Raw genomic sequence first — 144179 nt, forward strand, 5'->3', positions numbered from 1 at the left:
GGAGCATTATTTTCCCAAACAGTGTGAACATTAAACTACACCATTACCTCTGACATCCCACAATTAACATTAGCTTTCCCATGATGTCGCGATATGACATTATAATCCCATAAAACTCTTCGTTGCTTTAACATCCAATATGAAAATTCTCATTTAATAGCAATTTTATTAATTCCTACCATAATTGAAATAAACAACGTCAGAACGTCAACAAAGATCTTGGTTGGTCAACGTCTTTACACTCATTTTGCTTGTCTGTCTACTTTTGTTTCCTAGTAACACCTAGTTTCCTTGTAATCTCTACCTATGAAATAACACTTTTCACAGTTAGACCCATCAAAATTTTTCCAATAATCGTCAATTATTCATCTTCATCCATTTTTCAACAAAACTACATGTGGAAAAAACATGGAGATTTCATCAGTACTATATTCCTTTAAAAACAATTTTTGTTTATGTTCTGTGCTTTATTAGTGACACAGAAAGATTAATATTATAAAGTCCCATTAGATACGAGTGAAATCATGTGATCCTCATTTCTTATTTCTTTCAACTTCCATTTGTCCAAGATTCCTATATGACTCTCCGAAAGTAAGTGTAGCTATGAAGTCTTGAAGGTGTAAAAACTTGACTTTGAAATTTTAAATCAACAAGCATTCAACAACTATTCTGCCATATTTTGCCTCATTATGTCTGTAAGTCTTCAGATATATTTTTCTAGGTAATTACTGTCACACCAACACCGAAAATATAATTTCATCTCATAGCAATTTTATATTAAAATAAATAGTATGTCATTTCTCTTGAAGCAAACCAGCCATAAATATTATTTGGAAGTCTTTTGCTGTCAGAACACAATTTCTCTGCTGTCAAAGGTTAAAGTTTGGCCTCGGTGACACCTCAGCTAATTGACACTTTTTTTTCTTTTTTTTTGACAATAAACAAATATCTTCTATATTTATCCCATTAAAATCCCATAACAAATCCCATTAAAATCCCATGTCTTGTCACCCTTTGCATGCTGAAAGATTATTCATTAAAGCAATTAATTTCATAACTCAGTTTTACTTTACATCCTTATCAAAGGGTTGAATCACACACCCACTTTTGTCCACAATTTTTTAGAAGTGAAACAAAATTTGTCTGTACTTTGTCTCAAAGAATCCACAGTACCAACATCGCAACCTCCCATCTTTCTACAGCATGTCAACTCCAATTCATTCTTCAAGTCACAACCCAGAGTGATTTGAGAACTATACCCAGTTTCAGAGAGTAAATAATTATATATTTTTTCATTATTTTACCATTTAACTTGTTCAAATAATCTTTTTTTTCCCGCAAAATCGAATCAACCACAACCCTCGCCATTAATATCTATTGTCACTTTTTCTATGAGCCTCGAACAGAGGGTGGTTGTTACTCACAAACACTTGTCGCTAGCTGTTCCATTGTCTGTTGATTTTCATTCTGCTGCCGATTTCAATTGAGCCAGCAGAGTGGAATTTGGAATTTTTATTTCTCTGAGCTCATGAAATGGCCAATGTCTGTACACAAGCTCTCTTTGCCCTCCTTGAACCCCTGGTACTTAATCCTTGACTCCCTATTTGTTCATAGGTAGTAGGTCGTCGTCTGTCATACAAAGGTGGCGACATTGGGTGGTTTGCCATTGCCTTTCCACAAAAGCGCTTAATTATTGTCTTTCATTAAGCGTGAAGCATGTCTCAAAGCTGAGTGATGGACATAGACAAAATTTGGAAGACAGATTTTGGTGCTCAAAAAGATAATCGGAACAGTCCTTAAATAAACACCAAGCAGATCCAATCAGTTTAACCCATCATAAATTAACACCAAGCAGATCCAATCAGTTTAGCCCATAATTTTGACAGCATTCCAATTCATTATATATACTTTCACCTTTCAATAAAAATATATGTACCAACCAAATCTGTTTTTCCTGTGCCTGGACCTGCATATGTACCAAAAATATATATATACCAACCAAATCTGTTTTTCTGAGCCTGGACCTGCATTGTTCAGTCCAACTGTTCCTTTAAGGCACATAAAACATGCAGGAATTTACACGAACAACATCGTATCTCTCCCATTTCACAAATTATGTGCGCAATTTTTTTGTCTGTTCATTAAATTCCCATCATTTGTCATGCAATAATCCTAGATATTTGATTTTGAACACAAGGTCTGCATCAAAGGCTTGCACAAGGGTTGCAATCACATAGAAGGGCTTGCATCTTTTAGAACTTCTCTGAGTCGTCACTCAGAATGTCTGCCAGATCAAAAATACTCGCCCATTTCTGTAAGTGATTTTGTCATAATACATTCATTCATATGAAGTTCAGCTTCAACCACCATCCGAGTGAATGTTAGTTGTCAGCCTGTCTGTAAACAACAAAAGCATTTTACATTTACACCCAAGGTACAAGCAGCCTAATTTTAACAGGTGCACCTGTCTACTTGACCAAATGTCACGCACACGTGCAAACACAATATTTTCACCCATATCTCTGACACACCATTGCAAAGCACACTCTGCCACACACCAAAACTCACTCTTGATACTTCAAGACATGTACACACTGACGAACAACTGTTCACCACTGCTTAACTGAGTTAAGACAGTTGGAACCACCGCTACAAAATGCAGACATCCGTGTTTTATCTCGTCAAATCTAGTGGCCAAAACCACATTGACAAAAACACTCCTGGGGTATTTCACGCGATCAACCGTCTGGTATACCCACAAACCATATAACCTGGCCAAATAACCACTGCTACAAAATGCGGACATCCGTGTTTTATCTCGTCAAATCTAGTGGCAAAACCCACATTGACAAAACACTTCTCACTGCAAATTTATGCAAGAACAGACAGACAGATGATACAAAATAGTTAACACAATACACCACCCTGTGACCATAATACTCGGGAATCAAAATCTGTAATCAGTTCGTTAGATGCGTTACCAAGCGACAAGGGGAAGAGGAGAGCTTTGTGCTCAAGTCTTTATTTTCCCAGGTCGTCCTAGAGTTAGCAAGATGTCACGGTCACCATTTGTTAGGGATATTTTTCCTACAGTAGTATGTAATAGATGAACCAAGAAATTCAATGTCCATCAACTTGTCAGAAGAGAGTCACAAATTTTAATTCCCGAGGAGGACAACACTTTCTGTCTGCCAGAAAATACACAGCAAGAACAATAACCTTTATCAAACCATATTACAATTCACAAATTACATTTCAAGATTCACAGAAGGTCCCAAGTAAAATCCTGGTACAGTAGGGATGCACAAAGAAATGCCACACCAAACACAAGCATGCATAGAGTACAGTTAACATACAGTGTAAACATACAGAATCGACCAGCCAAGTAAAACATCCTAAGTACAGCAAACCAACATCTTACAGACCCAGTGCTAATCCTACTAACTGGACATCAGTTTCTGATTCTTATGCAATTTCAAGTGGGAGTAGCAAGTGGAGGGGGGAGGAGTGAAGAGAGGGGAGGAGAGCAGTAGGATTGGTTGGGCAAAGTTTGGGTGGGAGGGGACAAGGATCGGAGGAATCTTGAGATGAGGGTGCTTCCCGCTGAGAGCAGGTTTGCATCCCAAATTATTTAATGCGGTTTTCTGCTTTCCATTGTCTCCTGCAGAACACCTCGGAGCCCCGTCTCCCTTCAAGAACATCTGAAGGTCATTCTCAGTGAAGAGGATATATCTTTTAACTCATTTTTGACACGACAAGAACAAAGACCACTTACTCTATTTCAAAGCACATTTTAAAACAATATTAACCTTAGCCACAACCAAATAATTACAGCACCTCCATTATTATACAATATTATGAATTAACACACGAGCAACATGGGTTTTTTGATAAGTCATGTTAAAACTTCAAAATCAATAGCTATGGCAATCCCCATCCTTTCTCAATCTGCAAATCCTACTGCAATCCCACAAAAGGCTAACCCTTATTAAATACTAATAAGCTATTTTGATTCAGTGTTTAATTATTGTTCTTGTTGAGAGATTTTCCTGAGAACGCTGGCAATTTCATTAAAACTATTTATTAAATAAACTCCTAAGTAAGAAAGAAAAAAGCGTCCGCTGACTGTCTTTACAACGGTCAGCGCAGAGCGGATTATCCCAGCGCAGAGCGGATTATCCGTTCATTGTTCGGCTTTGAAATAATTACCAAGTACTTTACATTTTCTAGTTCAGACTTCGTGCTGAATCGATTACTCACAATGAAAGCTTGCTCACCGAGCACATTGGTAAACAACCTTAATGATCCAGCGATTGCCTAGTTAGACATTATGGCATCAGTTGTATTATTTAATTATTTACAAAGAAAACAATATCTTTTATCCAATAAGACAAACTCGGTCCAACCTTACATTATTTGGAAAAACCCTATTAGTAATATTATTTCCCTCAGTCATTTATGACAATATGTGCTCCGCCATTTCTGCCACTAAGAATTCTGGGCAGTGCCGGAGATAATTTGCCAACTGCAGGGGGATCGCAAAGTTTGCATGGAAACCATAAAAAAACACCTGCAGACTAGGATTGGAGGGTTGAGGCTCATATAAGTTGCTTGCTTCATAAATTTACACTTCCACAGTATGAATACTTATGACAATGTGATATTTCAGTTTTTTCTTTTTAATAAATTTGCAAATCTTTCTAAAATCCTGTTTTCTCTTTGTCATTATAGGGTATTGAGTGTAGATTGATGAGGGAAAAAATGAATTAAAACGATTTCAGCATAAGGCTGCAACATAAAATGTGAAAAAGTGAAGGGGTCTGAATACTTTATGAATGCACTGTATATATGTATACATACAGTATAAATAAAATATTGTAGCGTTGCCCAGCGATTAAGACCACTGGTTGACGAATGGCCGATCATTGTTTCTCCTGAGGCGGCAGCCCGAAAACAGCCTAATCCTAATCCACCATCAATCCTTCGGCCCCCTGTGAGGACCACGGCTCCACTAGCCCAAGCTGGCCAATGTGGTGAGCACCTGCTGCCAACTCCGCCATTACCACGGCCTCAGACCTGGGAGGCACGGTTACAGTACGTGGCACCTCCAGCCATGTCCCCTGCCCCTCCTTGTCATCCCCCAGGCCAACCAATTGCAGACTTTCAGTAACCAACCACATGCAACCTCGTGCAAGATCTAGTTGACTGTCGTGTTCCACCAGGAAACTCAATCCCAGAAGACATTGGTCACACACCTCGGCCCCCTCTACAACCACATTGACTTCCAGACTGCCCAACTCCATCCCCACAACCCCTCGGCCCTATATTGGAGCTGTCGCTCCCGAAGCCAGTTGAAGGCTGTATCCTGCTAACCTATCAATTTTGTCCCAGCCTCCAACACTTTGGTCTAACACCCTTGGATTAATAATGGTGTCACTGGTCCCAGTGTCCACCATGGCCTCACAAAGTTCCCCCTCAATTTTACATCTAACCCTCGAATTACCCATGCCAATTTTTCCACAATTCACGACTTTCACCAAAGAAGGGTGCTTCTCCACACACTTGCCAGCCAAGTATGGTCCCGTATGCTGAGCTCGTTCTGGTTTCCCAATTTATCTACCAATCAAACCCAGAGCTCTCTTTCCGAGCCGAGAGCCCATAAATCACAACGGAACATCTGTGGAAGATCATGCTCACCCCATCACATTCCACAGATGTTCCAATGGTTGTCTGGTGAGTTGTATCTATTCCTGTCCACGCTGTTCGACCCGCGTCCATAGACCAGCACAGCATGGCAAGTCATCACATGCTGGCTGTCCCAGAGTCTGAGGAAGAGGCTGCAAAGCCACATGCTCGGGTGGTCACATCAGGCCCTTATTGGCCGTCTGTGGTGCCACCACCAAAGCACGGCCTGCAACACCTCCCCCTCATGGTCCAAATGATGCGCGATGGTAGGCGCCCGTGAGAAACCACCTCGGACCCCCGGATGTCTCAACCCCCTTCAGGGTGAGTGTATCGGCGACCTGCCGGTCCGATATACTCGCTCGGGCGGTGCCCCAATAGATCAGGGAAGCCACACTCCACCAGACTCCCCGTGGGGCTCGGGTGGTGCCACACCACCCGTGGTCGGACACCACATCCAAAACTTGCCCGCGCCGTTTCCCAGCTGCCTGGCACAATCCAATTTCCCAGGGGAACAATTTCCCATGAGGCTGACCCCATTAACCTCTGCTGTTCCCAATTCCGCAGCCCAGGAACCAATTCCCTCAAAGGAGGGAAATTGTTCATTCATTCCCTCAATTTTGCCCTCCAATCCATCAATTTGTCCCTTCAATTGTTCACTGTTGTTATTCATTTCCTCTTTTAATTCTCCCTTCAATCCATTCATTTTATTTTCCAAAACCTTGATATTTTCTTCCCCCATTAATAAACCCCAAACCCACCTTTTTCAAATTCCGTTTTTTTCCTGAAAGTCCTTGCAGTGTCCATCTTGTTTATCCCATGTACCCCACCCCAGCCCTCTCCCTTCCACAGATCTCCCGATGTCCCTGTTCTGCACTGTTGTTGTGCTTTATTCTCTCTCCCCCTCTTGTCTCCCACTCCCTTTATTATGTTTCAAGTGTGTTTCTGCTTACATTTATACTTTTGTGTTTTATGTGTTAGCTCTCACACGAGCCTCGACTTTGTATACCAAAAAAGTTGAATAAAAAAAAAACTCCAACCATAATAATCATAAGTCCAGGCAATGAAAGTCCCTGCTCTGTTTTGACAAATTACATCATTGGGAATTGCAAGGATTGCCAGAAAAAAACCTTCTGGTCATGGAATATTATCCGTGAAATTGAAGGGATCCTGCTTGAACTGTTACTTCATGGTAGGCGATATCACAATGTGTGTTGAAGAGTGTATGCAGAGGTGAAGTTGTTTATGCTCTTCTTGTGTGCCGAGAGAGCCAAAAACGCCCTGACATCAGGTCGTTGGTTGTTGGCTCCATCATCACCGACACAGGCGAGTTTAAACGATATATTTTTGTACAATTTAATAAATTCAAATAGAAGGACATAAATCCAGTTTTGAAGGAAAGATAATTTCCAAAATCGATGTTAGGTTTGGTGTAAGGTTCAAAGGTTGCTTCCATCAACACATTTCTTCAGTGTAAGCATTGCATGGTAATCATGGACACATTTGATTTTTTGATCAGAGGTCATAAGAACATTGAGGGGAAAGTAAATAATTTTTATCCCCAAGGATTTCAAGCCATTTAGAGCAAGTCAGTGCTCGTCATGATATATTCATTTGTTAATCACTTCCCCTCAGGACTGAAGAAAGGTAGAAATAAGAAACTGCAACATGGCATTATATTCCATCTTCTATATATAAAGGGCAGTATCGGTCTTCACATTGTGGATTCTATAGGAAAGATGAAAGTTGTTGAAATCGATAAATAGTCCGTTTTCTTTTATGTTCTCTGATTTTTAATAACAGAATTCCGCTAAATTGATTATATTCTTATCCAATAACTTCATTTAATATTGATAAGTGTATCGATTTATCTGCAATTTATCGAATGTCTCTTACAATGAATCTTACAACGACTGATGAATATATCAGTATACCTGAACCTTACTACACCGGCTGGATCATGTTTTTTACATTATTGAGTGTATTTACTATCTTGGGGAATAGTCTGGTTCTCGCAGCTGTGATCCACTCTCATCATCTCATGCATGGCGTTACGCACTTCTACATCTCTTCACTCTCTGTTGCCGATTTATCAATTGGCATCGTTGTGATGCCTCTGACAGCATTGCTAGTTCTCCGCGGACCATCAATCTTTGGGCGAGATGTTTACAACTTCTTATATGCGGTTGATGTCATGTGTGTCACAGTGAGTATCACCACTCTATGCGCGATCGCCATTGATCGATACATTGCTGTCACGAGGCCTCTTCAGTACCAAACCATGGTGACCCGGACCCGCACTTGTGGTGTTGTAGTTTTACTTTGGAGTCTTTCTATTTCGATCTCTTTCCTTCCTATTTTCCTTGGTTTGAATCAGTCAAAAGATCCTGAATGTCAGTTGTGCTCCGAGGACCCCGAATGCTGCAGCACGTTTCCCTCGAAAGAATACATGATTATCATAATGATAATTCCTTTTTACATTCCCTCCAGCATCATTATTCTGGTGTACTGGAGGGTGCTGAAAGAAGCCCACAAACAGGTGAGATCCTTCATCTTGTCACAAGAAAATAAATTGCTGGGCGATGTTGTCTCGAACGATTAATGCAAATTATTGTGCAGATTGAATATCGAAGGTTTGGGCTTTGGCTCTTTTCATGAATTTCATCGAGTAATGTCATTAGCATGAATCATTTGCTTTTACAAAGTTTTATATATTTTTTGGTGCTTCCCTGAGTGGAGAAATGACTCTCTGTTTAACGATATTGATGATAGCACCACCGATAAAGCAGAGGTTTTGAGAATTTGTCGAACAAGGAAAAGTTAAGAAAAGACGAAAAATCCACAGATAAGATAGAAAAAGGATTTGATCACCAGATTCGGTTTGGCAATAGTTGGGGCATCCGCTCTGAGTTCATGCGAGCCCGATCATCAGCCAGTTGTCAGTGGTTCGATCCTCAGCAGAGTTCATCCCAAAGTTTTAAAATGGTACTCACTGGTTCTTTGCTTGATTCTCAGCATTTAAAGGGAAACAACATGGCCGAACAACCATAAGTTAGCAATACTAGCCCAAGCTTGGATGGTCCTAATAACCCTCGACCTTAGTCAAATTTGCTTGTGAAGGAACTCGTATAATTTAACCAAATACAGTTTATGGCAAACTGTGTTTGCATTTGATTGTGGAAAATCGATTGTGCAAATTTTATTGTTGCAACAACGAGTGATTATTAAACAGAGGATTCAGTCAATTCGATTTTACTTGTTTTAAAGTCAATCAATGCGCCATGATCTGAGCAGAGCGTTTGTTCTGGCAAACCATATCCTTGGTGGAGGTTGCATCCCGGACAGGTCACCATTCCACCCCAGGAAGTCAGAGGAGGAATCTGGAATTTTTTTCAGGAGGCAGGTAAAAGCTGATGATCTCTTCATGACCGTGGGATTTTTTTAACGTCCACAACTAATGCTGGCAGAGATGACGCCTGGTTTAACTTCCATCCAAGAGAAGGCCACACATTGATTCCTCGCCCTGCTTGAAAACCCGTGAAACACGAGGATGGGCTGAGATTTGAACCCAGGAAAGCAGCACAGAGACGAGTGTGCGCACCTCAAGGGAATACCGCCGATCCTTTGTGAACCAGATTTTTGAAAAAGTCCTATGAAATGAAAAATATGAAATGTTTTTCATCTCATATTGCCAATTATTTTTGTTGCAGTTGTGGAAAATTAAACAGAGTGCATTGAGCATGCAATCCCACGGAAGAAACAAAGATTGCAAAGAAAATCAGAAAAAAGGAGTGAACTCGTTGAGTGAACATCGAGCTTTGAAAACCTTAAGCATTGTTACCGGAATATTCCTGTCCTGTTGGTTCCCAATTCACATTATTTACCTAATTCGAACTTTCTGTCCGACATTCATAAGTGAATTTCTAATCTTTGTATTCTTATTGCTGGGATACTTGAACTCAGCGTGTAACCCGATTCTCTATTCACGAAGCCCCGAACTCATGGCAGCTTACAAGCGCTTGCTGCGTTTAGATCAGAGAAAAGCACGACCTGTCAATAACAACATGATGACTCGAATCAAGCGTACTTTGTTGGGCAAAAACGTGCATTCGGAAAAAGATTTCAGAGTCACAGTGATTCGCAAACCGGGTACCTGAATCATAATTTCATAAGAGGAGAGTGGACATGTGATACACAAGGGGTGATCAAAATGTACTACGAACCACACACTTTGTACGCCTCATGTATACAAGGGTTAACACATTCCTGCTGTTATGATGTGGATATAGGATTTGAACCTGTGATGTGTGATGTGTTCAGAATACCGAGACGATCATACAAATTACAATAAAAATAGGAGTTAGGAAACTGGATGGATATCTTTTTCTCATGTTTCTCATCAGAGTATTAAAAAGCCCTTGCACGTACAATACATACTTGGTTGGCTGAATACCTGGTTGTACTTGGCTGAATCAATAAAACCATTGCCAAACATAAAGTGAAATATCATTCAAATACTGAACGAGGGTTCAGTGAGGAACTTGTTTTCAGTGTGCAAGTGATATTTGAAAGAGGTACAATACGCCAGATATGCACGACATGGCAAATACAATTGAAGTACAACTTGTAAAAGAAACACCTTCAGAGGCCATTTTTCCCCCACAGAGCGGGGGTTGGCCTTTGTTGGCCTTTTTCGGGCACCGTGGTCCCCTTTTTGAAGCAATGTTTTATGGCCGGATGCCCTTCCTGCCACCAACCCTGTTTGTCGCCTCTTGCGACACAAAGGGAATTACCAGTGAACTTGTAACCAATTTGCCGACCTCTGAAGGATGACAGGCTGAGTCAACCCCCCTGGCGTTAATTCAGTGATCGACCAGGATTCAAACCCAGGATCCTAGGATCCCAAGCTGCCACCCTAACCGCTAAGCCGGCACCCGAACCGCTAAGCCGGCACCCGAACCGCTAAGCCGGCACCCTAACCGCTAAGCCGGCACCCTAACCGCTAAGCCGGCACCCTAACCGCTAAGCCAGCACCCTAACCACTAAGCCGGCACCCTAACCGCTAAGCCGGCACCCGAAACGCTAAGCCGGCACCCTGACCACTAAGCCGGCACTCGGACCGCTGAGCCGGCACCCTAAGCGCTAAGCCGGCACCCTAACCGCTAAGCCGGCACCCTAACCGCTAAGCCGGCACCATAAATGCTAAGCCGGCACCCTAACCCCTAAGCCAGCACCCTAACCGCTAAGCCGGCACCATAAACGCTAAGCCGGCACCCTAACCGCTAAGCCAGCACCCTATCCGCTAAGCCGGCACCCTAACCGCTAAGCCGGCACCCGAAACGCTAAGCCGGCACCCTAACCACTAAGCCGGCACTCGGACCGCTAAGCCGGCACCCGAACCGCTAAGCCGGCGCCCAAACCGCTAAGCCGGCACCCTATCCGCTAAGCCGGCACCCTATCCACTAAGCCGGCACCCTATCCGCTAAGCCGGCACCCTATCCACTAAGCCGGCACCCTAACCGATAATCCGGCACCCTATCCGCTAAGCCAACACCCGAACCGCTAAGCCGGCACCCTAACCGCTAAGCCGGCACCTTAACCGCTAAGCCGGCACCCTAAACGCTAAGCCGGCACCCTAAACGCTAAGCCGGCACCCTAAACGCTAATCCGGCACCATAACCGCTAAGTCGGCACCCTAACCGCTAAGCCGGCACCCTAACCGCTAAGCCGGCACCCTAACCGCTAAGCCGGCACCCTAAACGCTAAGCCGGCACCCTAACCGCTAAGCCGGCACCCTAACCGCTAAGTCGGCACCCTAACCGCTAAGCTGGCACCCTAACCGCTAAGCCAACACCAGGCTTGAAGTATAACTTGTAAGATAGAAAATAAACATTGTGTGCTTTTTCTGTTGAAAACAAATAGTTGATATGACCGATACACAATCGTGTGTGTGTATTTTGTCGGACATTTGACAATCCCTCATCACACACAGGACGAGGACAATACGAGGCATTCCTGCACTTTCACATGGATTAAAATGCATTCGTTGACAATGAACAAATGAACACAGTCGATGACATTTTAACCTGTGATCCAACAATCTTGAGCCACATGCATAAAGGGGAATGCGAAAACAACTCACCCCAATTGGGATAACGATTAGCGGTTATATATATGTGACAGAAAAAAAACATTTTATAGAAAGGAAAAAACATGTGGCTATGGAATCCCCAAAAACAACCAAACAAGGCAGGAATGACAAGGAAGAAATGACACCACAATACTACACCGCTATCCTCTTACGGATAGCCATCACAAGCATCTTTGACATTCATCTCATCGGTGGCAATAGTAATAATTGTGTGAACGTCCATATTGGAGGTAATATTGTATGCACTAGCGTGGATCAGGGCGCTCTGCGGCGCTGAAGAGGGAATGGCATCTTTTACCATGCCTGGCTTTCTCAGGAGTGGGAGGAGGGGGGGGGGGGGGAGGGGAATGGTTGGTGTGGGTTGGTCATCGGCATCAACATGTATTTATGCATTTACCTACAGTACTGTTTCCCCACGGTTGTACAGTTATGTTCAATCAGCATTAATTAACCAGATGTACATCACTCACTATATGTACATTGTGAGGATAATCGCATCCAATGAGGTTGTTATAGATTGCATTGTGGCGGACACAATGCCAGTGGGCAATAATTCCGCGCACCAGTGGGTAGCGCGAGCGTCCGGGCTCGGGCCACGCCCGGAGCAAAGGCGTCACGAGGCGCAGGGTGGAACTGAGATACATGCCCCGCCTTTCGGCCGACCGGCCACGCCCGGGGGCAAGGCGTGGCCTCGGGACATATATGCGGGCTCGAAAGTCGAGCCCGCCCAGTGCTTACGTGCGAGCTGATAATAAAAGTGTTTTGGTTTGTACAACGCGTTGTGGCCTACCTTCTTGGCAAACGAGTTGTGTGTGCACAGCACCACACTGGTGACCCCGACTGGTTCAGCCGTAGCTGACCCCTGAACGCGCCATGGCTACCAACGCTGTTGCCGTTAAACTCCCGGAGTTCTGGGAAGCACAAGCCGACGTTTGGTTTGTGCAGGCCGAAGCCCAATTCCAGCTCCGGGGCATCACTGCGGACAACACCATGTACTTTCACGTGGTCACCGTCCTCGGGCCCGGCACTGCCGCCCACGTCGTGTCCATCCTTCGGCGCCCGCCGGGCACCCACAAGTACGCGGCGCTCAAACGTCTTCTCCTCGCCACGTTCGGGCTCATGGAGGCCGACCGCGCCGACCGCCTCCTGGACCTTCCCGCCCTCGGCGACACACGACCGTCCATTCGGATGGATTACATGTTGTCCCTTCTTGGAGACCAGTGCCCGGATTTCCTTTTCCGCATGCTTTTCCTCCGCCAGCTACCTGCGCAGGTACAGCTCGCGCTGGCCGGTTCGGCTATAACGGAACCCCACGCCCTGGCCAGAGGCGGACAAATTTTTTGCGGCCTGCGACACACGGCCGACGCATTGTGCTGCCGTAGTGGATCCCGGTGCGGAGGCTTCAGCGCCTCCTGAGTCCCTCGTGGCCACTGCTACGCCCCGCCCACCACCGCTGTCACGGCCGATGCGGCAGCCACCACTGCAAACCTGGTGCTATTATCATGCCAGGTTCGGCCGCAAGGCCCGGGCGTGCCGCCCGCCTTGCTCTTTCGACGGATCGGGAAATGACCGGGCCGGCGCTCACTTGCGGCCATGAGCGTCGGCCATTCCGGCAGCCTCCTGTTCATCACAGACACCTCGTCTGGTCGCCCTTTTCTGTGCGACACTGGAGCGCAGGTAAGCGTCCTCCCTGCCTCTGCGTCCGACAAGCAAGCCGCGGGCCGGGGCCCCGCCTTGCTCGCCGCCAACGGAACTCCCATCCACACATTCGGGAAGCGTTGCCTCTCGCTGCGTTTTGGAGGACAGCGCTTCCTATGGTCTTTCATCACCGCCAGCGTGCCAATGGCCCTGCTCGGTGCGGACTTCCTTTGTGCGCGTGGGCTGTTGGTGGACGTTAAGCGTCGACGTCTCGTCCAGGCCGAAACCTTCAGCTCGCTCGCTTGTTCGCTGAGCGGCTCATTGAGCAGCTCGCTGAGCGGCTCACCGAGCGGCTTACCAAGCGGCTTGCTGAACGGTTCCGTCCCGGCGAGGTTAGTCTGTACGCTTCCGGCAGCGGACGAGTTTACCCGCCTCCTCGCCAGTTTCCCGGCACTCACACGGCCCAACTTTTCAGCGGTGGCCATCAAACACGGGGTGGAACACCATATTCCCACCGTCGAACCACCAGTCTATGCCCGGGCGTGCCGCCTCGACCGCACGAAGCTCGACATCGTTGGAGGTATTGGCTTATATAGGATTGGTTTTCTAAAGCTTATATCAGAATATTAACTTATATCAAATGGGTCTTTTGAGGGGAAAGTGTGATGACGTCACCACGTCACGCGGCACGAATGCGGGCCTGTGTCGTTGGAGGTACTGACTTCTATAGGGAGGCCCCATCACCCTCCCCCATCACCCTCCCCCATCACCCTGCCCCATCACCCTCCCATCACCCCCCCATCACCCTCCCATCACCCTCCCATCACCCTCCCATCACCCTGCCATCACCCTCCCACCACCCTCCCATCACCCTCCCATCACCCTGCCATCACCCTCCCATCACCCTTTATTGGACCATTTGACTTCTGTAGGGTTGGTTTTCTAAGGCTTGTATCAAATAATCAATTTATATCAAATCTTTTAAGGTGAAAGCGCGATGACGTCACCACGTCACGCGGCACGAATGCGCACCTGTGTCGTTGGAAGTATTGGCTTATATAGGGTTGGTTTTCTAAGGCTGTAGGCCGCACCTCATTTTGTCGAATAAAGTGGTATGCGGGTGGTTCCGGTATTTGGGACCGCAGGGACGGAAAGTGCAGCCGGCCCGCTCTGAAGGTTCGGATCGGGACACCGGGATTCATTCCGGTCGCCCGGTCGGCCCGGAGGTGGGGGTGCGGGGCCTGTCACGGAACGTCAACACAAACGGCCTGCCGGGGCCGCCCAAAAGTCGGGCGTGAGGGGCGCGTCCACTAATTGAACGCCTCTCGCTTCCCAGATCGAGGGCCACATGGTCAGGAGAACCTCGTCCCTTCTGGTTGCCCTGCCGTCCCGCCGTGGGCGCTGGCAGGGTGTACTTCAAAATAAGCTTAAGTGTCAAGTGGTAAGTTCCTCCTTGCCCTCGCAAGGGGAAGGCTAGGGTCAAGCTCTTCCAAATTTCCAAACACTAGGAATCGGACATCTCAAATTAATTAATTAATTTGTTAACACATCTCAGTCGCCCGCGACCTCTCTAGCGCGGGCGTCGAACCAGTTCATTCCCGGTGCGGCCGGGCCGAATATCGGCCCGGACGTGGCCGAAGCTGTTGATTCCGCCGTAGCCCGCTAACGCGTAGGCTCGCGCGTCCCTGGTCCGCCGGGGCTCCGCGGGTGTCCTACCGTGCCTGGCTTGCCGGTGCCCGGGGACGGATATCGCTGTCTAAACATGGTAGCGCTAGGCCAGTGGGACCGCCGGGACCCACGTGCACTCACATGGTGTTCTGCGCGTGGGCGGCAGTATCAGACCGGGGCGCCCAAAGGCGCCACGCACCCAAACGCTCCCCGGCTAAAGTTCATCCCGGAAGCGCCCACATTGTGCGGACAAACCAAGTCAAGGGCCACGTGGTCAGGAGAACCACACTGTGCCTATCGGCCGGCCTCAAAGACCGAAATTGTGACGGTGTCACCCTTAATCATGCAGCGAAAATGAATGAACTCATTCATTTCGTCATCTAAACAGTGACGGTGCATGAAGGGATGAACGAGATCCTCACTGTCCCTATCTACTGTCCAGCGATCCCACAGCCAAGGGAACGGGCTTGGCGGAATCAGTGGGGAAAGAAAACCCTTTTGAGCTTGACTCTAGCCCGACTCTGTGAAGGGTCTTGAGAGGCCGCAGGCTCTCAATAGGGCGGGACCTGTGAAATTTCGGGGATGTTTGGTAAAACTACCTCAGGGTAAAGTTACATAGGAAAACACCGTGTTAAAATTTCCGTCGCCGAAGGACTCTATTTCTTATTGCGAAATTCTCTAAGACTTCGCCTCTAGGAGTTAATGAAAATATTAACTTATATAAAAATTAGTTTTCTAAGACTGAAGCGGGGTGACGTCATCACGCCCTTAGTTTTCTCAGACTGAAGCGCAGTGACGTCATCACGCCCCCTCCATGAGTGTCAAAGGTCGTTCGAAGAAGAAAGGCTCGGATCCCGGCTCGCCACCCCCGTACCCCGCCCGGCTCCCGTGCTGGGTTGGCTGGGCACGCGCCGTGCGGGCATGGGGGCTCGGGCGCCGCTGCACGCCCTGTGCCGCGCGCTGGAGCCCCTCGGACGTGTACCCATGCCGACTCGCGTACATGGCGCCGTATTCAACGTGGAGTTTGCGCCAGACGGGTCAGAAAGGGGACGTCAGGGTAGAATTCACCACGTCGCACCATACGGAACACAACATTTCCTTTAAACAAGTGACGTGTTTATGTGCAATAACATTGATTGATGGTGCTCGATCGTTTACCAGTGATTATAACTAGTTACCACGAGATGACCTTAACCCTTTGAGATCACCAGTGGACCAAATTTCCATTGGTCTTCGCGGCCTCGTAGCATACCTACCTGTCGTACCGCTTGAGCATAAGCTTACCATAATCAGTTCAGTTTAAAGTTGTTTGCGGATGATACGAACTTGTATAGAGTAGTGGATAGGGATGCAGATGCACCAACACTCCAGAATGTTATTTATGTGGTCATGAACTGTTCTAGATGCTGGCAAATTCCCTTTAATGAGGCAAAATGTAAAGTTGTAAAAACAATTGGAGAAACATTATGAGGAGGGGGGGGGGGGGGGGAGTAAAAACATTTTAATCTAGAGCAATGCGATAATGTCGCCAACATGCCTCCGCAAAGTCCCACAACGGGTAGATGTTAATATTTCAATACAAATGGGTCATAGATCATGTGCATGCAATTTCAGATTTTTAGGATAAGGAATTCGATTAAAACATTTTTGCTTATACCCCTTCACCTATGATGTCATCATTACCATGCTTTTGTTCCCCATTGGGAGTACTTGACAATGTGCCAAGTTTCAAATTTTTCAATTCAGCGGTTTCTGATAAAAAATTTTTTTTTTTGCATTTAATCCAAGATGGCTGCCATACCACGTGTCCTATGACGTCACAATTGTCATCAAAACATTCTGCACGGGTGTCACTCCTACCCTGAAAGTTTCGTCTCGGACATATGCTTGCTGAGAAAAACGGGGTTTAGCCCGTACGGACGTACGTACAGACGGACAACCCAGAGGCATAAAAAATGTAAAAACATCATGGCAGAAGGAATCAGAAATTTGCATACACCATGGGCAAGGGGAGCTAAAGCAGAAAAATCAAGTCCTGTAAGGGCGGAGAAGGACTTAGGGGTGCTCTTTGATTCAAGCTTATCTTTTAGTTGCCATATTGCAAATGCTGCTGAGAAAGTTAACTGTTGGCTCAGAATCATTAGGAGATCTTTTTCCGCATTAGATAAAAACGGGCCTGTACTATTATACAAAGCCATTGTACGAGCAACACTGGAGTACTGCAACTGCTCACCTTTTCACAAGAAAGACGAGATTGTCTCGAGAAGGTGCAACAAAGAGCGACGAGCTTGTTACCAGAACTTCGCAGACTAGAGTATCTAGATAGATTGGGGCCACTTGGTCTAACCACTCTTGCATATCGACCAAGTAGAGCAGAGGTGATTGAAATTTTTAACATTTTCAGAGGATTGGATAATGTGGACTATAAGAAGTTTTTCACACTAGAGGAATCGACCAGGACAAGAGGGCATTCACTCAAGATGAAGAAGTTTCATTTTGAGACTAAAATCTGAGAGTGCTCCTTTTCCGTCCGTTGTATAAATAATTTGAATTTTCTTCTTAGTCACGTGGTTGAGTCTGGCACGTTAAATCAGTTCAAGTCTAATCTAGCATCTCTTGAAGTTTAACCCCTATACTAGAGTTTTAGGTACTGTGACGAGGGGCACGTAAGCTACGCTTTACGTCTCAAAATCCAGTAAATACCTTTCACCAAACCCAGGTGTGCATGGGCCGGGGGAGAGGGGGTAGGTTATAGGTTTGTTGTTATTATTGCCAAATGATGCTAGTATTATTATTATTGTTAATATTTTTTAGGATTAATTAATATATTCCTTGTTACAATGTTATCATCGTTTTTGTTATCTATTAAGTCATCTCGATTCTCCAAGAGATGAACTTATAAAATGGGTCATGATATCCGGATGTCTGTCTGTCTTAACTTTTTGTTCTTTTTGCCGCACATCCCTTATCACCTTGCTGATTGTCATGAAACTTGGCAAATGAATGCAAGACAGTATCCCGCACAATCGCTCGGGCTTCAATTTTGGATCATGGGGGCTCCCACGGGGGGTTCCCCCAAATCAACCAGAACTACAACCTCAAGAGATGACCGTCAGGCCACTCAGGGATATTTTGTTTCTAATTATAACGCCATGCCCGGGAAGGACCTCACGTCTCGTTTTTGCTGCTCCCATTACCATTAAGCTGCTCTATACACCTTAACATGGCGTGCGTTTAAAGCATGGGAATTCTTCCGGATTATTTATACTTAATTAACCTAATTAACTCAGGAGATCATAAACGATAATTTCGATGTATGACATTCCACATCAGAAACCTCAAGTAGAACTCCATAAAAAAGATGCCTCACACACACACACAGCCATTTTACCTCACGTCTCGCGGAGTCTGTTATTTAATTTAAAAATTGATTTGTCCTAATTTTGTGCCGATTTCACTCTAGATTTCGACATAATTATTAAGATCATGAGTTCTGATCGTGAAATGTGGAATCAGATTTTGAATATGCGATATATTATGAAATCTTGCCAGGAGCCAATCACGTTGCGCCTAGCCTCACATAATCAGTCGGTGTAACCGCGAACGGACGGACGGAGTGGTGGAGTGGTGGAGGTCTTGTGGTAGTGGGACTGTGGCCGAGGCGCAAGCGTGAGTCAATGTTGGGCAAATAAAGCGCGATGATGGTCGTTGGTCTTGCGGTGGAGGAAGACGGATGTGTTGTGGCGTGGAGGTGGTTTGTAGTTCTGTGGTGGTTAAACTTCAGTTGAGGTGCACCTAATGAGGTCCCTAATGAGGGAGTGCACCTAATGTGGTGCGAGAGAGATAGCGTTTGGCTCCAAAATGAAGATAAAAGGAAGAGAAAAAGTTGGGGGAAAACCCTAACTAAACTCCTCACAATGCGTATCCGGTTTAAAATCCACGAGACAAAAGGGAGAACTGTCTGGAACATTTAATAATGAAATAACTAACTCGGGATACTAGTGTATGTTGTGTGTCATTGCCGGGGGTGTGGGTTCACAGAACCGTAACTATATATGAGGGAACGAAGGGAAGTGCTTTGACTTGGGATGTCTGAGGTATTTCAAGTTAACCCAAGTTTGAGGCAGAGAAGTGCACTCAGCTCATCTTACTATAATTCACCAAATGTCCGTCCGTCCGTTCGAAGGTACCGCAAAAACGGCTGAACTGATCGCAACGATATTTTGGGTGGGTATTCCTGGGACCCCTGGGAGTAAAATAGGCTATATTGTTTTTCCAATTTTTCCAAATTTTCCAGTTTTTCCAAACACTATGGAATAATATTTACCGATATGTCCAGTGATGTCTTTTGTTGAAATTATACAAATACTGTTTCGATTTTGATGACAATTATGAACCTGCCGTGAATGCCGTGACGTTTTCTATTTTCTAAACGTGAATTCGCGGATCGCCATATGCAGATTCGCCATTGACTGGTATGGAACAAACGTACCCGTTTGTTTGCCAACGGGTACGTTTTTCATGGAAGTCCTTCACGAACTTGCTGTCCATGTCTGACGTGCGACTGAAGGTGCTACAGGAATGTGGAATTTATTGGTTTCATGCTTTAGCATTTGCCGTTTCTGCATTGTCTGTTTGCTTCTGGCCTCCCACCCATGCGTAGCACGTGTACCTCACTAGTTAATGTTAATTGAGGTTTTGGAGCTGATAAATAAGAAGGTGAGCACCAGACGTCCTCCAGAAGATATTGTATGTGGACAATTTTGTGATAGTAGTGGAGAGCAAGCAGGAAGTGCTGGAAAAGTGGACTGAGGATGAGCCAAAGGAAGACTGAGGTGATGTGATTGTTCACGCATGAAGGCAGGAAGGTGGGAAGACATTCCTTGTAGTCAGGGCCCTTAGGGATATTTTGGGGCCGTTTGGTTCAAATTCTTCCAAAAGCACCAAATTTGGCCCAGATGTTGCCCATGCCATACTCTTTCGACTTTTGACGGGCGCCCCCCCCCCCCCGGGGGGCCCATATTGGCGAAATACTAAATGGCCGCCACCCGGATTAGAGGAAAATCAGTTAAATAACCAAAAAGGTTGGAATCATGTATGATACCACTTTTCAGGGGTTTTCGAGGTCGAGGAATCCAATTATGATATTTTGATGATTCGAGGTCACGGTCAACCCTCAAGGTCATCTTAAAGGTCATTTTTGAGTCAAACATGTCGGTTTTTGAGATTTTTGTCAAGATTTACGTGAGGTTCACCACTTTATGTTTCTGGGTTGGGTAATCGAACTCTGACCTTATTTTTGACAATTAGAGGAAATATTTACATGTCTATTTCCTAATTTTCAGGCATATGCAGTTCATCAGTCTAATTACAAAGGTACGGATTTTGATGTTTTATGAACTGTATGCCATATCCTTGTGTTTAATTTTTGTGCGATCGTGATCCGGGTTCATGTATACATGATTGTATACATGTCATAAATATGACGTCATAGGTCATGTGACCTGGCGGCCATATTGGATTTTATGAAAACCTTAAAAATGGATCCCTGCCTTCATTTTTCGATCGATTCATTTTGAACTTTGACCACTTATAGTACGCCATGTGATTGGATGCATATCCTAATTATGACGTCATAGGTCAGGTGACATGGCGGGATGGACCGGTATGGTCCCCGGATCATACCGCCCTTGGCGCCCGTCAAAAATCGAAAGAGTATGGCATGGGCAACATCTGCGCCAAATTTGATGCTTTTGGAAGAATTTGAACCAAAATATCCCTAAGGGCCCTGACTAGGAGTAATTAAAATGGTTTTAGTTTAAAAAATATATATGGGGAAGGGAAGACAAGATGCTAATGCTAATAATAAATAGACAGACAGACCTGGTGGTCAACGGACAAATGAGTAAGGGAAGTAGACGTACTTGACACAGGAAAAACTATACCTCTAAAATTGCGGCAAAATACCAGATTAGAACCGCACAACAAATGAGATTACAGGCAAGGAATCGAGCAAACACGAGCTGGTAGTGGCTACGGGGCTATGATGTCATTCGCCATGGCACAGGGCCTCGTGCGGCTTGGGTGGGAGACGTGAGGTTGTCGATGAGCGATGCATTCGTGGCTGTCCAAGCTGTCACTTCTCATGAGGAGTGACGAAGCAGAGAGAGGCTGCGCATGCGTGCCAGCAGTTTTTATTCCCCCCATGGACCACCTGCGGCTTGTCTCTATTGTTGCCTTCAAGACCGTTGTGCTCCTCAAGGTTGAGCCTTCCTAAGCCTCCCCACACTCTCTCCAGGGCCCGACAGCTCACTTTGACGCTGTGCCCTGCTGTCTTCTGGCCTAACAGCTCATGATGTTGCGCATTATAAGCACGTAACACTTTCCGGGCTTTTGTGCCCACAAGTCCTCCACCTGGCCTCGTATGTACAAGAGGTTTTACATGATACAACGTCAACCTATTCTGTTATAACTATTCCAATCACCACCTCCTCGGTGCACATTTTACCATATCATTTGTTTAGTAATTGCCCCACTTGAGATGAAGGTTGATTAAAAAGTTTTGTTCTTCATTACAGGCGCGAGGCTTATGGAAGAGCAAGGTGTAACTGACAGTGTAACAAACATCAAGGCAATGAATGAAGAGGAGAAGAGGAAACTGAAACTCGCAAGTAAAGTGGTTGAGTTAGGAAAGGTTAATGGGGATGGCAAGAGATGATGGTGCACTGCTTGCTTGAAATCCTGAAATAGTCAGGTTCACTCTGTTAACAATATAATTTCGTTAAAATTTTTTGGAGATTAGCAAACCTGTACATTTTTGGAATCATCAGAGCATGGAGAATCCGAAAATCAATGTTGGCATTTGCACAGACACCTGCATGGCCGCCATTTTGGATTTTCAAAATGGCCGCCATAAAATACATATTTTGTGCTATCTCGGCTTCGAGACAACCTATAAACTTAATTAAATATGCTAATCCTATGTTTTCTGGGTCAAGGAATCCAATAAAGGCCTCAAAATAGTGCTCAGGATTATAGAAAAGCAACAAACAAAGGTAATTGAAAAGCATTGTCTTTATATTTGTGATATAACTGTATTACATAATACATGATATTGCAAGTCCTTTGAAGTTATCGGTATGGGTATATAAAGCAAGAAAGCAGCCTTGTTAGTATCAGATTGAACTATAAGTCCTATACACAGGATCTACGAGGTCTATACCGTTCAGGAATATGCTTTTACAGATCTTCATCACTGTCCTGAGTTTCATTTTCGCAAAGGTGTCTACGCAAATGCCAACATTAATTTTTGGATTCCTCATGCTCTGAATATTCCAAAAATGCATCGTTTTGCTAATCTCCAAAATTTTTGAACGAAAAAACGTTGTGAACCTGACTAAAAGGAAGAGCAAGACAGAACAGCCTCTGGAAGGTGGTTCCATAGATGGGAGAAGCGAGGAATAAAAGCGTTAAGGTGTGCAGTCAGCCTGGATTTAGGAAATTTAACCATAAAGGGGTTAGTAGAAGAACGAGTGCATCCTGCAGTTACTGGGGAGGGTCGGAGGACTGATAGAGTAGAGGAAGCAATGTTGGGAAATAGACGGTAGAAAACAAACAGAGAGACCACCGACCTGCTGCCTGCTACGTGAGGGCAACATACCTTGTGCTTAGGCCTCATCACCGGAGATTGCGATAAGTTTCAGAGCTTTAGATTCCAGAGAATCCAGGAGAGTCAGATGTGATGCTGGAACGCCAGCCCATAGTGGAGAGCAGGACTCCTTTGAGCTACAGCCAAAGGCCTTACAGACTGTGAGTAGCTCTGAAAAGGTAAATGGTTACAGTGGGTGTTTTCTTGGACGTTGTTTATACACATTGGGTCGTATGAATTGTAAAGAAAATGGAACAACGCCTTTTCTGCAAAGTAACAGGCTCCAACTCTCCCGACCCCTTCCACATCAATAAAATAATGAAAACGTCTAGGTTCACCATATTATTGACCCCAGGAACCAGCGTTGTGGAAGAACGGTTCTGCTTGTTCAATTTACCTTGTTGTAAATCCCGGTCCTGGCAACACACATGTTCCCGTGCTGTGGGCATGCCATCATAATGTTCGCACCAGTCTAAGCCTTCCCTGCCGACGTTCTCATCTGCACGATCACTGTCACTTTGTTCTTCAGAATCTTTAGCTCTGATTCGCTTCATTGTGGTTTGAAAGAATATGGCTCTATTCCAGGAGAAAAAATGCATGTGTTACGGATGAGGCACGTTCCAATGTGGCGGCTCGGTTACAGTCTACTGACGCTGTGATGTCACTTCCACAGGCACTTCTTCCGGTGTGCGGCATTACGCAGTGCAGTATCTCTCTGAATTGGAACTTGGTTTGTCCAAATTTCTGCTCTACTCGGTGCTTTGCCAAAAATCTTTATGGGCGTGTTTGGATAAAATATATTTAAATATCGGATTAAGTCAGGATTTATTGCTGCATTTAATTGCACTTTAACTGTTTTGGACATGTGGCTCGTTTTCCGGACACTGATCCTGCTCACCAGGTACTCTCAGCAAGGGAGCCTCGTGAGTGGAGGAGGCCAACAGGCCGACCGCGTGCCTCGTGGTTGCAGCAGGTTGATTGGCATCTCAAGGAGATAGGGATGGGCCAGTCATCAGCCTGGGGGAGGGCCAGACGGAGGCCCCTGGAGTACCGCACTGCCTCGGCGCATGCTCCCATACCTGACCTGACCTTAACTGTTTGGTTTCCTAAACTCAACTTGGCAGCACCCTGGTTTCTAATCACTTCCTGTGACATACCTCGTACCATCGTACGCAATCCCGGCTTTGCTATTGGGCTGCGTACACCTGCCAGTGCTCACGTCTCGGTCTTGACAATTTAATTGTACGAGTAATGTATTGTATGATAGTATGTACAGGGTGAGCCATAAGCCTAAGGGGTAATAACACATTACAGTAATACAACAAGAAAGAGCAATCAGAGATTGCAGACTCTCGCCAGGACGTATGTTCAGTGGTTTCTAAGGCTTTTGTGTTAAAACAAATATGGCGGCCGAACCACGTGACCAATGACGTCATTGTTATTTTTTATTCTCCACCAATTTATTCCTAGATGATGCTCAATAAATTTCATCTTGATCGGATGAAGTTTTGTACTTGTCGAATTATGACGTCATAATGGAGGCACCTATGACATCATCATTGACATTTTATTCCCCATGGAGAGTTCTTTACAATGAGCCATGTCTCAATTTTTTCTATGCAGTGCTTTCGGAGATGAAGAGGTGCAAACGTTTCGATTTTTCCAAGATGGTGGCCATATCACGTGATGTATGACGTCATATTTATAATTAAAAAATTCTACAGGTGGAGTTACACCTATGGTGAAAATTTCCTGTCAATTGGACCAACGGTTGCAGAGAAAATCATATTTATTCTGTGTGGACAAACAAACAAACCAGAAGACCTCATGTGGAGCACAATACTTGCAAAATCCAACCAAAAGTTTTCCATTGATACAGCAAATTTTCCATTTCATGAAGATTAAAATTTACGTTCTTGATCAAAGCTTGGGTCAACAGGATGAAAAGTGACGATTTTGCAGATGAAAAATGATGATTTTAGAAATTTGACCTTGAGTTGACCTTTGACCTTTTGACCACAAAAATAGTTGGTTTTCCTATTTAGTGAGTCGATATGCAAATGCTGTTTAATTTTCAAGTCAATCGGATGAACATTGACGTGTTTTCAGATGAAAATTGCTGATTTTGAAAATTTGACCTTGAGTTGACCTTTGACCTTTTGACCTAAAAATAGTTCATTTCCAAATTTAGTGACTCAATATACAAATGCTATTCAATTTTCAAGCCAATCGGATTTAAAATGGCTATTTTAGAAATTTGACCTCCAGATGACCTTTGACCTCAAAATCAACGGGCTTCTCAATTGGGACGACCTATACAGCTTGGTGAAGTTTCGTGACGATCGGTTTGGAATTGTGACCTGTAGGCCGGTGACAAACAAACAGACAGACAGACAGGCAGAACCACAAACGCAACCGACCAATATACTTGAAAAATCTTAGATTCTGCAAGTAACAAACGGACTCAAAAGCAATACCCTCTCCTCCTCTGGCGAGGGTAACAATTACAATACCTCGAGGTATTACAATACGGTAACAATTAGACCTCGAGTGCATCCATACAATGTCTGCATTGTGTGTGTCAGGGAGGAATTATCACCTGTATTGTCGTAACTGACAGTTTTGCTAACTATGCTAGTTGATCTAGCTTCGTCTTGTACTTCATATCGACTTATTTATAAATGAAGTTAAGAAAAATGTGAAAATTAGCGAATTCTACTTGGACTCCACATAGACTGATGGGCCGAAAAAGACGGTATTATGGTGACATGACGGTCCAGGCTTTGTTTATCCACTGAGTGGCTCATATTCGCCAAGGCATTTATCTGTTATACACATTGCACCTGCTATGGGACATGGTGTGGTGTCTTCGGAAAACCTTTTTGTTGGAGAACTGTTGTGCATTAATGTAGTTAAATGACTGGTGGTGCTCCTCGTTGCATTCTCCGCATGTTGCATGCAATGTTACTTTTTTGTGTCCTTGTCGTGTGCTGTGCAGTAGTGTTCTGGCTGCAGCCTGTGAACAGTCCCAAGTGCTACTGATCGACCCACGCTGCTGCCGCCTTGTTCACACTGTGCCGTATGCTCACGAAGACTGTGTCAACAACATTCGGTAACTACCTGTGATTGTTGTTAAATTCTGCTTTTCCAGAGACACGTCGTGGTTGAATGAAACTTGTTTGCATTGGGGATGTTTGCACTAATTAAATCCACTTTTGTTGTACGATATTTTGTAGTTCGGTAAGATTTATTGTCCCCCGTCGCACCGCGGAGCGAAAGGGGGACTATCGTTTTCCCCTCCGTCCGTCCGTCCGTGCGTGCGTGCGTGCGTAAGCGAAGGACCGCATTCGAATTTGGTGTGTCGGTGCAACCCACGTCAAAATCCAAGATGGCCGCGGCCATGTATGTCTGATGCCATGTATGTCTGAACCTTGTGAGCGGACTATCTTGAAAAATAAGCAAAGTACCAACTTCTAATCTGGTGTGTGGGTGTATCTAGGCATAAGGAAGAACCCTATTGAAAATTGGGTCGCCACGTCAAAATCCAAGATGGCCGCCGCCATGTATGTCTGAACCTTGTGAGCTGAATATCTTGAAAAATAAGCAAAGTACCAACTTCTAATCTGGTGTGTGGGTGTATCTAGGCATAAGGAAGAACGCTATTGAAAATTGGGTCGCCACGTCAAAATCCAAGATTGCCGCCTCCATGTATGTCTGAACCTTGTGAGGGAAATATCATATCGTAGCATGTTTTCTGCGTCTTCCACTTTGTCAACTCACATCACTTCCCCGACGGGGGACCTAGGCGTAAAGCTTGTTACCTTTTGTACGAGTTTGAAAATTCCGAAAATAAAATGAATGCTTCCCCATTGAGCATATATTCACATTCCTGTAAAAGAATGTGCATTAAAACTAGAGCTTCCAGGGAAGCAGAACTCAACTGAACTGACTGGACAACTTTAAAGTAGGTCAGTTGTCTGTACTACATTTGACTTAAATGAAAAGCCAACAACCTTGTGTAATAATTTTAAGGTCCTTGTATCCTTGTGTGGTAAGAGTCTCACACACCAAGTTTGATCAAAAGCCATAAATATTTGTGGACGTTAAAGTCTTAACGTCGTTTCGGAGCTGAAAACAATATGGCGGCCATTTTGTGACGGATCGGGTTGGAATGCAATAGCAACCTACCTTGTGTGGTAAGGGTTAACCATTCTAAGTTTGATCAAAATCTGTTAATATTTGTGGACGCTCGAGTGTTAACGTCGTTTTCATGACCAAAAACAAAATGGTCGCCTAAGTCCGACATTTTTCAACGGATCGGGCTGAAATGTAATACCAACCTGGTCCTTGGGGTAAGGATGCTGCATGTCAAGTTTGATCAGAATCGGTTGATATTTGTGGACGCTGGAGTGTTAACGTCGAAAAGTTAACGGACGACAGGCGCCGGACGCTGGAGGGTTCAGTATGTGATGAACTGTCCAGTTGAGTTAAAAATCGAACCAAGAAAGCATCTGAAAATGCAAAGCCTGTCCACATCTGTTTGTATCGTCGTCTTCTTCTGTGTGCTCAAAATAATGAAAACAGTTTAAAATAAAAATACATAATGAAAATTGATGATGACATAACAATAGCCTTGACCTTTTGATCTAAAAAACAAACAAACAATCGGCTCGTAGCTTTTGATTGATTTGTGAACCAATGCAGTGACCCAATATGCAAATTCTTAAAATTTCAGGTCAATCGATGAAAACTGACAATTTTAAGTGATGATGACCTTTGACCTTTTGACCAAATTATTAATTTGCCTTCTTCATATTCTCATAATAAAGCTTTGTTGAAAATTTGATGACAAAACTCAAATGGTGAAACGTTGTGGCCCAGACACAGACAGACGAACACACACACACACACACACACACACACACACACACACACACGCGCACACACAGAAGTGATTACAAAAGTCCGTCTCCTGCTGTGCACGGGACGGACTAACACTTGCAACAAGGTATAGTAAGATAGCCTTAACTGAAGGTCACGCTCCACTATGGCAGGGGTTCAACTACCACCACGTTTTTGGGGCGGACACGTCTTTGGAATGTGACGTTTGATTTGGTTGATTACAAATGAACACGGTGGATTGAATCCGGATCTTTGCTGAGCCCCCAGATAAGTCATAATTATGTGTAAAGCATACCAGGAGTTGTGAACCAAACTTCATTATGAGCAACTTTCAGAAGAATGAAGCGAAATAGTACAACTTCAGGAAACAAACGACGAACAAGAAACATTTTGCAGCTGAAATGGAAGTGGGAAACCAGGGCGTGGTTATCAGCGATGACGTGAATGGGCCTCCACTAGCCAGACTTGCTGCCCTATTTGCAGAGTATGCTCTGCTTGCAGAAACGGAACTTGTACCTGTAATGGCGGATGTAAAAAAGATGTTTGTACATCTGTCCCAACAACTGAATTGTAATCTTCTTCTTTTCCTCCTCTTCCCTTTATAAGGGGTGAGGTCCGATGGCACCAAGCTCCTGCCCTGCCTTGACCATGACACTCCTCCACTTCCCTCTGTCCTCAGCCAACTCTCTCCACTCTTCAACCACCCCCGTCCCCCACCTTATTGATATCCATCCTCACGCAATCCTGTCTACTTCCGCTGTCTCCCTCTTTTCCTCTTACATTGCTCCGTCAACCTATTCGCTCTCTTTTCCATTCTCTCTTCCCCTATCCGTACTAAGTGTCCAGCCTATCCAACCTGACATTTCACCAATCTCCCCATCAAGCTCATCTGCACACCAATCTCCTCCCTCAGTTCATTCATTCTCCTTCTTTCCACCCTCTTCACTCCCACAATCATCCTGAACAGTTGTTCACACAAACCTGCAGCCTCTGTTGATGGCTCTTGTCATTACCAGTTTCCAGGCCGCAAAGCTGGGCCGACATTACACACGATATCAGAACCTTCCCTTTCAAATTCCTTGATATCTTTGTGTCTGCCATTACTCCCTCCACCCTCCTCCATGCATTTACACCCACCTGAATCCTCCTCCGTATCTCTGCCTCCAACTTACCATCCCCGGTCACTGTTCCCTCCAGATACTCAAACCTATTTCCCTGTCTGATCTCCTTCCCCTCTAACCTGATATTCATTTCTTTTCTCTGCTGCCCAACCCACATCACCTCGGTCTTCTCCATACTCCTCTTCAGCTCATGCTTACTAAATGCCTCCTTCCACTCTTCCAGTACGTCCTGCATCTCCCGCCCACTCTCCACCACAACAGCAAGATCGTCCACATACAACGTCCTCCCAATAATACCCCTCATATTCACCTTCCTGCTTACCAGCTCCATCACCATGATAAACATGAGCTGAGAGCGCTTCCTGGCCTCAAACCAATTTTCACACTCAACTCATCAGACATCCTACGACCAACCAAAACTCTTCCCTTTGTTCCCTTGGACATCCCTACCACCAACCTAACTTCTGCTTCCGGCACTCCCATCCATCTCGGTGTTGCCATCACCATCTCTCTCGGGACAGTGTCATAGGCCATCTCCAGATCCACAAATCTCAATGCCATTTTACCTTGCACCTCCAAACTATTCTCCACCAGCTGTCTCAGTGTGAACATCCCTTTTCTCGTTCCCCTACACTTTCTGAACCCCTGCTGCTCTTCACCGATCTCCTCCTCAAAACGATTCCTTATCCTCTCATCCAGAACCCTCTCCAACATCTTCATGACATGACTCAGGAGCGTAATGCCCCTGTACTTCCCCAGATCTTGAACATCCCCTTCCCCTTCCATATCGGCATAATTAACCCTGTCCTCCAATCCTCCGGAATTGAACCCTCTCTCATGAATACATACATTCAACAGCCTCTTCATCCACCTGACTCAGACTTCTCCCACTGCAATTTTCATCTCTGTTCAGCTGTTTGAGTTTGAAATATCCTTTCCACACCTTCAATACTGCACCCCTCTCGGTCACTAGCCTCCCGCCTCCATCCTTACAATCACTGGCACTCCCTTCATGTCCTTGCTATCTTAGTCCCTGTCCCGAGCCAATTTAAAGATCATTTTCTCCCCGCCATCCTCCTCCAACTGGTTATGCACCTCCTGTTCCATATCTTTCCTCATCTTATCTGCAGTTCTCCTTGCTGCTTTCTTCTTTTGCCCATTCAGGTGCAGCATCCACGCATTCGGTTGCCTCCCTTTATCCTTGATCTTCTCCATGCTCTTCCAAACCTTCTTTTCACCAACTGCCTTCGCTACTTCCTCCATCCACCGTACCTGGTTTCTATCCCTAAACGATGCACCCTTTTCTGACGTCCTTCCAGGCAACACTTCTGCAATTCCCCTAAATTCCTCTCCATACTTCTTCCATTCCTCCTCCAAACCTTCTGCGTCTTCGCTAAGTTGCTCATACCTGGCCCTCAGCCTCTCATTGTACTCGATGGTGACGTTTCCCCTACACTCCCTCCATCTAATATGTGGAGTCACCACCTGTCGCTATCTCCATGAGGGTAGATCAATATATATATAATGGAGCAAGTGTTTGTTTGTACGTATATCCGCTCTTCACCCATTGGTTTGTCGACCCAAAAGCATCACAATAATATGTTCAATTTCATTGATATTTCTGTTCAATATTTTACAGCATGATAAATAAAATGTTTGTCTCTAAATATATGCTTAATGGTGGTAGTCCAATGTTGGTATGTTAGATCCTGGGAAATGCCGGTTGCCTCTGTGGGAGGAGGAAGGGGAATTGGTGGAGGTGGTAGGAGGCAGGAGAAGGGTGGAGGTGGGAGGAGGCAGAGCAAGGGGTGGAAGGAGGCAGGGGATGGGATGGGGTGGAAGGAGGGAGGGGATGGGATGAGGTGGGAGGAGGCAGAGCATGGGGTGGAAGGAGGCAGAGCATGGGGTGGAAGGAGGCAGAGCATGGGGTGGAAGGAGGCAGAGCATGGGGTGGAAGGAGGCAGAGCATGGGGTGGAAGGAGGCAGAGCATGGGGTGGAAGGAGGCAGAGCATGGGGTGGAAGGAGGCAGAGCATGGGGTGGAAGGAGGCAGAGCATGGGGTGGAAGGAGGCAGAGCATGGGGTGGAAGGAGGCAGAGCATGGGGTGGAAGGAGGCAGGGGATGGGATGGGGTGGAAGGAGGCAGGGGATGGGATGGGGTGGAAGGAGGCAGGGGATGGGATGGGGTGGAAGGAGGCAGGGGATGGGATGGGGTGGAAGGAGGCAGGGGAGGGGATGGGATGAGGTGGGAGGAGGCAGAACATGGGGTGGGAGGAGGCAGGGGATGGGGTGGGAGGAGGCAGGGGATGGGGTGGGAGGAGGCAGGGGATGGGGTGGGGGGAGGCAGGGGATGGGGTGGGGGGAGGCAGGGGATGGGGTGGGAGGAGGCAGGGGATGGGGTGGAAGGAGGCAGAGCATGGGGTGGAAGGAAGCAGGGGTTGGGGTGGGAGGAGGCAGGGGATGGGGTGGAAGGAGGCAGGGGATGGGGTGGAAGGAGGGAGAGCATGGGGTGGAAGGAGGCAGGGGATGGGGTGGAAGGAGGCAGGGGATGGGTGGGAGGAGGCATGGGATGGGGTGGGAGGAGGCAGAGCATTGGGTGGGAGGAGGCAGAGCATGGGGTGGGAGGAGGCAGGGGATGGGGTGGGAGGAGGCAGGGGATGGGGTGGGAGGAGGCAGGGGATGGGGTGGAAGGAGGCAGGGGATGGGGTGGAAAGAGGGAGAGCATGGGGTGGAAGGAGGCAGGGGATGGGTGGGAGGAGGCAGAGCATGGGGTGGAAGGAGGCAGGGGATGAGGTGGGAGGAGGCAGGGGATGGGGTGGAAGGAGGGAGAGCATGGGTTGGAAAGAGGCAGGGGATGGGTTGGAGGAGGCAGAGCAAGGGGTGGAAGGAGGAAGGGGAAGGGTAGAAGGAAGAAGGGGAAGGGGTGGGAGGAGGCAGGGGATGGGGTGGGAGGAGGCAGAGCAAGGGGTGGGAGGAGGCAGGGGATGGGGTGGGTGGAGGCAGAGCAAGGGGTGGAAGGAGGAAGGGGAAGGGTGGAAGGAAAAAGGTGATGGGGTGGGAGGAGGCAGAGCAAGGGGTGGAAGGAGGAATGGGAAGGGTGGAAGGAAGAAGGGGAAGGGGTGGGAGGAGGCAGAGCAAGGGGTGGAAGGAGGAATGGGAAGGGTGGAAGGAAGAAGGGGAAGGGGTGGGAGGAGGCAGGGGATGGGGTGGGAGGAGGCAGAGCAAGGGGTGGGAGGAGGCAGAGCAAGGGGTGGGAGGAGGCAGGGGATGGGGTGGGAGGAGGCAGGGGATGGGGTGGGAGGAGGCAGAGCAAGGGGTGGAAGGAGGAATGGGAAGGGTGGAAGGAAAAAGGGGAAGGGGTGGGAGGAGGCAGGTGATGGGGTGGGAGGAGGCAGGTGATGGGGTGGGAGGAGACAGAGCAATGGGTGGAAGGAGGAAGGGGAAGGGTGGAAGGAAAAAGGTGATGGGGTGGGAGGAGGCAGAGGAAGGAGTGGAAGGAGGAATGGGAAGGGTGGAAGGAAGAAGGGGAAGGGGTGGGAGGAGGCAGAGCAAGGGGTGGAAGGAGGAATGGGAAGGGTGGAAGGAAGAAGGGGAAGGGGTGGGAGGAGGCAGAGCAAGGGGTGGAAGGAGGAATGGGAAGGGTGGAAGGAAGAAGGGGAAGGGGTGGGAGGAGGCAGAGCAAGGGGTGGAAGGAGGCAGAGCATGGGGTGGAAGGAGGCAGAGCATGGGGTGGAAGGAGGCAGAGCATGGGGTGGAAGGAGGCAGGGGATGGGATGGGGTGGAAGGAGGCAGGGGATGGGATGGGGTGGAAGGAGGCAGGGGATGGGATGGGGTGGAAGGAGGCAGGGGATGGGATGGGGTGGAAGGAGGCAGGGGAGGGGATGGGATGAGGTGGGAGGAGGCAGAACATGGGGTGGGAGGAGGCAGGGGATGGGGTGGGAGGAGGCAGGGGATGGGGTGGGAGGAGGCAGGGGATGGGGTGGGAGGAGGCAGGGGATGGGGTGGGGGGAGGCAGGGGATGGGGTGGGGGGAGGCAGGGGATGGGGTGGGAGGAGGCAGGGGATGGGGTGGAAGGAGGCAGAGCATGGGGTGGAAGGAAGCAGGGGTTGGGGTGGGAGGAGGCAGGGGATGGGGTGGAAGGAGGCAGGGGATGGGGTGGAAGGAGGGAGAGCATGGGGTGGAAGGAGGCAGGGGATGGGGTGGAAGGAGGCAGGGGATGGGTGGGAGGAGGCATGGGATGGGGTGGGAGGAGGCAGAGCATTGGGTGGGAGGAGGCAGAGCATGGGGTGGGAGGAGGCAGGGGATGGGGTGGGAGGAGGCAGGGGATGGGGTGGGAGGAGGCAGGGGATGGGGTGGAAGGAGGCAGGGGATGGGGTGGAAAGAGGGAGAGCATGGGGTGGAAGGAGGCAGGGGATGGGTGGGAGGAGGCAGAGCATGGGGTGGAAGGAGGCAGGGGATGAGGTGGGAGGAGGCAGGGGATGGGGTGGAAGGAGGGAGAGCATGGGGTGGAAAGAGGCAGGGGATGGGTTGGAGGAGGCAGAGCAAGGGGTGGAAGGAGGAAGGGGAAGGGTAGAAGGAAGAAGGGGAAGGGGTGGGAGGAGGCAGGGGATGGGGTGGGAGGAGGCAGAGCAAGGGGTGGGAGGAGGCAGGGGATGGGGTGGGTGGAGGCAGAGCAAGGGGTGGAAGGAGGAAGGGGAAGGGTGGAAGGAAAAAGGTGATGGGGTGGGAGGAGGCAGAGCAAGGGGTGGAAGGAGGAATGGGAAGGGTGGAAGGAAGAAGGGGAAGGGGTGGGAGGAGGCAGAGCAAGGGGTGGAAGGAGGAATGGGAAAGGTGGAAGGAAGAAGGGGAAGGGGTGGGAGGAGGCAGGGGATGGGGTGGGAGGAGGCAGAGCAAGGGGTGGGAGGAGGCAGGGGATGGGGTGGGAGGAGGCAGAGCAAGGGGTGGAAGGAGGAAGGGGAAGGGTGGAAGGAAAAAGGTGATGGGGTGGGAGGAGGCAGAGCAAGCGGTGGAAGGAGGAATGGGAAGGGTGGAAGGAAGAAGGGGAAGGGGTGGGAGGAGGCAGGGGATGGGGTGGGAGGAGGCAGAGCAAGGGGTGGGAGGAGGCAGAGCAAGGGGTGGGAGGAGGCAGGGGATGGGGTGGGAGGAGGCAGAGCAAGGGGTGGAAGGAGGAATGGGAAGGGTGGAAGGAAAAAGGGGAAGGGGTGGGAGGAGGCAGGTGATGGGGTGGGAGGAGGCAGGTGATGGGGTGGGAGGAGACAGAGCAATGGGTGGAAGGAGGAAGGGGAAGGGTGGAAGGAAAAAGGTGATGGGGTGGGAGGAGGCAGAGGAAGGAGTGGAAGGAGGAATGGGAAGGGTGGAAGGAAGAAGGGGAAGGGGTGGGAGGAGGCAGAGCAAGGGGTGGAAGGAGGAATGGGAAGGGTGGAAGGAAGAAGGGGAAGGGGTGGGAGGAGGCAGAGCAAGGGGTGGAAGGAGGAATGGGAAGGGTGGAAGGAAGAAGGGGAAGGGGTGGGAGGAGGCAGAGCAAGGGGTGGAAGGAGGAATGGGAAGGGTGGAAGGAAGAAGGGGAAGGGGTGGGAGGAGGCAGAGGAAGGGGTGGAAGGAGGAATGGGAAGGGTGGAAGGAAGAAGGGGAAGGGGTGTGAGGAGGCAGAGCAAGGGGTGGGAGGAGGCAGGGGATGGGGTGGGAGGAGGCAGAGCAAGGGGTGGAAGGAGGAAGGGGAAGGGTGGAAGGAAAAAGGTGATGGGGTGGGAGGAGGCAGAGCAAGCGGTGGAAGGAGGAATGGGAAGGGTGGAAGGAAGAAGGGGAAGGGGTGGGAGGAGGCAGGGGATGGGGTGGGAGGAGGCAGAGCAAGGGGTGGGAGGAGGCAGAGCAAGGGGTGGGAGGAGGCAGAGCAAGGGGTGGGAGGAGGCAGGGGATGGGGTGGGAGGAGGCAGGGGATGGGGTGGGAGGAGGCAGAGCAAGGGGTGGAAGGAGGAATGGGAAGGGTGGAAGGAAAAAGGGGAAGGGGTGGGAGGAGGCAGGTGATGGGGTGGGAGGAGGCAGGTGATGGGGTGGGAGGAGACAGAGCAATGGGTGGAAGGAGGAAGGGGAAGGGTGGAAGGAAAAAGGTGATGGGGTGGGAGGAGGCAGAGGAAGGGGTGGAAGGAGGAATGGGAAGGGTGGAAGGAAGAAGGGGAAGGGGTGGGAGGAGGCAGAGCAAGGGGTGGAAGGAGGAATGGGAAGGGTGGAAGGAAGAAGGGGAAGGGGTGGGAGGAGGCAGAGCAAGGGGTGGAAGGAGGAATGGGAAGGGTGGAAGGAAGAAGGGGAAGGGGTGGGAGGAGGCAGAGCAAGGGGTGGAAGGAGGAAGGGGAAGGGGTGGGAGGAGGGACCCGGCATTGCCCAGCAATGATGGACACAATGAGGTGGTGTTGAACCACCATATTTTGTCCTATAAACAAGTGTAAACGGGGAGGGGTTGTCCTATAAACAAATCAGTTTGTATTTGTCCAAATAGTTGACTGATGTCTTCGTATTTTGTATAAATGTACACAGATGTATCCTTACGTCATTGTCCTGCATGCAATTTGTATACACAACTCTCCTCAATGAGCCTCACATCACTGTCGAAAAGAAAGAAAATACACTCATCGGACAACAGTTATTGCAGCCAACATACAACCAGTAACTGTTGAAAGGGGTTTATTTTGATTCGAAAGAAAGTTGTGTGTTTGGGCAATGGAGGCTCTGCAAGGCTGGGTGGGAGACTTTGAAACACGTTTTCACACGTCACTCAATCTTCAGGCGCTGCAGGGAATTGTTGTGGAATCGTCCTGTTTTCCCATCGTTGTCATTAACACAACTATTTGTGGCAGGTTTCTGGACGGACGGCTTTTTGCTAGCTGTTCTGATGATACCACAGTGGCATTGTGGGACCAGCGCCGTCTGACGTGCCCGGTGAGCCGCCTGCGAGGTCACACGAGCTGGGTGAAGAACATCGAGTTTGAGCCTCTGGGTGGCCTTCTCGTCACTTCTGGCTTTGATGGCAATGTGCTTGTCTGGGAGACAAACAGGTCAGGATCGAAGGATGAGTTGGGGAGACAGGAAAACGATGTCTATCTTCATTCGTTTCGTGTTGCTCCTCAGCCCTCTAATTGTACATTTTCTGCGTGCTGACAATTTAAATTACCCGTTGCAGTTTCTATAACGTTCACGTCGATGTGTTTTCATATGCCTCGTTCGACATGACCGTGCTCGTCTTGGCACAATTTATTTGCCGATGCTCCCGAAACTTGTGCATTTACAAATCCGCTCCGGAATGATCGTTGTCTCTCACCAGCTGCACAGAGGAAGGCTGTCCCCATCGAACATTCTTCCACACGAATTCTCTGATGCGTATGCGTTTAACTCCAGATTGCTCGAGTATGCTCATTTCTACCTCACCTGGGTACCTTCTCGTTCTGTATAACTTAGACCTTTCGCAGGCTGACATTCATGGTAAGTACCAGACATATGTGCGATGTTATGTAGATTTATTCATTTATTCCTGTTTGATGAAAATAATTTCTGAAATTATTTCATTCCGTAGTCGGCCATGAGACAATCCAGGGTTTGCTTTAGGTTTTTCTTGTGTAGCCAAAATATAAAATGTCTATCTATTTTCTTTTTCTCTGGACCAATGTATTATTTGTGCTTAATTTATCAATTATTATGGGTGAGTATTTCGTCGAAGCAAAATGAAAAATGAATTCAACTGTTTCTCATTTAATCATTACCTCTGGCACAGAAGGTGGACAAAGGTTGTGTTTTCACCCCTGGTTGTCTGTCTGTCTGTTTGTCTGTGAGCAGGAAATCTCAAATATTTATGAAAAGGGCCAAAAACGATATACTGTAAAACATATGTCAAAAACTTATGGATGGATTCGGACGAAACTTCGTTGACAGGTTTTGTATGTGACCAGGATGAATTGATTAGATTTTGGTGAATATCCGGATCCGTGTCTGGATACGATGATTACCCTGCACCTGCGATGCGGAAAGCAGGGTTAGGCATTCGGGTGCGTGCGTACGTGTGGCGTGCGTACGTGTGGCGTGCGTAAGTGTGGCGTGCGTACGTGTGGCGTGCGTACGTGTGCCGTGCGTACGTGTGCCGTGCGTACGTGTGCCGTGCGTACGTGTGGCGCACGTACGTGTGGCGTGCGTACGTGTGGCGCGCGTACGTGTGGCGCGCGTACGTGTGGCGCGCGTACGTGTGGCGCGCGTACGTGTGGTGACTGTGGCGTACGTGCATGTCTGCATTTTAAAATTCATTTTCTCGGTAACCGTGGGCCCGATTGACATGAAATTTTACGACATTATGACGTCATAATTCGACAGGGACAAAGCTTTGTCTGATAAGTTTAAAATTTCTTGAGCGTGATCTACACAATTATATTAGAGAATATAAATTAATGATGTCATCGCTCATCATCATTCATAGCTTTGACATCATTCATAGATGTCAAATGATGTCTGGCAGCCATATTGGATCAAAGAAAAAAAACGTTCAAAAACAGAAGAGTTGTCTCTCACCAAGTTGACTGTGCAAGGTAAGTATTCTATGAATACCAGCTACCGGTAGTTTTTTTTAGCTCACCTGGAACGAAGTTCAGGGGAGCTTATGCGATGGCGCGTCATCCGTCAGTCCATCCGTAAACACTTGAAACTTACTCTCTGAAACCGCTGATGGGATTGCGACAAAATTTAGCACAAATTATATTTGTTGTGTTGTGACTAAAGTTTGTTCATGGAATTAAAAAAAAATCGGGGTCTAAGGGGGTCTACCAGGGTCAAAGCGGATCCAGGCTTGACCCCCCTCCCCACCCCCCCCCCCCCCCCCCCAAAATAGGAATTTGCTTTTGCCTCTGAAACTACACACACTATTTCGATTAAACTTTACCACAACCTTCACCACCCATGATATACCAAAGTTTGTTCATGGCATTAAAAGAAATCTGCCCCTTTGGGGGTCTATGGGGGGGGGGGCTTGCCCCCAAAATAGGTATTTCCTTTTTTCTCAGAACTGACACACACAATTTTGATGAAACCACCACAACCTTCATCATCCGTGATATACCAATGTTTGTTCAAAGCATTGGAAAAATTGGGGTCTGAGGAGGTACATAGGGGTGGGAGGGGGTTGTCCCCCAAAATAGGTATTTTTTTGTTCGTTTGTGTAAAGGCTTATGATTATGTTCGTATGATTCTACATGCTGCCCTGTCTTCTAGCAACCATTGAAATTGGTTTGAAATACCGTTAGTCAGTGCAGTATACTGTTTATTCTATCAGGTGAGCACCAGGGTTATTGCCCCGATGTATTTAGTGATTCTTCACCATTGAGAGATAATGTAGGGCCAAAAACGATATGTAGCACGATATCTCAAAAAGTTATGGTGGATTCGGACGAAACTTGGTGGATTTGTTTGATAGGTTACAAGAATTAGCTGATTAGATTGTGATAAGGTATGGATGCAGATCCGGCCGCCATAAATCAGTGGGCTACAAAATGTAAGCTGTTCAGCCTGGCGAAGGTATGCCCCGAACGAGTGCCGTTCGAGTTAATTTTTTTTTAAATACAAAATGGAATGAAATACAACGAACTTTAATGCAGGAGACCATTTGGTCCATCATGCACGTGCTGCATCAACATCAAAATCTTTCCACTTTGTTTTTAATTTAGGAAATCGGCTTTAATGAAGATCTAGTCTGTTGCTGTGTAGCAATACCTACCCACAAACAACCTTAGAGATCATTAAAAGGAGAACTGAAAAATACTATTTCAAGATTCACAAGAAATGAAGAATAATAGTTCAATATTCAAGTCCAACTTTTATTGGTGACATATTTCCAGAAAATTTACTACAAACTGATTAGTAACTCAGAAAGGGCTATGGCATGCCCATACATAACAGCACAGACAGAAACGTGTACCATCAAGGCTTCCAAACATGTACCAGGTACCAACGTTGAGTAGTTAACATATAAATGCAAAACAAAGACCCACCCACATCTCTCACATGTGAATGGAGGGAATAACCCAGCAGGTCTCACCTACATTACCCTGTCTGGAAGCTGAAGGGTGTGTCACATTGGGATTCTGATGTGTGTACTACATGTAAATGTCGTTACAGCTATGGAGGGACTATGGAAGAGTTTGAAACAGCAAATGGCTTACCTTGTGTTGCTTTTCATGGTTGCTTTATGCAGCCATCTTCGGCTAGAACAGCATGGGAGGTTTCGATTTATTTATTCCTCGCCATCTGAGGTAATTGACCGCCCAGAGACGCCCGGAAGTGTCTGGAAACTTTAACAACCTCACTCCTCTCGAGTTGAACCAATTTTCCTCAGTTACATTCCCAGAGATGTATTATATTCGATGGTGCTGCCTTTCCTACCCCTCCCCTCATGCTGACCTCCTCGCAACCCCCTCCCCTCTATTCCCATATACAACTCTCTGGATGTTTCTGGAGGCCAAGGAGAGGAAGGGGTATCGGAGAATGTGCAAAATGGACAAATAAACACTTTTTTCAGCAGTCGTAACTGCTGCTAAGCTCAATTCCGCAGTTTAAATTTTGAAATTTGTCTCGGATTAAGAGATACTAGGGCTCATCACAGTTTAGTTGCACAATTTGTGTGGATATTAAATAAAGGAAAAAACACTGGCACTGATGTTTGGACGATTGCAGGAAAACACCCTTCTTTCCCTGACCCACACAACTTTCCAGGCGTCTCCAAACTTCTCCGTGTTTATTATGACCCCATGGAGGACGCAGCCGCCTTCGCGGCAATCCCGCTGGTTAATTATTTTCATTGCACTCAATGAAGTTACACTTTCGGCGCATTCCTTAATCGTTTCTTCACTCGATATAATTCTCCGAACAGAGAACGAATGCCGTGGAACGAACGTATGGAAAAAGCCGCCATGGAACGAATGTATGGAAAAATGATGAGGAAGAAGAAATGTTGTGGCCGGAGGGAGTGTACGTGTGAAAATGCGTGTATAGGAATGAAAAAGGCACAAGGCGTGAAAGAAAAGCAAAAATATGGGGAACTCTATTCTGCAGATTTGAACTGCGAGCTGCGAAATATTGTGGGAAACGGCTCTCTGACTTCATGTTTTGAGACTGCTTTGGGGGTGGTGGGGGGGGGGGGGGGGGGGACAGAGAGACAGAGAGGCACAGCGAATTTGCCACACTCTGGTCTTTATCCTTCCACAGTCCATGGGACAGGGGTTCCATTGAACTTGCGAGACGTCTTGAGCACTTTCTGTTTCCGCCTTGATCACCCTGTGATTGTGGTTGAGTAACCATGCTTGTTGTTGTGTTGAAGCGAATGAAAGTAAAAGTAAATGGTGTGAAAGAGATCGGAAAAGGAAGAGATGGAGATATAGAAGGTGGGGAGGGGAAAGTGCTGCTTACATGTGCAATGCATATCTATCACATGAATGCAATTTTCTGAATTTCTAAACAGCATACTATGACATAACTGTGCCACTTTTATTATGTGTGTATGCGTTTGCTCTCTCCGGGGTGTATGAAGTTCACCGAGTCAAAACCGTCACTACACACACTCACACACACACACACACGCATGCACGCACACACACACACACACACACACACACACACACACACACACACACACACACACGCACGCCACACGTACACACACACACACACACACATTCAGTCACATGAAAAAGTAAGTACACCCCATGTAAAGTTTTGACTTTTTCAACATATTTCAACATACAGCTATTTGATCTTCATTTCAACAATATTGATAGATAACGGTGATATAATATAACAACAATCGTGTTCACAATCGCTATGTCGTATGTACTCCCGATATGTGTACCAAATTCCCGATACGTGTAACTGTACCAAATCGACGGTTAAAAGGATTTTGAGCCGATGGCTGTTACGGCCTTGGCAAGATCGATGGAGACATCGATCTGTTAGCGTATTCACCGCCCAAATAGCTATGTGGAATTCTCTCATGTAGAGATTAAACGTTACGGCTGTTACGGCCTTGGCAAGATCGATGGAGATGGCGTTTATTATACTTTTAATGAAGGACACTGTCTCAAGCCCCAGTCCCCATCACGGATGTGGCTCAGCAGTTTACCCGAGCCTGACGGCGAAGGGCAAGGTACACGCTGGCCCGTCCAGTGTAGCGCGCGTGCGGCCCTGGACATCGAAGGGCATTAAACATTAAACGTTCATTAAAGGATGACGAAACGAAAAACATGACGAAATTACGTTCACACGTTCACGTCAAACACTACCGTGAACACATACATCGTCACAATGAGAACATCGTCATAATGGACGTTATGCGAACGTGAATGTTATGCGGGAGTCCAAACCTGAAAATGCTGGAGACCAAAGCTGAAATTGGAAAAATTAAATAGCCTATTTTACTCCTGGAGATCCAAGGATTATCCACCCAAAATATCTTTGCGATCGGTTGAGTCGTTTTTGCGGTACCTTCGAACAGACGGACAGACATTTGGTGAATTCTAGTAAAATTTAAATTATACAATGGTCTACAAAATGTAAATGTTTCATGATATTTGTTATATTGTATCACCTTTATCTATCAATATTGTTGAAATGAAGATTAAATAGCTGTATGTTGAAATATGTTGAAAAAGTCAAAACTTTACATGGGGTGTACTTACTTTTTCACGTGACTGTACATATGCAGACTTGGCATTTAATATGGAATATTTTTTTTGTCGGGGTGAACTTACTTTTCAAGATGTCTTAGAAACAAAAGTTCATTGGAATTATGTTGAAATTATTCTAGATTTTGTTAATGTGACCTTTAAAAGAAACAAAAACCACATTTGACATTTCGAAACAAATAAATTGATCCTTGAAAGTGATGTAAACTGATATCAAACTCAATTCATGGACAGTACTGTGTTAAACTTCTGTACGTTTTCCAGAAGTATCTCTTTATTTTGCACATTAGCCAAAAATTTTTTTAACAAAAACAAAAGTTAAATTACAACTGGGATTACGGACAGTAAAATTACAGTTCAGTACTTCGTGTAACCCCCACGCGCATTCGGGAGAGCACGTACACGTTGAGGCATGCTGTTCACGAGATTTGCCAAGGTTTGGACAGGAATCTCTTGCCGTGCAGTGACAATAGCCTGCTGCAATTCACGCACAGAGGTCGGCTGCTGGTCCAAGTGGTCGATTTGACGCGTTAATTCTGCCCACAAGTTCTCTATCGGATTCATATCCGGGTACATGGCAGGCCACTCCATGTGTTCTACACCACGGTCAGCAAGAAAGTGTTGGATCATGCGAGCACGATGTTGCCGTGCATTGTCATCTTGGAAGACAAAGTTTCCTCGAAAGGCTGCACGAGCAAATGGAAGCAATGTTTCTTCCAGAATGGCCCTGCACTTGAACTGGTTCAGGTTTCCATTCGGAACAACCAGGTCAGTTTTGCCCCCTGCATGAAAAGCAGCCCAAACGGTCACCCCACCACCTCCAGCTTGGACTCTTGGCACTATACAATCTTTGTTGTAGGCTTCATGCACTTGTCTGCGCACTTGGACGCGGCCATCTTGACGATAGACCAGAAATCTAGACTCGTCACTGAAGATCACCTGATTCCAGTGTCCTGGCTGCCATTGACGGTGCTCTCTGGCCCACTGCAATCGGTGCTGGCGGTGTTGTCTGGTCAGGCGTGGCTTTCTCAGGGGACGCCTGGCACGATAGCCTGCTTGAACCAGTCGTTGGTTGACTAGCCTTCTGGATACAGGCACATTTGTCAGTTGCTGCCACTCAGCCCTAAGCCGATTAGCTGACTTGGTACGGCCATTGCAGACTAACCGGTGCAGCTGGCGATCATCTCTCTTTGTGGTTCTGCGTGGACGTCCTGGCCTCGGTATTGGAGTAGGGACACCCCTCTGAGCATTTCGTTTCAGGATCTTTGACACCTGACCTTGAGTGATGCCATACTGCCGAGCAATAGCACGCTGTTTCATGCCAGAATTTCGTAAAGCCACCACTCCATGACAAACAGCATTGTCAAGTTGACGGACCATCTCCAGAGGAAGCGGCATTAACTTTTGTAGACGTGCAGCAGTTGTTTTCCACTAATACAGAATGCAACAACCCATATATACCCGATTGTGAAGCCAATCGTCAAATGTACCTGTCCTTACATTTTGTTACGCCACCTGTGATATAATCCTGTTATTGACTTCTTGCTGCGAAAGACAATCAGTGACATGGTTCTTTCAACAAAGACATCACCGAAGGGTAAAATAAACTCACCAGATTGATATACTGAGTTCAGAAAGTAAACCCAAGTCAAGAAAAAAAAAAAATCCATATTAAATGCCAAGTCTGTGTGTGTGTATATATATATATATATATATATATATATATATATATATATATATATATATATATATATATATATATATATATGTATATATATATGTACATATATATATATGTATATATATATATATATATGTACATATATATATATGTATATATATATATATATATGTACATATATATATATGTATATATATATATATATATGTACATATATATATATGTATATATATATATATATATATATGTACATATATATATATGTATATATATATATATATATATGTACATATATATATATATATATATATATATATATATGTACATATATATATATTGACCTATATATATATTGACCTATATATATATTGACCTATATATATGAGGGTGGCACTAAAATGGGGGTACAATTTCAAACACATGAAAATTCTGGTCTTACCATTCAAAGTGGTAAGGCGTTGCATCGAAGGCCATCTCAATGTCGGTCTACTTCAGCATGAATCGCTGGTGATGAGCCTCCACAACTTGCAGCAGGAATTGAAACTGCACCTCGTGTTTTGTGAGGCTTTGGTTATAGTTGTGAATTAGCACCACCCCTTGTTCAGCTAAATCATTTGCAACTCGTAAAGCGCTATAACGCGTAAATTCAAAACACCTCACTACCACATAATTCAAAACACACCGCCACGTAATTCAAAACACCTCACCACCACGTAATTCAAAACACCTCACCACCACGTAATTCAAAACACCTCACCACCACGTAATTCAAACAAAATACCTTTAGGACATACCCACGGGAGAGATAGGTGCATACCAGAAGTTTGGTACGATTTCATAAAAGTTTGAGGGAGTAGTTCAGTGACAAGACAACACAGACACTGCACAGATATATTTATACTAGCTTGGTGAGGCGAGCGCGTTGTTGCTGAGGAACGGGCTTATTTTAGCTGAGGATAATGACTGTACCTGAGTTTCTGTGTTGTCATAATTTACACCAATCATAATACAAACAATTATTTTGCACAAATGTATTTGTCGTGTTTGTGATATTACATTTTTATAAGCAATTTAGGTTCAAGATTTAGGTTGAAAAAATATATATATATATTCAAAAAAGAACCCCTCAGCACACACATACGGGAGGGGTAGGTGCAGACTGGATGTTTGGGACGATTACACCTCACCACCACTTTGGCGTTTGGGACGATAGGGGCGGAATATATATATATATATATATATATATATATATATATATATATATATATATATATATATATATATATATATATATATACATTTTGTATACAGTCGGGGGAGGCAGGATAGGTATAAAACGAAAGGACACCAAGGACTTCCAGGAAAGAAGACAAAAGTCACCTCAAAAAAGTGGATTTGGGGTGAAATTAGCGGGGGTATAAAAGATCAAGGTTTTGGATTGGGGAAGATAAGAGATGGTGGTGAACAGCCGTTTGAAAGACCAGGAGGGCGGAGTGGGATTGAAGAGAGTGAGGGAGTTTGTTCCAGAGGCGGGAGAAAAGAGGAATGAAGGAGTGAAGGTGAGCAGAGAGTCTTGATTTTGGCAGTTTAACCATAAGAGGGTTGCAGGCAGATCTTGTGCGACCTGCAGGAATATTTGGGGGACAGAGCCCAGAGAGAGCTGGGGGAGCAAGGCCGGAGAGGAGTCGGTAGAAGACGGAAAGGCCACCAACCTGCCTGCGGTGAGTAAGTGAAAGGCCCTCGGAGATAGCGTCATCGCGGGAGATTCCAATGATTCTGAACGCTTTGGTTTCAACAGCGTGAAGACGAGCTAGGTGTGAGGCAGGAGCACCAGCCCAGAGGGGAGAGCAGTATTCCATTGAGCTGCGGATGAAAGCCTTGTATGTGGTGAGGAGCTCAGGTGTGCCAAGGAAGGACTTCGCATGACGGAGGATGCCCAGTCAGCGACTGGCTTTGGAGGCCAGCTTGGAAATGTGGTTTTCCCAGGAAAGATCATGGCAGATCGTGAGACCCAAAAGCTTGAGTGACAGAACTTCTTGGAGAGGATTATTCAGAAAGTATATGGGAGGGTTGTCCAGTCGGTCTTTTCGGAGAGACATCGTAAGAGTGTGAGATTTGTCAGGATTGAAAGACATGTTCCACTTGTTTGCCTAGTCTGTGATTTTGTCCAGGTCTGCAGAGAGTGAGGAGGCTGCAGACTGCCGATCTGAGGGATGAGGAATGGAGCGGCAGAGAGTGGAGTCATCAGCAAAGAGATAGAGAGGATTTTCAAGAAAGTCAGAGAGATCATTGATGAAAACCAGAAAAAGCACAGGGCCCAGAACACTGCCTTGGGGAACTCCAGCCTGAACAGGAAGAGGAGATGAGAGAAACCCATTCAGGGCCACACGTTGACTACGACGAGAGAGGAAGTCCGCCAGCCATGCGTGGAGATTTCCATGGATACCAAAGGAGGAGAGTTTGGTGAGCAGAGCGGGGTGCCAGACCGTATCGAAGGCATGTGATATGTCGAGAGAGCTCTAATTCAGAGGGAGCTGTCACTGTCATTCAGAGGGAGCTGTCATTCAGAGGGAGCATGTCGAGGGAGCTGTCACATCAGACAGCTCTAATTTCCTGTTTGGCATTGAGGACCTCCATCCATTGTTGAGACAGCAGAAGCAGCATGTCCAGAGGAGAGTGACCTGGTCTGAAACCAAATTGATGATCAGAGATCAAGCCATTGGAGAAGAGGAAAGATTTCATATCCGAAGCAATGATGGATTCCATGACTTTGCTGATAATTGGGAGAAGGCTGATTGGTCTTTAGTTGCTAGGATCTGTTTTTGCACCTTTTTTGTGCAAAGCGGTGATGTTGGCTGATTTCCAAGCAGATGGCAGTTGACCTTGAGCAAAAGAGAGGGTGAAGAGAACAGAGAGAGGGAGTGAAAGAGCGGAAGAACAGGATTTTAGGACCCGTGGGCTGATGCCGTCAGGTCCAGTTGCAGAATCAGAGTCAAGGGTTGACAGAAACTTTTCCACCTTGTCAGGAGGAAAGGACACGGAGTCCAGGAGCAGCTGGGTACGACTGGGTACGGTGGGTACAGAGAGGGATGGGTTTGGGACACAAGATTTAGAGGCAAACACAGAGTTGAGGCATTCAGCTTTTTCACGTGCGGAGTCAGCTGTGTAGCCGTTTGAGGTAAGGGAGGGGATGGAGGGGGAACAAACACCAGAAACAGATTTGACCAGACACCACCAGGATTTGGAAGAGGGAGACAGATAAGAGAGTTCGGTCTTGAGAACGGAGAGATATTGTTTCCTGGCTCTCCTGAGGGTGGACACACACTTGTTTTGGGCTTTGTGAAAGGAAATGAAATTTCCTTCTGTTGGATTTGCTTTCCAGGAGACGAAGGCAAGTTGTTTCTGGGCAACAGCCTCACCACAAGATTCCGTGTACCATGGACGGGAGGAAGGGTATGACAACTGAAGACGAGATGGGATAAATCTGTGCATGAGAGAGAGCAATTTACTTTGGAAGAATTCCCAGGATGAGTTTATGTCAGAGGTGGTAGAGATGGGAGACCAGTCCAGATGATTGATGGCTGCTTGAAGACCGTGCCAGTTGGCCTGAGTGAAATGCCAGACTCGTCGACGCCGAGGAGGCTCCCTGAGAATGGTCAGAGAGATGTCCACTTTAACAAGCACATGATCAGATGAGCCGATTGGAGCAGAAGAAGAGCAGCAGACATTTTCAGGGAAGTTAGTCATGACCAAGTCCAGAAGAGAAGATGCTCCGTTGACTGAGATCCGGGTCGGGAAATTGACAGATTGTGTCAGTCCCAGTGAGTCGCAGAAGTCCTTTGCTGAGGAGCCATGGCTGGTGAGAGAGGTACCCACACCCAGCCAACTGGCATGGTGACAATTGAAATCACCACATAAGAGGAAGAGAGAGTTAGGATGAGTAGACAGAAGTTGGTCCATATTATCAGACAGTGAGATGTAGATGGAGTCATCACTGTTTGGTGGACGGTACAACACACATATGAACAAGAGGTGGGAGCGAAGGGGAAGCCGTAGCCAGAGGTATTCCTGGGGGTGAGGTGGAGAGAGTGCAGTGCAGGGCGAGTGAGGAAGAGAGTTTTTGATAAAGATAGCAACCCCACCTCCAGGACAAGGCTCAGGTCTATCATACCGGAGGAGGGAGTAACCCGGGAGAGATACTAAGGAATCAGAGACATCATGAAGGAGGAAAGTTTCTGTTAAGCAGATCACATCTCGTTTGACAGAAGCAACCTGTATGGAGAGATCAGTTAAGTTTGAACTAAGGCCCCGGATGTTTGAGGTCCATACCGTTAATGAAGAGGAAGGGGGAGCATCGGATACAGAACAGGGGGGAGGATGGGTAGGGTAAGAGGTGGAAGAGGTAGGGAGAGCTGTTGAAGGTGTGTCAGAGATTTCAGAATAGCTCGGAGGAAGGGAAGGATGGGGCGGACAAAAGGTTTGATGGTGATTGGGTGAGGCACAATGAGGTGTTATTTGAGGCGGGGGAAGAGCGAGGCAGAAGGTTGGGGGAGATGGAGGTGAGAGTTGGAAGAGGGAAGAAGTGGGGAGGACGCTTTGAGGAGGGGGGGGGGGGGGTTAGAGGGGGGAAATTGAGAAGAAATGAGGGTGGGGAGATTTGAAGGGGAGGGGTGAGGGGGGAGTTTAGGAGGGAAGGGACAAGGGGAGGGATTTGAAAGGGATGGGATATGGGGGGAGATTTGGAGGGGAGGGGGGAGGGGGAGTCTTGGAGGGGAGGGGTGATGGGGAAGATTTGGATGGGAGGGGTTATGGGGAAGATTTGGAGGGGAGGGGTGAGATTGGATTTTAGGGTGGGGGGAGTTTAGGAGAGAAGGGGAAAGGGGGGAGATTTGAAAGGGATGGGTGATGGGGAGGATTAGGAGGGGAGTGGCAAGGGGGAAGATTTGGAAGGGAGGGGTGATGGGGAAGATTTGGATGGGAGGGGTTATGGGGAGGATTTGGAGGGGAGGGGTGAGATTGGATTTTAGAAAGTGTACGATTAATGGGAAACGAACATTTATTGCAAAATGAGTTTCTTGTGACCTTCGAGTCAAAGATACGTTTTAGGACGCTGGAGGGAGGATGGAGTGCAGGAGAGTTTAGGGAATGTAGAAAAAAGGCACTATAGGAGATGGAATTTTATTTTGGGATGGATAGAATTGGTGAGCAAGTCGAAAGCAGCCTTTTAAAGAAGAAGAAGAAAAAGGTGTTATAATATATGACGGCATACAGAACTTGAGGGGAAAGTGTAAACATTATAAGGTTAATAACAGTGAACGTTAACAGTGAACAGTAATAACTGTTATTACAGTAATAACAGTGAACGTCGTTCGAAGAACGAACGAACGAATAAGAACGAATAAACGAATGAAAACAAAGAATAAGAACAGAGAAGGAAATGTATTTTTTGTTTTTGTTTTGAGTTGATTTTATACAAGGAAGTAGGCTATGGGGTGAAAAGACTGGGAAAAGCAGAGAACGAAAGTTATTGGAGCACAAAAAGACGGACCGCTGAGAGGAAAACGAAGCCTCAAGGTTGTACACTGTACAAGGCCTCAAAAAGACACGGCACGATTTAACACGATTTTCTATACAGGTACAAAAGATTTGCACCGAAAATCTTCCTCGGGACACACGATACGTACAACACCATCAAATAAATACAGTTATAACGAAAATACAAATGGGAACAATTACTTAGCTTCGATTTCGATGGAGAGTGTGGACAGCTGCGAATAAACGAAAACCTCGTCGGCAAGACCGGAAGCGGAAGTCGAATCGCCCAATTGCTCCCTCTCCTCGTGCCTCGCACAAAATTTACAGTTTTCCCCCAGACAAGGATGCCGAGAGAGTGCGTCAGCATTACCATGGGCCTTCCCGGCCCTATGGGTCACATTAAAATCGTACTACTGTAACATTTCCAACCACCTTGCAATTTGGCCCTACGGTTCCTTGAACCGAAGGAGCCATTGCAAGGAGGAATGGTCAGTTCAAACCCAAAATTTCCGCCCGTACAGGTACGGGTGGAAATGGTTCATGGCAGCCAGCATAGCCAATAATTCCTTGCGGGTGACGCAATAATTTTGTTCGGGCCTACTCAAGGCCCGACTACAATAAGCAATCACTCTCTCCACGCCCTCCTGTGTCTGCGACAAAACTGCGCCGAATCCTTCCTGGCTTGCATCCGTGTCCAGGGTAAAGGTCCCGTCACTGGTGGGGTAAGCTAGAATGGGTGCGGATGTCAAACACCCCTTCAATTTTAGGAAGGCCTCTTGGCACTCCCTGGTCCAATTAAATCGCGTCCCCTTCTCAGTAAGCCGGTGAAGGAGCCGGGCCAACTCTGCAAATTTCGCCACAAAGCACCGGTAGTAGGAGCAGAGTCCCAAAAATCCCCGCACCTCCTTGATGGTACGTGGTGCGGGCCACTCCTCTACCGCTGTAATTTTGCCTGGGTCTGTTTTTACCCCCTCGTGACCGATAACGTGACCTAGATAGGCCACCTCTCTTGCAAACAAAGTGCACTTACTCGGACTCAATTTCAGCCCTGCCTGGCTGAGGCACCCAAACACCTGGTCCAAATTAGCTATAGCCTGGGGGAATGTTTTGGCATGCACTAGGACGTCATCCAGGTATACCAGGCATGATTGCCATGGCATGCCGCCTAGTACATGTTCCATTAATCTCTCAAAGGTGGCGGGGCGTTACACAAACCAAACGGCATCACAGTGAACTGATACAGCCCCTTACCTGTGGAAAATGCCGTTTTCTCCTTCCCTGCCCTATCCATCTCCACCTGCCAATACCCACTCTTGAGGTCCAAAGTTGAGAACCAATTTGAGCCCGCAACGGCATCGAGGGTGTCATCAATTCTTGGCAGGGGATATGAGTCCTTGAGTGTCACGTTGTTTAGCTGGCGATAGTCCACGCAGAAACGCGTGGTCCCATCTTTATTTTTGACCAGCACAACGGGTGACATCCAGGGACTTCCCGAGGGCTCGATGACGCCTGCATCGAACATTTTTTCTACCTGCTCGTCAGCTTCCTCCCTCTTGCTGCAAGGGAGCCGTCGGGCGGGCTGACGAATAGGCCAGGCCTCACCGGTGTGGATCTGATGCTTCACCAGGCCCGTACGTCCAATATCCTCGGGGGACAAGGAGAAGATATCCAAATGGGATCCAATTAGTTTGTGCAAGGCCTCCCTCTGGGTACCTCCCAACTCTACGCTACTTTGATTTACCATCTCGCAAATGGGATCGGGCCAATTCCTACTATTTATTGAAGGCTCCCCCTGGGGCCGGCTCGGCTGGACATTCTCGCCCCTCACTAGCGCGACTTCTTTAACTGGGGTGCAGCCAGCTACCTTCGTGCCCCTCACTATAGTGCGTGGTTCTGTGCTAATATTAATTACTCGGACGGCCACCACCGGCCCGTCCGTTTTTACAAGGGTGCGGCCCACGATTAAGCCAGGTATGGATTGCGTTGCCACCAATTCGACCAGGCCACAGGTCTCCTGCCATGTTGGGCGAGCTAACCATCGGCCGGCACTATGGCCTCGGCCCTCGGAGGGATGGTTATGGCCTCAGGAGCCTCCAGCTCCGCCCTCAAGGGCCGTGCTCACCCCCTCCAATGGTAGCTCCTCCACTCCCACTTGCAGGATCCCCCGGCACAAGTCGATTTTACAACCGCTGGCAGTCAATAAATCCAACCCTATCAAGCATGGGTCGCACACCTCCGCCACCCAAACCTCTATCTCGCTCTTTACCGACCCCAACTTGAGGGTCACAAAACCACGCCCTATGATCGGGGCCGTTACCCCGGTAGCCAGCTGCAAACTATGATTTTCCAGACGCTGGATTTTATCCCAGCCGTCTGCACTCTAATTAAGGATCACAGGGCTGATGATCGTGGCGCTAGCTCCTGTGTCCACTACGGCGTCTATCCCCACGCCGGCAATTTTGCATCGAACTGTGAGGCTACCTGTTCCAATTTGGCCACAATGAATGACCTGTCGCATCAATGAGGGCTCTGCTCCATCCCCTACTGCCGAACACCGCCCTGCATGCCCGGCACGTTCTAGTTTCCCTGGCCCTGGCAGGGGGGTGTCTGAGGGCGGCTAGGCCGATCTATACGGGGCGGAGTTGAGGGCATCGGCTGTCGGGGTGCGTCCCGGCGCGGAGATCGACACTCCCACGCACGGTGACCCAGCCGAGCACAATTATAGCACCTCACCTGGTAAGGTGCTTGCCTCCGGTATTCCAAATTCCCCCCCCCTGAATGTCCGAATTGGCGTACTTTGCCGTGGCCCACCGGGTGCCACCGCCGGGGCCGCCTGCCATGGTCCAGGTCCCGCCAGGCGCCGGTCCACCAGCCTCCGGACCATGCTCTCCAGGTCAGGGCCCCCTTCGGGGGCGGGCCCCCTAGGGGGGCCGCCACCCGTTACGGGCCCTACCTGACGCACCGCCACTGCGTGGCACTCGCCTCCCCGGGCCAGGGGCCTCGCTGCTTCCCAACCGGGCTGCAGCGTCGGCCGCCTGACTCATGGTCTGCGGGCGCCACATGGCGAGCTGTTGTCGGAGCTCCGGATCCGGAAGAGCCTGGATAAAGTGATCCAGCGCCAGGCTTTCCTGGGAACTCGCTGCCATATCCGCGTGTGCGATTCCTACTGCGCGGCGAATGTCATGGGCAAGTTCCCCGATGGTCTCCTGGGGCTTGGGTTTGCGCTGAGCAAGCTGAGCTTTAACAAGCTCGCTTTGCTGTTCAATGCCGAAACGATTAATTAAGGCTGCGCAGAGGGCTGGCAGGGTGAGAGCACCCGGTGGTAAAGCTGTCAGCGCCGCCGCGCCACGCAGTGCCCCCACAAGGTGTACTCCACCTTCGTCCGGATTCCAACCGTTGTCTCTACATACATATTCGAACTGCGCCAGGTACGCCCTCAGATCACTCTTGCCGTCACACGGCGCGAGTGGGACCTTGTGGGTGCCTGAAGGCCGGACCCCGTGCGTCGCTCCTTGCGGGGTTAGCGCGGGGCCGAACCGTTCGGGCCCCCACAGTACACTATTCCCGGGGGGCTCTCGTGCATCACCCGCCCCTCTGAACACTACCCCGTCGGTGTCGATGCCTGGGTCGCCCCTCCGCAACCCGCTACCCACTCCATACCCGCACATCCTTGCTCACCAATACCCCTCGCACTCCCCATAGTCGGACATCCTTGCACACATCCTCTTTCCACGCACTCTGCCCCAGTCGCACACCTCACCAGCGGCCTCTCACGAGCGCCAGGGTCTAGACCAACCCCCAAGCTCACTGAATCTCCCCTCACACCATATACATTCCCGAGCATATCGCCACTCACCTCGGCACCTCTTCTCCTTCGCTCCTCCTCCGCCACCTGCAAACTCTTTATTTGGTCAGTAAGCACATCATCACGCTGAGCACAGACCTTGCACCAATTCCATCACCTCCTCCTTTATCTCCGTCTTAGTCTCCCTCCGTCTCTTCTTAATTTCACTTACCCCCTCTTCCATTTCCTCTAATTTTTGTTTCACCTCCTTTATTTCCCGGTGCGCCCCTTCAATTTCTCCCTCTAAGGCCACTTTGGTCATTTCTATGTGCGTCCTGACTTCCCGTTCTTTTGTCTCCATTGCCTCTACCACCTCTTCTAACCTCTTCGTCAGTCCCTCGTGTACCGTCTGACATTCCTTCTTCGTCACTATTAATTCCTTCTTTATTTCTTTCTGCGTCGCCTTCAACCCCCCTATTACCGCCGTGTTCTTTTCCACCTGCTCCCCTAACTCCTTTTGTCCCACTGTCAGCTGCTCTACTCCCCGCGGCAGGTCTTCTATTCCCCCCTGTAACCTAGCCATGCTGTTCCTCACCTCTTTCTCCATGCACTCCTCACCCTGCTTTACCTCCTCGCTTACCCCCGCGACCTCTTCGCTCACCCCGCGCCTTATATCCTCCCCCATCTCTCCCATCTCTTTGGTGGATGCTACCCTCATCTGTTCCAAATCGTTCTTCTGAGCGTCCAATTGGCTGTCCAGCCCGTTTTTGACCTCCTCTATCTGATCCCCCATCCGTTTTTCACGGGCGGATTGCTCCCCCATCTCCCTCAATTTGCCTCCCATCTTGTCTTCTAGCCCCGTTAACCCATTCTTCACCCCTTCCATCTGGTTCTCCTGGGCGGCCATTCTATTTTCCAACCCCTTTAACCCTTCCTTCATTTCCCCGATTTGGTTACCCACGTCCTCCAGTTGGCCCCCCAATTTACCTTCTCGCCTTTCCAACCTGTTGTCTAACCCCTCAAATTTATTATCTAACCCCTCAAATTTATTGTCTAACTGCTCCAATTTGCTGTCTAACTTCCCAATTTGGTTACCCAACTGTTCACGCTGAGCCCTCCTCTCTTCCTTTTGGGTGTCTAATTTACTTTCCAATCGCTCACCCATCTTGACCATAAGGGCCTCCATTTGTACCATGAAGAGGTTCAAATCCACCGGTGCCACGGGCTCGGCTGCCGCGGCCACGTGTGAGGCGCCATCTTGTGCACCTCCAACCTCGTGTGCGGCGCCGCCATCTTGGGCGCCTGCAGCCCCCTCTACCACATCCTCATTGTTTTCCTCCTCTCTCTCTCCCAATTCCTCCCTGGGGTCCTGGATTGCCTCTAACCCCTCTTCAACCTCCCCTACCGGCATCCGATTGCCTTGATCATCCATGGCACGACTTCAATTTAGGATGTTCAACAAAATTTCGGCCGCTCGTAATTTCGACCAAATTTTTAGACGTTTTAAAAATTTGGTTCGGGCCTCAAATCCCACTCCCCGACACCAATTGTTACGGAACCGGATTACGGCACTCCCCTTAGCAAGGGGGGGTTAATCCCCTTGTCTTGTTAAGCTGGCCGTCTCCGTTCCTGGAACTATCCCGCTCCTTTGTGGGGTGGGATTGGCCAAGGTGATCGGTCAAGGGATTCCCGGACACCTCCGCCAATCCCTCCACAAAGCAGGTGGATGGCCCCGCTCGAATCCCGGACAAGATGGTAATTGCCGAGCGGTTTAGCAATCCGAGGTTCGAGCCATTAGCATTAGACTAACCCGATTCATAAGCGGTTCTGCCGAAATCATGCCACAGATATTCAATAGGGAAAACACGAAGACGATCGGACGAGGGAAACCAAAGTAAGGAGGAACAAATATGATTTAGTATACACAATTAATTAAAGAGGAAAGGAAAGGAAGAGAATATACAGGTAGAGGAAATAAAAGTAACACAGGGCAAGCTTATACAGGCTTAACTTATCAAACGCCCCAGACAATACAGACAGACTTACATGGGTGGGAGAATGGCAATGGTAGGAATCTGGAAGAGGGACACGGTCCAAGGAGCTGGCGGGCAGGAAGGTCCAAAGCCGGTGGCACGACGTCGAGGTCCCGCTCGAACGTCCACGCACCGGTTCAGCGGCAAAAAGCGGCCGGCACCTCCGTGTCTCATTCACGCATGGATAATGTGAATATCTGCCCGGTATTGTCGCCGTCAACGGACCCAACTCTCCTGCCTCACAACTCTGCCGTGCTCATCTGTGCTCCTCTCACGTGCTCATCGGTGCTCCTCTCTCCCTTATCTCTCATGAACCTCCTCACGCGTCTGCCGAAGCAGTCCCTTGCAGTTGCTTTAATGGCTCGTGGCCGTATCAAGCCGCGGGCTGCGAGGGCACGCCTACCGGGTCGCTCACCGCGGTGCTGGTTGGCTGGTTAGGGCTGGCTGACTCCACCTCCGATGACGAGTTGATGCCACGCCTGTGATCCGGCGGCTCCTCCCCCTTTTCCTGTTCTTGGCCTCGTGCGCAATGGAGTTTTGGCTGCTGCCAACGACGTACCACAATTTGGAGAGGGAGAGCAAATGGATCGAATGGGGCCTATCTTATTTGATTAATGCAACGTAGAGTCAAACTATTGGAAACACAGCCTTACCTGAAACACATAATAATGAAATAACTATGAAGAGGGCCTATGGTTCGCTACGTGTTGCGATGTGGACTAACTAGGGGACGACCTTTGACCTTCACAACGAATGGAGGTATTTACACAGAGAATTATTTACAAAGGGGTATATTTACAACACTTTACACAGTGCAGGGTTATCAAAACCCCAACAATATATATATATATATACGTATATTGTTGCGGATATGGGATTTACATCCATCCATATCCGCTTGTAAATATTCCCCTATTTCCTCAATACTTCCCAACTATCCCCAATCCCCCATTCCCTAGTCCCATTTTCTGTAAACAACACTCTGTAGACCGGACCTCCCCCTATTTCCCCCATTAAATGTCGTGCCCAGGTTCACCGCATCTCATGTAAGACAACTATAGGACATCTTGCTAGTTATTCTTAGTCTATGTCAGTTAAGGACTCGTTTCCATTAATTCTGACCCTTCGTTGCACCAGAATGTGATTGTATGGCACCGTTAGGAAGTTTAGGACCTCCCAATACCTCCCCGCAGCTCTTCCTCACGGTTCAGCAACAACAACAACAGCAACGGCGGCGGCGTGCACAGGGAGTGCGCGTCCTCACTCCGGCTTGGTTGGTAGGGGGTGTTGGGAGGGCATGAGGCCTTCCCAACGAGCCGCCATCGAACATGTGCTCGACGGGGTTACCAAATAGGGGCTCCCTGTCAGCTCCTCGTCAAGGGCGGAGCCCGGTAACCCCCGCACCCAATGGAAGCGGCGGACCGGCCCCAGGGGGGCGGAGCCAACCAGCCGAGGGCGTGTCACTCCCCGCTGAGCATGCGCAGGAAGAGGGAGGTGACGTCAGATGCGCGCTGAGCTTGGAGCAAGCAAGACGTACCCTCCGAGCGCTGTGAGGCCTCCCCGCATCTCTGGACTGGACCGTGCTTTATCCTGTCCCCGAGCCAAGGTGCACCTTGTGCTATCGACTACCTGTCCCTTCCTGCCATCAATCCCTGTGTAAGTCAGCCTTGTTCCGTTTGTCTGTGGTCTGTCTGGGATAAGATAAGATTGTATTTAAGTGCCCATCTCTTCTGTGTCTTTTACCTCACTACCGTGTAATCTACCCCCTTTTCTCCACCACTGTAATTATACCCTCCTCCGGAGGTCTTGAGAACTGTACCCCTTGCGTCGTTTCATCTATCCCAGTCGTTGTGTCCTTTCCATCATTGATTTAGCATAGCGCGATTTGGTCAACGTCTGGGTGGAATCGGGGTCTAGTCGGGGAATAACTGTTCGGTCGCGGTCATACCAACCGCTCGGTCAAAATAACATCTAAACCGCGTCCGTAACAATTGTTGTCAGGAGTTGGGATTCGAACCTGGGACTAAATTTATTTAGCCCAAATTTTGGACACCAATTGTGTTATTCCCGTAACAATTGGTGTCGAGGAGTGAGATTCGAGGCCCGAACCAAATTTTTTAAAAACATCAAGGAAAAAATTTGGTCAAAATTATAAAGTACCGAAATTTGATTTTGTTTTACAAAAAACCCGAATTTTGAAAGTCGCGCTATGGCAGATCAAGACGGCTGGGTTCCGGTAGAGGAGAGTGGGGTAGAATCGACCCAGGACCCCAGGCAAGAAGTGGGGAAAATGGTGGAGGAGAGTAAAGAAGGTGTGGTTGAGGGGGTATCAGGTGCACAAAATGGCGCTCTCGCGCACGTGGTTACAGCGGCACCAAATTTTGCCGCGCCCGTGACCGTAGCAGCGGGCTTTGATGTGGGGGACTTCATGGCGCAATTCACCGAGATGCTGAGAATAGAGGGGGAGAAATTGAGTAATAAAATGGAAGCAATAACGAACGGATTGGGAAACCAAATTGAAGCAATAACCAACAGAATGGGTGACCGCATGCAAAAATATGGGGAGACCATGGATCGCATGGTGGGCGAAAGGGTCCCAGGGGTGCACGAGGAGGTAACGCGGGTCGAGAAGCGCTGGTTGAGCGAAGTGGAGGAAAGCACGGGTAACCGGACCGGGGTAGAAATCGCGACACGGGGTTTGGAAAAGCCGGCGACCGATGAGGTAGAGGGAATTTTATTAAAGCCAACGGTCGTCGAGGTGAGTAAAGAAAAAGTGGAAGTGGGCATTGAAATTGAAGAGACCGGGGACTTAGAAAACCACTCGCAGCGGGAGGAAAAGATGGAATATGTGCAAAGTCCCTGCTCACATCACGATGCTGTGCTTAACCCGAATGGAAGTTTGCAGGTTTTGGTGCAGGGAGGAAGAAGAACCCCGAAGGTGAGACGTGCTGTGTATGGTGCTGGGAGATTTTGTAAAAGGATGTTTAGCGACAAAAGAATTGTCGCGCGATTGGGATCGATATGGCACCCGGGCGTTGGTGAAGGGTCCCGTGTGAGTAAAAATGGCACGCGTGTGAGGAAAAAGTGTGCGTTGGCGAGTGGGTGTGTTATAACGTGTGGGAGTGAAACCGAGTGCGAGCGAGAATGCACGTCGGGGTGTACGGAGTGTACGTGCGAGGGTGAGGGTGACCCGGAGAGTGAGTTGGTGGTGGAGCGGGTGCGAGAATGCACGCTTGGAATGGTTGAGGGTGTGCGAGGAAGCACACCTGAGTTGGTCATGGCGCAAGTGTGGGAGAGCCCATCTGAGCGCGTTAGTGGGTGGATGCCAGAGTGCGCGCCCATGGTGAGTGTTACGGAGGACGTAACGGAGGAGAGGTGTGGACCGAGGTGTGCGCGAGAGGTGTGGTGTGTAACAGGGAGAGCGTTGGTGGAATGTACGGACGGCGTTGGAACGCCGGGTTTTGTGAGGGTAAAAGGGGTAGCGTATGCGTGTGAGCATGCAGGTGAAGCATCGACGGTAACCGGGTTAGCGGTTAGGGCGACGGATAGCCGATGCGAGCACTTGGGGCGCGGTGTGCTTTGTTGGATGCGAGGCCCGGCGCGGATCGAAGCTGCGTTGTTTCTCTTTGAAGCATCGTTGCCGAATCGGGCTTGGCCCTGCCCCGCACGGTCGAGTCCGGGCCTTGGCGGGCGAGGCGACCGGTCCGGTTCAAGGGCGAGTGGGAGGAAGCGGAACGGTGCCCCCTCGTGGGGACGGGGTTCCGACCGGGGGAGATTGAGCCATCGGGCCCGGGACCGCAAGGTGCCGCGCCGAGATGGTGCGTGGAACCTCGGCCCAACCAAACCACCTCCCTTGAACCGAAAGCCGGATGGATTCAACCTGCAGGCGACCAAACCACCCGAATTCATTGCTCGGCTTTACGAACCGAGTTGAATGATGTCATGACGCACTGAGGCTAGGATATAGCGGACTGTGATGATGATGGTAGTGATTTGATACGAAATTTATAATAGTGGGTAGAATTGGCAGTAAATGGAAAATTTTTGATTGGCTGAAATTTGGTGTGCCAAATTGATAGTAGGACCTCCCCGATGTGGTGGGATGGCAACTCTGTCATCCCTCACAAACGGGGGGCAAAGGAGCACTAGCTTATGGGGTTGATGGCAGTGAAAACTAGCCCGGGTGGGTTAGGATATTGTGTGTAGGGATCTAGCGAAGATGACATTAGGCAACGTTAAGGTTAGTTAGTGACGAGGATACCTGTAGAGGGGACGCAGGTAGATTAGAGTGGATGATAATGACGAGGGAGCGCAATAGTTTAAAGGGACGACTGGGAAGCGCAAGTTTCAGAGGGGAGTAGTTAGATGAGATGATGCTGTGTGAGAACTGGACAGGTGTGTGGAGCAGTGTATGAGTAGTGAGTGTTGTGGATCAGCGCGAATGCGCTTGGGGGAGAGAAGGGTGCAGGTGGCACCAGGTGTGAGTGCACAGGTGTGCACCAACAGGTGAATGGAATAAATGGTTGTGTGGAAGACATGGAGTGTGGAATAAGTGGAGTATTGGAACGGATGGTCGTGGAGTGAGTATGGTGGAAACGATGGAGTGGAGTGGGTGGTGCGAAGGTGTGAATGGGGCAAGAGTGGACCCCCATCACGAATACCCGGGGCGGGTAGTGTAAGTGTTAGGTAGAGGGTATAGGTAAATTGTGGTTGGATATTGGCATCTGTGGTGCGGGTGACAGAATGGTATTTGGATGGGTGCATTAGTGTTGTGGAAATTGCTGGGCGTGTAGCCTGTTAGTGTGTGTAGTTGGTTTGGGCACTCCACCACTGTGAGGATGTCAGCCAGGTGAGGCCGCAGGTGGGCTCTGGGAGCCGGTAGTTGTGGATGGGGCCCGAGGATCCGGAGGACGGACCCGGGTAGCCCAGTGCCAGAGGGCACCGAGTGGGGTGACAGAGCCAGGAGGGGCCTTCCCCAGTAGATAGGTTAGGTTAAGGAGCAGGTAAGCTCGGGTGGCAACTGCAGTGGTGGAGGTGTGCAGGTGGGTAGACCTGCTGGGAGAGCTACACGTCACAGCCCAGAAATTGTGCAAGGGCACCGGGAGATGAATCGGGGGAGTGAGACCCCAAATTGATGAGCACCACAGTTTGGTCAATGGGAATTGGTTTTTAGAACCCATAGTGTAAGCTGGCCAATGGATTGGCAGGGAAAGACCCCGGGTAGTGTAAAGTGTGTTAAAGTCATTTAGAGGATAGTTAGGATTGAAGTCTCCTCGCACCATCTGCATCCACTCACCTGAGATGACGTACCTCCACACCATGCCATGTTTTGTTATTTTATTGTGCAGATGTTTGGAATGTGAGACGCCTCATGACGTGGGTGTGACATTGTGCTTGATGTTCCATCTCTTCCTCCTTATGAGGATTGATGATGAATTGGGTGATGGCAAATTTTGAAGTAGAGGGATTGTGGTGACGAATTTGGTATAGAGGAAATATGGGGAGACGTGACAGTAGCGACGGATTGGTAATGTGTAGATTTTGTACATATGGGGTAAGGGCAAGGGTAGTGTAGGTGACAGGAGGGGTGACGTACGGTAGGGACGAGCTTTCTCATTTCGCTCTCCGTACGCATTTCGCCTTGCATTGCCTTGTTGATGTGTACCCTTGTGACCTTACCCCTCGCTCATTTGTCTTGTCCCCCTTTTGTCTCCCACATGACCTGTGCGCCATTGGGCGCCGAGGGGAGCGTGCGTGAGTCGGCCATTGTGCGCCCGGAACTCCCAGAACCAGCTGTCTGCATCGATGCACCACATTATGGACCACATGTCTGTGGCCGAGCCCCACTGATGGACCCCATGGGTTGGGGCATGGCCCCTCTGCTGGAACCGGCCATGAGGGCCCAAAATCTTGCTGGCGGACCTTGGCCACAGGGCACCGATGCCCCACAGGTGAACCACACTAGTCGGCCCTGTGGGCCATAAATAAATAAAAATGGACACGTTGGGTGCATTTCATTTTATGCTCAAATAGGCCGCCAGTAAGAAAATGAAAGGAAATGACAACATCTGGAAGAAAGTAAATAGCCAGCAGAGGGAGCCGAAGAGCAAGAGACCACCTGCAGGGTTAGGGGTTGTTTGGTTATTTTTATTATTGAACATTGATGAACAGTGATGACTGCACCGATTGGTGCTTGGGGGTGTATTGGTACGTTTTTGGGTGCTTTCATGGTGCGTCGATGCAGAGCAGACTGTCTCCCCCCCCAGAAAGAACAATCGCAGGTCCTGGGTTAGTTTTGTAAATAAAGTAAATAATGCTCCCCACCGTCAATGTATAGTTTGAAGACCATTCCGCGATTCGGTTATCCTGTGGGTGTGTTTCTGTTAGGATAAGGGTGCAACGTCGCAGGGGGACATATTTACTCATTTGTGAATATCTGTAAAACTGTCGCACTCAGGGTTGAGTTAATAGTAGAGGGAACTACATCTGAGTGCCACACTAAAGTAGGTAAAAATTTATCGGGTCGGGCCGCCCCGAGGTAGAGAAGGGTGCAGTGTTGCGGATATGGGATTTACATCCATCCATATCCGCTTGTAAATATTCCCCTATTTCCTCAATACTTCCCAACTATCCCCAATCCCCCATTCCCTAGTCCCATTTTCTGTAAACAACACTCTGTAGACCGGACCTCCCCCTATTTCCCCCATTAAATGTCGTGCCCAGGTTCACCGCATCTCATGTAAGACAACTATAGGACATCTTGCTAGTTATTCTTAGTCTATGTCAGTTAAGGACTCGTTTCCATTAATTCTGACCCTTCGTTGCACCAGAATGTGATTGTATGGCACCGTTAGGAAGTTTAGGACCTCCCAATACCTCCCCGCAGCTCTTCCTCACGGTTCAGCAACAACAACAACAGCAACGGCGGCGGCGTGTACAGGGAGTGCGCGTCCTCACTCCGGCTTGGTTGGTAGGGGGTGTTGGGAGGGCATGAGGCCTTCCCAACGAGCCGCCATCGAACATGTGCTCGACGGGGTTACCAAATAGGGGCTCCCTGTCAGCTCCTCGTCAAGGGCGGAGCTCGGTAACCCCCGCACCCAATGGAAGCGGCGGACCGGCCCCAGGGGGGCGGAGCCAACCAGCCGAGGGCGTGTCACTCCCCGCTGAGCATGCGCAGGAAGAGGGAGGTGACGTCAGATGCGCGCTGAGCTTGGAGCAAGCAAGACGTACCCTCCGAGTGCTGTGAGGCCTCCCCGCATCTCTGGACTGGACCGTGCTTTATCCTGTCCGCGAGCCAAGGTGCACCTTGTGCTATCGACTACCTGTCCCTTCCTGCCATCAATCCCTGTGTAAGTCAGCCTTGTTCCGTTTGTCTGTGGTCTGTCTGGGATAAGATAAGATTGTATTTAAGTGCCCATCTCTTCTGTGTCTTTTACCTCACTACCGTGTAATCTACCCCCTTTTCTCCACCACTGTAATTATACCCTCCTCCGGAGGTCTTGAGAACTGTACCCCTTGCGTCGTTTCATCTATCCCAGTCGTTGTGTCCTTTCCATCATTGATTTAGCATAGCGTGATTTGGTCAACGTCTGGGTGGAATCGGGGTCTAGTCGGGGAATAACTGTTCGGTCGCGGTCATACCAACCGCTCGGTCAAAATAACATCTAAACTGCGTCCGTAACAATATATATATTGTTACGGACGCGTAAAAATATATACAGTATATATATACAGTGGAACCTTGACTTACGAGTTTAATCCGTTCCGTGACCGAGCTCGTAACTCAAATTGCTCGTATCTCAAATCAAATTTCCCCATTGAAATGCTATTAATCCGTTCCAGCCCGCCAAAAACCACACCAATTTTTTTTTAAATATACAGTATATATAAAAATATCTCGCGCTTTATATTTCACCTGTATGCAGCATACAAGTTGGCAGGATGGCCTGGACTGGAGGTACGCACACTTGACTCTAAAGTCTAAACTGTCCAGCCTGGGTTTGAATCCCGACCCAGCTATAACCTGTCATGGGTGAATCACAGGCAGGGTGATTCATCAATGTGTGTACCGCTAAACTGGGCGCCCCGTTTGCGTCCCATTAGTTGTTGGATGTTAAGGATCTCACCGTGTTTTCCACAAAGAGAAGGCGAGCTATCGCCGGCACTCTGAACAAGTTGACGGCAGAGATACTGTACTTGCACGGCATGATAACCACGTGTCGCACGATCTCTTGTCATGGTCCACAAGATTATCACAGAGAGGTGCAGCTTCCAGCGTTTCGAGATCTGATCCAGGCCTATCCAACGAGACCGGTCCCAGCGTTCTAGGCCCGGTGGTTGTCTCAGACGGACCCGACAACGGCAGTGTTCGTTTTAACTCGATTCGATTCGAGCGCCGACGTGCCGGCGAACAAAACCGGTCATATCTTTTGAACGCGTGGCTCGATTTTTACAAAATAAACTTTTTCTTGAAGGTCTGAACCGTGCGCTCAAAACGATACCGAGTTTGACCCTGAGAGAGCCGTTTTGCGCCGGCAAAGGCGCCTTGTGTGACGTGAGGACCACGTCGTGCTGCATAATTATCATAAATTATCATATCATTATCGGCGGCGTTATATATCATTAGCGCTATACGACAGAGATACTGTACGTGCACGGCAAGATAACCACGTGACCGGGTGGCGAAAGCTCGTAACTCGGATCTCGGCTCGCATCTCAAAGCAATAAACTGCCAGAGTGACGGCTCGTATCTCGAAAAACTCGTAAGTTGGGGCACTCGTAAGTCGAGGTTCCACTGTATATATATATATATATATATATATATATATATATATATATATATATATATATATATATATATATATATATATATATATATATATATATATATATATATATATATATATATATATATATATATATATATATATATATATATATATATATATATATATATATATATATATATATATATATATATATATATACACACATACATACATACATACATACATACATACATATATATATATATATATATATATATATATATATATATATATATATATATATATATATATATTAATGACTTGCGGTTGGGATTAAAATCAAATGAATCCATTTTTAGTTCTCCAACCTTTAATGAGCAACAAACAACTGCTCGACGTTTCAAAACACCTCACCTTCACGATGACAGTCTATAGTTGGGCTGAGATGTGAATCAAGGCTCAACAGCTCAGCGATGCGTGTGCAATGTGCATATCTCTGGGCCATACTGCCAGCGTTATTTGGCCAGCTGGGAATAGGTCACTAACACTAACACTTCAGTCTATAATCTGATATGTGAAGGTAAATCCACAGAATTTTGTGAGTCATTTTGAGTGAAGTTTTGCATTCTCAAAATAAACCTACAGAGAGGAAAGATGAGCACAATTATTGAATTTGTATCTGAATCTGGAGATTTTTTTCAATCAATTATAATAACTTTTGCCTTATAATTTCTTTATCTTCACTTCCTCCCTTGCTCCCCAAAAGGTGATCCAAATTCTGGCTCGGTTCCAAAACGCCGTGGATCTAAGGGCAGCCATGGTCGTAGTCACACAGTTTCTGCACAAAGAAGAAACAAAGAAGGTAACCGATATCATCTTTCATTTACTGAGCAACACACACACACGCAAGCATGCACGCTCGCTCTCTCGCTCTCTCGCTCTCTCTCTAAACCACCCTGCTCTTCTAGCCAAAGAAAGCTACATAAAGCAGCCAAGAAAAGCAACATAATTACTTTATTGGCTGATTTACAAGGTAAACCCTTTGCTGGTTGAAATTCTAACTGGATTCCTCTACAGCTGCAGACATTCACAAGTAGCACATACATAAGAATCCCAACATTACCCTCCTCCCTCTCCTCCAATCAGTCACCAGACTGGTTTGATCGCCTATTGGTGAGTCATCAGCGACGGCATAGACAGAAACTCGCACCACTGAGCTTCCCAAACATGTACCATGTGCAATGCTAATAGCAGTCAAGTGCTATGTCTGGCAGAAACTGAGCACAACTCATCACCCATCTAACACCATCCTGACTGTGAAGCATGGCTGTGGCAGCATCATGCTATGGGGATGCTTTTCAGCATCAGGGACTGGGAGACTTGTAAGGATAGAGAGAACAATGAATGGATCCACATGCAGGCGAATCCTTGGGGAGAACCTGCTTCAGAGTGCCAAAGACCTTAAAATGAGGTGAACTTTTACATTCCAACAGGACAATGATCTCAAGCGTACAGCCAAAGCAACACTGGAATGGCTACAGAATAAGAATGTGAAAGTCCTTGAGTGGCTCAGCCAAAGTTTTGACTTGAATCCCATTGATAAATCTGTGGAAAGAGTGATGATTGCTCGTCACCGACCCTCCCCATCCAACTTCACAGAGCTTGAGCAAATCTGCAAGGATGAATGGGGGGAAACTCCCCAAATCCAGAAGCTGATACAGACATACCGAAAAAGACGAAGTTGTAATCGCTGCTAAAGCCACTTCTCCGAAGTATTGACTCAGGGGGTTGAATACCTATGTAAATTAGTTTTTTTTTTTTTTTTTTGAATACTGAATCGAGGCTCGTGAAAGAGCTAACATTTATTTCACAAACAAATCAACCAGACAAACAAAATATACAAAAAGAGGGAGCGGAAGACAAGATGGGGAGAGAAGGGGAAGCACACAACCACAACATTTGAGAGCAGGGAGAAGTGTGGGAGGGAGAGGGCTTGGGGGCAGGAGGCGTGGGAAGGGGGGGGGGGGGGTGGGAGAAGTATAAAACACAAGGGGACCGAAATTAGCGGGGGTAGAAAAGATCAAGGTTTTGGATGGGGGAGGATAAGAGATGGTGGTGAACAGCTGTTTTAAAGACCTGGAGGGTGGAGTGGGATTGAAGAGAGTGAGGGAGTTTGTTCCAGAGGTGGGAGAAAAGAGGAATGAAGGAGTGAAGGTGAGCAGAAAGTCTTGATTTTGGCAGTTTAACCATAAGAGGGTTGCAGGCAGATCTTGTGCGACCTGTAGGAATATTTGGGGGACAGAGCCCAGAGAGGGCTGGGGGGGCAAGGCCAGAGAGGAGTCGGTAGAAGACGGAAAGACCACCAACCTGCCTGCGGTGAGTGAGTGAAAGGCCCTTGGAGTTAGCTTCATCGCGGGAGATTCCAATGATTCTGAACGCTTTGGTTTCAACAGCGTGAAGACGGGCTAGGTGTGAGGCAGGAGCACCAGACCAGAGGGGAGAGCAGTATTCCATAGAGCTGCGGATGAAAGCCTTGTATGTGGTGAGGAGCTCAGGTGTGCCAAGGAAGGACTTCGCACGACGGAGGATGCCCAGTCGGCGACTGGCTTTGGAGGCCAGATTTGAAATGTGGTTTTCCCAGGAAAGATCATGGCAAATAGTGAGACCCAAAAGCTTGAGTGGCAGAACTTCTTGGAGAGGATTATTCAGAAAGTGGATGGGAGGGTTTTCCAGTCGGTCTTTTCGGAGAGACATCGTAAGAGTGTGAGATTTATCAGGATTGAAAGACATGTTCCATTTGTTTGCCCAGTCTGTGATTTTGTCCAGGTCTGCAGAGAGTGAGGAGGCTGCAGACTGCCGATCTGAGGGATGAGGAATGGAGCGACAGAGAGTAGAGTCGTCAGCAAAGAGATAGAGAGGATTTTCAAGAGAGTCAGAGAGATCATTGATGAAGACCAGAAAAAGCACAGGCCCCAGAACACTACCTTGGGGAACTCCAGCCTGAACAGGAAGAGGAGATGAGAGAAACCCATTCAGGGCCACACGTTGACTACGACCAGAGAGGAAGTCCGCCAGCCATGCGTGGAGATTTCCATGGATACCAAAGGAGGAGAGTTTGGTGAGCAGAGCAGGGTGCCAGACCGTATCGAAGGCACGTGAAATGTCAAGGGAGACGGCTCTAATTTCCTGTTTGGTGTTGAGGACCTCCATCCATTGTTGAGAAAGCAGAAGCAGCATGTCCAGAGTAGAGTGACCAGGTCTGAAACCAAATTGATGATCAGAGATCAAGCCATTGGAGAAGAGGAAAGATTTCATATCTGAAGCAATGATGGATTCCATGACTTTGCTGATAATTGGGAGAAGGCTGATTGGTCTGTAGTTGCTGGGGTCTGTTTTTGCACCTTTTTTGTGGAAAGCGGTGATGTTGGCTGATTTCCAAGCAGATGGCAGATGACCTTGAGCAAAGGAGAGGGTGAAGAGAACAGAAAGAGGGAGTGAAAGAGCGGAAGCACATGATTTTAGGACCCGTGGGCTGATGCCGCCAGGACCAGTTGCAGAATCAGAGTCGAGGGTTGACAGAAACTTTTCCACCTTGTCAGGAGGAAAGGACACAGAGTCCAGGAGCAGCTGGGTACGACTGGGTACGGTGGGTACAGAGAGGGATGGGTTTGGGACACAAGATTTAGAGGCAAACACAGAGTTGAGGCATTCAGCTTTTTCACGTGCAGAGTCAGCCGTTAAGCCAGCCGTTAATATTTCTGTATTTCAATTTTGATGAATTTGTAAAAATTTCTAAAAAAATCAATAAATTCCACTTTGACATTATTGGGTATTACGTGTAGATCAATGACAAAAAAAAAACTCTATTTAATCCATTTTCAATTCAGGCTGTAACACAACAAATTGTGAAAAAATTCAAGGGGTGTGAATACTTTCTGAAGGCACTGTATATATACTGTATGCATATATAAAACCTCTTGCATATACTTCTCTGTCATGGAGGAAGTGACCTCACGTTCATGGAAGTGACGTCACATTCGTCACTGAAAGGGAGCACACGCAATACCAGTCTAGCGCCATTCACCATTGTTTCTCTTGAAGAAAGGTGAATTTATGCCATCCAAAACTCCTACTCCACACATCTGAATTTGGGTTTCTTGCATGACCATTCCGGTTGTTTTCACAACTACAATGCTAGAGGTGAGACATTAACAATTATTAGCAGTAGAAATATATACGGTTGAGTAATTTAACTCAGTCATTTGAAAAATCTGTTATCACTTTGATAATAAACATATTTATAAAATAATCATTTTCTTTTTGAAACAAAAGTAAATCCACAAGCCTGAGAGTTATTATTCTTTACAACTGTGTTGTGATGGTGGATGGCTTCATCATCATCATTTTTGATGGGCTAAACGCTCATATTTCATATTCTTGGCCATATCCTCCTGCTATTCCCTTTTGGTTTGCTGAGTTAGTTTCTTAACTCGCATTTGTTTATGCTTCATAAATGCCTTCTTCTTATCCTTAACAGTGCTTCTTACCTTCGTGTTCAACCACCCTGCTCTCTTTCTGCCTCTGGTTGTACACCTCATTGGGATATAATTATCCTGTGCACTGCTCATTCATTCCTTGAAGGTTACCCATTTCTCTGATGCTGATTGCCTTCCTGTTTGCCCCAATCTAGAGCACCGAACTCCCTCCTCGTACCCTAAAAGTTTCCTGTGCTGATATCTAATAGCTTAACTCTACTATCCTGAATTCTTACTTTTTACAGAATAATTGGACACTCTATATTATGATCACTTGTCCCTAAATGCTCTCCTACTTGCGCTTCCTCCAGATACTCAGGTCAGGTAGGACTCAGGTCTAGATACTATATTGGTATAATTACTGAAAACAAGCTAGAACACTTCATTCCCCTCTCGTGGGCTTTTTTGTATACTTGTTCGAGGCTCCTATAAGATCTACATAGAACATATAATAAAGGGAGCGGGAGACGAGAGAGAGGGAAGCGCAACAGTAGGGAACAAGGACAACTGTGGAAGAGAGAGGGCTGGGGCGGGGTACACGGAATAAACAAAATGCACACCATAGGGGATTTCAGGAAAGAAAACAGGGAATTTGAAGGAAGTGGGTTTGGGGTGGATTAATGGGGGTCAAAAAGATCAACGTTTTGGATAGTGGAAGATAAGAGATGGTGGTGAACAGCTGTTTTAAAGACCTGGAGGGAGGAGTGGGATTGAAGAGAGTGTGGGAGTTTGTTCCAGAGGCGGGGAAAAAGAGGAATCAATGAAAGAATGAAAGTGAGCCGTGTCTTGATCTTGGCAGTTTCACCAGAAGAGGGTTGTTGGCATTTCATGTGTGTCCTGCAGGAATATTTGGAGGTGCGGGTAGAGGGGGGAGGGGGGGACAACACAAACAGAGCAGGGGGTGCAAGGCCGGAGAGAAGTCGGTAGAAGATAGAAAGACTGCCAAACCTGCCTGCGGTGGAGAGAGTGAAAGAAGCCCAGAATCAGCTTCATCGCAGGAGATACCAATGATTCTAAAAGCCTTGGTTTCTACAGCGTGAGGCAGGAGCACCAGCCCAGAGGGGAGAGCAGTATTCCATCAAATTATGGATGAAAGTCTTTGAGGTGGTGAGTAGCCCAATAGTGCCAAGGAAGGACTTTGCACGATGGAGGATGCCCAGTCGGCGACTAGCTTTGGAGGCCAGCTTGGAAATGTGGCAAACATTTCTTTCCAGGAAAGATCATGGCAGATAGTGAGGCGCAAAAGCTTGAGTGACAGAACTTATTCGAGAGGATGGTTGAAAAAGTAGATGGGAGGGTTTTCCAGTCGGTCTTTTCGGAGGGACATAGTGAGAATGTGAGATTTGTCGTGATTCAAAGACTTGTTCCACTTGTTTGACCAGTTTGTGATTTTGTCCAGGTCTGCAGAGAGTGAAGTCTAGGTTGGTATAATTATTGTATTCCACCATTTTGCCTGCTGATCTGAGGGTTGAGATATGGAGCAGCAGAGAGTGGAGTCATCAGCAAAGAGATAGCGAGGATTTTACAGAGTCGGAGAGATTATTGATAAAGATTAGAAAAAGCACAGGGCCCAGAACACTGCATTGAGGAACTCCAGCCTGGACAGGAAGGTGAGATGAGAGAATTCCATTTAGAGCCACACGTTGACTATGACAGGAGAGGATGTCCGCAAGCCATGTGTGGAGATTTCCATGGATATCATAAGAGGAGAGTTTGGTGAGCAGAGCGGGGTGCCAGACCATATATGTCAGATAGGCATGAGATATGTCAAGGGAGATGGCTCTGATTTCCTATTTGGCGTTGAGGACCTCAATCCATTGTTGAGACAGCAGAAGCATCATGTCCAGAGTAGAATGACCTGGTCTGAATCCAAATTGATGATCTGAGATCAAGCCATTGGAGAAGAGGAAGAATTTAATGTCAGAAGCGATAATGGATTTCATGACCTTTCATACTGATGATTGGTCTCTACAAACTAATTCTACAAACTGTTTAATTTTTTTGCAATCCTGGATTCATTTCTGAAAATCCTACTTGGTTCCGTGCTTTTCTTGTACATGGATCCAATCTATCCCTGCCAAATTAAAATCTCCCATAATCAATACTCTTCCTTTACCCTACTGAATTATCCATGACCTCTTCTGTCCTGCTCTTCCCTCATACGTAGTGACCCATAAAGCATCTTACAATTCATACAATCTATGATCTCTATCCACACACAATCCTCGACATTAATTCCCTCCTTCTAATCCTTTTCCCTTGATATGATAATGTATTTTACCCAGATTGTTGCACCCGCTCCTATTTACTCTTTCCTATTGCACCTATATGCATTGTACCCTTTTAGACCTGTCTTCCAACTATTCTCCTCATTAAACTAAGCCTGAGTTACTGCATCAACACTGTATTCCTCACTATGCTTTAGCTTCAAGCTCTTCCATCTTGTTTTCTTAAACTCCTGGCATTGATATGGGATATTATTTTAAACTTTTCTCTCCCTGTAATTATTTTTTGCTGCCTGGCCTTACCATTCATATATTTTTGTATACATGGTCTAGCCTCGTGGAAGTGCTAGAATTATTACACTGAACAGATCAGGACACAGTTGGACAAAATGAACAGTTGAGAGAGGGGGGAAGTCAACAGCAGAGCTGGAGGCAAAGATAGAGGCAGACTTGAACAAACAATTGGCGTGAGGAGGAATGGGGGGGGGGGGGAGGCGGTGCGGGTGGGAGGGGGATGCATAGAGTGCACAAGATGGACACAGAAGGAAACTCAGGAGGGAAAGCTGGAAATTTGTAAGGAGGAGGGACTAGGGTGGGGACAGGGGTAGGGGGTTAACGAGGGTAGAAAATATCATGGTCTTGGATTGGGGATGGTCTGAGATGGTGGTGAACAGCTGTCTTGAAGGCCTGGAGGGAAGAATGAGATTGAAGAGAATGTGCAAGTTGGTTTCAAATGTGGGAAAAAGAGGAACAAATGAGTGGAGGTGAGCAGTGATCCTGGATTTAGGTAGTTCAAACAGAAGAGGGTTGGTGGTGGACCGTGTGAGCCCTGGAGAGACTAGGAAACAAAGCACAGAAAGAGCAGAGGGTGCAAAGACCCGAAAGGAGGTGGTAAAAGATGGAGAGGCAACCGACCAGTCTGTGATAGCGAATTGATGGAGCTATAGACTCAGCTTCATCATGGGATATTCCAAATAATCTTAAAGGCCTTGGTTTCCACATCGTCAAGCTGAGCAAGGTGTGAGGCAGGCGAGCTAGCCCAAAGGGGAGAGCAGTATTCCATCAAGCTGCAGATGAAGGCCTTGTAGGTGGATAGGGGTTCATGTGTCCGAACGAAGGACTTTGCACGATGGAGGATGCCCAGTCGGCGGCTGGCTTTGGGAGGTCAACTCTGAAATGTGGTTTCTCCAAGAAAGATAATGGCTGATCGCGAGACTCAGGACTTTGAATGACTGAACGTCCTCAGAGAATTGTTAAGGAAGTAGATGGGGGAGGAGCTCTTTGAAAATGTTATCAGTAACAGTTCCTTCATTTATAGCCTCTACCCTAATCTAGTGTAAAAAAAAAAAGTCAGAGTTCCATCCTCAATTCCCACTCTCACCTTGCTGCTTCTTTTCTGTTTAGCCTATGGTGATTATTCTGGCTAAAAAGGTTCCCATTGCTTCTTAAACCCAAAACGTTTGCTGCTTGCACCATTTTACTAACTGTAAGTTGACATATATTTTGTTATGAATTGTATTCCATTTCCTATTCGCCGTAGTTGTGAATAATGTATTGCGTGCTTTTGTGCTCGCCTTTCTTCGAGGCCGATGCATGCCTAGCATGTGCAGGAATAATGCACGTAGTGCGTCGTAGTAATTTTCAGTTATACTCAGTGGTCCATTTTCATCACTGTGCTGTATTCAGAAGGCTGCTGTGCATTTTGTACCATTCATGAATGTTGCTTCCATGTTTTTGTTTTTAAAATTTCCCTTGTGTTGCTTACACAGCAGTATGGAAGCGTAATGCATTGGAAGTCTACACTCTGACGGTGCCGGACGGTGAAGAGCAAAGCTTTTGTATCACATCTCTGCAGATGCATCCACTTGGCAGACACACCCTAACTCGCTGCAACAGCATTAGTGGCGACGAAGAGGCATGACACACCCCAACTACACCCTGTTCTGCCACCTAATTTATTGTTTGTAATATCCCTTGTGTGTTCCTTCTCTTTATTATGATGCGCTTGCATATTTTCTTTCACCTATCTCATTCCTCAACAAAAAGATTGTTCATGCTGTTAATTTATTTATGGAGAACAATATCAGTTTTGTTTACATCAGGCATTGCCTGTTATATCTGGCCTTTGAATTATTGATTACTTCTTTTGCACATCTTTGCCGACGCAAGATGCAATTCTTTTCTTTTCTTTAATCAAACTACTTGTATTCTTGCAGTGGACTTGTATATACGAGTTGCCTGAAATAGGTCAGGCACCTATCCACTCCCATCATGGGTCGTTGCAACCCACACATGCCTCGGCAGAGGCTAATGTTGGCAGAGGATTCATCAAGGAGATAAGCTTCAGTCCTGATGGCCGGCTTGTGTGCTCGCCTTCTGGGTTTGGCCTACGCATTATGACATTTGAACCCAGTGACTCCAGGGAAGTTTTGAAGCACAAGAACTCTGTCAGCGTCCTGGGGAAGGGGACGCTCACTGGCAAGGAAAATGCCAGTGAGCATCCTCTTCCCCACTGGAGACCATTGGGTGAAGTGCGCTCTGTATATGGACACAATGATGTGGTCCTCACAGCCAAGTTCTCACCAACACACTGTCAGCTTGCATCTGGTTGTCTCAGCGGCTCGATTGCGATCTACCAACCTCGCTTTTAGAACAATATAGGAAGAAAGGACATTGCCTTGCAATTATTGGCTCAAGAGGAACATTTTTAACAGGGTTCCTCATCCAGGTCAACTACAATTTGGGCTTCTTACTATACCTGTTGCAACTGCTGACAATTTTGAGTTGAATACTGTTCTTGTTTGGAGCAACAATTAAAACGATGAATAAAAAAAATGCAATGAAGGTTTTATTGTTATCTTGTTATTTGTTGTGTGCGTTTGTGCAGCAGCAGAAAATGGTTTGGGGGGTTTCTTTGTGTATTGAGGAATATCATAATATTCTCTCAGTATTAAAAAAAAAAAAAAACTGTCGAGTGCATACCTCCTTTTCAATGAACAGAATAATCAATCCTCATGTCGTGCTAATATCTCCCTACTTCACTTGAGTTGTGCATCGAGCATTGACCAAGCTTGTTTTGAGTCATGTCCTGTTGGTTGGTGTGTTGCTATTTTTAATTTACTATTACTACTAGAACATCTGTTGCACACACACACAAACACACATGGGTGGGTTGGGGAGTCGAAGTCGGAGGTAAACCACAAGGTATACAAACAATCACAAGGCAAGAAGTAAAGGAACCACCCAAGAGGGAAACTGTTCACACCATGAGAATGCTGAAATAACTAATTACTTTCGGCCTGCTGGCTGTCTCTCATGGCCGAAGGAGGCCTTTTTATTAGAAAGAGGTAAAAGAAAACATAAAATTTCTTCCAGAAATAATCTCAATATAAAGCAAATTAAGTAATCAAAATAACAAGACTAGAGCAATGCGACTGTGTCGCCAATATGCCTCCGCATAGTCCCACAATGGGTAAATGCCCCCGTTCTGTCCTAAAAATAAACAAGCTGGATTTAAATCCCTTCAGTTGTTTTCAAGGATCACATTTTCACCAGCCATGACAGGTTTAACATCGATCGGTGAAGCAGTTGCAGAGAAGGGATTTTTTTTAAAATATCGGCTTTCAAGCTAATATGGCTGCCACACCACATGACATATGACCTTAAAAATGTACATTCTGCATATGTATGGGTAAGGGGTCACGTTTGTGAAGTTTCGTGTTGATCTGATAAGGTTAGTTTTTCTATCCAATATGGCTGCCAAACCACGTGACCTATGACATCATCATTTTCAAACTATATGCAGCAATGGTGTTAGATGATATTTGTAAAATAGGGTGAGCAGTTTCGCATCGATAGGGTAAGCAGTTTCAGAGATATAATTGTTTAATATTTTCCTTCACTCCAATAAGCCTGCCACACCATGTGGCCAATGATGTTTTCTTCATAATCTTTTAATCACCATGCCCAGTTAGTCAATGACGCATGTCAAGTTTCGAGTCAATTAATTTGGAGGTTTGGGGGAAGATGCTTTTTTAAGGTTTTAGGATAAATCCAATGTGGCTGCCAAACCATGTGACCTATGATGTCATAAATTTAATATTTCAATACAAATGGGACATACAGTAGATCATGTGCATGCAATTTCAGATTTTTAGGATAAGGAATTCAATTAAAACGTTTTTGACTGGTATAACACTTCACATATGATATCATCATTATCATGCTTTTGTTCTCTATTGGAAGTACTTGACAATGTGCCAAGTTTCAAATTTTTCCATTCAGCGGTTTACGAGAAATAATTTTTTAATTATTTGTGTTTAATCCAAGATGGCTACCATACCACGTGACCTATGACATCACACTTATCATATAAACATTCTGCATGAGTGTCACTCCTACCCTGAAAGTTTAGTCTCAATTGGATATGTGGTTGCTGAGAAAAACGAGGTTTACCCCGTACAGACGGACAACCCCAAAACATAATGCTTCCGGCCACCTTCGGGGGAGGAGGCATAAAAAGACATAAAATGTCATAGCCTCGCCGTGGTTTTTGTAATTTTGCTGTACCGAGTTAAAGGCCGATAGTCAGCCATCTTTGGTTGGAATGAAAAAACAAAATCTTCTGCATCTCTCTTTGTGCCAAGTTTGAAGAAAATCGGTCCATGCATGTCCGAGAAATGAATGGGGACCCGTTTAAGTAAGAAAAGGCCGCCAGTTGGCCACCTTGGATTTGATGTCGGAAAAAATTAATGACGTGCATATGTAACCGATCATTCATTATCTGTGTGCGAAATTTTAACAAGATCAGTAAATGCATGTCCGAGAAATGGTTGAGGGACATGGTCAATATTGGGGTTTTTTAATTACAACTAAAATGGCCGCCAGTCTACCAGTCGGCCATCTTTTATCAATCGCAAAATAAAATGAGGTCCATGTGTATGCCATCATGTGCTGTGCTTATGCCAAGTTTGAACAAAATCGAATGCATGCATGTTCAATAAATGGTTGGGGGCACGTTTAAGTAACAAATTGGCCACCAGTCGGCCATCTTGGATCTGTTCTCGAAAAGAAATGACTTTCATATGTAAGCCATCATTCGTTATCTGTGTGCAAAGTTTGAACAGGATCAGTGAATGCATGTCCAAGAAAAGGTTGAAGACGTGTTCAATATCGGTTTTTTTTACAACTAAAATGGCCGCCAGTCTACCAGTATGCCATCTTTGATCGCATCACGAAACAAAATGATGTGCATATGTATACCGTCATGCATTGCCTTTGTGCTAAGTATGAACAAAATCGGTCCAAACATCTCCGAGATAGGGTTGCGGATGCACGGACGGACAGACCAAATCCATAAGCCCCCGTTTCGGACTAAGTCCAATGGGGGCTAACAATGACAAGACAAACAAATCTCAAAACCCAAGTTGATGACATTTTCACGTTTCAACAAGCAAACCAAACTAGACACTTCATAGAACACCTTACCCTGCACAGTCTTGAGAAAATGGACATGGGAAGAGTCTTTTAAACTCTTGCTTTGCGTTTCCGAACACAATCTTATATTTCCTACTAACTGTGATTACCTCTGGGGTGGAGTTGTGTTTTCACCCCTAGTGGGGCAACTTAGCATAACAATTGTGCATTTTGTGAGGAAAGCACCAAATTTGGCACACTAGTAGACTATCATATTATGAAAAGATCTGGATATTGGGCCATCTCAGATTCAGAGATTTGATTTTTGCAAGATTTCGATTCGATTGGGATCAAAGAGAACACCTTCTTCGTCTTCTGTACAGTGAAGTTGCCAGTCCTGAATTCTCTGGCTACATCTGGGTGCTTCATTGGGAGTGCAACCATGTCCCTCAGGTGAACAGGGACCCACCTGGCATAGTGTGTGTGGTCTAAGGCATGGAACCATGGGACCAGTTCCGTCAGGGCATCAAGGTACATCGTGAATGAAGCCTGCCGCAGAGAACGCACGTAGACTAGTACCAACATGTCTAGTTCCAGCACAGTTGCCCAGTACTGAAAGTTGGGAATGTCTTCTCCTCTCTGGTGACACCAGTCTTCGAACTCAGGCAGGTCTTCTGCATCATCAGCATATGTCATACAGTGGCGTTCATACGCACGGTGTTGCAGGATGTGCAGTGCCGCTGCAGTGATTTGATGAGCTCTTCTTGTGCGGGTGACGTGGGCAGCTCGCAGGAAGGAGTCGGCCGTCCCTGGCGTTGCAATCTCAGCTTGCAAATCTGCAAAATCTGCAAATCTTGCAAAAATCAAATCTCTGAATCTGCGATGGCTCAATATCCAGATCTTTTCATAATATGATAGTCTACTAGTGTGCCAAATTTGGTGCTTTCCTCACAAAATGCACAATTGTTATGCTATATTTAGCTTAGCTGTCGGACTACCCTGTTTGAATGCTGCAACAAAATTATTTATCTCGGAGTTTGAAAAAAAAAAGAATGTACGAACACGTGGTTACCTGTTACAACCTGGTTGAGATGTATGAACAATTTTTACTGCCCCATTCGTAACAATCATCTATCATTAATATTTTCTCATCGACAAGAATAATAAGTCTAATAGCCGGCGAAGCCGGTGTTGTCAATAAACGAGTACGTATTATGTTGAAAACCTGATTATGCCTTGGCTCGAGAATTCCGAACGCAGTGGACGCAGCCATCTTGCGGATGCGGAAGTATGCATAACAAATTTAAAACGTTCATTAGGAGTTTCTTTCACCCGTCATTGTTTGATTCACAATCTAATACACCTCCAATGTATTATTAAAATACTTTAAGACCAACATCGGCCCGCACGGGCCTGGTTATCTTCAACGAAACGCGTCACCAAACACCGGAACCAATGAGATTCGAGCATTTGAAAAAATATTTCTAAAATGAAATCGCTCAATGGTGGCCGCCATCGACCGGATGCGGAAGTTTGCATAAAACAATTGCGAAAAAGTTCAATAGGAGGTTGTTTCACCCGTCGTTCTTTGATTCACAATCGAATGAACCTCTAATTAGTAATTAAAATACGTTAAGACCAACCTCGTTATCTTCAACGAAAATCGTCATCAAACACCAGAACCAATGAGATTCGAGTATTTGAAAAAATATTTTTTTTAAAGCTTATTACGCGTTTCGGAGGGTGAAAACGGCGTCAAATATTCTAACATTGACGAAGAATTATTTTTTAGAAATCTCGCGGCCGTCTGGGATAGTTTTTCACTGCCAGAAATACGGTATAAGCGGTTTACATATTTAGTTTAGAAATACGGATAGTTTTTCATGGCCGGAAATATCCGAAGTTGAGATGGAATTCACCGAATTAATCACTGCAAGCTAACTTCTTCTGGTGGAGGAAGCCGCAGTGCCCGGAGAGTCAGAGAACCAGCCCTGGCACTTGACAGCGACTGAAGTTAGAAGACGAAACACATACTGTGAAAACGTATGTTAAGCCCATTTAAAATTTCTTAAAATAGGCCCTAAGCTAGCACATCGTATAGTTACTTCCTTAAGCTTCTTGTGACATTTATTGTATGCAGGTATTGCCATTGGGGAGGACTGTCTGCTCTTCTCTTTTACCAAGTCTTACCAGGTGCGGTACCTACTACACCTACCTACTACCAACTACCTAACCTACTGATGCCATAGTGATGGGTAAAATAGTGGCAAGAGGCTTTGGCTTCGCCGGCTCATTGCGGCTTTGCAGTCGGTACTAATAGCCGGCGAAGCCGGTGTTGTGAATGAACGCGTACGTATTATTTTGAAAAACCAGATTTTGCTGGATCCTTTGAGAATTTCGAAGCTTTGACGCACCAAATCGCTCAATGGAGACCGCCATCTTGCGGATGCGGAAGTATGCATAAAACATTGCGAAAAATTTCAAGACGAGTTTGTTTCACCCGTCTTTTTTTGATTCACAATCTTATGTTGAAAAGCCAGTTGTTGCTGGATCCTTTGAGAATTTCGAAGCTTTGACGCACCAAATCGCTCAATGGAGGCCGCCATCTTGTGGATGCGGAGGCCGGAAGTATGCATAAACAGTTGCGATCTCTCCGACTCTCTGGAAAATCCTATCTATCTCTTTGCTGATGACTCCACTCTCTGCCGCTCCATTCCTCATCCCTCAGATCGGCAAGACTGCAGCCTCCTCACTCTCTGCAGACCTGGACAAAATCACAGACTGGTCAAACAAGTGGAACATGTCTTTCAATCCTGACATATCTCACACTCAAACTATGTCTCTCCGAAAAGACCGACTGGAAAACCCTCCCATCTACTTTCTCAACAATCCTCTCCAAGAAAAGCTGGCCTCCAAAGCCATTCGCCGACTGGGCATCCTCTGTCGTGCGAAGTCCTTCCTTGGCACACCTGAGCTCCTCACCACATACAAGGCTTTCATCCGCAGCTCAATGGAATACTGTTCCCCCCTCTGGGCCGGTGCTCCTGCCTCACACCTAGCTCAGCTTCACGCTGTTGAAACCAAAGCTTTCAGAATCATTGGAATCTCCTGCGATGAAGCTAACTCCGAGGGCCTTTCACTCACGCACCGCAGGGAGGTTTTTTTTTTTTGTTTTTTTTGTATACAATATCGAGGCTCGTGAAAGAGCGAACATTAATCACATGAACACACAGAAAGACAAACCGACACATAAAACATATAACATAGGGAGCGGTAGACAAGATGGGGAGAGAGGGGGAAGGACACAAACACAACATTTGAGAGCAGGGACCGAGAGACATGGAGACATCGAGAGATCTGAGAGAGGGCGAGGGCTTTGGGGGGGGGGGGCGTGGGAAGGGGGCAGTGGGAGAGGTATAAAACATATGGACACTGCCAGGACTTCCAGGAAAGAAGTTGGAATTTCAAACAAGGTGGATCTGGGGTGAATTAGCGGGGGTAGAAAAGATCAAGGTTTTGGATGGGGGAAGATAAGAGATGGTGGTGAACAGCTGTTTTAAAGACCTGGAGGGAGGAGTGGGATTGAAGGGAGTGAGGGAGTTTGTTCCAGAGGCGGGAGAAAAGAGGAATGAAAGAGTGAAGGTGAGCGGAGAGCCGAGATTTCGGCAGTTTAACCATCAGAGGGTTGCTGGCAGATCTTGTGCGACCTGTAGGAATATTTGGGGGACAGAGCACAGAGAGAGCTGGGGGTGCAAGGCCGGAGAGGAGTCGGTAGAAGACAGAAAGACCACCTACCTGCCTGCGGTGAGTGAGTGAAAGGCCCTCAGAGATAGCTTCATCGCGGGAGATTCCAATAATTCTGAAAGCTTTGGTTTCAACAGCGTGAAGCCGAGCTAGGTGTGAGGCAGGAGCACCGGCCCATAGGGGAGAACAGTATTCCATTGAGCTGCGGATGAAAGCCTTGTATGTGGTGAGGAGCTCAGGTGTGCCGAGGAAGGACTTCGCACGACGGAGGATGCCCAGTCGGCGACTGGCTTTGGAGGCCAGCTTGGAAATGTGGTTTTCCCAAGAAAGATCATGGCAGATAGTGAGACCCAAAATCTTGAGCGACAGAACTTCTTGGAGAGGATTGTTGAGAAAGTAGATGGGAGGGTTGTCCAGTCGATCTTTTCGGAGAGACATAGTAAGAGTGTGAGATTTGTCAGGATTGAAAGACATGTTCCACTTGTTTGACCAGTCTGTGATTTTGTGCAGGTCTTCAGAGAGTGAGGAGGCAGCAGACTGCCGATCTGAGGGAAGAGGAATGGAGCGGCAGAGAGTGGAGTCATCAGCAAAGAGATAGAGAGGATTTTCGAGAGAGTCAGAGAGATCATTGATGAAGACCAGAAAAAGCACGGGGCCCAGAACACTGCCTTGGGGAACTCCAGCCTGAACAGGAAGAGGAGATGAGAGAAACCCATTCAGGGCCACACGTTGACGACGACTAGAGAGGAAGTCCGCCAGCCATGCGTGGAGATTTCCATGGATACCAAAGGAGGAGAGTTTGGTGAGCAGAGCGGGGTGCCAGACCGTGTCGAAGGCACGTGATATGTCGAGGGAGACAGCTCTAATTTCCTGTTTGGCATTGAGGACCTCCATCCATTGTTGAGACAGCAGAAGCAGCATGTCCAGAGTAGAGTGACCTGGTCTGAAACCAAATTGATGATCAGAGATCAAGCCATTGGAGAAGAGGAAAGATTTCATATCAGAAGCAATGATGGATTCCATGACTTTGCTGATAATTGGGAGAAGGCTGATTGGTCTGTAGTTGCTAGGATCTGTTTTTGCACCTTTTTTGTGCAAAGCGGTGATGTTGGCTGATTTCCAAGCAGATGGCAGTTGACCTTGAGCAAAAGAGAGGGTGAAGAGAACAGAGAGAGGGTGAGATAGAGCAGCAGAGCAGGATTTTAGGACCCGTGGGCTGATGCCGTCGGGTCCAGTTGCAGAATCAGAGTCGAGGGTTGACAGAAACTTTTCCACCTTGTCAGGAGGAAAGGACACGGAGTCCAGGAGCAGCAGGGTACGACTGGGTATGGTGGGTACAGAGAGGGATGGGTTTGGGACACAAGATTTAGAGGCAAACACAGAGTTGAGGCATTCAGCTTTTTCACGTGCGGAGTCAGCTGTGTAGCCGTTTGAGGTAAGGGAGGGGATGGAGGGGGAACAAACACCAGAAACGGATTTGACCAGACGCCACCAGGATTTGGAAGAGGGAGACAGATAAGAGAGTTCGGTCTTGAGAACGGAGAGATATTGTTTCCTGGCTCTCCTGAGGGTGGACACACACTTGTTTCGGGCTTTGTGAAAGGAAATGAGATTTCCTTCCGTTGGATTTGCTTTCCAGGAGACGAAGGCAAGTTGTTTCTGGGCAACAGCCTCACCACAAGATTCCGTGTACCATGGACGGGAGGAAGGGTATGACAACTGAAGACGAGATGGGATAAATCTGTGCATGAGAGAGAGCAATTTACTTTGGAAGAATTCCCAGGATGAGTTGATGTCAGAGGTGGTAGAGATGGGAGACCAGTCCAGATGATTGATGGCTGCTTGAAGACCGTGCCAGTTGGCCTGAGTGAAATGCCAGACTCGTCGACGCTGAGCAGGCTCCCTGAGGATGGTCAGAGAGATGTCCACTTTAACAAGGACATGATCAGATGATCCGATCGGAGCAGAAGAAGAGCAGCAGACATTTTCAGGGAAGTTAGTCATAACCAAGTCCAGAAGAGAAGATGTTCCGTTGACTGAGATCCGGGTCGGGAAATTGACAGATTGTGTCAGTCCCAGTGAGTCGCAGAAGTCCTTTGCTGAGGAGCCATGGCTGGTGAGAGAGGTACCCACACCCAGCCAACTGGCATGATGACAGTTGAAATCACCACATATGAGGAAGAGAGAGTTGGGATGAGTAGATAGAAGTTGGTCCATATCATCAGACAGCGAGATGTAGATGGAGTCATCACTGTTTGGTGGACGGTACAACACACATATGAACAAGAGGTGGGAGCGAAGGGGAAGCCGTAGCCAGAGGTATTCCTGGGGGTGAGGTGGAGAGAGTGCAGTGCAGGGCGAGTGAGGAAGAGAGTTTTTGATAAAGATAGCAACCCCGCCTCCAGGACGAGGCTCAGGTCTATCATACCGGAGGAGGGAGTAGCCCGGGAGAGATACTATGGAATCAGAGACATCATAAAGGAGGAAAGTTTCTGTTAAGCAGATCACGTCTGGTTTGACAGAAGCAACCTGTATGGAGAGATCAGTTAAGTTTGAACGAAGGCCCCGGATGTTTGAGGTCCATACCGTTAATGAAGAGGAAGGGGGAGCATCAGATACAGAACAGGGGGGAGGAGGGGTAGGGTAAGATGTGGAAGAGGTGGAAGAGGTGGAAGAGGTAGGGAGAGCTGTTGAAGGTGTGTCAGAGATTTCAGAATAGCTCGGAGAAAGGGAAGGATGGGGCGGACAAAAGGTTCGATGGTGATTGGGTGAGCCACAATGAGGTGTTGTTTGAGGAGGGGGAAGAGCGAGGCAGAAGGTTGGGGGAGATGGAGGTGAGAGTTTGAAGGGGGAAGAAGCGGGGAGGACGCTTTGAGGAGGGGGAGTGAGCGGGGGGAAATTGAGAAGCAATGAGGGTGGGGAGATTTGAAGGGGAGGGGTGAGGGGGGAGTTTGGGAGGGAAGGGACAAGGGGAGGGATTTGAAAGGGATGGGATATGGGGGAGATTTGGAGGGGAGGGGTGAGGCAGGAGTCTAGGAGGGGAGGGGCGAGGGGGCGTCTTGGCGGGGAGGGGTGAGGGAGTAGTTTAGGAGGGAGGGGGCAAGGGGGGAGATTTGAAAGGGATGGGTGATGGGGAAGATTTGGAGGGGAGGGGTGATGGGGAAGATTTGGAGGGGAGGGGTTATGGGGAAGATTTGGAGGGGAGGGGTGAGATTGGATTTTTGAAAGTGTACGATTTATGGGAAACGAACATTTATTGCAAAATGAGTTTCTTGTGACCTTCGAGTTAAAAATACGTTTAAGGACGCTGGATGGAGGATGGAGTGCAGGAGAGTTTAGGGAATGTAGAACAAAGGCACTATAGGAGATGGATATTTTTTTTGGGATGAATTGATTTGGTGAGCAAGTCGAAAGCAGCCTTTTAAAGAAGAAGAAGAAAAAGGTGTTAAAATATGACGGAATACATAACTTGAGGGGAAAGTGTAAACATTGAAGGTTAATGAGTGAAAACTATCTGGGGAAATGGGGGAGAAACACGTGGTCGAAGAACGAACGAACGAATAAGAATGAATAAACGAATGAGAACAGAGAAGGAAATGTTTTTTTTTTTTTTTTTTTTTTTTTTTTTTGAGTTGAGATTTACACAAGGAAGTAGGCTATGGGTGAAAAGACTGGGAATACAGAGAACGAAAGTTATTGGATCACAAACGACGGACCACTGAGAGAAAAACAAAGCCTCAAGGTTGTACAGTGCACACTGTACAAGCACGGAGGTATATAATATGGAGAGCCAATTGGCCACCTCGCAGCATTAGCCGCCGTGAAGCCACCGGAAATAGTCTGGCGGCCATATTGGGAAGCCGATCGTAAGCCTGTCAAAGCAAAGGCGTGGCGCACTGATGATGCAGCTGGAGCGAATTTTAGGACCGCCGACTATTTAATTAATATAGAATACTAATATTTGAACTGATATTCGGGCTCAGAATCCCGTTCTTTAAGGAAATGGTGTTCATTAAGTTTGAAGTTGGTTCTAGACGCATTTTTCCTGGGGAATCCAATGGTTTAGAGCTTGTTTGAAAAAAAAGTGCCCAAAATTACCGCTCGGTGTTCTTTATCGTTCTTCTCATGACCCAATCACCCACTAGTAGGAATAAGAATCCTGACATGTTACACCCCTGTTTAACTCCTGTCTTCACCTTGAACCATTCTGTTGTTTCACCTTGGTCGACGACCGCACATTGAAAGTCTTGGTAAAGGGCTTTTACAAGGTTCACTAATTTTCCAGGTATGCTGTATTTCTTCATTATGACCCAGACTTTCTCTGGGCAAGGAGTCGAAAGCTTTCTAGAAATCTATAAAATTGAGGTACATCGTCGTTTGCCATTCTTTGGCTTGTTCTATAATATTCCTCAATATAAAGATCTGATTTGTTGTCATGTTATATGATGTTACTTAATTCAGTCATTATATTGTAACTAAGATGTGTATGTTTCTATTACCGAGATGTTAGAAACCACGCAGATATAATGATAACCAGAGTTTATTCTACACTGACATGGGTCAGCAACACATCAACAGTGAGTCAGTCACATAAATGACATGAAACGCTGTCATGTAGTTAACCCACACAATTCACAGTTAACCCACAAAACACACCCACACCATGTAGAGATGAGGTCGCTCTTATATTTCAGCTTGCTCTGGTGTTGCCTCACTGGTGAGCAAACAGGACCAGTTTGCAATATTTTTTCCTGATGCGCTCTTCCTTCATGTCATCATCGAGTGTTCTCACAACATGATGGAAACGTATCTTGCTGTATGATTGTGATACAGAATGTATTAAAGCAAACACATGGTTGCTGTCTGCCTCACAGTCAAACATGTGCCGATCCAAGGAAGCAAATGTAGACCGACCGACCTCAGAAAGGACAGAAGTGGAAATTGCCACTCTTATCCCACTTTAACGAGGCATTTTGCCATTGGTTACAGCCAGGAGCCTCTTGACACAGCGTTCAGTCGCCTCACAGACACGAACAACACTGTGCGAGGGAACTATGAGGCCACCCCTGTTCTTGGTAACAATCAGGCTGTACATTGGTGTGGTTTGCCATTCTTCGTTGTTACTGGTCAATGCAGAAAGACATTGGCTACACTTCAGAGTCTTCCTCACCATCCTCACCACATAGCCGGCAATATAGCCAACACATGACTCTGTAAAGATGGAAAGTTGCTCAAAATTTGGAATATCCGCATAGTCGTGGTCCTCTTTTGCCGGCGATCTCAACTCCAGGTCGTATCGTCTGGCCACCAACATGTCGTGACTCTCGTCAGGCACAGCGCACAGCCTGCTTTGCAACGCACTTGAAGGAAGCCGCATTCAGGATTCTGGTTGAGTCCTGTGCAGAACAGTTCCCACTTGCAGACTTGATGTCATGTCGCATCAAGAGGCGCTTATATGCGGCAACAAACTGCCGGGCCGTTGGGTTATTCCCACTTCCACATGCAATGCGGACCGCTCCAAAGAAAAGTTCAATGTGGTCTTGGCTCATTTTGTACGTGAGCAGGTATCGCAGGGGAGATGAGGCAGGTTTGACATATGTGAAATACAAAATTTTGACACTCTCTATGCAGATCATGAAACCAATGAAGGGGGTTTTCAAACGCGTATTGGTCATAACTTGACCATTCATGTTTTTGATGTTGGACAAGTAACTGTAGGCAGTATCCAGGAATGGCAGGAAAAGTCCTTCTCGTGATGTCATGAGTGGTGCCTTGTAGTTTCGTGCCAATGGATTGCGAGAATTTAGAATGTCAAACAGTTTGTCCAATGTTTCAATGTATTGGCAGGTAGCCTCACTGCCCTGAAATTCTGATAGTTGCAAAGTGTTCCTGCAAAACCGAATTGCATCTGCCACACTAGTGCTCAATGTCTGAGCGGCTGTGTCCACCTTCATGACATTGCTCTTCCACTCGATGTGTTTCCGGGAGAGCTTATTTCCCAGACGCAAGCCTTCCCTCTTCTGCAGATCAAAGAGTGCCTGGATGTATTTCCACGCGATGACTTTTTTGTTGCCATCCTCCATCATTTTCATGGATCCAAGACAGTTTCTTGCAAGTTTAAGCATGTGACATGCATCGAGTACAACACAAATTTTCTTTTCGGGATTTGCTGGGTGGGGAAATGTTGGTTTCACATTCTGCGGCGTGATGTCGGCACCTAGCTCACGTAACATTGTCAAATGAGCGGACGGTCCATCGCAAGTTAAGGAAACCACCTCTGCACCGATATCATGCAATTTTAGTAGACATTGTGTCACCAAATTCGCCTGTTCCTTCCCCGACAATCCATTTATCATAAAGTATGCTACAGGCACTTTCCAACTGTCATTCAGCTTCCATTCCCCGATTCCGATTCCCCGATCGACGTGGGAGCCCCAGCTCCTTCACTAGCAGACAAGACAGCCGGCTTAACGTTCGCCAGGATGATCAGTCGCCCTGCCCGTGAAATACCAGGATCGGGATTCGTACCAGGACCCTGAACAACTTCCTGCCCTACCTACTGCTACTGCGAAGTGGGAAGGCAATGGCAAACCACCTAGTGCTGTAATTTATACAACCCTCATTTGCAGTTATTGGCATCAGATAGCTAAGGAAAAATAACAACTATTGAACAATAAACTTCCAATTTAGTTGCATGTTCGAGTCCGGTGTATTGTATTACTTGCCCTGATGGATGTGGACGAATGTCACAATCGGCTTCCCAATATGGCCGCCAAGCAACTTCCGCTAGCTTCAGCCGACAGCCGTCATTGGCTCTCCAGTTTATTATATACCTCCGTGTGTACAAGGCCTTGCTCGCGACACGGCAAACAGACGATCAATTTATGAAAGATAAACACCGAGAAACAACCAAAGTTGCACACAATAACTTCACACACCGAAAGATAAATACAGTTTCGACAAAATACAATTGTGAACAGACTTAACTTCGAAAAACGTGGAGACCGTGTGGAGCTTCGAAAATCCCTGCCGCCGTCTCCAAGATCTCGCGAGATCGATGGTTGGTGGTCTTTCTGCCTTCTACCGACTCCTCTCCGGCCTTGTTCCCCCAGCTCTCTCTGTGGTCTGTCCCCCTAATATTCCTACAGGTCGCACAAGATCTGCCAGCAACCCTCTTATGGTTAAACTGCCAAAATCTAGGCTCTCTGCTCACCTTCACTCTTTCATTCCCCTTTTCTCCCACCTCTGGATCAAACTCCCCCACTCCCTTCAATCCCACTCCTCCCTCAGGGTCTTTAAAACAGCTGTTCACCATCATCTCTTATCTTCCCCCATCCAAAACCTTGATCTTTTTTACCCCCGCTAATTCACCCCAGATGCACTTTTTTGAAATTCAAACTTCTTTCCTGGAAGTCCTTGCAGTGTTCATATGTTTTATACCTCTCCCACCTCCCCCCAAGCCCTCCCGCCACCCCCAAATTTCTCTCGATGTCCCTGCTCTCAAATGTTGTGTTTGTGTCCTTCCTCCTCTCTCCCCATCTTGTCTACCGCTCCCATTATTTTGTGTTTTATGTGTCGTTTGACTTTTTGTGTGATTGATGTTACCTCTTTCACGAGCCTCGATCTTGTATACAAAAAAAAAAAAAAAAAAAAATTAAAATATATACATATATATATGGAAGCGGGCCGGGGATAGATTTATTCAAGAATAGGATTGAAACCGCCCCCATCCCGAACAATAGCCCACCCCTCCCCCCACTCCTCTCCTATGAAGGAGCGGGCAACAATGGGAACTGCCGCGATACCCGACCCGGTCTTGTTGCAAAAATTGAATGAAAGATATGGATTGGAAAATAATATGAGGGACGAAATGAGGGGAATGAGTAAACGAATGAAAAAGAAAATGGATGCTCAGAGGGAGCGACTGAAAAACAAAATGAATGCTCAGAATGAGCATAGCGAACGAATGGAAAAGAAAATTGATGGCTTGAAGGGAGAGATAAAAGAGGAAATGAATAACAATACTGAACGATTGGAGAACAAAATTAATGGATTGGAGGGAAAGATAGCGGGAATGGATCCACACTTGGGCCATTTTATTTTGTGAACAAGGCCACTGACACGTGGTCCAAAAGTGTGGCATCAATGCCACCCAACAGGTGGTCCACCCAGCAGATGATGGGGGCAGCCAGGAGCTGCAACAGCAGGAATGCGTGGCCACAGAGCTTGTGGTCCATAATATGATGATGGATGGCAGCAAGACGCTGCGACAGCAGGGTGAGTCCTCATGATGGTCCTGGGGTGGAAAGGAAGACAAAGCGCAACGAGCACAAGGAAAGGGCAACGGTGGTACATGCAGAACAAAGGCAAACCAGGTAATGCCATACCTGGTGCAGTGAGAGGAACGCCGGCAGAGTGAGCTCGAGCTCGGCCCTAATCGTTCGCACCCCCGCCGTCAACTACACTACCCTAGCCCTCCTTGTATTTACAATTCGTCTCTACGTCTAGTCTCCCACGTCCCCCTCTAATGCCAAATTCATCCCCAATACCCCCCAGGTTCTCCCAGGAAGGAAAGGCGGAATAAACCCAATGTTTTGCATCCACGTCGTGATGCATCTCATCCATCAAACATCAAGCCCCATGGCGCAAAATTCATACCCTTGTGGATGGTGCAAAGTGATCCTCATAAATCCTAACTACATTAACATCATTACTCATTTAATGACTCAACAGGGCCGTACCCTGCCAATCAACCTTCTTTGAACTATGCGGTTCTGAGAACCCGAATTCCCGTTGCCCACACAGTTGTGCTCCCCTGAATTTGGGTCTCACCCCACGATTTTTCTATTTGTGCCCTTGCACAATTTCGGGGCTGGGTTGTGTGGCTTCACCGGCAGGTCTGCCCGCCTGCGCCCAGGACATGTCCTTTCCCAGACAGTCCCACGCCCTGTCCACTGGAGCTGCCTCCCGAGCTTGCCTACTCCTCACCATAACCTATTTGGGGAAGGCCCTCCTTGGAACTTAACAGCCGATGCCCACTTTGGCATTTGACGCCCCGAGTCCTTTCCCTGGATTCTTGGGCCCACTCACACGCTAAACTAACTGGCTCCATTGAGCCTAAATATGGCCTTACCTGGCTGACGAGCTCCCAGTGACTGGGGTGCCCCGGTCAGCCATCTCCACCAACCAAGCCTTAAATGTTAGTTAAAATGTTAACTTGTACACAGAATCTTGTGGTGAGGCAGTTGCCCTGAAACAACTAGCCTTAGCCTCCTGGAAGGAAAATCCAATGGAAGTAAATCTCATTTCCTTTCACAAAGCCCGGAACAAGTGTGTGTCCACCCTCAGGAGAGCCAGGAAACAATATCTCTCTACTCTCAAGACTGAACTCTCAAACCTGTCTCCCTCTTCTAAATCCTGGTGGTGTCTGGTCAAATCTGTTTCTGGTGTTTGTTCCCCTTCCATCTCCTCCCTTACCTCAAATGGCCACACAGCTGACTCCGCACATGAAAAAGCTGAATGCCTCAACTCTGTGTTTGCCTCAAAATCTTGTGTCCCAAACACGTCCCTCTCTGTACCCACCGTACCCAGTCATACCCAGCTGCTCCTGGACTCTGTGTCTTTCTCTTCTGACAAGGTGGATAAGTTTCTGTCAATCCTCGACTCTGATTCTGCAACTGGACCAGACGGCATCAGCCCACAGGTCCTAAAATCCTGCTCTGCTGCTCAATCTCACCCCCTCTCTGTTCTTTTCACCCTCTCTTTTGCTCAAGGTCATCTGCCATCAGCTTGGAAATCAGCCAACATTACTGCTTTACACAAAAAGGTGCAAAAACAGATCCTTGCAACTACAGACCAATCAGCCTTTTTTTTTTTGTATACTGAATCGAGGCTCGTGAAAGAGCTAACATTTACTTCACAAACAAATCAACCAGACAAACAAAATATATAAAAAGAGGGAGCGGAAGACAAGATGGGGAGAGAAGGGAAGCACACAAACACAACATTTGAGAGCAGGGAGATGTGTGGAAGGGAGAGGGCTTGGGAGGAGGAGGCGTGGGAAGGGGGGGGGGGGGGAGGGAGAAGTATAAAACACAAGGACACCAAGGACTTCCAGGACAGAAGTTGGTATTTCAAAAAAGTGGAATTGGGGTGAAATTAGCGGGGGTAGAAAAGATCAAGGTTTTGGATGGGGGAAGATAAGAGATGGTGGTCAACAGCTGTTTTAAAGACCTGTAGGGTGGAGTGGGATTAAAGAGAGTGAGGGAGTTTGTTCCAGAGGCGGGAGAAAAGAGGAATGAAGGAGTGAAGGTGAGCAGAGAGTCTTGATTTTGGCAGTTTAACCATAAGGGGGTTGCAGGCAGATCTAATGCGGCCTGTAGGAATATTTGCGGGACAGAGCCCAGAGAGAGCTGGGGGGGCAAGGCCAGAGAGGAGTCGGTAGAAGATGGAAAGACCACCAACCTGCCTGCGGAGAGTGAGTGAGAGGCCCTTGGAGTTCGCTTCATCGCGGGAGATTCCAATGATTCTGAATGCTTTGGTTTCAACAGCATGAAGGCGAGCTAGGTGTGAGGCAGGAGCACCAGCCCAGAGGGGAGAGCAATATTCCATTGAGCTGTGGATGAAAGCCTCGTATGTGGTGAGGAGCTCAGGTGTGCCAAGGAAGGACTTCGCACGACGGAGGATGCCCAGTCGGCGACTGGCTTTGGAGGCAGATTTGAAATGTGGTTTTCCCAGGAAAGATCATGGCAGATAGTGAGACCCAAAAGCTTGAGTGACAGAACTTCTTGGAGAGCATTATTCAGAAAGTGGATGGGAGGGTTGTCCAGTCGGTCTTTTCGGAGAGACATCGTAAGAGTGTGAGATTTATCAGGATAGAAAGACATGTTCCACTTGTTTGCCCAGTCTGTGATTTTGTCCAGGTCTGCAGAGAATGAGGAGGCTGCAGACTGCCGATCTGAGGGATGAAGAATGGAGCGACAGAGAGTAGAGTCATTAGCAAAGAGATAGAGATGATTTTCAAGAGAGTCAGAGAGATCATTGATGAAGACCAGAAAAAGCACAGGGCCCAGAACACTGCCTTGGGGAACTCCAGCCTGAACAGGAAGAGGAGATGAGAGAAACCCATTCAGGGCCACACGTTGACTACGACTAGAGAGGAAATCCGCCAGCCATGCGTTGAGATTTCTATGGATACCAAAAGAGGAGAGTTTGGTGAGCAGAGCGGGGTGCCAGACCGTATCGAAGGCACGTGATATGTCAAGGGAGACTGCTCTAATTTCCTGTTTGGCATTGAGGACCTCCATCCATTGTTGAGAAAGCAGAAGCAGCATGTCTCCCATGTCAAGAAAGCAGAAGCCTTCTCCAAATTATCAGCAAAGTCATGGAATCCATCATTGCTTCGGATATGAAATCTTTCCTCTTCTCCAATGGCTTGATCTCTGATCATCAATTTGGTTTCAGACCAGGTCACTCTACTCTGGACATGCTGCTTCTGCTGTCTCAACAATGGATGGAGGCCCTCAATGCCAAACAAGAAATCAGAGCTGTCTCTTGACATATCACGTGCCTTCGATACGATCTGGCACCCTGCTATGCTCACCAAAATCTCCTCCAATGGTATCCATGGAAATCTCCACGCATGGCTTACGGACACCCTCTTTGGTCTTAGTCAACATGTGGCCCTGAATGGGTTTCTCTCATCTCCCCTTCCTGTTCAGGCTGGAGTTCTCCAAGGCAGTGTTCTGGGCCCTGTGCTTTTTTCTGGTCTTCTTCAATGATCTCTCCAACTCTCTTGAAAATCCTCTCTATCTCTTTGCTGATGATTCCACTCTCTGCCGCTCCATATCTCAACCCTCAGATCGGCAGTCAGCAGCGTCTTCACTCTCTGCAGACCTGGATAACATCACAAACTGGTCAAGCAAGTGGAACATGTCCTTCAATCCTGACAAATCTCACACTTTCACGATGTATCTCAGCAAAAACCGACTTGACAACCCTCCCATCTACTTTCTGACCTATCCTCTCCACGAAGTTCTGTCACTCAAGCTTTTGGGTCTCACTATCTGCCATGATCTTTCCTGGGTGTGATGAAAAGTCGACATAAAGCCAGTTGTTGGCTTGATACACATTACTGTCTGGTTGGGGTGGTCCATGTGGAGATGTAATGGGAATTATTGCATATGTAACCTGCTGTGAGAGAGTGAGACGGTTATACTTGCTTCTATGATTCTATGAGATCTAGGTAAGGATTTTCTGCTTAGTAGTAGTTTACTTCATTTAAAATGTATTGCAATGTTTTCCTTGTATCATGTAGTATTGTAGACTAATGTTTGGCTTATTGTGTTATGTTTTAGATGCACCAGGTCAATTGAATTAAAGCCTCACTTCTTGCGAGAGGTCTCTGGCTCTGATTTTTACAACACTGGGAAAACCACATTTCCAAGCTGGCCTACAAAACCTGTCACCGACTGGGCATCCTCCGTCGTGTGAAGTCCTTCCTTGGCACACCTGAGCCCCTCATCACATACAAGGCTTTCATCCGCAGCTCAATGGAATACTGCTCTCCCCTCTGCGCTGTTGCTCCTGCCTCACACCTGGCTCGTCTTCACGCTGTTGAAACCAAAGCTTTCAGAATCATTGGAATCTCCCGCGATGAAGCTAACTCTGAGGGCCTTACACTCACTCATCGCAGGCAGGTTGGTGGTCTTTCTGTCTTCTACCGACTCCTATCCGGCCTTGCTCCCCTAGTTCTCTCTGGGATCTGTCCCCCAAAAATTCATACAGGTCGCACAAGATCTGCCAGCAACCCTCTTCTGGTGAAATTGCGAAAATCAAGACTCTCTGCTCACCTTCACTCCTTCATTCCTCTTTACTCCCACCTCTGGAACAAACTCCCTCACTCTCTTCAATCCCACTCCTCCCTCCAGGTCTTTAAAACAGCTGTTCTCCACCATCTCTTATCTCCCCCCATCCAAAACCTTGATCTCTCCTACCCCCGTTAATTCACCCCAGATCCCCTTTTTTTGGAAATACCGACTTCTTTCCTGAAAGTTCTAGTAGTGTCCATGTGTTTTATACCTCTCCCCCCCCCCCCCCCCCATCACCTTCCCATGCCTCCTCCCCCCAAGCTCTCTCCCTCCTACAGATCTTCCGATGTCCCTGTTCTCTGCTGTTGTACTTGTGTGCTTCCCTCTCTCTCCCCATCTTGTCTCCCACTCCCTTTTTTGTATGTTTTGTGTGTCCGTCTTTTTTTCGTGATTGATGTTAGCTCTTACACGAGCCTTGATCTTGTATTTTAAAAAGTTTAAAAAAAAGAAAAGCCACACGCCCAGCCATTCTACTGCCTCATGCACCTCAAAAAACACTACCGTTCCACAATCAGCACCACAGGTGTCAATATCCTTTATCATTTACCTCCACCCTCTATCTAACTTTAAACTAACCCCATGCGTCCTTGAATGGGGTCCACCATTCAACCCTTCACACCATGCATTCCACTCGTACTACTCCAAACAATTCTCTTCACAACAACACAATTCAACTTGCACACACACACACACACACACACACACACACACACACACACACACACACACACACACACAGCATCATCTATTTAACTGATTTCCCCTTTAGCTCGTGCTTCCCCCATTGTCCCTTTACACTATGCACACACCCTTTGTTTACGACTAAACTCTCTACGCCCCCTCTACAGTTCATGGTCACTACTTAAATCTCAGTCCCCATGGTCTCTCTAGATCCCTAACCATTATCCTAGCCCTCCCTCAGATAGAATTTCGGTGCGCCCATGGAAGCAACCATTGCTGCCCCCTCCATGGGCCCAACAATGCCATCCCCCTAAACTAATTCTCATAGGCCCTCCCTCCAGTGGGGTTGGTTACACCATCGCACCACCACATGGGGTACAATACTCCCTCAGTCCTCTAAGCTATTAGCCCCTGTCTGTGGAGTAGTTTCCCAGGCCCTGGCGGGGGTTCGGGTTTGGCTAATCTGATCCGTTTGGGGTGGAGTTGGTGGTCCCAGGTGCCGGGTTCCGTCCCTGTGTGGGGCTCTGCAGTCCCGCACCAGATGACCCAACCGGCCACAGTTGTAGCACCTCACCTGGTAAGGTCCGCGCCTCCAAAATTCCAAATTACCCCCCCCCCCCACCCCCTGTAAATCCGAGTTGGGGTGTTTGGTTGTGGCCTACCACGTGCCATCGCCGGAGCCGCCTGCCATGGTCCTGACCCCACTAATCGCTGGTTCACTAGACTCGGAACCATGTCCTCCAGGTCCGTGCCCCTTTCAGGGGCGGACCCCCCCAGGGACCCGTCACTGGGAATGAGCCCTACCTGCCTCACTGCTACCATGTGGCGCTTGCCCCCCCCCCCCTGGGCCAGGGGTCTAGCCGCTTCCCAACGGGCCGCACCGTCGGCCGCCTGGCTCAGGGTCTGCGGGTGCCACATGGTTAGCTGTTGCTGAAGCTCAGGGTCCGGAAAAGGCCTGTATAAAGTGGTCCAGTGCCAAGCTTTCTTGGGAGGACGCTGCCATGTCCGCATGCCCTATCCCCACCACGCGGCGAACGTCGTATACCAATTGCCCAATGGTCTCTTGGGGTTTTCATTTTCGAACTGCGCCCTGAGCTTTAACAAGCTCGCTCTGCTGTTCCACACCAAACCGATTTATTTGGGCAGAACGGAGGTCTGACAGGGTATTAGCACCCGGGGGTAGGGCAGTCAAGACCTCAGCCACCGCGCCACGTAGCGCTGCTACAAGGTGCATCCCACCTTCGTCTGGTCCCCAACCGTTACCTCTACACACATGGTCGAACTGGGCCAGATACGCCCGCAAATGGCTCTTGCCAGTGTACGACACGAGTGACACCGTGCGGGTACCGGGGGTCCGAATCTCGCATGCTGGTCGCTACGGGACCAAACCCTTCAGGTCCCCACGGTGCACCACTCATGGGGGGCTCACATCCCCTATCCTTCCCACTGACCACAACCTCGGTCGGTGTCAATGCCTGAGTCGTCTGACTAAACCTCGCTCCCCATTCCGTACTCGCACATACCAGTGCGCACATTCCTTTCACACACTCCGTTCCATTCGTACCCCTCACACTGGGCCCTTGAAGAACTCCCGGGTCTATCCTTACCCCCAAGCTCGTTGAACACCCAATCGCACCATACACATTTCCGAAATCACTGCCACTTACCTTGGGACTTACCTTCTCCCGGATTTCTTCAGGAACCTGTAACCTTTTTATTTGATTAGCGAGTACCTCATCACGCTGTGAGCCCTTGCATACATTCACGCCCTTGCATACATTCCATCAACTCCTCTTGCATTTCATTCCCTGTTTCCCCTTGTCTCTTCTTAATTTCACCTGTTTCACTTTCCATCTCCTCCATTTTTTTAAACTTCCGTCATTCCCCGATGCGCTCCCGAGATCTCCCCCTCTTACCTTGGTCATCTTCTTTTTTTTTTTTCTTTTTTTTTTTTTGTATACTGCATCGAGGCTCGTGAAAGAGCTAACATTTACTTCACAAACAAATCAACCAGACAAACAAAATATATAAAAAGAGGGAGCGGAAGACAAGATGGGGAGAGAAGGGGAAGCACACAAACACAACATTTGAGAGCAGGGAGATTTGTGGAAGGGAGAGGGCTTGGGGGGAGGAGGCGTGGGAAGGGGGTGGGGGGGGGGGGAAGGAGAAGTATAAAACACAAGGACACCAAGGACTTCCAGGACAGAAGTTGGTATTTCAAAAAAGTGGAGTTGGGGTGAAATTAGCGGGGGTAGAAAAGATCAAGGTTTTGGATGGGGGAAGACAAGAGATGGTGGTGAACAGCTGTTTTAAAGACCTGGAGGGTGGAGTGGGATTGAAGAGAGTGAGGGAGTTTGTTCCAGAGGTGGGAGCAAAGAGGAATGAAGGAGTGAAGGTGAGCAGAGAGTCCTGATTTTGGCAGTTTAACCATAAGAGGGTTGCAGGCAGATCTTGTGCGACCTGTAGGAATATTTGCGGGACAGAGCCCAGAGAGAGCTGGGGGGGGGGGGGGCAAGGCCAGAGAGGAGTCGGTAGAAGACGGAAAGACCACCAACCTGCCTGCAGTGAGTGAGTGAGAGGCCCTTGGAGTTAGCTTCATCGTGGGAGATTCCAATGATTCTGAATGCTTTGGTTTCAACAGCGTGAAGACGAGCTAGGTGTGAGGCAGGAGCACCAGCCCAGAGGGGAGAGCAGTATTCCATTGAGTTGCGGATGAAAGCCTTGTATGTGGTGAGGAGCTCAGGTGTGCCAAGGAAGGACTTCGCATGACGGTGGATGCCCAGTCGGCGACTGGCTTTGGAGGCCAGATTTGAAATGTGGTTTTCCCAGGAAAGATCATGGCAGATAGTGAGACCCAAAAGCTTGAGTGACAGAACTTCTTGGAGAGGATTATTCAGAAAGTGGATGGGAGGGTTGTCCAGTCGGTCTTTTCGGAGAGACATCGTAAGAGTGTGAGATTTGTCAGGATTGAAAGACATGTTCTACTTGTTTGCCCAGTCTGTGATTTTGTCCAGGTCTGCAGAGAGTGAGGAGGCTGCAGACTGCCGATCTGAGGGATGAAGAATGGAGCGACAGAGAGTAGAGTCATCAGCAAAGAGACAGAGAGGGTTTTCAAGAGAGTCAGAGAGATCATTGATGAAGACCAGAAAAAGCACAGGGCCCAGAACACTGCCTTGGGGAACTCCAGCCTGAACAGGAAGAGGAGATGAGAGAAACCGATTCAGGGCCACACGTTGACTACGACTAGAGAGGAAGTCCGCCAGCCATGCGTGGAGATTTCCATGGATACCAAAAGAGGAGAGTTTGGTGAGCAGAGCGGGGTGCCAGTCCGTATCGAAGGCATGTGATATGTCAAGGGAGACTGCTCTAATTTCCTGTTTGGCATTGAGGACCTCCATCCATTGTTGAGAAAGCAGAAGCAGCATGTCCAGAGTAGAGTGACCAGGTCTGAAACCAAATTGATGATCAGAGATCAAGCCATTGGAGAAGAGGAAAGATTTCATATCTGAAGCAATGATGGATTCCATGACTTTGCTGATAATTGGGAGAAGGCTGATTGGTCTGTAGTTGCTGGGATCTGGTTTTGCACCTTTTTTGTGCAAAGCGGTGATGTGGCAGATTTCCAAGCAGATGGAAGATGACCTTGAGCAAAAGAGAGGGTGAAGAGAACAGAGAGAGGGAGTGAAAGAGCGGAAGAACAGGATTTTAGGACCCGTGGGCTGATGCCGTCAGGTCCAGTTGCAGAATCAGAGTCGAGGGTTGACAGAAACTTTTCCACCTTGTCAGGAGGAAAGGACACAGAGTCCAGGAGCAGCTGGGTACGACTGGGTATGGTGGGTACAGAGAGAGATGGGTTTGGGACACAAGATTTAGAGGCAAACACAGAGTTGAGGCATTCAGCTTTTTCACGTGCGGAGTCAGCCGTGTGGCCATTTGAGGTGAGGGAGGGGATGGAGGGGAACAAACACCAGAAACAGATTTGACCAGACGCCACCAGTATTTGGAAGAGGGAGACAGATAAGAGAGTTCGGTCCTGAGAACGGAGTGATGTTGTTTCCTGGCTCTCCTGAGGGTGGACACACACTTGTTTCGGGCTTTGTGAAAGGAAATGAGATTTCCTTCTGTTAGATTTGCTTTCCAGGAGACGAAAGCAAGTTGTTTCTGGGCAATAGCCTCACCACAAGATTCCGTGTACCATGGCTGGGAGGAAGGGTATGACAACTGAAGATGAGATGGGATAAATCTGTGCATGAGAGAGAGCAATTTACTTTGGAAGAATTCCCAGGATGAGTTTATGTCAGAGGCGGTAGAGATGGGAGACCAGTCCAGATGATTGATGGCTGCTTGAAGACCGTGCCAGTTGGCCTGAGTGAAATGCCAGACTCGTCGACGCTGAGGAGGCTCTCTGAGAATGGTCAGAGAGATGTCCACTTTAACAAGCACATGATCATAAGAGCCGATTGGAGCAGAATAAGAGCAGCAGACATTTTCAGGGAAGTTAGTCATAACCAAGTCCAGAAGAGAAGATGCTCCGTTGACTGAGATCCGGGTTGGGAAATTGACAGATTGTGTCAGTCTGCGTGAGTCACAGAAGTCCTTTGCTGAAGAGCCATGGCTGGTGAGAGAGGTACCCACACCCAGCCAACTGGCATGGTGACAGTTGAAATCACCACATATGAGGAAGAGAGAGTTGGGATGGGTAGACAGAAGTTGGTCCATATTATCAGACAGCGAGATGTAGATGGAGTCATCACTGTTTGGTGGACGGTACAACACACATATGAACAAAAGGTGGGAGCGAAGGGGAAGCCGAAGCCAAAGGTATTCCTGGGGGTGAGGTGGAGAGGGCAGTGCAGGGCGAGTGAGGAAGAGAGGTTTTTTAAATAAAGATAGCAACCCCACCTCCAGGACGAGGCTCAGGTCTATTATACCGGAGGAGGGAGTAACCTGGGAGAGATACCAAGGAATCAGAGACATCATGAAGGAGGAAAGTTTCTGTTAAGCAGATCACGTCTGGTTTGTCAGAAGCAACCTGTATGGAGAGATCAGTCAAGTTTGAGCGAAGGCCCCGGATGTTTGAGGTCCATACTGTTAAGGAAGAGGAAGGGGGATCATCGGATACAGAACAGGGGGTGTGGGGGAGCGGTAGGGTAAGATGTGGAAGAGGAGGAAGAGGTAGGGAGAGCTGTTGAAGGTGTGTCATAGATTTCAGAATAGCTTGGAGAAAGGGAAGAATGGGGCGGACAAAAGGTTTGATGGTGATTGGGTGAGGCGCAGTGAGGTGTTATTTGAGGAGGGGGAAGAGTGAGGCAGAAGGTTGAGGGAGATGAAGGTGAAAGTTGGAAGGGGAAAGAAGCGGGGAGGACGCTTTGAGGAGGAGGGGTGAGAGGGGAGTTGTGGAGGGGAGGAGCGAGGGAGAGTCTCGGAGGGGAGGGGTGTGGGGGGAGTTTAGGAGAGAAGGGGCAAGGGGGGAGATTTGAAAGGAATGGGTGATGGGGAAGATTTGGAGGGGAGGGGCAAGGGGGAATATTTGAAAGAGATGTGTGATGGGGATGATTTGGAGGGAAGGGGCAGGGGGTAGATTTAGAGGGGAGGGGTGATGGGGAAGTTTTGGAGGGGAGGGGTGATGGGGAAGATTTGGAGGGTAGGGGCAAGGGGGAAGATTTGAAAGGGATGGGTGATGGGGAAGATTTGGAGGGGAGGGGCAAGGGGGAAGTTTTGAAGGGGAGGGGTGATGGGGAAGATTTGGAGGGAAGGGGTGATGGGGAAGTTTTGGAGGGAAGGGGTGATGGGTAAGATTTGGAGGGGAGGGGTGAGATTGGATTTTGAAAAGTGTACGATTTATGGGAAACGAACATTTATTGCAAAATGAGTTTCTTGAGACATTCGAGTCAAAAATACGTTTAAGGACGCTGAAGGATGGGTGGAGTGCTGGAGAGTTTAGGGAATGTAGAAAAATGGAACTGTAAGAGATGGAATTTTTTTTTGGAATGAATCGATTTGGTGAGCAAGTCGAAAGCATCCTTTTATAGAAGAAGAAGAAAAAGTTGTTATAAAATACGACAGAATACAGTTCTTCAGGGGACAGATTAAACATTTTTTAACAACGTCATCATGTGATCACGAACAACGTGGTCAAAGAACGAACGAACAAATAAGAACGAACAAACGGATAAGAACAGAGAAGGAAATATTTTTTGGGGTTTTTTTGGGGGGGAGATTTTAAAACAAGGAAGTATGGGGTGAAAAGACCGTGAAAAACAGAGACCGAAAGTAATTGCAGCTCGATCGAAGAACCGCTGAGACAAAAACAAAGCCTCAAGCCAAAGGTCAGACACGGTAGCCTACTACACTAGGCCTCAGAATACGCGACACGAATAACCGACGATTCTGGACACAGGTATGAAAAACCAACACCGAGAATCCTATTAAAGACACCCCAAATAGGTACATACACCGAGAGAAAGATACAGTTTCGACAAAAACACAATTGCGAAAAATTACTTAACTTCGAAAGCGTGCGCGCATGGAAGCTTTGAAGAGACGTGACCTCCAATCTTGCACATGCGCAGATCATGTCTATTTGCGATTTAATTCCCCATTCATTTGTTTCCATCGTCTTTATTATGTCATCTACCCTCTTCTTCAGCTCTTCATGTACCGTTTTACATTTGTTTTTTGTTGCCACCACTTCCTTTTTTAATTCCTTTTGGGCCGCCTTTATCCCGCCTATGATATCAGTATTTCTACTTACTTGTTCCCTTAATTCTTGTTGTCCCATCGTCACTTTCTCTACCTCTCGCGTCAGTTCTTCTACCCGCACCCCCCCCCCCCCGCCCAGTCTGGCCGCACTCTCCTTCAACTCTAGCTGGACACGTATCTCACACCGCTTCACTTTGTTACGCACCACCACGACGTCCTCACTCATCTTACACCTGATCTCTTCTCCCATCCTTTTCATTTCACAGCTTGATTCTTTACTCATTTTATCCATCCGATCACCCATTTTGTTCATTTGCACCTCCATGTTCTATGACTCAAGAGATAATCGAAGGTCTGAGTGGCAAGGAAGAGATATAAGAGAAAGAGTGGAAAAGATGGAGAGAACAGAGAATGACAATGACCAGTGTTTCAAGTGTGGGGAACTGGGGCACTGGAAAAGACGATGCCCGCATTTTGACAGGAGACAGTTTAGCAGGGAAAAACCAAGATCAATGGTACCAGCGATCCCCTGCACATCAGACCAAGAACCAGGCCCCGTTGTCAAAGACCCAAAGTAGGGGCTGGCCTCAACAAACGAACTGGTCATCTAAGCCCTTATGACTAGACAAAGATGAACAAGCATCTGCGCTTCCTTTGATTGCGAGATCATCTAAGCCTAAGTTCAATTTAAAAGTAAGCGGACAAGAGGCTCCTTTCCTAGTCGACACAGGCGCCACATGTTCGACATTAGGACGAGCTGATTTTCCAAATGTTCCACTGTCAAGATCACGGATAAATGTTGTGGGTGTATCTGGAGTTCCCATGGTAACACCCATAACAAAGGAATTGCGTGTTCAGGTGCACCCACTGACTGGACATCATGCTTTTCTTTTGTCGTCCGACTCTCCACTAAATTTGATGGGGAAAGATATATTGTGTAAATTAAACTGTACTGTAACATGTACTGAAGATGGAGTGTACCTAGAGATGCCACAGCACTCACATGACTTTGTTTTTAATATGCTGCAAATGGCGACTGATCCCACAGTGTATCAGTGGAAAATCAATGATGTGGCCATGTAAGAAATTTTGTGTAAGTTTTATGAGTCTAATGGAAGGAGTGCCTGAAGTGCAGGAGTGGGTAAGTGACCATCTCATGGACTTTCTAGAATGGGGGTCTGATCTCCACTGCACTGCATGCTTTGACCACACAGGTGAAGTTGTGTCCTACTCTGAGAAAGCTTCTCCACACCTGGGAACAAGGTACGATATACACCTGACATCACGATGGGTAGGAAAACAGGGAGGAGGCATGTCGGTGTGTTTTGATGCAAGATCAAAAACTCTTGTGGAACCAACCTGAAACGACGGCCCCACATATCACCCTTGCAGTATCAGAAGGATATGAAGCAAAGGATGTTGGGAAAATGATAGCAACTTTGAAAAAAATGTAAGGAGGTGCAATACATGAGTGAGATTCTACAGGTTCCACTCTATGACTTGAATGGTGATGGGTTTCGCTGGCAGCTAAATGAGCAGGTGATCTCCACTTTCGTCATGATTGACGAACCACCTGATACTAGAAATGTTGGGGTATACCTACTTAGCTCTGAGGCCAAAGATGAGCAGGACCTACTCGATCAAATACCAACTTGTTTGTGCACAACGCATCTGAACGATGTGGGACGAATCAAGAGCATTGCACCTGTACGGATCACGGTAGATTAATCTAAGCGACTGCCTCGGAAACGTCAATATCCACTATGACCAGAGGCCAGAGCTGGTATTGCACCAGTAATTCGATCCTTGGTGGATCAAGGAGTCATAGTATGCACTATAAGTATGTGCAACACCACATTCTGCCTGTGAAGAAGCCTGGCAAGGAGACATGTTTTTTTTTGTTTGTTTTTTGTATACAAGATCGAGGCTCGTGTAAGAGTTAACATTAATGACAAAAAAAAAACCGACACACACGACAAAATAATGGGAGCGGGAGACAAGATGGGGAGAGAGGAGGAGGAAGAACACAAGTACAACATTTGAGAGCAGGGACATCAGGAGATCTGTGAAAGGGAGAGGGCTTGGGGGGGAGGAGGGGTCGGAAGGGGGTGGGGGGTGTTTCGGGCTAACAAAACACATGGACACAGCTAGGACTTCCAGGAAAAAGGTCGGTATTTCAGAAAATTGGATCTGGGGTGAATTAACAGGGGTAGAAAAGATCAAGGTTTTGGATGGAGGAAGATAAGAGATGGTGGTGAGCAGCTGTTTTAAAGACCTGGAGGGATGAGTGGGATTGAAGAGAGTGGGGAAGTTTGTCCGAGAGGTGGGAGAAAAGAGGAATGAAAAAGTGAAGGTGAGCAGAGAGTCTTGATTTTGGCAGTTTCACCAGAAGAGGGTTGCAGGCAGATCTTGTGTGACCTGTATGAGTATTTGGGGGTAAGAGCACAGACAGGGCTGGGGGAGGGGGGGGGGCTAGGCCAGCGTGGAGTCAGTAGAAGACAGAAAGACCACCAACCTGCCTTTGGTGAGTGAGTGAAAGGCCCTCAGAGTTAGCTTCATCGTGTGAGATTCCAATGATTCTGAAAGCTCTGGTTTCAACAGCGTGAAGCCGAGCTAGGTGTGAGGAAGGAGCACCAGCCCAGAGGGGAGAGCAGTATTCCATTGAGCTGTGGATGAAAGCCTTGTATGTGGTGAGGCGTTCAGGTGTGCCAAGGAAGGACTTCGCATGATGGAGAATCCCGGCGACTGACTTTGGAGGCCAGCATGGAAATGTGTTTTTCGCAGGAAAGATCATGGCAGATTGTGAGACCCAAGAGCTTGAGTGACAGAACTTCTTGGAGAGGATTGTTGAGAAAGTATATGGAAGGGTTGTCCAGACTTTCAGATGGGACCCAGATGATCCAGATGGGAGGGTTGTCTTTTCGAAGAGACATAGTGACATGGAGATTTTTGCAAGATCTTCGAGCAATAAATATTCCATCTGTGATTCCAGCTTATCCGGTGGTCCCTAACCCGATCACCATACTCTCAAGCATCCCATGTGATACAAAGTTCTACTCGGTAGTGGACTTGTGCTCAGCGTTTTTTAGTGTACCCATTCATGAAGACTCATGCTATCTCTTTGCATTCATGTACAATGGTCTACAATACACGTGGACTGTCTTACCACAAGGGTACACAGAGAGCCCAACCTTATTTTCACATGCCTTACATGAAGACCTAAGTGACGTTGAATTTCCTGGAGGTTCAGTGATGGTACAGTACGTTGATGATCTACTGATGTGTTCGATTTCTAAGGAAGTGTGTGAGCAGGACACGGTTGTGCTACTGACAGCATTAGCAGAGAAAGGGCACAAAGCCTCAAGAGATAAACTGCAGTTTTGCAAAGAAGAGGTGAGATACTTTGGACATATCTTGAGAGAAGACATGAGACGTCTTTGCCCTGAACGAGTGATGGCTATATGAGCTCTCCAAAAACCAACGACCATTAAGCAGATGAAATCTTTCCTGGGAACAACAGGTTTCTGCCATCAATGGATTGTTGATTACACATTATTAACTCGCCCTCTGTTAGACATTAGTTTGCCAAGTAGTCATAATCCTTTTAAAGGGACACAAGAGGCCGACAAAGCGTTCACGACATTGAAAGACGCTCTGGCATCAGCACCTGCCCTAGGACTACCAGATTATGAGAAAAAATTATTTCTCAACTCGCATGAGATGGGAAGATTCGCCCAGTCGGTGTTGGCACAAAAACATGGAGGACGAATGCACCCGGTGGCATATCACAGCACTAGGCTGGATCCAGTAGCGCAAGGATTTCCATAGTGCTTGCGAGCAGTGGCAGCAGCGTTGTGCGCAGTAGAAGCCACAGCTATGATAGTTCTGGGTTGCCCATTAATCCTTCATGTTGAGCATGCAGTGGCAACGGTTCTACTGAGAACAGGAACGCAGCATCTTTCTGCATCGCGAGCAACAATGTATGAGTTAGTGCTACTGACGCTGTTGAATCTTATCATCCAACATTGTCGGACTCTCAATCTAGCATCTTTGTTGCGAACAGCTGAAGATGGCGAACCCCATGATTGTGATGAGATATTGGCGCGTGCACTGGTACCGCGCATTGACCTGAAGGACGTTCTACTGCCAAACACAGACTTGGTACTGTACGTCGACGGATCGTCGTCCAGAGCATTGGATGTTTCACTATTGACAGGATATGCAGTGTGTATGGATTGTGAGACGTGGGAGAGCAGAAATTACCAAACACTTATTCAGCTCAGCAGGCAGAGAGCTATGCATTGACCAGAGCTTGTTGCCAGAGGCAGAAAGTCAGAGATTAACCATCTGCACAGACTCCAGTTACGCGCGTGGGGTTGTCCATGATTATGGTGCCCTCTTGAAGCAAAGAGGATTTTTGACATCTTCAGGGAGCCGAATAAAAAAATGGAACTTTGATGGGTAGCCTCTTGGATGCAATTCTTCTACCATCTGCAATTGCGGTGAGCAAGTGTGAGGCTCACACAAGAGGAAAAGATGAGGTTTCGCAAGGAAACACAAGGGCAGATGAGGCAGCAAAACAGGCGGCAAACTCTGAACAAAACCCAGTGGTCGTGCAAGCACCTATGACAATCCCTGAGAATATCCCAACACTGCAAGCCGTTGGTACCATGCAATAGGTTGTGAGTGATCAAAAGAAAGACACTGGGGTATATGCAGATGCACATTTGACGTTGAGTCTAAATTGTGGATTTCCTGTAATAGGCATGTGGTTGCTCCTTGTCACTTATTACCATGGATTGCTCGTCTGACTCATGGTGTGAGTCACAAGCAAAGGGGGAATGTGCGCATCGGTGTCAAAAACAGTGGTATGCACCTGGATTTACACCGGTGGCAGAGCAGTATTGTGCTACATATCAGGTGTGTCAGGAGTATAACCCAGGAAAAGGAGAAAAGACTGCACAAGCAGCTCACCCACCACTGTCAGGCCTGTTCGTACATGTACAAATGGACTTTATCCAAATGAAGAAGTATGCCTGGTTTGAGTTTGTTCTGGTGATTGTTGATATGTTCACAAAGTGGGTCGAAGCTTACTCCTGTCGGCATGCAGATACAAAATCAGTGGTACACATTTTGCTGAAGGATTTCATCTGTTGGTTTGGGGTCCCCTGCAGAATTTGGTCCGATCGAGGAATGCACTTCACGGCAGACATTGTCAAGGAATTGGGCAAGGCAATGCAAATAAACCTCCATTATCATTGTCCTTATCATCCTCAATCAGCGGGAGCAGTAGAGTGCCAGAATGGAGTACTGAAGAATAAACTGGCCAAGATCTGCAAAGAGACCAATCTCAAATGGCCAGACGCCATCCCACTAGCACTCATTGCAATGAGGGCCACTTCAAATAGGAAGATGGGATTATCCCCGCACTAAATCTTAATGGGAAGACCAATGCGGGAACCCCACTCACCTACCATGATAATTAAGGAGATGGATATACACCAGATGGATGATTTTATGAACACATTCCGTATTGAGTTGGCAAAGACAGTGGAGATGTTTCATTCCCACGTGAAGGATGCCTTACTGGAACCTGCAGAGAATGAGTGTCATTCTTTCAAACCTGGAGATCATGTGTTCATTAAAGTTTTTAAGCAGAAGAATGCTTTGGCACCAAGGTGGTCGGGTCCACAGCAGGTGCTGCTCACAACACATACTGCCGTGAAATGTCAAGGAAAAGTGCGTTGGATTCACACCTTTCACTGCAAGCGTTCTCCACGTTTTCCACGTACACGTTCTCCACGTTTTCAAAGTTAAGTCATTGTTCATAATTGTATCTTGTCAAAACTGTATTTATCTTTCGGCGTGTGAACCTATAGTGTGACCTTCGGAAGTTTCTCGGTGTTAATCTTTCATAAATTAATCGTTTCTGTTTGCTGCGGGTGTGCGGCCTTGCCTCAGGCTTCCCTGGTCCCCCGTCGAAGTTTGTTCCTTCCTTCGCTGTTTTTGCTAGGTTCTTAGATTTTTCCCTTCTCCCCCAAACATCCCCGAACATCTACTCTTTGTCTAACGTTTTAACCCCCCCCCCCTCCCACCCAAAAACAAACAAAAAAACAACAACAACTATTATTTCCCATTCTCCACGTGTGAAGTTGTCCCATCGTGTGCTTCTGTCCACGTGCGCTGTCTCACCCCACCCCCATTATCTCCTTGCCTTCCACTTTTTCCCCTGTTCACGTGACTCCTGGCTGTCCCTCTCGGCTCCCTCTCCCCGTTGGTATTTTTGTGAATAGAAGACTGTTCTTCACGGTTCTGTTTACATATGTTTAAACTTTCCCCTGCAGTGTTTTATTCAGTGGTATATTACAACACGCTGTTTTCCTTCCTATTTAAAAGGCTCTTTTCAATTTCCTCTCCAACTCATTCCACTTCAAAAAAATATTCAATCTCTTATAATTCTAAATCACTACATGCTCTAAATTCACATTCATTCCACCCCTCCTCCATCGTTCTTAAACGGATTGCTAACTTAAAAATCACAATAAACCCAAATTGTTATAAATGTTCGCCTTTCATTAATCATCCATTTTCTAAACTCCCCCTTGCCCCTCCCCTCCAAATCTCCCCCTTGCCCCTCCCCTCCAAATCTCCCCCTTGCTCCTCCCCTCCAAATCTCCCCCTTGCCCCTCCCCTCCAAATCTCCCCCCTTGCCCCTCCCCTCCTAAACTCCCCCCTTGCCCCTCCCCTCCTTAACTCTCCCCTTGCCCCTCCCATTCAAAACTCCTCCCCAACCCCTCCCCTTCAAATCTCCCGCCCAACCATCCCTCCCCAATTCTCCCCCCTCCCACCTCCTCCTCCTCCTCAAAGCTGCCTCCTCCCTACTTCGTCTCCCTTCTATCTCATACCTCCTCCTTCCCCAACCTTCTACTTTCCTCTGCCCCCCCTCAAATAACCCCTCACTGTGCCTCATCCCATCACCATCAAACCTTTCATCCTCCTCATCCTTCCCTTTCTTGTAACTTTTCTGTAATCTCTGACACACTATCAACTGCTCTCCCTACTTCCCCCTCTCATCCTCCATCTGACCTAACCCCTCCCCTCCCCTGTCCTGCACCCGATGCTCCCCCCCTCTCATTAACGGTATGGACCTCAAACATCCGGGGCCTTCGCTCAAACCTGATTGATCTCTCCATTCAGGTTGCTTCTGACAAATCCAGACTTGATCTGCTTAACATAACCTTTCCTCCTTCAAGATGTCTTTGATTCCTTAATATCTCTTCCTGGTTACTCCCTCCTCCAGTATGATAGACCTGAGCCTCGTCCTTGTGGTGGGGTTGCTATCTTTATCAAAAACTCTCTTCCTCACTCTCCTTGCACTGCCCTCTCTCCGCCCCACCCCCAGGAGTACCTCTGGCTACGGCTTCCTCTCCGCTCCCACCTGTTGTTCATATGTGTTCTGGACCGTCCTCCAAACAGTAATGACTCCATTTACATTTCGCTGTCGGACAACATGGACCAACTTCGATCAACTCATGCAAACTCTCTCTTCCTCATATGTGGCGACTTCAACTGTTATCATGCCAGCTGGCTGGGTGTGGGTTCCTCTCTCACTAGCCATGGCACCTCAGCAAAGGACTTCTGCGACTCTTTGGGACTGACACAATCTGTCAATTTCCCGACCCGGATCTCAGTCAATGGAGTATCTTCTCTTCTACACTTGGTTGACAAACTTCACTGCAAAGGTCTGCTGCTCTTCTTCTGCTCCAATCGGTTCTTCTGATCATGTGCTTGTTAAAGTGGACATCTCTCTGGCCATTCTCAGAGAGCCTCCACAGCGCCGACGAGTCTGGCATTTCACTCAGGCTGACTGGCATGGTCTGCAAGCAGCCATCAATCATCTGGACTGGTCTCCCATCTCTACTGCCTCTGACATCAATTCATCCTGGGAATTCTTCCAAAGCAAACTGCTCTCTCTCTCATGCAGAGATTTATCCCATCTTGTCTACAGTTGTCTTACCCTTCCTCCCGTCCATGGTACACTGAATCTTGTGGTGAGGCAGTTGCCCTGAAACAACTTGCCTTTGCGTCTTGGAAGGCAAATCCAACTGAAGGCAATCTCAATTCCTTCCACCCAAGCTCGGAACAAGTGTGTCGGTAGTGCCAGGAAGCACTATCTCTCCACACTCAAGATTGAACTCTCGAACCTGTCTCCTTCCTCCAAATCCTGGTGGTGTCTGGTCAAATCCGTTTCTGGTGTTTGTTCCCCCTCCATCCCATCCCTTACCTCAAATGGCTACACAGTTAACACTGCACGTGACAAAGCCGAATGGCACAACTCTGTGTTTGCCTCAAAACCTTGTGTCCCAAACCCATCTCTCTCTGTTCCCACCTTTCCTAGTCGACCCAACTGCTCCTGGACTCTGTGTCCTTCTCTCCTGACAAGGAGGAGAAGTTTTTGTAAAACCTCGACTCTGATTCTGCAACTGGACCAGACGGCATCAGCCCACAGGTCCTAAAATCCTGCTCTGCCGCTCTATCTCACCCTCTCTCTGTTCTTTTCACCCTCTCTTTTGCTCAAGGTCATCTGCCAGCATCTTGGAAATCAGCAAACATTACCGCTTTACACGAAAAGGTGCAAAAACAGATCCTTGCAACTACAGACCAATCAGACTGCTCCCAATTATCAGCAAAGTCATGGAATCCATCATTGCTTCAGATATCAAATCCTTCAGTGTCATGGGTCCGAGGGTCTCCAATGGCTTGATCTCTGATCATCAATTTGGATTCAGACCAGGTCATTCTACACTGGACATGTTGCTTCTGCTGTCTCAACAATGGATGGAGGTCCTCAATGCCAAACAGGAAATCAGAGCTGTCTCCTTGACATATGATGTGCCTTCGATACAGTCTGGCACCCAGCTCTGCTCACTAACCTCTCCTCCAATGGTATCCATGGAAATCTCCACTCATGGCTTGCGGACTTCTTCTCTGGTCATAGGCAACGTGTGGCCCTGAATGGATTTCTCTCATCTTCCCTTCCTGTTCTGGCTGGAGTTCCCCAAGGTAGTGTTCTGGGCCCTGTGCTATTTCTGGTCTTCATCAATGATCTCGCCAACTCTCTGGAAAATCCTCTCTATCTCTTTGCTGATGACTCCACTATCTGCCGCTCCATTCGTCATCCCTCAGATAGGCAGTCTGCAGCCTCCTCACTCTCTGCAGACCTGGACAAAATCATAGACTGGTCAAACAAGTGGAACATGTCTTTCAATCCTGACAAATCTCACACTCTTACAATGTCTCTCCGAAAAGACTGACTGGAAAACCCTCCCATCTACTTTCTCAACCATCCTCTCCAAGAAGTTTTGTCACTCAAGCTTTTGGGTCTCACTATCTGCCATGATCTTTCTTGAGAAAACCACATTTCCAAGCTGGCCTCCAAAGCCAGTCTCCGACTGGGTATCCTCCGCCGTGCGAAGTCCTTCCTTGGCACACCTGAACTCCTCACCACATACAAGGCTTTCATCTGCAGCTCAATGGAATACTGTTCCCCCCTCTGGGCCAGTGCTCCTGCCTCACACCTAGCTCGGCTTCACGCTGTTGAAACCAAATCTTTCAGAATCATTGGAATCTCCTGCGATGAAGCTAACTCCGAGGGCCTTTCACTCACTCACCACAGGCAGGTTGGTCGTCTTTCTGTCATCTACCGACTCCATGCGCCCCCAGCTCTCTCTGTGCTCTGTCCCCCTTATATTCCTACAGGTCGCACAAGATCTGCCAGCAACCTTCTTATGGTTAAGCTGCCAAATCTAGGCTCTCTGCTCACCTTCACTCTTTCATTCCCCTTTTCTCCCGCCTCTGTAATAAACTCCCCCACTCCCTTCAATCCCACTCCTCCCTCCAGGTCTTCAAAACAGCTGTTCACCACCATCTCTTATCTTCCCCCATCCAAAACCTTGATCTTTTCTACCCCTGATAATTCACCCCAGATACACTTTTTTGAAATTCCAACTTCTTTCCTGGAAGTCCTTGCAGTGTTCATATGTTTTATACCTCTCCCATCTCCTCCCAAGCCCTCTCCCTCCCACATTTCTCTCGATGTCCCTGCTTTCAAATGTTGTGTTTGTGTCCTTCCCCCTCTCTCCCCATCTTGTCTACCGCTCCCCTTATTTTGTGTTTTGTGTCGGTTTGACTTTTTGTGTGATTAATGTTCGCTATTTCACGATCTTGTATGCAAAAAATAATAAAATAATAAAAAGCGAGCACATGGGCCGGAAATAACGGTCCCATAGAAAATGAGGCTAAAAATATCAGCTCTGCAGAACACTAAATTGTGTTTACATGATATCATGACCTCCATTGGTTATGCAATACATTTTACAACATCCTGTGTTGATAAACATCGCATTTTTTCAACATGCAGAGTGATTCCATGCGATGCCGTGCAACAGTGACATTCATTTGTCCATATGATACACAATCATACACTGACATATGTACATCAGGTGCATCAACACTCGCATTTGCACGAATATTAAGCAACACCTCATGATCATACTTACGACTGGGCGAATCACCTACAATCTGGGCAGATAATGGTGAGGGAAAAAGTGAGAAGTAGAACATATTTTGATTATTAAGGGTAACAATATGCCTTTGAGAATATTCGCCAAAGTTGTAAGGGACCTTGCATGAACTTGGCAGAGTGCTCTCTGCTAATGGGTTTTTTTTCTGATTTATAAAGTTGGATTTCATTACAATGTAATTATGTTATTGGTACGGACGTGTATGAGGGGTAGTTGGCATGTTTTACAGATGGATACAGGTATGACAGTGGGAAAGACCTTACCAAGACAGGCCAAACAATCAGAAGAAAAAGGAGGCTTCTTCTTCAGATACACCCTGAGAATGGTGATATTTATGCGAGGATCCAGTCTTCTGGTAATGGGGACTGTGTTTTGTGTGTAGTTCACTGAGTCAACAAAATGTAACACCAATCGTGAACATGCAGGTGTATGATCAGGTGACAGGACATAAGGAAAAGAGTAGTTTGACAGAAAATGGAGAAAACCCTTTGAAACCTGATGGATTACATGGATTCAAAACTTTTCTGCACATGGCCCACACTAGAGCCCACATAGCAAATGAAAGTAATTGTTGGATATGTACACAGATGTCGCATTCTAGCGAGAATGGAATACCATTGGAGGTAGTTCCTTTTGGCTGGGAGGAAATATGTAGTCGCTTCCCAAGGATGCGAGCAGCAGTAGCACCTGATGCGGCATTAATGCCAGGGATATACAGTCACGTGAAAAAGTAAGGACACCCCATGTAAAGTTTTGAATTTTTCAACATATTTCAACATACAGCTATTTGATCTTCATTTCAACAATATTGATCGATAAAGGTGATATAATGTAACAAATATCATGAAACATTTACATTTTGTAGTCCATTGTATAATTTAAATCAACATAAATGCAAATTTCGCTTGTGGAAAAAGTAAGTACACCCTTGGCTCTAATAGGTGGTATTGCCCCCCTTTGGCAGAAACAACCTCAAGTAGGCGTTTCTTATAACTGTCTACCAGTCTCTAACATCGACTGGGAGAAATTTTTGCCCACTCCTCCATGCAGAATTCTTTCAGCTGTGCGATGTTTGAGGGGTTTCTTGCATGCACAGCTCGTTTCAAATCCCCCCACAACATCTCGATGGGATTTAGATCCGGGCTTTGACTTGGCCATTCCAGAACCCTCCATTTCTTTCTTTTCAGCCATTCCTTGGTGGATTTACTGGTATGTTTAAGGTCATTGTCATGTTGCAAGGTCCACCTTCGGTTGAGCTTCAACTTTCCGACAGATGGCCTCACATTATCCTCAAGCACCCTCTGGTACAATGAAGAATTCATAGTGGATTCTATGATGGTGAGCTGCCCAGGCCCTAATGCAGCAAAGCTGCCCCAAACCATAATATTTCCACCACCATGCTTTACAGTTGGTATCAGGTTCTTGTGGTCAAATGCTGTCTTTGGTTTTCGCCAAACATGGCTTCTGGTACTGTGGCCAATTGCTCTTCCTTTGACTCATCTGTCCAGAGCACATTGTTCCAGAAGTGCTGGTCTTTGCCGAAGTGTTCAATGGCAAACTTTAGTCTTGCCCTGATGTTCTTTCTGGACAGCAAAGGTTTCCTCCTGGCGCACCTCCCATGTAGATCAAATTTGTGCAGCCTCTTTCTAATGGTAGACTCGTGCACTTTGACATCAACAGTGGCAAGAGCTACCTGTAGGTCCCGTGATGACATTCTCGGGTTCTTCGAGACTTATTTCAGCATCGTGCGGTCTGCTCTCGGGTTGAACTTGCTGGGGCGGCCTGGCCTGAACAAGTTGGCAGTTGTTTGGAATCTTCTCCACTTGCAGATGATCTTCCGGATAGTCGAATGATTGATTTCGAATTGTTTCGAGATCTATTTTAAATCCCTTCCCAGACTGGTAGGCATCTATAACCTTCTTTCTGAAGGCATCAGAGAGCTCTTTTGATCTAGACATGGTGACGCCGCACACTTCAACAACAAAGAGCAAACCAAACTAGATGTCTGAGGTTTAAATAAGACAGGTTCCTCCAAGATCCTTTCAAACGATGTTCTAATCATTTGCACCTGAGCTGGTGCACCTGATTCTAATTTTAGGTATTTGAAGTCGTGATAAATGTAGGGGTGTACTTACTTTTTCCACATGCTAAATTTGCATTTATGTTCATTTAAATTATACAATGGACTACAAATTGTAAATGTTTCATGATATTTGTTATATTATATCACCTTTATCTCTCAATATTGTTGAAATGAAGATCAAATAGCTGTATGTTGAAATATGTTGAAAAATTCAAAACTTTACATGGGGTGTCCTTACTTTTTCACGTGACTGTATCTGATAAGATAAGAAAAGAAGGAGCACAATTTCACGATTATACAAAAGGGGGTGCATTCGCATGGTTGGGAAATATATTTGGGGGAATAGCAGCTAATATAGTCCAATATCTATTTGTTGGGATGATGATTGTTATGGCAATAATCATGGTGGTGGCTTGCATGAAAGCTTTGGTGACAGTGTGTCTGAATAGAATAACTAACCTTGAAATGGTGCTCAGAGAGGAACGACATATAGATCGAAATGAAGAAATATCTGAGGAAGATCGTTATGGTGACTGGGATAAAGAGATAATACAACTGAATCAAATAATGATACAGATGGACGGTGTAGATTCAGAATAATAAGATAAAAGAATGTTATGTATTGTGCCTGTCTTATAAAGCCAATGAACCAATATCACAATGTTTGAAAACAGGAAAACTGATGTGACTTCAAACACCATTTTTAAAATCAAATACTATTTGTAGAAACTGTTGACTAACTCCTGAAGAAAAAACAAGAAAGAAAAAATGTGGGGAATCTATGATAATAAATAGATCATGCGTAGTGGATCTGGGGCTAGGTATCCCTGTTTGTGATTTTAACCATATTTATTGATGAATTTTCTGATCATTCATATTGTTACCGATCGCGGATTAAGATGTTAGTTACCGAGCGGTTTGGTATTTCCGCGACCGTTACAGGATCCCTGACTCACCCGATTCACCCAGAACTTTGGCCGTATCGCACCCTAGCCGCTCAATGAGGGAAAAGACAAAAGCGACGCAATGTAAAGAGGAAAACGAAGGCCAAGAAAGGTTTGAAATACTACTACATTTATTTACTATTTACACACAAGCAAAAAAGAAAGCAGTGACGTTTATTTACAAGCACATAAGACGCAGGTGACACAGGGAAGTACTAGCTTATCGTTATACAGACTTAATTAACCCCAGGACAGAACAAACAAAGACGACTCACACGGGGAATTGCAGAGTGGATTGGCTGGAAGGAGGTGCGTGGCTGGAGGGGGAGGACGGCACGGAGCTGGCTGGAGCTTGATCCTGCACGGGACGTCGGGCGGGACCTCGACGGCCGCTGATGCCTCCGATCCTGTCGTGTGCGTGGGATCACGGGTCGGATCACGGGTCGGATCACGGTCAGAGCCGACGCGCTGGTGGGGGGTCTGGCGTGACGGGTTCTCTCCTCTCTCCTTTTGTTTGGTCGAACCACTCCGTCTCCAACGCAACCCCTCAACGCAATCACTGAACGCAACCACTGAACGCAACCACTGAACGCAACCACTGACGACCAACTCAGCTCTTTGTGACCCTCCTTGTCTCGGCTCAAAAGTGCATCTCCGTTTCTGCTTCCAAGCTCGACTCACTCGGGGAGCGTCGCGCTGTGGGTTATATAGGCCCCGCCCCTCAACCTTGGCGAACCTCCCCCAAAAGTTCTTCCTCCGCCCTCTCCAGCCAAACCCCTGGCTCATGGTTGGTCGAGTGGGGCTGGCTCACTCCTCCCCTCTCTGACGAGGTGGGGAAATGCCTTCCTTCCCCCAACCCTGCCTCGTGGTCAATGGCGGATGAAGGGAAAAACCGACCAAAATGCGGAAGGCGCTTCGAATTGCAATTGACGGAAAGGGGGGAATGGAAGGGAATCTATCTCTTTCACTGGTGCAATGGAGTATTTCAATTAATGGAAGACACAGCCTTACGCTAATACACATAATATGGATATAACTGTCAAAAGAAAAGATATATCGTGTCCTGCATGTATGTTTTTATGGACTAACTACGGGAACGCCCTTTGACCTTTATACAACCACAACGGAGGGAGGAGGGGTGATATTTTACAACAACCTTTTACAACAACATTTTACCACCACAACAAAATTAAAAAAAACATTCTCATATTCACAACACTGCACCCTCCTCCCCTTAGGCACGTCCCGGGCCTATTACTTTTACCTTAGTGTGGCACGTAGGTGTAGTTCCCTCTACTTTTAACCTGACCCTGAGTGCGACAGTTTTAAAACATAAATAAATGTGTCCCGCTGCTCCATTGCACCCTACCTAACAGACTTACGCCCACAGTTAACCGATTTGCGGAATGGTCTTCAAACTACAAACTGACGGTGGGAAGCATTATTTACACTGACGCTAATTTTATTTACAAAACTAACCCAGGACCTGTAATTGTTCTTTCTGGGGGGAGACAGTCTGCTCTGCATCGACGCACCATTAAAAGCACCCAAAAACGCACCAATACACACCCAAGCACCAATCGGTGCAGTCACCATAGTTCATCAGTGTTCCATAAAAATAAACCAACAACCCCTAACCCTGCAGGTGATCTCTTGCTCTTCGGCTCCCTCTGCTGGTTATTATTATTTATCTTCCAGATGTTGTCATTCTCTTTTGCTTTGCTTACTGGCGGCCTATTTGCAATAAAGTGTGCCCAATGTGTCCTTCTTATTTATTTTATTTATGGCCCACAGGGCCGACTAGTGTGGTTCACCTGTGGGGCATCGGTGCCCTGTGGCCAAGGTCCGCCAGCAAGATTTCGGGCCCTTATGGCCGGTTCCAGCAGAGGGGCCATGCCCCAACCCATGGGGTCCATAAGTGGTGCTCGGCCACAGGCATGTGGTCCATAATGTGGTGCATCGATGCAGACAGCTGGTTCTGGGAATTTCGGGCGCACAATGGCCGACCCACGCACGCTCCCCTCGGCGCCCAATGGCGCACAGGTCATGTGGGAGACAAAAGAAAGACAATTGAGCGAGGGGTAAGGTCACAAGGGTACACGTCAAAAAGGCAATGCAAGGCGAAATGCGTACGGAGGGCGAAGTGAGAAAGCTCGTCCCTACCGTACTTCACCCCCCTGTTACCTAGCCCACCCTTGCCCTTACCCCATATGTACAAAACCTACACATTACCAATTCGTCACTACTGTCACGTCTTCCCCATATTTCCCCTATACCAAATTCGTCTCCACAATCCCTCTACTTCAAAATTTGCCATCACCAAATTCATCATCAATCCTCATAAGGAGGCAGAGATGGAACATCAAAGCACAATGTCACACCCACGTCATGATGCGTCCCACAATCCAAACATTTGCATCATAAAAATAATTAAACCATGGCATGGTGTGGAGTACCTGTCACCTCAGGCGAGTGGATGCAGATGGTGCGAGGAGATCCTTCATCCTAACTATCCTCTAAATGACATTAACACACTTTACACTACCCGGGGTCTTTCCCTGCCAATCCATTGGCCACTTACACTATGGGTTCTAAAAACCAAATTCCCATTGACCAAACTGTGGTGCTTCTCAATTTAGGGTCTCACTCCCCCGATTCATCTCCCGGTGCCCTCGCACAATTTCTGGGCCGCGACGTGTAGCTCTCCCAACAGGTCTACCCACCTGCACACCTCCACCACTGTAGTTGCCACCCGAGCTTACCTAGCTCCTCACCCTAACCTAACTAACTGGGGACAGCCCCTCTCCTGGCTCTGTCACCCCATGGTGCCCTCTGGCACTGGGCTACCCGGGTCCGTCCTCCGGATCCTCGGGCCCCATCCACAACAACTACTACCGGCTCCCAGAGCCCACCTGCGGCCTCACCTGGCCGACATCCTTACAGTGGTGGAGTGCCCAAACCAACTACACACACTAACAGGCTACACGCCCAGCCATTTCCACAACACTAATGCACCCATCCACTTACCATTCTGCCACCCGCACCACAGATGCCAATATCCAACCACAATTTACCTGTACCCTCTACCTAACACTTACACTACCCGCCCCGGGTATCCGTGATGGGGGTCCACTCTTCCCCCATTCACACCTTCGCACCATCCACTCCACTCCACAATTTCCACCATACTCACTCCACGACCATCCATTCCAATACTCCATACCATTTATTCCATACACCTGTCCTCCATTCACCTGTCGTTGCACACCTGTGCAATCCTACCTGGTGCCACCTGCACCCTCCTCCTCTTCCTGGACCAGTTGGTCAACACGATACACATCACTATCACTCCTACTCATACACTGCTCCACACACCTGTCCAGTTGCACACCTGTGCAATCACACCTGTTCCATTCTCACCTGTTCAATCCTCACACACACGGCATCATCTCAGCTAACTACTCCCCTCTGAAACTTGCGCTTCCCAGTCGTCCCTTTAAACTATTGCGCTCCCACGTCATTATAATCCACACTAATCTACCTGCGTCCCCACTACAGGTATCAGTCACTATCTAACCTTAACGTCACCTAATGTCAATCTCTTCTAGATCCCTATCATTATCCAAGCCCTCCCTGGCTCGGTTGTCATAGCCACCCCATAAGCTATTGCGCATTTGCCCCACCATGTGAGGGATGATGGATTTGCCATCCCACCACATTGGGGGTCTCTCACTATAAATTTTGTTCGTCCAAATCCAACAAATCCAAAATTTTCCATTTACTGCCAATTCTATTCACTTTTCTAAATTTTGTATCAAATCACTACTATCACTATCACCATCACCCGTCTACTTATTACATCCTCTCGGTGCGCCAATTCACGTCTACAGCCCGGCTTCGTACAGCCGAGCAATGAACGCGGATTCTTTTGTGCCGGCGGCTGGATGCGTCCCGCATTCGGGGCAGGGGCGGGGGCTTACCCGGGCCGAGATCCCACGCACCACCTCGGCGTGGAGCCATCCAATGTCCCGATCTCGACCTGCCGGCACGTCTCAATAGAAAGTGGTCGCCATGACGACCCTTCCTATCGGGCGGCCCGCTCCGCCTAGTGGAGCCCGGACGCGGCCGTTCCAAGCGAGGCCCAGCGTGGATCGCGCACGGCGGTCCTTTCGAACCCGCCGTGGCTCGGATCCCCGCTGGTTCTCGCGGCACGCGAAGCTGCCCGACGCGCACCGAGGGCCCGAGTCGGCTATAAGTCGTTCTAACCTCTAGCCTGGTTACCGTCGACGCTTCACCTGGATTCTTACAAGCATACGCTACCCCTTTCTTGCTCATACATGCAGCTGTTTCCATGCTCCTCGTCGTACCGTTCCTTACACACCTCGGTACACTCATTCCTCTCCCAGCCTTGGTCACACACCTGACCACCGAACACTTTGGCACACATTCGTTGGTCGCACACCTCACCAACACACCTCTTCGCGCCCCCTCCTCGGTCACTTCCTCTGTGACAATCACAGGTGTGCTCTCATTCGCACACCCAACCACGTGCCTCACTACCAACTCAAATGTGCCTTCCCACACACGCTCTACCATTCCAGGTGTGCATCCTTCCATTCCAGGTGTACATCCTCGCTCACCTGTCACAACCAACTCACGCTCCGTTTCACTCTCACTACTCTCACCTCCACTCTTGACAGCGCACTCACCCTTACTCTCGACGGCACACTCTTTCCTCATGCACCCGTCCGTTACACACCTTTCTCGCGCACACCCTCCCGTTACATCCTCTGTAACACTCACCACAGGCGTACACTTCCTCGTTACATCCTCTGTAACACTCACCACAGGTGTACACTCTCTCGTTACATCCTCTGTAACACTCACCACAGGTGTACACTCTCTCGTTACATCCTCTGTAACACTCACCACAGGTGTACACTCTCTCGTTACTTCCTCCGTAACACTCACCACACCGCGCTTCCATGTACCCCCTCGCACACGCGCTTCGACCAACTCACTCTTGACGGCACACTCACTCCTCGGCGTGCACTTTTTCCTCACACACCCCATGGTCGGACATTCTCGCACACCTCTTTTTTCGCACACCTGACCTGTCACATACTTCACCAACGGCCTTTCACGAACACCCGGATCCAAACCAATCCCCAAGCCGACTGAAGCTTCCCTCACATCATATACATTGCCACTCACCTCCGTACTTCGTCTCCGCACCTCCTTTGCCACCTGCAAACTTTTTATTTGGTTAGTGAGCACCTCATCATGATTTGAACACAGACCTTGTACATATTCCATTACCTCCTCCTGGATTTCTCTCTTAGTTTCTGTCCGTCTCTTCTTAATTTCACTCACCTCTTCTTCCACTTCCTCTAGTTTTTGTTTAACCTCTTTTATTTCTCGGTGCGTCTCCTCAAGTTCGTCCTCTAGGGCTAACGTGACCGTCTCTATGTGCATCCTCACCTGCCGGTCCTTTGTCTCCATTATCTCTGTCACCTCGTCCACCCTCATTGTCAGTTCCTCCCGTACCATCTGACATTGCCTCTGTGTCGCTATTAATTCGTTTTTAATTTCTTTTTGTGTCGCCTTTAACCCTCCGAGTACTGCAGTGTTCCTTTGAACCTGCTCCACTAATTTCGTTTGTCCCTCTGTCAGCTGTTCCACCTCCTCCGTCAGATCTTCTATTCCCCCTTGTAACTTTGCCGTATTATTTCTCACCTCTTCCTCTATACGCTTTTCACCTCGCTTTACCTCCTCGCGTAGCCCCGAGACCTCCTCACTCACCCCTCGTCGTATTTCCTCCATCTGGTTCCCCATCTGTTCGATTTCCCGGGCGGATTGTTCCCCTATTTCCCGCAATTTGTCCTCCATCCTATTTTCTAACCCCATTAACCCATTTTTCACCACCTCTAACTGATTCTCCTGGGCAGCCATTCTGTTTTCCACCCCCTTTAACCCATTCTTTACCTCTTTTATCCCGTTGTCTAACCCCTCACCGGTACCCCTCGCTTCGTCCCTCATTACCCCCAATTGCTCACTCTGAGCATCCATCCGGTTCCCCATTACCCCCATTTGGTCTCCCATTCGTTCCATAAGGGCCCTCATTTGCAACATAAAAAGGTTCGAATCCACCAGGGGCGCTGCCACGGTCGCGGCAAAATTTGGTGCCGCTTCACCCACGTGCGTGAGGACGCCACTTTGCGCGTCTGATACTCCCGCAACCACATTGCCATTTTTCTCCTCCCTTTCCTCCACATACATTTCCCCGAGGTCCTGGGTCGATTCCACCCCGTCTATCTCTCCCACCGGCATCCCGCCGCCTTGAACAGCCATGGCGCGATTTCAAAATTCGGGTTTTGTAAAACAAAACAAATTTCGGTTCTTTATAATTTTGAGCGCGTGAAGCGCGCTTCGGGTCCGAATCTCACTCCTCGACACCAATTGTTACCGATCGCGGATTAAGATGTTAGTTACCGAGCGGTTTGGTATTTCCGCGACCGTTACAGGATCCCTGACTCACCCGATTCACCCAGAACTTTGGCCGTATCGCACCCTAGCCGCTCAATGAGGGAAAAGACAAAAGCGACGCAATGTAAAGAGGAAAACGAAGGCCAAGAAAGGTTTGAAATACTACTACATTTATTTACTATTTACACACAAGCAAAAAAGAAAGCAGTGACGTTTATTTACAAGCACATAAGACGCAGGTGACACAGGGAAGTACTAGCTTATCGTTATACAGACTTAATTAACCCCAGGACAGAACAAACAAAGACGACTCACACGGGGAATTGCAGAGTGGATTGGCTGGAAGGAGGTGCGTGGCTGGAGGGGGAGGACGGCACGGAGCTGGCTGGAGCTTGATCCTGCACGGGACGTCGGGCGGGACCTCGACGGCCGCTGATGCCTCCGATCCTGTCGTGTGCGTGGGATCACGGGTCGGATCACGGGTCGGATCACGGTCAGAGCCGACGTGCTGGTGGGGGGTCTGGCGTGACGGGTTCTCTCCTCTCTCCTTTTGTTTGGTCCAACCACTCCGTCTCCAATGCAACCCCTCAACGCAATCACTGAACGCAACCACTGAACGCAACCACTGACGACCAACTCAGCTCTTTGTGACCCTCCTTGTCTCGGCTCAAAAGTGCATCTCCGTTTCTGCTTCCAAGCTCGACTCACTCGGGGAGCGTCGCGCTGTGGGTTATATAGGCCCCGCCCCTCAACCTTGGCGAACCTCCCCCAAAAGTTCTTCCTCCGCCCTCTCCAGCCAAACCCCTGGCTCATGGTTGGTCGAGTGGGGCTGGCCCACTCCTCCCCTCTCTGACGAGGTGGGGAAACGCCTTCCTTCCCCCAACCGTGCCTCGTGGTCAATGGCGGATGAAGGGAAAAACCGACCAAAATGCGGAAGGCGCTTCGAATTGCAATTGACGGAAAGGGGGGAATGGAGGGAATCTATCTCTTTCACTGGTGCAATGGAGTATTTCAATTAATGGAAGACACAGCCTTACGCTAATACACATAATATGGATATAACTGTCAAAAGAAAAGATATATCGTGTCCTGCATGTATGTTTTTATGGACTAACTACGGGAACGCCCTTTGACCTTTATACAACCACAACGGAGGGAGGAGGGGTGATATTTTACAACAACCTTTTACAACAACATTTTACCACCACAACAAAATAAAAAAAAACATTCTCATATTCACAACAATATTATAATGCATGAGTTAATCATTTGTGAGATGTATGAAGAACTCATTGTACACCGCACCTTTCCTATGCCATCTCCAGGCATTGCAAATCGTCATTGCTGGGCACCGAAGGGGGCTCGGCAGTGACGCACGCTGAAAGGGAGTACTCAGTTTTCACTCTGGTTGTTTGTTTGTTGTACACCGCACCTTTCCTATGCCATCTCCAGGCATTGCAAATCGTCATTGCTGGGCACCGAAGGGGGCTCGGCAGTGACGCACGCTGAAAGGGAGTACTCAGTTTTCACTCTGGATGTTTGTTGTACACCGCTCCTTTCCTATGCCATCTCCAGGCATTGCAAATCGTCATTGCCGGGCACCGAAGGGGGCTCGGCAGTGACGCACGCTGAAAGAGAGTACTCAGTTTTCACTCTGGTTGTTTGTTTGTTTGTTTGTTTTCTTGTTTTCTTTCTTGTTGTACACCGCTCCTTTCCTATGCCATCTCCAGGCATTGCAAATCGTCATTGCCGGGCACCAAAGGGGGCTCGGCAGTGACGCACGCTGAAAGAGAGTAATCAGTTTTCACTCTGGTTTCTTTCTTTCTTGTTTGTTGTACACCGAGCCTTTCCTATGCCATCTACAGGCATTGCAAATCGTCATTGCCGGGCACCAAAGGGGGCTCGGCAGTGACGCACGCTGAAAGAGAGTACTCAGTTTTCACTCTGGTTTCTTGTTTGTTGTACACCGCTCCTTTCCTATGCCATCTCCAGGCATTGCAAATCGTCATTGCCGGGCACCAAAGGGGGCTCGGCAGTGACGCACGCTGAAAGAGAGTACTCAGTTTTCACTCTGGTTTCTTGTTTGTTGTACACCGCTCCTTTCCTATGCCATCTCCAGGCATTGCAAATCGTCATTGCCGGGCACCAAAGGGGGCTCGGCAGTGACGCACGCTGAAAGAGAGTACTCAGTTTTCACTCTGGTTTCTTGTTGTACACCGCTCCTTTCCTATGCCATCTCCAGGCATTGCAAATCGTCATTGCCGGGCACCAAAGGGGGCTCGGCAGTGACGCACGCTGAAAGAGAGTACTCAGTTTTCACTCTGGTTTCTTTCTTGTTTGTTGTACACCGCTCCTTTCCTATGCCATCTCCAGGCATTGCAAATCGTCATTGCCGGGCACCAAAGGGGGCTCGGCAGTGACGCACGCTGAAAGAGAGTACTCAGTTTTCACTCTGGTTTCTTGTTGTACACCGCTCCTTTCCTATGCCATCTCCAGGCATTGCAAATCGTCATTGCCGGGCACCAAAGGGGGCTCGGCAGTGACGCACGCTGAAAGAGAGTACTCAGTTTTCACTCTGGTTTCTTGTTTTCTTGCTTTCTTGGTTGTCCGGGCGATATCTCAGCCATCCTTTGAGCTAGGAAGCTGAAATTTCGGCACAGTAGTGAGCAAGTCCTTTGTCAAATACGGTATTTTTTGTTTTTTGAATAATCAATTAATTGAGGAGTTATTTAATTATTAGCGTTTAATTAAGTACTTATTTAATTAATTAAATTTCATTTATCTTCTGACCATTATTAACTCAGGCACCTTTTGAGTTAGGAAGCTGATATTTGGACATGCCAATGACCAGGTGATTTGGCTGCAAAGGATATTTTTGATTTATTAATTAATCAATTAATCGATTAATTATTTAATTATTCGATTAATGACAAAAATTTTTTTTTTTTTAAGTTACAGATTCTGATGAAATAGTGGTAGTTTATGTGTTCTCTGACCAAATTGATTAATAATTTAATTTTTTTATGATTATTATTTATTTATTTTCATTATTAATCATTTATTTATTTTCTTTCTCATTTGGCCAATATCTCAGGCACCTTTTGAGCTGGGAAGCTAATATTTGGACATGAGTGACCAAGTGATGTGGCTATCAAGGATATTTTTGATTTATTGATTAATCATTTCATCTATTAAGTATTTATTGATTAATCGATTAATTATTTATTGAGTAATCAATTAATTATTTAATTTTTTATAAATGACTTATTTAATTAAATTTCTAAAAGATACATCTTCGGATGAAGCACTACTGGTTTAGTTATGCGATTAGCCAATTGATTATGAAAATATTTTGTGATAATCTTTTATTGATTTTAATTATACAATTAATCAATCAATTAGTGTACACCTCTCCCTCCCAATGCAGCCTCAATGAGCTGCACTGCGGTATTGCCGGGCGCCGGAGGCGCCCCGGCAATGCCGCGCTGCAGCATATTTAATTATTTGGCATGGGGCGGTGTACTTTGAATGTATGTGTACTTGTTTGTTTTCTTGTTTGTTTGTTTTCTTTCTTGGTTGTCCGGACGATATCTCAGCCATCCTTTGAGCTAGGAAGCTGAAATTTCGGCACAGTAGTGAGCAAGTCCTTTGTCAAATACGGTATTTTTTGTTTTTTGAATAATCAATTAATTGAGGAGTTATTTAATTATTAGCGTTTAATTAAGTACTTATTTAATTAATTAAATTTCATTTCTCTTCTGACCATTATTAACTCAGGCACCTTTTGAGTTAGGAAGCTGATATTTGGACATGCCAATGACCAGGTGATTTGGCTGCAAAGGATATTTTTGATTTATTAATTAATCAATTAATCGATTAATTATTTAATTATTCGATTAATGACAAAAAATTTTTTTTTTTTAAAGTTACAGATTCTGATGAAATAGTGGTAGTTTATGTGTTCTCTGACCAAATTGATTAATAATTTAATTTTTTTATGATTATTATTTATTTATTTTCATTATTAATCATTTATTTATTTTCTTTCTCATTTGGCCAATATCTCAGGCACCTTTTGAGCTGGGAAGCTAATATTTGGACATGAGTGACCAAGTGATGTGGCTATCAAGGATATTTTTGATTTATTGATTAATCATTTCATCTATTAAGTATTTATTGATTAATCGATTAATTATTTATTGAGTAATCAATTAATTATTTAATTTTTTATAAATGACTTATTTAATTAAATTTCTAAAAGATACATCTTCGGATGAAGCACTACTGGTTTAGTTATGCGATTAGCCAATTGATTATGAAAATACTTTGTGATAATCTTTTATTGATTTTAATTATACAATTAATCAATCAATTAGTGTACACCTCTCCCTCCCAATGCAGCCTCAATGAGCTGCACTGCGGTATTGCCGGGCGCCGGAGGCGCCCCGGCAATGCCGCGCTGCAGCATATTTAATTATTTGGCATGGGGCGGTGTACTTTGAATGTATTTGTACTTGTTTGTTTGTTTGTTTGTTTTCTTTCTTGGTTGTCCGGGCGATATCTCAGCCATCCTTTGAGCTAGGAAGCTGAAATTTTGGCACAATAGTGAGAAAGTCCTTTGTCAAAAACGGTATTTTTTTTTTTGATTAATCAATAAATTGAGGAGTTATTTAATTATTAGCGATTAATTAAGTACTTATTTAATTAATTAAATTTCCTTTCTCTTCTGACCATTAACTCAGGCACCTTTTGAGTTAGGAAGCTGATATTTGGACATGCCAATGACCAGGTGATTTGGCTGCAAATGATATTTTTGATTTATTAATTAATCAATTAATCGATTAATTATTTAATTATTCGATTAATGACAAAAAAATTTTTTTTTTTTAAAGTTACAGATTCTGATGAAATAGTGGTAGTTTATGTGTTCTCTGACCAAATTGATTAATAATTTAATTTTTTATGATTATTATTTATTTATATTCATTATTAATCATTTATTTATTTTCTTTCTCATTTGGCCAATATCTCAGGCACCTTTTGAGCTGGGAAGCTAATATTTGGACATGAGTGACCAAGTGATGTGGCTATCAAGGATATTTTTGATTTATTGATTAATCATTTCATCTATTAATTATTTATTGATTAATCGATTAATTATTTATTGAGTAATCAATGAATTTTTTATAAATGACTTATTTAATTAAATTTCTAAAAGATACATCTTCGGATGAAGCACCAGTGGTTTAGTTATGCGATTAGCCAATTGATTATGAAAATATTTTGTGATAATCTTTTATTGATTTTAATTATACAATTAATCAATCAATTAGTGTACACCTCTCCCTCCCAATGCAGCCTCAATGAGCTGCACTGCGGTATTGCCGGGCGCCAGAGGCGCCCCGGCAATGCCGCGCTGCAGCATATTTAATTATTTGGCATGGGGCGGTGTACTTTGAATGTATGTGTACTTGTTTGTTTTCTTTCTTGGTTGTCCGGACGATATCTCAGCCATCCTTTGAGCTAGGAAGCTGAAATTTCGGCACAGTCGTGAGCAAGTCCTTTGTCAAATACGGTATTTTTTGTTTTTTGAATAATCAATTAATTGAGGAGTTATTTAATTATTAGCGTTTAATTAAGTACTTATTTAATTAATTAAATTTCATTTCTCTTCTGACCATTATTAACTCAGGCACCTTTTGAGTTAGGAAGCTGATATTTGGACATGCCAATGACCAGGTGATTTGGCTGCAAAGGATATTTTTGATTTATTAATTAATCAATTAATCGATTAATTATTTAATTATTCGATTAATGACCCAAAAAAAATTTTTTTTTAAGTTACAGATTCTGATGAAATAGTGGTAGTTTATGTGTTCTCTGACCAAATTGATTACCAATTTAATTTTTTTATGATTATTATTTATTTATTTTCATTATTAATCATTTATTTATTTTCTTTCTCATTTGGCCAATATCTCAGGCACCTTTTGAGCTGGGAAGCTAATATTTGGACATAAGTGACCAAGTGATGTGGCTATCAAGGATATTTTTGATTTATTGATTAATCATTTCATCTATTAATTATTTATTGATTAATCGATTAATTATTTATTGAGTAATCAATTAATTATTTAATTTTTTATAAATGACTTATTTAATTAAATTTCTAAAAGATACATCTTCGGATGAAGCACTAGTGGTTTAGTTATGCGATTAGCCAATTGATTATGAAAATATTTTGTGATAATCTTTTATTGATTTTAATTATACAATTAATCAATCAATTAGTGTACACCTCTCCCTCCCAATGCAGCCTTAATGAGCTGCACTGCGGTATTGCCGGGCGCCGGAGGCGCCCCGGCAATGCCGCGCTGCAGCATATTTAATTATTTGGCATGGGGCGGTGTACTTTGAATGTATGTGTACTTGTTGTACACCGCTCCTTTCCTATGCCACCTCCAGGCATTGCAAATCGTCATTGCCGGGCACCGAAGGGGGCTTGGCAGTGACGCACGCTGAAAGAGAGTACTCAGTTTTCACTCTGGTTTCTTGTTGTACACCGCTCCTTTCCTATGCCATCTCCAGGCATTGCAATTCGTCATTGCCGGGCACCAAAGGGGGCTCGGCAGTGACGTACGCTGAAAGAGAGTACTCAGTTTTCACTCTGGTTTCTTGTTGTACACCGCTCCTTTCCTATGCCATCTCCAGGCATTGCAAATCGTCATTGCCGGGCACCAAAGGGGGCTCGGCAGTGACGCACGCTGAAAGAGAGTACTCAGTTTTCACTCTGGTTTCTTGTTTGTTGTACACCGCTCCTTTCCTATGCCACCTCCAGGCATTGCAAATCGTCATTGCCGGGCACCGAAGGGGGCTCGGCAGTGACGCACGCTGAAAGAGAGTACTCAGTTTTCACTCTGGTTTCTTGTTGTACACCGCTCCTTTCCTATGCCATCTCCAGGCATTGCAAATCGTCATTGCCGGGCACCAAAGGGGGCTCGGCAGTGACGCACGCTGAAAGAGAGTACTCAGTTTTCACTCTGGTTTCTTGTTTGTTTGTTTTCTTGGTTGTCCGGGCGATATCTCAGCCATCCTTCAAGCTAAGAAGCTGAAATTTCGGCACAATAGTGAGCAAGTCCTTTGTCAAATACGGTATTTTTTGTTTTTTGAATAATCAATTAATTGAGGAGTTATTTAATTATTAGCGTTTAATTAAGTACTTATTTAATTAATTAAATTTCATTTCTCTTCTGACCATTATTAACTCAGGCACCTTTTGAGTTAGGAAGCTGATATTTGGACATGCCAATGACCAGGTGATTTGGCTGCAAAGGATATTTTTGATTTATTAATTAATCAATTAATCGATTAATTATTTAATTATTCGATTAATGACCCAAAAAATTTTTTTTTTTAAGTTACAGATTCTGATGAAATAGTGGTAGTTTATGTGTTCTCTGACCAAATTGATTACCAATTTAATTTTTTTATGATTATTATTTATTTATTTTCATTATTAATCATTTATTTATTTTCTTTCTCATTTGGCCAATATCTCAGGCACCTTTTGAGCTGGGAAGCTAATATTTGGACATAAGTGACCAAGTGATGTGGCTATCAAGGATATTTTTGATTTATTGATTAATCATTTCATCTATTAATTATTTATTGATTAATCGATTAATTATTTATTGAGTAATCAATTAATTATTTAATTTTTTATAAATGACTTATTTAATTAAATTTCTAAAAGATACATCTTCGGATGAAGCACTAGTGGTTTAGTTATGCGATTAGCCAATTGATTATGAAAATATTTTGTGATAATCTTTTATTGATTTTAATTATACAATTAATCAATCAATTAGTGTACACCTCTCCCTCCCAATGCAGCCTTAATGAGCTGCACTGCGGTATTGCCGGGCGCCGGAGGCGCCCCGGCAATGCCGCGCTGCAGCATATTTAATTATTTGGCATGGGGCGGTGTACTTTGAATGTATGTGTACTTGTTTGTTTTCTTGTTTGTTTTCTTTCTTGTTTTCTTGGTTGTCCGGGCGATATCTCAGCCATCCTTTGAGCTAGGAAGCTGAAATTTCGGCACAGTAGTGAGCAAGTCCTTTGTCAAATACGGTATTTTTTGTTTTTTGAATAATCAATTAATTGAGGAGTTATTTAATTATTAGCGTTTAATTAAGTACTTATTTAATTAATTAAATTTCATTTCTCTTCTGACCATTATTAACTCAGGCACCTTTTGAGTTAGGAAGCTGATATTTGGACATGCCAATGACCAGGTGATTTGGCTGCAAAGGATATTTTTGATTTATTAATTAATCAATTAATCGATTAATTATTTAATTATTCGATTAATGACAATAAATTTTTTTTTTTTAAAGTTACAGATTCTGATGAAATAGTGGTAGTTTATGTGTTCTCTGACCAAATTGATTAATAATTTAATTTTTTATGATTATTATTTATTTATATTCATTATTAATCATTTATTTATTTTCTTTCTCATTTGGCCAATATCTCAGGCACCTTTTGAGCTGGGAAGCTAATATTTGGACATGAGTGACCAAGTGATGTGGCTATCAAGGATATTTTTGATTTATTGATTAATCATTTCATCTATTAATTATTTATTGATTAATCGATTAATTATTTATTGAGTAATCAATGAATTTTTTATAAATGACTTATTTAATTAAATTTCTAAAAGATACATCTTCGGATGAAGCACCAGTGGTTTAGTTATGCGATTAGCCAATTGATTATGAAAATATTTTGTGATAATCTTTTATTGATTTTAATTATACAATTAATCAATCAATTAGTGTACACCTCTCCCTCCCAATGCAGCCTCAATGAGCTGCACTGCGGTATTGCCGGGCGCCAGAGGCGCCCCGGCAATGCCGCGCTGCAGCATATTTAATTATTTGGCATGGGGCGGTGTACTTTGAATGTATGTGTACTTGTTTGTTTTCTTTCTTGGTTGTCCGGACGATATCTCAGCCATCCTTTGAGCTAGGAAGCTGAAATTTCGGCACAGTCGTGAGCAAGTCCTTTGTCAAATACGGTATTTTTTGTTTTTTGAATAATCAATTAATTGAGGAGTTATTTAATTATTAGCGTTTAATTAAGTACTTATTTAATTAATTAAATTTCATTTCTCTTCTGACCATTATTAACTCAGGCACCTTTTGAGTTAGGAAGCTGATATTTGGACATGCCAATGACCAGGTGATTTGGCTGCAAAGGATATTTTTGATTTATTAATTAATCAATTAATCGATTAATTATTTAATTATTCGATTAATGACCCAAAAAAATTTTTTTTTTAAGTTACAGATTCTGATGAAATAGTGGTAGTTTATGTGTTCTCTGACCAAATTGATTACCAATTTAATTTTTTTATGATTATTATTTATTTATTTTCATTATTAATCATTTATTTATTTTCTTTCTCATTTGGCCAATATCTCAGGCACCTTTTGAGCTGGGAAGCTAATATTTGGACATAAGTGACCAAGTGATGTGGCTATCAAGGATATTTTTGATTTATTGATTAATCATTTCATCTATTAATTATTTATTGATTAATCGATTAATTATTTATTGAGTAATCAATTAATTATTTAATTTTTTATAAATGACTTATTTAATTAAATTTCTAAAAGATACATCTTCGGATGAAGCACTAGTGGTTTAGTTATGCGATTAGCCAATTGATTATGAAAATATTTTGTGATAATCTTTTATTGATTTTAATTATACAATTAATCAATCAATTAGTGTACACCTCTCCCTCCCAATGCAGCCTTAATGAGCTGCACTGCGGTATTGCCGGGCGCCGGAGGCGCCCCGGCAATGCCGCGCTGCAGCATATTTAATTATTTGGCATGGGGCGGTGTACTTTGAATGTATGTGTACTTGTTGTACACCGCTCCTTTCCTATGCCACCTCCAGGCATTGCAAATCGTCATTGCCGGGCACCGAAGGGGGCTTGGCAGTGACGCACGCTGAAAGAGAGTACTCAGTTTTCACTCTGGTTTCTTGTTGTACACCGCTCCTTTCCTATGCCATCTCCAGGCATTGCAAATCGTCATTGCCGGGCACCAAAGGGGGCTCGGCAGTGACGTACGCTGAAAGAGAGTACTCAGTTTTCACTCTGGTTTCTTGTTGTACACCGCTCCTTTCCTATGCCATCTCCAGGCATTGCAAATCGTCATTGCCGGGCACCAAAGGGGGCTCGGCAGTGACGCACGCTGAAAGAGAGTACTCAGTTTTCACTCTGGTTTCTTGTTTGTTGTACACCGCTCCTTTCCTATGCCACCTCCAGGCATTGCAAATCGTCATTGCCGGGCACCGAAGGGGGCTCGGCAGTGACGCACGCTGAAAGAGAGTACTCAGTTTTCACTCTGGTTTCTTGTTGTACACCGCTCCTTTCCTATGCCATCTCCAGGCATTGCAAATCGTCATTGCCGGGCACCAAAGGGGGCTCGGCAGTGACGCACGCTGAAAGAGAGTACTCAGTTTTCACTCTGGTTTCTTGTTTGTTTTCTTGTTTGTTTTCTTGCTTGTTTGTTTTCTTTCTTGGTTGTCCGGACGATATCTCAGCCATCCTTTGAGCTAGGAAGCTGAAATTTCGGCACAGTAGTGAGCAAGTCCTTTGTCAAATACGGTATTTTTTGTTTTTTGAATAATCAATTAATTGAGGAGTTATTTAATTATTAGCGTTTAATTAAGTACTTATTTAATTAATTAAATTTCATTTCTCTTCTGACCATTATTAACTCAGGCACCTTTTGAGTTAGGAAGCTGATATTTGGACATGCCAATGACCAGGTGATTTGGCTGCAAAGGATATTTTTGATTTATTAATTAATCAATTAATCGATTAATTATTTAATTATTCGATTAATGACAAAAAAATTTTTTTTTTTAAAGTTACAGATTCTGATGAAATAGTGGTAGTTTATGTGTTCTCTGACCAAATTGATTAATAATTTAATTTTTTTATGATTATTATTTATTTATTTTCATTATTAATCATTTATTTATTTTCTTTCTCATTTGGCCAATATCTCAGGCACCTTTTGAGCTGGGAAGCTAATATTTGGACATGAGTGACCAAGTGATGTGGCTATCAAGGATATTTTTGATTTATTGATTAATCATTTCATCTATTAAGTATTTATTGATTAATCGATTAATTATTTATTGAGTAATCAATTAATTATTTAATTTTTTATAAATGACTTATTTAATTAAATTTCTAAAAGATACATCTTCGGATGAAGCACTAGTGGTTTAGTTATGCGATTAGCCAATTGATTATGAAAATATTTTGTGATAATCTTTTATTGATTTTAATTATACAATTAATCAATCAATTAGTGTACACCTTTCACTCCCAATGCAGCCTCAATGAGCTGCACTGCGGTATTGCCGGGCGCCGGAGGCGCCCCGGCAATGCCGCGCTGCAGCATATTCAATTATTTGGCATGGGGCGGTGTACTTTGAATGTATTTGTACTTGTTTGTTTTCTTGTTGTTTTCTTTCTTGTTTTCTTGGTTGTCCGGGCGATATCTCAGCCATCCTTTGAGCTAGGAAGCTGAAATTTCGGCACAGTAGTGAGCAAGTCCTTTGTCAAATACGGTATTTTTTGTTTTTTGAATAATCAATTAATTGAGGAGTTATTTAATTATTAGCGTTTAATTAAGTACTTATTTAATTAATTAAATTTCATTTCTCTTCTGACCATTATTAACTCAGGCACCTTTTGAGTTAGGAAGCTGATATTTGGACATGCCAATGACCAGGTGATTTGGCTGCAAAGGATATTTTTGATTTATTAATTAATCAATTAATCGATTAATTATTTAATTATTCGATTAATGACAAAAAAAATTTTTTTTTTAAAGTTACAGATTCTGATGAAATAGTGGTAGTTTATGTGTTCTCTGACCAAATTGATTAATAATTTAATTTTTTTATGATTATTATTTATTTATTTTCATTATTAATCATTTATTTATTTTCTTTCTCATTTGGCCAATATCTCAGGCACCTTTTGAGCTGGGAAGCTAATATTTGGACATGAGTGACCAAGTGATGTGGCTATCAAGGATATTTTTGATTTATTGATTAATCATTTCATCTATTAATTATTTATTGATTAATCGATTAATTATTTATTGAGTAATCAATTAATTATTTAATTTTTTATAAATGACTTATTTAATTAAATTTCTAAAAGATACATCTTCGGATGAAGCACTAGTGGTTTAGTTATGCGATTAGCCAATTGATTATGAAAATATTTTGTGATAATCTTTTATTGATTTTAATTATACAATTAATCAATCAATTAGTGTACACCTCTCCCTCCCAATGCAGCCTCAATGAGCTGCACTGCGGTATTGCCGGGCGCCAGAGGCGCCCCGGCAATGCCGCGCTGCAGCATATTTAATTATTTGGCATGGGGCGGTGTACTTTGAATGTATTTGTACTTGTTTGTTTTCTTTCTTGGTTGTCCGGACGATATCTCAGCCATCCTTTGAGCTAGGAAGCTGAAATTTCGGCACAGTCGTGAGCAAGTCCTTTGTCAAATACGGTATTTTTTGTTTTTTGAATAATCAATTAATTGAGGAGTTATTTAATTATTAGCGTTTAATTAAGTACTTATTTAATTAATTAAATTTCATTTCTCTTCTGACCATTATTAACTCAGGCACCTTTTGAGTTAGGAAGCTGATATTTGGACATGCCAATGACCAGGTGATTTGGCTGCAAAGGATATTTTTGATTTATTAATTAATCAATTAATCGATTAATTATTTAATTATTCGATTAATGACCCAAAAAAATTTTTTTTTAAAGTTACAGATTCTGATGAAATAGTGGTAGTTTATGTGTTCTCTGACCAAATTGATTACCAATTTAATTTTTTTATGATTATTATTTATTTATTTTCATTATTAATCATTTATTTATTTTCTTTCTCATTTGGCCAATATCTCAGGCACCTTTTGAGCTGGGAAGCTAATATTTGGACATGAGTGACCAAGTGATGTGGCTATCAAGGATATTTTTGATTTATTGATTAATCATTTCATCTATTAAGTATTCATTGATTAATCGATTAATTATTTATTGAGTAATCAATTAATTATTTAATTTTTTATAAATGACTTATTTAATTAAATTTCTAAAAGATACATCTTCGGATGAAGCACTACTGGTTTAGTTATGCGATTAGCCAATTGATTATGAAAATATTTTGTGATAATCTTTTATTGATTTTAATTATACAATTAATCAATCAATTAGTGTACACCTCTCCCTCCCAATGCAGCCTCAATGAGCTGCACTGCGGTATTGCCGGGCGCCGGAGGCGCCCCGGCAATGCCGCGCTGCAGCATATTTAATTATTTGGCATGGGGCGGTGTACTTTGAATGTATGTGTACTTGTTTGTTTGTTTGTTTGTTTGTTTTCTTGGTTGTCCGGGCGATATCTCAGCCATCCTTCAAGCTAAGAAGCTGAAATTTCGGCACAATAGTGAGCAAGTCCTTTGTCAAAAACGGTATTTTTTGTTTTTTGATTAATCAATTAATTGAGGAGTTATTTAATTATTAGCGTTTAATGAAGTACTTATTTAATTAATTAAATTTCATTTCTCTTCTGACCATTAACTCAGGCACCTTTTGAGTTAGGAAGCTGATATTTGGACATGCCAATGACCAGGTGATTTGGCTGCAAATGATATTTTTGATTTATTAATTAATCAATTAATCGATTAATTATTTAATTATTCGATTAATGAGGAAAAAAAATTTTTTTTTGAAGTTACAGATTCTGATGAAATAGTGGTAGTTTATGTGTTCTCTGACCAAATTGATTAATAATTTAATTTTTTATGATTATTATTTATTTATTTTCATTATTAATCATTTATTTATTTTCTTTCTCATTTGGCCAATATCTCAGGCACCTTTTGAGCTGGGAAGCTAATATTTGGACATGAGTGACCAAGTGATGTGGCTATCAAGGATATTTTAGATTTATTGATTAATCATTTAATTGCTTAATTATTTATTGATTAATTGATTAATTATTTATTGATTAATCAATTAATTATTTATTTTTTTATTAATGACATTAAATACAATTTCTAAAAGATAGGTCTTCGGATGAAGCACTACTGGTTTAGTTATGCTATTAGCCAATTGATTAAGAAAATATTTTGTGATAATCTTTTATTGATTTTAATTATACAATTAATCAATCAATTAGCGAACACCTCTTCCTCCCAATGCAGCCTCTATGAGGTGCACTGCGGTATTGCCGGGCTGTGGGATATTTAATTATTTGGCATGGGGGCGGTGTACTTTGAATGTATGTGTACTTGTTGTACACCGCTCCTTTCCTATGCCACCTCCAGGCATTGCAAATCGTCATTGCCGGGCACCGAAGGGGGCTCGGCAGTGACGCACGCTGAAAGAGAGTACTCAGTTTTCACTCTGGTTTCTTGTTTGTTTTCTTGGTTGTCCGGACGATATCTCAGCCATCCTTTGAGCTAGGAAGCTGAAATTTCGGCACAGTAGTGAGCAAGTCCTTTGTCAAATACGGTATTTTTTGTTTTTTGAATAATCAATTAATTGAGGAGTTATTTAATTATTAGCGTTTAATTAAGTACTTATTTAATTAATTAAATTTCATTTATCTTCTGACCATTATTAACTCAGGCACCTTTTGAGTTAGGAAGCTGATATTTGGACATGCCAATGACCAGGTGATTTGGCTGCAAAGGATATTTTTGATTTATTAATTAATCAATTAATCGATTAATTATTTAATTATTCGATTAATGACAAAAAAAATTTTTTTTTTTAAGTTACAGATTCTGATGAAATAGTGGTAGTTTATGTGTTCTCTGACCAAATTGATTAATAATTTAATTTTTTTATGATTATTATTTATTTATTTTCATTATTAATCATTTATTTATTTTCTTTCTCATTTGGCCAATATCTCAGGCACCTTTTGAGCTGGGAAGCTAATATTTGGACATGAGTGACCAAGTGATGTGGCTATCAAGGATATTTTTGATTTATTGATTAATCATTTCATCTATTAAGTATTTATTGATTAATCGATTAATTATTTATTGAGTAATCAATTAATTATTTAATTTTTTATAAATGACTTATTTAATTAAATTTCTAAAAGATACATCTTCGGATGAAGCACTACTGGTTTAGTTATGCGATTAGCCAATTGATTATGAAAATATTTTGTGATAATCTTTTATTGATTTTAATTATACAATTAATCAATCAATTAGTGTACACCTCTCCCTCCCAATGCAGCCTCAATGAGCTGCACTGCGGTATTGCCGGGCGCCCGAGGCGCCCCGGCAATGCCGCGCTGCAGCATATTTAATTATTTGGCATGGGGCGGTGTACTTTGAATGTATGTGTACTTGTTTGTTTTCTTGTTTCCTTGGTTGTCCGGACGATATCTCAGCCATCCTTTGAGCTAGGAAGCTGAAATTTCGGCACAATAGTGAGCAAGTCCTTTGTCAAAAACGGTATTTTTTGTTTTTTGATTAATCAATTAATTGAGGAGTTATTTAATTATTAGCGTTTAATTAAGTACTTATTTAATTAATTAAATTTCATTTCTCTTCTGACCATTATTAACTCAGGCACCTTTTGAGTTAGGAAGCTGATATTTGGACATGCCAATGACCAGGTGATTTGGCTGCAAAGGATATTTTTGATTTATTAATTAATCAATTAATCGATTAATTATTTAATTATTCGATTAATGACAAAAAAATTTTTTTTTTTAAAGTTACAGATTCTGATGAAATAGTGGTAGTTTATGTGTTCTCTGACCAAATTGATTACCAATTTAATTTTTTTATGATTATTATTTATTTATTTTCATTATTAATCATTTATTTATTTTCTTTCTCATTTGGCCAATATCTCAGGCACCTTTTGAGCTGGGAAGCTAATATTTGGACATAAGTGACCAAGTGATGTGGCTATCAAGGATATTTTTGATTTATTGATTAATCATTTCATCTATTAATTATTTATTGATTAATCGATTAATTATTTATTGAGTAATCAATTAATTATTTAATTTTTTATAAATGACTTATTTAATTAAATTTCTAAAAGATACATCTTCGGATGAAGCACTAGTGGTTTAGTTATGCGATTAGCCAATTGATTATGAAAATATTTTGTGATAATCTTTTATTGATTTTAATTATACAATTAATCAATCAATTAGTGTACACCTCTCCCTCCCAATGCAGCCTTAATGAGCTGCACTGCGGTATTGCCGGGTGCCGGAGGCGCCCCGGCAATGCCGCGCTGCAGCATATTTAATTATTTGGCATGGGGCGGTGTACTTTGAATGTATGTGTACTTGTTTGTTTTCTTTCTTGGTTGTCCGGACGATATCTCAGCCATCCTTTGAGCTAGGAAGCTGAAATTTCGGCACAGTCGTGAGCTAGTCCTTTGTCAAATACGGTATTTTTTGTTTTTTGAATAATCAATTAATTGAGGAGTTATTTAATTATTAGCGTTTAATTAAGTACTTATTTAATTAATTAAATTTCATTTCTCTTCTGACCATTATTAACTCAGGCACCTTTTGAGTTAGGAAGCTGATATTTGGACATGCCAATGACCAGGTGATTTGGCTGCAAAGGATATTTTTGATTTATTAATTAATCAATTAATCGATTAATTATTTAATTATTCGATTAATGACCCAAAAAAATTTTTTTTTTAAGTTACAGATTCTGATGAAATAGTGGTAGTTTATGTGTTCTCTGACCAAATTGATTACCAATTTAATTTTTTTATGATTATTATTTATTTATTTTCATTATTAATCATTTATTTATTTTCTTTCTCATTTGGCCAATATCTCAGGCACCTTTTGAGCTGGGAAGCTAATATTTGGACATAAGTGACCAAGTGATGTGGCTATAAAGGATATTTTTGATTTATTGATTAATCATTTCATCTATTAATTATTTATTGATTAATCGATTAATTATTTATTGAGTAATCAATTAATTATTTAATTTTTTATAAATGACTTATTTAATTAAATTTCTAAAAGATACATCTTCGGATGAAGCACTAGTGGTTTAGTTATGCGATTAGCCAATTGATTATGAAAATATTTTGTGATAATCTTTTATTGATTTTAATTATACAATTAATCAATCAATTAGTGTACACCTCTCCCTCCCAATGCAGCCTTAATGAGCTGCACTGCGGTATTGCCGGGCGCCGGAGGCGCCCCGGCAATGCCGCGCTGCAGCATATTTAATTATTTGGCATGGGGCGGTGTACTTTGAATGTATGTGTACTTGTTGTACACCGCTCCTTTCCTATGCCACCTCCAGGCATTGCAAATCGTCATTGCCGGGCACCGAAGGGGGCTTGGCAGTGACGCACGCTGAAAGAGAGTACTCAGTTTTCACTCTGGTTTCTTGTTGTACACCGCTCCTTTCCTATGCCATCTCCAGGCATTGCAAATCGTCATTGCCGGGCACCAAAGGGGGCTCGGCAGTGACGTACGCTGAAAGAGAGTACTCAGTTTTCACTCTGGTTTCTTGTTGTACACCGCTCCTTTCCTATGCCATCTCCAGGCATTGCAAATCGTCATTGCCGGGCACCAAAGGGGGCTCGGCAGTGACGCACGCTGAAAGAGAGTACTCAGTTTTCACTCTGGTTTCTTGTTTGTTGTACACCGCTCCTTTCCTATGCCACCTCCAGGCATTGCAAATCGTCATTGCCGGGCACCGAAGGGGGCTCGGCAGTGACGCACGCTGAAAGAGAGTACTCAGTTTTCACTCTGGTTTCTTGTTTGTTTTCTTGTTTGTTTTCTTTCTTGTTTTCTTGGTTGTCCGGGCGATATCTCAGCCATCCTTTGAGCTAGGAAGCTGAAATTTCGGCACAGTAGTGAGCAAGTCCTTTGTCAAATACGGTATTTTTTGTTTTTTGAATAATCAATTAATTGAGGAGTTATTTAATTATTAGCGTTTAATTAAGTACTTATTTAATTAATTAAATTTCATTTCTCTTCTGACCATTATTAACTCAGGCACCTTTTGAGTTAGGAAGCTGATATTTGGACATGCCAATGACCAGGTGATTTGGCTGCAAAGGATATTTTTGATTTATTAATTAATCAATTAATCGATTAATTATTTAATTATTCGATTAATGACAAAAAATTTTTTTTTTTTAAAGTTACAGATTCTGATGAAATAGTGGTAGTTTATGTGTTCTCTGACCAAATTGATTAATAATTTAATTTTTTTATGATTATTATTTATTTATTTTCATTATTAATCATTTATTTATTTTCTTTCTCATTTGGCCAATATCTCAGGCACCTTTTGAGCTGGGAAGCTAATATTTGGACATGAGTGACCAAGTGATGTGGCTATCAAGGATATTTTTGATTTATTGATTAATCATTTCATCTATTAATTATTTATTGATTAATCGATTAATTATTTATTGAGTAATCAATTAATTATTTAATTTTTTATAAATGACTTATTTAATTAAATTTCTAAAAGATACATCTTCGGATGAAGCACTAGTGGTTTAGTTATGCGATTAGCCAATTGATTATGAAAATATTTTGTGATAATCTTTTATTGATTTTAATTATACAATTAATCAATCAATTAGTGTACACCTCTCCCTCCCAATGCAGCCTCAATGAGCTGCACTGCGGTATTGCCGGGCGCCAGAGGCGCCCCGGCAATGCCGCGCTGCAGCATATTTAATTATTTGGCATGGGGCGGTGTACTTTGAATGTATTTGTACTTGTTTGTTTTCTTTCTTGGTTGTCCGGACGATATCTCAGCCATCCTTTGAGCTAGGAAGCTGAAATTTCGGCACAGTCGTGAGCAAGTCCTTTGTCAAATACGGTATTTTTTGTTTTTTGAATAATCAATTAATTGAGGAGTTATTTAATTATTAGCGTTTAATTAAGTACTTATTTAATTAATTAAATTTCATTTCTCTTCTGACCATTATTAACTCAGGCACCTTTTGAGTTAGGAAGCTGATATTTGGACATGCCAATGACCAGGTGATTTGGCTGCAAAGGATATTTTTGATTTATTAATTAATCAATTAATCGATTAATTATTTAATTATTCGATTAATGACCCAAAAAATTTTTTTTTTAAAGTTACAGATTCTGATGAAATAGTGGTAGTTTATGTGTTCTCTGACCAAATTGATTACCAATTTAATTTTTTTATGATTATTATTTATTTATTTTCATTATTAATCATTTATTTATTTTCTTTCTCATTTGGCCAATATCTCAGGCACCTTTTGAGCTGGGAAGCTAATATTTGGACATGAGTGACCAAGTGATGTGGCTATCAAGGATATTTTTGATTTATTGATTAATCATTTCATCTATTAAGTATTTATTGATTAATCGATTAATTATTTATTGAGTAATCAATTAATTATTTAATTTTTTATAAATGACTTATTTAATTAAATTTCTAAAAGATACATCTTCGGATGAAGCACTACTGGTTTAGTTATGCGATTAGCCAATTGATTATGAAAATATTTTGTGATAATCTTTTATTGATTTTAATTATACAATTAATCAATCAATTAGTGTACACCTCTCCCTCCCAATGCAGCCTCAATGAGCTGCACTGCGGTATTGCCGGGCGCCGGAGGCGCCCCGGCAATGCCGCGCTGCAGCATATTTAATTATTTGGCATGGGGCGGTGTACTTTGAATGTATGTGTACTTGTTTGTTTGTTTGTTTGTTTTCTTTCTTGGTTGTCCGGACGATATCTCAGCCATCCTTTGAGCTAGGAAGCTGAAATTTCGGCACAGTCGTGAGCTAGTCCTTTGTCAAATACGGTATTTTTTGTTTTTTGAATAATCAATTAATTGAGGAGTTATTTAATTATTAGCGTTTAATTAAGTACTTATTTAATTAATTAAATTTCATTTCTCTTCTGACCATTATTAACTCAGGCACCTTTTGAGTTAGGAAGCTGATATTTGGACATGCCAATGACCAGGTGATTTGGCTGCAAAGGATATTTTTGATTTATTAATTAATCAATTAATCGATTAATTATTTAATTATTCGATTAATGACCCAAAAAAATTTTTTTTTTAAGTTACAGATTCTGATGAAATAGTGGTAGTTTATGTGTTCTCTGACCAAATTGATTACCAATTTAATTTTTTTATGATTATTATTTATTTATTTTCATTATTAATCATTTATTTATTTTCTTTCTCATTTGGCCAATATCTCAGGCACCTTTTGAGCTGGGAAGCTAATATTTGGACATAAGTGACCAAGTGATGTGGCTATAAAGGATATTTTTGATTTATTGATTAATCATTTCATCTATTAATTATTTATTGATTAATCGATTAATTATTTATTGAGTAATCAATTAATTATTTAATTTTTTATAAATGACTTATTTAATTAAATTTCTAAAAGATACATCTTCGGATGAAGCACTAGTGGTTTAGTTATGCGATTAGCCAATTGATTATGAAAATATTTTGTGATAATCTTTTATTGATTTTAATTATACAATTAATCAATCAATTAGTGTACACCTCTCCCTCCCAATGCAGCCTTAATGAGCTGCACTGCGGTATTGCCGGGCGCCGGAGGCGCCCCGGCAATGCCGCGCTGCAGCATATTTAATTATTTGGCATGGGGCGGTGTACTTTGAATGTATGTGTACTTGTTGTACACCGCTCCTTTCCTATGCCACCTCCAGGCATTGCAAATCGTCATTGCCGGGCACCGAAGGGGGCTTGGCAGTGACGCACGCTGAAAGAGAGTACTCAGTTTTCACTCTGGTTTCTTGTTGTACACCGCTCCTTTCCTATGCCATCTCCAGGCATTGCAAATCGTCATTGCCGGGCACCAAAGGGGGCTCGGCAGTGACGTACGCTGAAAGAGAGTACTCAGTTTTCACTCTGGTTTCTTGTTGTACACCGCTCCTTTCCTATGCCATCTCCAGGCATTGCAAATCGTCATTGCCGGGCACCAAAGGGGGCTCGGCAGTGACGCACGCTGAAAGAGAGTACTCAGTTTTCACTCTGGTTTCTTGTTTGTTGTACACCGCTCCTTTCCTATGCCACCTCCAGGCATTGCAAATCGTCATTGCCGGGCACCGAAGGGGGCTCGGCAGTGACGCACGCTGAAAGAGAGTACTCAGTTTTCACTCTGGTTTCTTGTTTGTTTTCTTGTTTGTTTTCTTTCTTGTTTTCTTGGTTGTCCGGGCGATATCTCAGCCATCCTTTGAGCTAGGAAGCTGAAATTTCGGCACAGTAGTGAGCAAGTCCTTTGTCAAATACGGTATTTTTTGTTTTTTGAATAATCAATTAATTGAGGAGTTATTTAATTATTAGCGTTTAATTAAGTACTTATTTAATTAATTAAATTTCATTTCTCTTCTGACCATTATTAACTCAGGCACCTTTTGAGTTAGGAAGCTGATATTTGGACATGCCAATGACCAGGTGATTTGGCTGCAAAGGATATTTTTGATTTATTAATTAATCAATTAATCGATTAATTATTTAATTATTCGATTAATGACAAAAAAATTTTTTTTTTTAAAGTTACAGATTCTGATGAAATAGTGGTAGTTTATGTGTTCTCTGACCAAATTGATTAATAATTTAATTTTTTTATGATTATTATTTATTTATTTTCATTATTAATCATTTATTTATTTTCTTTCTCATTTGGCCAATATCTCAGGCACCTTTTGAGCTGGGAAGCTAATATTTGGACATGAGTGACCAAGTGATGTGGCTATCAAGGATATTTTTGATTTATTGATTAATCATTTCATCTATTAATTATTTATTGATTAATCGATTAATTATTTATTGAGTAATCAATTAATTATTTAATTTTTTATAAATGACTTATTTAATTAAATTTCTAAAAGATACATCTTCGGATGAAGCACTAGTGGTTTAGTTATGCGATTAGCCAATTGATTATGAAAATATTTTGTGATAATCTTTTATTGATTTTAATTATACAATTAATCAATCAATTAGTGTACACCTCTCCCTCCCAATGCAGCCTCAATGAGCTGCACTGCGGTATTGCCGGGCGCCAGAGGCGCCCCGGCAATGCCGCGCTGCAGCATATTTAATTATTTGGCATGGGGCGGTGTACTTTGAATGTATTTGTACTTGTTTGTTTTCTTTCTTGGTTGTCCGGACGATATCTCAGCCATCCTTTGAGCTAGGAAGCTGAAATTTCGGCACAGTCGTGAGCAAGTCCTTTGTCAAATACGGTATTTTTTGTTTTTTGAATAATCAATTAATTGAGGAGTTATTTAATTATTAGCGTTTAATTAAGTACTTATTTAATTAATTAAATTTCATTTCTCTTCTGACCATTATTAACTCAGGCACCTTTTGAGTTAGGAAGCTGATATTTGGACATGCCAATGACCAGGTGATTTGGCTGCAAAGGATATTTTTGATTTATTAATTAATCAATTAATCGATTAATTATTTAATTATTCGATTAATGACCCAAAAAAATTTTTTTTTAAAGTTACAGATTCTGATGAAATAGTGGTAGTTTATGTGTTCTCTGACCAAATGGATTACCAATTTAATTTTTTTATGATTATTATTTATTTATTTTCATTATTAATCATTTATTTATTTTCTTTCTCATTTGGCCAATATCTCAGGCACCTTTTGAGCTGGGAAGCTAATATTTGGACATGAGTGACCAAGTGATGTGGCTATCAAGGATATTTTTGATTTATTGATTAATCATTTCATCTATTAAGTATTTATTGATTAATCGATTAATTATTTATTGAGTAATCAATTAATTATTTAATTTTTTATAAATGACTTATTTAATTAAATTTCTAAAAGATACATCTTCGGATGAAGCACTACTGGTTTAGTTATGCGATTAGCCAATTGATTATGAAAATATTTTGTGATAATCTTTTATTGATTTTAATTATACAATTAATCAATCAATTAGTGTACACCTCTCCCTCCCAATGCAGCCTCAATGAGCTGCACTGCGGTATTGCCGGGCGCCGGAGGCGCCCCGGCAATGCCGCGCTGCAGCATATTTAATTATTTGGCATGGGGCGGTGTACTTTGAATGTATGTGTACTTGTTTGTTTGTTTGTTTGTTTGTTTTCTTGGTTGTCCGGGCGATATCTCAGCCACCCTTCAAGCTAAGAAGCTGAAATTTCGGCACAATAGTGAGCAAGTCCTTTGTCAAAAACGGTATTTTTTGTTTTTTGATTAATCAATTAATTGAGGAGTTATTTAATTATTAGCGTTTAATGAAGTACTTATTTAATTAATTAAATTTCATTTCTCTTCTGACCATTAACTCAGGCACCTTTTGAGTTAGGAAGCTGATATTTGGACATGCCAATGACCAGGTGATTTGGCTGCAAATGATATTTTTGATTTATTAATTAATCAATTAATCGATTAATTATTTAATTATTCGATTAATGAGGAAAAAAAAATTTTTTTTGAAGTTACAGATTCTGATGAAATAGTGGTAGTTTATGTGTTCTCTGACCAAATTGATTAATAATTTAATTTTTTATGATTATTATTTATTTATTTTCATTATTAATCATTTATTTATTTTCTTTCTCATTTGGCCAATATCTCAGGCACCTTTTGAGCTGGGAAGCTAATATTTGGACATGAGTGACCAAGTGATGTGGCTATCAAGGATATTTTAGATTTATTGATTAATCATTTAATTGCTTAATTATTTATTGATTAATTGATTAATTATTTATTGATTAATCAATTAATTATTTATTTTTTTATTAATGACATTAAATAAAATTTCTAAAAGATAGGTCTTCGGATGAAGCACTACTGGTTTAGTTATGCTATTAGCCAATTGATTAAGAAAATATTTTGTGATAATCTTTTATTGATTTTAATTATACAATTAATCAATCAATTAGCGAACACCTCTTCCTCCCAATGCAGCCTCTATGAGGTGCACTGCGGTATTGCCGGGCTGTGGGATATTTAATTATTTGGCATGGGGGCGGTGTACTTTGAATGTATGTGTACTTGTTGTACACCGCTCCTTTCCTATGCCACCTCCAGGCATTGCAAATCGTCATTGCCGGGCACCGAAGGGGGCTCGGCAGTGACGCACGCTGAAAGAGAGTACTCAGTTTTCACTCTGGTTTCTTGTTTGTTTTCTTGGTTGTCCGGACGATATCTCAGCCATCCTTTGAGCTAGGAAGCTGAAATTTCGGCACAGTAGTGAGCAAGTCCTTTGTCAAATACGGTATTTTTTGTTTTTTGAATAATCAATTAATTGAGGAGTTATTTAATTATTAGCGTTTAATTAAGTACTTATTTAATTAATTAAATTTCATTTATCTTCTGACCATTATTAACTCAGGCACCTTTTGAGTTAGGAAGCTGATATTTGGACATGCCAATGACCAGGTGATTTGGCTGCAAAGGATATTTTTGATTT

General features: G+C 45.3%; 1 protein-coding gene across 2 annotated transcripts; it reads left to right on the top strand.

The window, feature by feature from the left end:
• Positions 1-15952: 15952 nt before the first annotated feature.
• Positions 15953-72918, top strand: LOC144889490 (DDB1- and CUL4-associated factor 10-like). 2 transcript variants are annotated; one of them, XM_078769843.1, is made up of 7 exons: positions 15953-16176; positions 25786-25899; positions 35661-35858; positions 36125-36282; positions 64081-64176; positions 71844-71989; positions 72291-72918. In XM_078769843.1, the coding sequence occupies exons 1-7, from the start codon at positions 16061-16063 to the stop codon at positions 72723-72725; spliced, it is 1263 nt and encodes a 420-aa protein (XP_078625969.1). In that variant the 5' UTR covers positions 15953-16060; the 3' UTR covers positions 72726-72918. The 2 variants fall into 2 exon arrangements, with proteins under 2 accessions (XP_078625969.1, XP_078625970.1); XM_078769844.1 differs by having other exon boundaries at positions 16007-16176; positions 71847-71989.
• Positions 72919-144179: the final 71261 nt, after the last annotated feature.

The sequence above is a fragment of the Myxine glutinosa genome, chromosome 1 (genome assembly GCF_964187855.1).
Source record: "Myxine glutinosa chromosome 1, kmMyxGlut1.1, whole genome shotgun sequence".
NCBI classification, from domain to species: domain Eukaryota; kingdom Metazoa; phylum Chordata; class Myxini; order Myxiniformes; family Myxinidae; genus Myxine; species Myxine glutinosa.

Bases quoted from the DNA above. Each gene is read 5' to 3' on its own strand.
- LOC144889490 (XM_078769843.1), top strand. From the start codon at position 16,061: ATGGGGGCTCGGGCGCCGCTGCACGCCCTGTGCCGCGCGCTGGAGCCC. The intron at 25,900-35,660 runs GTAACTACCTGT...TATTTGTGGCAG, and splicing joins GACTGTGTCAACAACATTCG to GTTTCTGGACGGACGGCTTT. The intron at 36,283-64,080 runs GTAAGTACCAGA...GCTCCCCAAAAG, and splicing joins TTCGCAGGCTGACATTCATG to GTGATCCAAATTCTGGCTCG.